Source organism: Sus scrofa, chromosome 1 (assembly GCF_000003025.6).
Source record: "Sus scrofa isolate TJ Tabasco breed Duroc chromosome 1, Sscrofa11.1, whole genome shotgun sequence".
Classification (NCBI taxonomy): domain Eukaryota; kingdom Metazoa; phylum Chordata; class Mammalia; order Artiodactyla; family Suidae; genus Sus; species Sus scrofa.
In genome coordinates this window covers 26324120-26468298 of record NC_010443.5, presented here as the reverse complement: position 1 = coordinate 26468298, position 144179 = coordinate 26324120, and the positions used below count along the sequence as shown (strand labels likewise).

The following is a 144179-nucleotide window of genomic DNA, read 5'->3' as shown; positions in this document are numbered from 1 at the left end:
TGGCCAGCGGGGAGGCAGGAGGGAGTGGGATGGATGGGGAGTTTGGGGTTGTTAGATCCGAACGGTTACATTTGGAATGAATAAGCAGTGGGGTCCTACTGTACAGCATAGGGAACTCTGTCCAGTGTCTTGGGTGAGAACTTGGTGGCAGAGGGTATGAAAACAAAGCATGTTCATATATGTGTGACTGGGTCACTTTGCTGTACAACAGAAATTGGAGACATGGTGTAAGTCACCTATACTTTAATAATCAAAAAGGCAGTGCTCTAAATGTGAATCAGCTAGTTGACCCGCCCAAAAGAAACTTGGAGTTAAAGATGAACACTTTGCAGATTCCCTTTATTTTCCCTACTCAGGACATCTATTTCTTTGCTTGTTCCAAAACATCTCACCTTCTGCCCCCCACACATGTATTCTTTGTGTGTGCTTTTAACATTTTAACAACCCAGTGCCTTTCGTATTGCAAGCATTGAGATATAAAGATGATGAAGACCCACTCGGGTTTTCAGGGCCTCCCATCCAGAGGAAGAAACAAACATGGACACCAGGAGTTCCCGTCGTGTCGCAGTGGTTAACGAATCCAACTAGGAACCATGAGGTTGCGGGTTCGGTCCCTGCCCTTGCTCGGTGGGTTAATGATCCGGCATTGCCGTGAGCTGTGGTGTAGGTTGCAGACATGGCTCGGATCCTGTGTTGTTGTGGCTCTGGCATAGGCCGGGGGCTACAGCTCTGATTCGACCCCTAGCCTGGGAACCTCCATATGCCACGGGAGCGGCCCAAAGAAATGGCAAAAAGACAAAAAAACAAACAAACAAACAAACATGGACACCAAAATTACAACGCCATGGGGACATGCTATCATCAGTCAAAATTAGGTCAGGGGGAAAACTTACCACTCTAGAAATTCTGAGCAGGAAGGGATTTAATACAGGAAGTGTGATGCTAACAACCCTGACAAGATTGCGGGGACGGGGGGGGGGGGTGGCGGGGGGAGAAGCTCAGGGAAAAAAAAACCTCTGTGGACTTTCAAATAGCATTTCATTTGTACTTTGCCTGTGTCTGCTACCTAGAGCTGCCACTTGGGGATTTCTCTTTTCTTTTCCTTTTAAATCTTTATTGAGTTGCTCTCAGAGGAACACTCTAAAAAAGTACCTTGCTAGCAAGGTAGGTTGGGAAATGTCAGTTCTGGCCCTTCAGCCCCGTACATAGAAAAGAGAGCTTGAAACGGCCAGCAAAGATGGTAGCAACTTACATTATGTGTCCACTATGCATTGGGATAACTTCTCTATTCTGAAATAGCCAGGCAGTCTTAGATCTGCAGAGATGCAATAGAGAACTTTCCCCTTGGTAGACCTATGCCTAGTAAGAGCCATGTTCTCCCATGGAGGCTGGCCCTCAATCAGGAGAAATGTAAGGGAAGTTTCTCAAAGGCCCTTTATAGTCACTGGTTTTTATTCTACTAACTGTACTGTAGCTGATACTCACACCTTTTGAGTAATTATTTGGAGGTTCAAGTGTTTCCCTGAGAGCCTTCGTACACTGATCTTTCACACTGGAAGGTTGGCTGCCTCCTGGGGTGAGTGGTAAGGTCATTCCAAAGTGGAGGTTAGTCATCACCAGCCCGGTCGAGTGGAAAGAACACTGAAATCAAAGACAAAAGGTCTGTGTTCAAGTCCTAAAGAGGCCATTTATTAACTAAGTAAACATAAAGAAGTCATTTGATGTCTTAGAGTCAATTTCCTTCTCAGAGAAACAGAAATTTAACAAGCGTCTTCTCCTGCCTTACAGAGTTTTTTTCAGGTTGAAAACTAGAATGGGAAAAACAGATGTGAAGATATTTTTATAAACTATAAATATGGTGAAGTTCAGAACCCAAAGAAGGCTTACCTGAAGAGTCTGCCAGGATCTTGGCAAAAGGGAGATGCAGGAGGAGAGGAAGCCAGAATTGATGGGGGACTCTCCTGAGTATAGAATTGGGTTTTAAGAGGGGTGGCCAGGCTCTCAAGTTCAGGTGTCCTGAGGAGTATGGCAAACTTGATGCAGTATGAAAAGCTAAGAGGCCCAGTCTGGGGCAGAACTGGACAGTCCAGGCAGTGGGGATTTTCAGAAGCAGGTGCTTGGCAGGATTGACTGGGTCTATCCGATTTTTAGAAAAATATCGCAGCAGTAGCTCAGAGTCCAGGCAGCAGCATCCCCCCCACCCCCACACCCATGGTAGTTTGGCACAGAGTAGGCAATTGATATTTTTTATTGACTCAACCAACTAACTAAAAAAATAAATGAATAAATATCTGGCAATAGGAAAGCATGTTGTCACGGCCCCAGAAAAGCTGAGTCTAGTTCATAACCTGGGTACAGATCCGAACGGAAAACATCTGTGTTAATCACATCGAGCTGCCCAGTGACATGGGCTGAGAAAGCTCAGTGCAGGCCAGAACAGAGAGAAGGGATACTGCTCAGTGGGCAGAAGATGTGGGAGCCCCGCCACACACAGAGGCTTGGCTCTATCAGAAATTCAATATCGAACTTTTGGGTAGAGTTGGGACAGCTGATATACTTCCAGGCTTGGTTAGACCAACTGGGTCAGGACTAGGATGGAGCTAAGAATTGATTGGTGCCTGAAACTTAATGGGAAGTGAAAATATACATTGATGTATTATTGCACTGAGTTTTTAAACATTTACTACTCATCTAATCAACAAAGGAAATTTTGCTTTGAGACCCACAGGAAGTTGAATATGGATTCATTTTAACCTTAATATACTGTTACTAAAAATTTGCTTTTTGAAGAACACCTAGGAAAATGCCGATGAATTAATGAAAGAAGTAGATAAATAGTATATGCTGTCCTGTTCATAACTCTGTGTGTGCACATGTTCAACAAAACAAAAGACCCCTCTGTTACCATCATACATCCTTCCTAAAATGTGCTGATGTTATAAATAGCAACAAAGTCACAGGAGGGTATCTATTTTTAAATGCAATATTAAATCATAGAACTTTCTTGTTCCTTTACCCAGTTCCAGGGAAGGCTGGGAAGAATGACATGCACAAAGATTCAGTCTAAGTTTTCTTCTTCAAGTAAATGTGAACATTGTCAAGAAAAGGATAAGGCCAATTTTCTTTTTTAACAGCTGTAACATACTTGTAACTGGAAAACAGAATGTATATTCAAGTAATTTACCCATAGCTTCAGTGACATGCACTTGATGGATAGGATCATAAGAACTTGTGATGTCAAACTCCAATGCAGAGATTTCCCAAAGGAAGTAGGAAGGAAATGAAGTGACCTCTTACTGCTGCTCTGGGTACCAAGACCCAAATTCTCCTCCTCTGAGGAGAGCAGTGTCCAAACACCTTTCAGCCTCAACCACATCTGGGGTCTCTTCATTCCTTTGTAAGTGAGCAGCTTCGGGCACCTTCCAGAGTGTGCTATCATGGGCTGGAGAATATTAATTGTGAATTTTCACAACAGCCAACACATGGAAACAACCTAAATGTCCATCAACAGATGAGTGGATCAAGAAGATGTGTTTTATATACACAGTAGAATACTACTCAGTCATTAAAAAGAACAAACTGCCATTTGCAGCAATATAGATGCAACTAGAGATTCTCATACTAAGTGAAGTAAGTCAGAAAGACAAATACTATATGATATCACTTATATGTGTAATGTAAAATATGGCACAAATGAACCTATCTATAAGCAAAGACAGATTTATAAGCAAAGACAGATTCACAGACATAGAGAACAGACTTGTGGTTGTCAAAGCAGAGGGGGAAGGGAGTGAGATGGATGGAGAGTTCGGGGTTAGTAGATGAAAATTATTACATTTAGAATGGGTAAGCAATGAGGTCCTGCTGCACAGCACAGAGAACTCTATTCAGTCTCTTGGGATAGACCACGATGGAAGATAATATGAGAAAAGGAATGTATATATGTGCATATGACTGAGTCACTTTGCTGTACAGCAGAAACTGGCACAACATTGTAAATAAACTATACTTTAATAAAAAAATCAAGATACCCACAAATAATAATAACAATAACAGTGAATTTCCAAGGATCCCATAGAATCATGCTCCAAGGATTCTCTCATTCTCTGCCGGGGGAGACAGCCATTCCATACAATGGTCCACATAGCTGAGCTGTCAATACAGTAATTCAGCCTCCCCAGGTTAGAGCATCCTGAGAGGTCTTAGCACGCAGAGGTGATTTTACTGGAAGAGTTCCTGGAAGAGTTCACACTGCCTGTCAGTGGGACGCTCACCCACTAGAATCCTGCCCACTAGAAATCTATCTTCAGTGGCTGCCATCCATTGTTGGTGGAAGGCTGAAGAACTGGAGCCAATAGGACATGTCAGAGGCCTCAGCCCCACTACTGGTGAACCAGATGTCCTCTGGGTGTATACTTTGCTTTAGGTAAGGCTTTCACAGTTTTGAAAACCCAGAAAGCAGAGCAGGGGGTGGAAATGGCGTTTATTTAGCAGACCCTTATCTTAGACATGCACAGGCCAGGAAAAGTCAGCCCAGTGCCCTGGAGTTCCCGCCCAGTCTGTGGATTATTGGGGGCACTTCCCGGAAGGCTCAGGTGCTACAGATGCCTTGCAAGGCCACAGGGGAAAAACTCTCAGGGCTCTTCTGATGCCCAAGGGGCCGCGCTGTCAGCTCCTCAGTCACACGAGGTTTCTCATTCCAGGCTGAGATAAGGCAGTTACATTGAAACTATTGCATCACCTTGCTGCAGTCATGCATGATTAAATAGATATGCTGGAAAGAGAGGGGAAGGGGGCTGATTACAGAGTTGAAGGAGTGTCATTTATGGTAAAAAGACCTTTTTCCTTCCGTTCATAGTAAAATCAATCACGGGTGGGGGTAATTGATACAACATGCTTTGAGTGTTGGTTTGATCTCGCCATTTCTAAGCAGTGTTTCCCATTCTTTTCTCCTCTTGCTTTTTTCTTAAGCAACCTTAAAGAAACCTAAATAAAGTTTGGGCCGAGGGCGGATGAAGGGGACATGGAGTATGATAGTCACTTTTGTTCCAGTGTTAATTTTCAAAAACTCCGGATGGCTAATACTGAAAGCCAGTGCAGAGCGCGCAGAGTTAAAGAACTCGCCGCCACCTCTCCTCCGGGCTGCAGCGCTGAATCACACACAGGGGAAGGAAAGTCTGTCTCACAGAATTATTAATTCACTACTGTGATTTCTTTCTCTGTTGCTAAAGGGGAGCTGGGGGAGGGGGTGTGGTAAGTCGAGTGGGCAGCCAGGAAATGTGACATTTGCCTTCGTTCCTTGTGATTGGAGGAAATTCTGTCTTCTTTGGGTTCAGAAATTTTTAGCACTGTAACTTTTTTGTTGTTGTTTAAATGTTTGACTTCTCTCAGTGGAAGCTACCCCAAGCCCATCTCTCTGGGGCTATATATATACAAACTTTATTAAATAATGTCATCCAGATGGAGGGCTGCACAGAACGTCCTAACTCCTCAGGTAAATACATGTGTAATTCTTGTGTAGAATTCTTCAGTCAAGTCTGCTCAGACCTGTTACCGTCAGTCTCCTCTTTGACCTTCACCTCACTTTTCCACTGTATCTTCTTTCAATGAGAAGTGGTCATAATTATGAATGATCTCCAACGTTTGCTGTCTGAAGACCCAGAGTCACTAAGAAGGAATCAAGCCTAAGATGCTGGACGAAGAGCAAGTGACATGTAAATAAATATCCCTTGCAATATAGGTGGTGAGAAAGTTGAGATGATGTGCAGCAACTATTTTGAGTTATTTATATGACATATTTCCTCATATTTAGGAGCCATATGCTAAATAATGCAGGACTAATTTAATATAACCTCAGGACACTTCATTTCAAAAGACTGACTGTAATTTCTGCTTATCTTTTAAAGACCTTTCCGCTATTGTAGTATGCTATTTAAATCATGAAAGAAAGAAAGAAAGAAAGAAAGAAAGAAAGAAAGAAAGAAAGAAAGAAAGAAAAGAAAGAAAGAAAGAAAAATAAATCAAACCACATATCTTACATCCTTATTATATGGCCCTCCATGGGCTGGGCTTTTAAAAATCTCGTTTAATCCTAACAATACATAATCGGTGAAGTATTATCCTCATTTGACAAACAAGGAAACCGGGGCTCAGAAAGGTCACACGACCAGGTTTAAAAATGCAGCTTATCTAGCTCAAAAGAGAAATACTACATCAAGAGGAATGACAGACTAATAAAGTTTTCTTTCCTTTTCAATGTTGGCATTCTTTCACAAAAATATAAATAAATATTTAATATAGAAAAGCATCTTTATAACATGTGTATAAGGTCTAAAGAAAAATAATGAAACAGATACTGGTGTGCCCACCCACCCATGTGCTTAAGGAATCAGACATCAGCAACACTTTGAAGTCCTGTGTAGCCTTCCCCAATCCTATTCCAGAGGTTAATGATTTCGTTCTTGGAACAGTGCCATTTCCTCAGCTAGAAAGTAGGTTTTTTGAGAAAAGTGCTGGTTTTTTAAAAATTATTATTACGGGTTTATGATTTTTTTTTTGCTTGTTTTTCTTCCTAGTTTTATCACACCAATATTTATCTCCAAAGAATGGATTGCTTTATTTTGCTTGGGTCTGAATTGTATAAAATTAGTCTTTTGTAGCTTGCTTTCTTCATTCAAAATGATCTACACTGATGAGAATGGTATATGGTTCTTCATTTTCACTGCTACGTAGTATTCAGTTGTCTGAATATACCTCATTTACTTTTCCAGTCTCTCATCATCTGCATCCGGGTTGTTTCTGGTATGCTGTTATAAAATTAAAACAAACAAACACTCTTATCCAAGTCGCCTGGTACACACGTGCCATGTGTGTCTACACCAGGGTAAAGCTGGCAGGTTGAAGCGTACGGGAATGTTCAAACTTACATGATAAAGCCAGATATTTTATAATATTTTGTAAAAAAACTTTGCTTTTATATTTATAGTATTTTAGGCGTTCCGTTGTTCCACGTTATCATCAATGCTTGATGTCATTAAAAGAACTTTTGATTTTTTGGCAGTCTGGTAGGTATGAAATGATATCTCATTCTGAACTCGATATAAATTTCCCTGATCACTAATGAGTTTGAAGTTCTTTTCATATTTTTATTTATCATTTGAGTTTGCTTTTCTGTGACAAGTCTGCTCACATGTTTTGCTCATTTCCCCAGTGTTTTTCTATTGTTATATTTGCTACTTTCTTATTAATTTGTAGGCTGCCTTTATATGTTCTTCTCACTATTTTGTCATTAAATGTATACACTGCAAATAACTTCAAATTTTTGGCTGGAATTTCACAAAGAGAAATTTTTAACATTATAAAATTTAATTTTTTTTCCCCTTTGTAAGCAAAAATCTTATTTCCAAAAGCTTTTCCTCTCCACAGGTCATAAAAATGTTTTATTTCCATCTAAACTTTTTAAAGTTTTTCCTCCATATTTAAATCATTAATATCTCTTAAATTGTTTGTGGGATATGGCACAGAAAAGTGAGAAATTTATTTTTTTTCCATAACTTCAGGAGAGCCACATGGTCTGAAATAAGACCACCTGGATTTAATAATTAAAATGTGCAACTTTCTCTAGTACATTCATGCTCCTGTTTTGGAAATGGTATTTCTATGTACCTTATGTTTTTTTATCGCTTTTGTGACTTCTTTTCTTTTAATTTGGTTACTTTTCTTAAATTGTTTGTTTCTGTGTAAAAATACAGTTGACTTTTATGTATAGATTTTCTGTTTTAATAAATTCTGTAGAGTCTGGGTTCTCTATGAAAACAATTCCATTATCAGAAGTAAAATTTCATATTTATATGAAACAGATAAACAACAAGGACCTACTGTATAGCATGGGGAATTGTAGCCAATATCTTGTAATAACCTAAAATGGAAAAGAATCTCAAAAAATATATATATATACACACATATATTTATACATACATATAGCTGAATCACTTTGTTGTACACCTGAAACTAACACAACATTGTAAATCAATTATACTTTGATTAAAAAAAAGTGTGATTTTCAAGTTGAATGTATATACGTGTGTATGCATGCCATGTATATAAGATATATTAAAGACTGAAAAGTATCAATTATTCTATTATTTTACTACTTAAAAATTAAATTTCCTTTGTATATTTACTGCATTATTTGCTCATATACGTAAATTTTATATACCATACATTTTGATATGCTTTCTCATTTTAAAGTAATTATCTATTATATATGAAAACTTAGAAAATAGGCATTACAAGAAAATCAAAATCACCCATAATTCTATCACACAATTTAGTAAAATTCAACAATATGTATTTTAATAGCCCAGCGTGTATCCAAGTGCAGCTATTTATTTCCTGTTTTCAAGGATTTTGCTTTCTAGTGAGTAACTGCTGTAAACATTTTGATGTCCTACTTATTTGGTCCTTTTTCTAATGAAAAATAACTTTTATCTGTTTTATGTATTTTTAACACAAATGAAGTACTAATGTACATGTACTTATGTAACCTGATATTTTTCATAAATAATATGTATAGTCATTTTTTCACATTACTCAAAATTCTTCTGCAACATTATTTTTGATGAATGTGTATTACATTCCACTATGTAGAGGATTACATATGTATGTGTCTTATAATTATTTTGTTGCATACATACCATGTTTAATGTCTTGCTACTATAAATAGTTATAATTTTTCACCATTCCATGGTTATTTCCTCAGGGAAAACTTCTCCAAATGGAATGCAGAATTCTAAGTTTTTTTAAAAATAACATTGCCAGATTGCCTCGCAGAGGTTTTGTTCTGATATAAACTTTCACCAATGGTGTGTCTGATCCATTCTATAATCCTCTCTCTCCATCTCTCTGTCTCTGTCTCTCTCTGTCTCTGTTTCTCTCTCTCTCTCTCACACACACACACACACACACACACACACATCTCAAGACTCTGAACTTGAATCATTAAATGGAACCAAAAAACTTCCTAAAATTTTCACTAAAACTACCTGGGAAAACTTTTTGCAAAATTACCCACCCTAGAAATTGTTGCTCTTGTTCCCACTGAGTTTTTTGGGGTTTGCTTTTTTCTTCAGTCTTTTCTCCAGGCACTTGTCACCAAGATGACTAGAGTATAAAGCTTTACTTTTCTTGCTAAGGTTGAGAAAAGCTTTTTATTTTAATTTTAATCATGTCTGATGGAATTCCTTCTTGTATTTATTGCTTTGTTTCTAAATATAAGTATGACAAGCTCAGTGCTGTCTGTGGTTACACAGGGGTTTTTGGAAACAATTTTAACTTCGGGCATACCCCTGAACGTGGGCAGCGCCCACACACTCTCATCTCAACCTCCTCTTACCCTTTTGGGAAGTCCTGATACCCTCATGAGGTGACTTTTTTTCTGCATTATTTTACCCCTCTCAACGCGAAGAGGGGTTTTCTTCTATCTCCAGCCCAACTTTAACTTACATGATTTTACTAGGTACTATATTGAGAACGCTTCCTCTACGATATTAGTTTTCCCCACGTGAACATCACTTAGGGAGCTTTTTAAAATGCCCGTCTCTGAGCCCTACCCTAAGATTCAGATCAAATTTGTCTGAGGTGTCAGCCCCAGGCACTGGTGTTCTAACGTGAATTCTGTCCTGTACCATTTTACTCATCAAAATGACCTCTCCAAAGAATGGGGTTAGAAAAGGGAAAGCCACGGTGCTGGAGAGAGGATGCTCATGAAGCAGAAGTGAAAGACTCTCTCTTTCTGTAGCCAAACAAGATTTTACAGTAGAAGGTGAAATCGGGTCGGTTGATGGAAATTAGATCGTGTAAGAATTCCATCATTTCATCATCATGACTAGAACATTCATTTCAGCTCAGTGTCTGCTTGACGAATCTTGAGTCTCAACAAATGGTATAATTTTATGCTTTCTTTTTTTTAATTTCTATGTTTGTATTTAATAAATAAATATAGCCACTCTGTATAATTTTAGAATCATACCAAAAAGTCTTTTACTTTTTGTGTCACCTTTAAAAAAATTTTATTAGGAGTTCCCGTCGTGGCACAGGGGTTAACGAATCCGACTAGGAACCATGAGGTTGCGGGTTCAGTCCCTGCCCTTGCTCAGTGGGTTTACCATCTGGTGTTGCTGTGAGCTGTGGTGTAGGTAGCAGACGCGGCTCGGATCCCGCATTGCTGTGGCTCTGGCGTAGGCTGGTGGCTATGGCTCCAATTTGACCCCTAGCCTGGGAATCTCCACATGCCACGGAAGCGGTCCAAGAAACAGCAAAAATATATATATATATTTTTTTATTAAAATACAGTTGATTTACAATGTTTTTCAATCTTCATTGTACAGCAAAGTGACACAATCACACACAGGTCCCCCTGTACTGTACAGTAGGACCCCACTGCCCCTCCATCCCAAATAGAACGGTTTGCATCCACAAGTCCATCCCACTCCCTCCACCCTCTCCCTGGCAACCACAAGCCTGCTCTCCATGTCCATGATCTGTCCCTGTTTTGTAGATAGGATTATCTATGCCTTATTTTAGATTCCATATATAAGTTATATCATGTGGTATTTGTCTTTCTCTTTCTGACTTCACTTAGTATGAGACACTCTAGTTCCATCCATATTGCTGCAAATGCCATTCTTTTGTCCTTTTTTATGGCTGAGTAGTATTCCTTCTCATTTCCCTTCAAAGAGGAGTGAAGAAGGAAAGTAGAGGGGAGGGGTGGGAAGGAAAGGGCAGGGGGAGAACACAAGAGAATGTGAAGGCTAAAAATAAAGGACATGAAAGAGTAAAACCAGACAACAGGGCAAGAGAATGCAAGCAGGGGAACTGCAGATCAACTCTGTGAGGGGCAGCCAGGATGGCCCATTAAACACCTGTTGCGTGAAAACATTGGTAGGAAAGAAGGAGGGCAAAGCAGAGGAAGATGGACGGGAAAGGGAGAGAAGGTTTATGCAACACCAATGCTTGGGGCTCACCTCAGAAAGAAGACGCAAAATAGAGGACACCAAGAATCGAGTGTCCCATTTCCTGTCCCCACATGTTCCTACTCTTGTAGTGCAAGTGGGTCTTGTAGGAAAAGGTAATTCAACCCCCCATCTCATAAACAAGACCACAACAATTCCAGATATCACAAGTGGAGATGTGATAACTTTCCTCAGGGATCTGCCTCTCTTACAATTCAATTTTCCTCAACTCTTCGCTTCTTTAATAATATCTGTGCATTTACAGATTAGAAATACACATTCGTTATTGTTCTCCTTTTATACAACATTAATATATATTTAGGTTTCTTTCATGTAACTTCCACCTATTGACTTTAATGCAGGTGGTAAAGAGAGAGTATGTGTTTAGGGGCAGGGTCGAGGTGAGAAAACTTTGTTCCTACTAGGAGGTTTCTTTCTTAATCTTTCTAGAGGAATGAAGAAAGCTTGCAAGGGCACACACAGAAAAACGTGTGATTTCACTTGTATTGTTTTTAAGAGATTTGGAGGAAGGCACTTCCAGGGTCTCTTACTGTTCAACAACACTGACATTCCCACGCCGTGTATCTTTCTGCTCGGCCAACCTCAAGATGTTGTCTTTGTCCTCGTGGTTTTGCTTCATGGTTGTCAGACTTTGTCCTCAATTGAGCATCTCAAGCAGGTGTCAGGGGAGAGGGAATGTTTCTGTCCTTTTAATCGGAAAGCAAAATGTCTTTCCCCAAAGTCCCGCTGTAAATCTACTCAATGCCTTCTTTACCAGAAATGGGTCCACTGGCCCTCAGTTCCAAGAGAGAACGAGAGCTGCTCTAGCTGTGAAATTCAGCTGCCGTAAAGGGAAGACGAATGGGGAGAAGGGGGCTGAGTGTGGCTTTGGGGAAGCCCGACAACAGGGACTTCCTTTCCTCATCCCTGCCTTGGCTGCCGTCCTTTTCTGTCCTCTCCTTCTTCATGCCTTCAAGCACAATTTCCAGAGTATTCCTGCTATAGAAACACATCCTATGGGAGTTCCCATGGTGGCTCATCGAGTTAAGAACCTGACTAATATCCATGAGGATGTGGGTTCCATCCCTGGCCTCGCTCAGTGGGTTAAGGACCCAGCATTGCCATGAGCTGTGGTGTAGGTCACAGAAGCAGGTTGGATCTGGCATTGCTATGGCTGTGGTGTAGGCCAGCAGCTGTAGCTCTGATTCGACCCCTAGCCTGGGAACTTCCATATGCCATAGGTGTGGCACTCAAAGAGATAAAAAGGAAAAGAAATACAGGCCTATGGAATTTCACCTGCTAAAGTCAAACCCAGCATATCCACGTGTATTTTTTAAATATTATTTTTATAATGCCCACACTATGTTTTCCTGAGGGCATCAGTTACCTAATAGGTTTTCTAGGTGTCTTGCCTCTTCCTTAGCGCCTACCACCTTTAAAACTCCTGGCTTCAAATATAACATAGTTATAGCTAATCTTGCAGCAGCTCAGAACAAATCATTTGAGGATTATTTATTGCTTTCATTAGTTAAGCCATGTATGCACAAATTCTTTATCCTCTTTAAAATATCCCTTCACCCTAATGATCTTATTATTTTAGCAACAGGCAATTTCCTATTTCTATTCTATTTTCCTGTAAATAAAAACTCAGCTGTTTTATTCTTTTTTTTTTCCCCTGTGACATAAGGAAGTTCCCAGGCTTAAGGGTTGAATTGGAGCTGCAGCTGCCAGCCTACACCACAGCCTCAGCAACGCGGGATCCCAGCTGTATCTGTGACCTATGCTGCAGCTTGCAGCAAAACTAGATCCTTAACCCACTGAGCACGGCCAGGGGTCGAACCTGTATCCTCACAGAGACAACATTGTGTTCCCAATCTTCTGAGCCACAACGGGAACTCCAGTTGTTTTTATTTTAAAGAATGTTCTCTAGGGGCATTCAATGCTTACTGCCCACTAAGAAGTTTTATCTGACCCTCCAAGGGTGGTTAGGCTTGGAAGGGTTGGAAACTGAGCTGTGTGCCCCTCACTGTGTTCTCATAGTTTCCACGGTTTCATTTTCAGTCCTGTGTATTATAGATGTCACCATGAACCCCACAGTGCAAGCACCTCACCATCCCCTGAGCCCAGCATAACCTCCAGATTAGAGGGGTCCCTTTGCATAGACACCGGGAAAATGCTGATTGAATTGAAATAAAGGGAAAGAATCTGAAATGCCCCATTTGGCCATATGACCTTCAGCTGGTTGCAGCTGATTCATTCAGAACAGGTACCGATTTGTGGATTAAGTCCCTCTGGAGCTTCAATCGGCCGCAATCTCTCACCAGACTGTTCATCAAAAAGATCCTTTCCTGGAGTTTCCACTGTGGCACAGTGGGTTAAGAATCCAACTGCAGCAGCTAGAGTCACTGAGGAGGTTCAGGTTCGATCAGCATAGGTCATCACAGCTGCGGCTCAGATTCGATTCCTGGCCTAGGAATTTCCATATGTGAAGGGTGCAGCCATTTAAAAAAAAGAAAGAAAAAAACTCCCTTCCTATCAAGTCAAACAGAAAAATAAGCAGATTTAGGCGATGAATGGAAGTGAGGATTGATGGCTAAAGCTGCACTCTTTTTTGGCATCTTCGCTGCTCATTTGTGCTGGGGAAACACCTTCACGCTACAAAACAGGTCCATTGGCAGGAGGACAGGCAGGGGATATGTTAGGGAAACCACAGAATTCTGGAGCCAGACTGCCTCCCTCCTGCCCCTTAAGCTCTTCTTCTTTGGTGGTCATGCTTTTCATTTAAATTCATTTCCTATTTAGCGATTCTTCTTGGACAGGCCCTGAGGGCATCCTCAAGAATTAGTCCGGCAAGCATAATGGCTTCCGTTTTTGTCAGCCTGCTCTATCTACCATCCTTTTTAACTCTCTTAATCAAGGTCTTTGAAATCAAATTGAACTATATTCAAAAACAGTCATGTCTGTCAGTGTAATTGAAAAGTGTGCCTCTTGATAAAAGACTTATTGGATCAGCCGCATCTAACTTTACGATTCCCTTCAATGTACCTCCTTAGCATTTATATTCCCAGTGTCTCCTTCAGTTTATTAAATGTAAGGGAACAATCTCTCCAGTTAGAAACTAGGCTTCTGGCACAAAGGACTGTGTTGTGTTCTATGATGTTTTAAAATCCTTGTGCTAGACAGTATCATTCCCCTGCTAATGTGCTCATTATTCTATGGATATATACAAGTGACACTCTTGCAGAGGATTTAACCTGACCTGATCACAGACCAACTCTGACCTACAGAAACAATTCAACAGTTACTTGTATTCTTAGTGACCTCATATAATGATCCACATATCATAAAAGCTGAGTACCCCCAACTGCCCGTTAACAGATGCTAAAAAAAAAAAAAAAAAAAAAGTATGCATATATCAGGTCAGAAGAGAGTGAAATGCCTTTATTGAGTATGTACTCCATTGGGTATTAGGGATGATTGCAGAGGAATGGAAAGGCAAATTTGAGATTTAATGTAATAATTGAGTCATTTTCCCCCTTAGTACACTTTTCCCTTTGTTCTTGATGTGTCTCCTGTCACCAGTGCAGTGATTAAAAACCTTTTGGGTGGGGGAGGGATGGGTTGGGAGTTTGGGACCAGTAGATACAAACTGTTATATATAGGGTGTATAAACAACAAAGTCCTATTGTATATAGCACAGGAAGCTACATTCAGTATCCTGTGATAAACCATAGTGGAAAAGAATGTGTGTGTGTGTGTATATGTATATATATTATAACTGAATCAATTTGATATACAGCAGAAATTAACACAACATTGTGAATTGACTAAACTTCAATAAATACATACATATATACATACATACATACATATATATATATATATATATATAAATCAGAAAACTTTTTGAAAAAGAATTTGTCGGACAAAGTAAATACTCCTTGAATACACCAAGACTTGAGAAAGACAATGAGCAGGGCATCTTTCTCCAAAGCATCAATGCCAATTTCATCAATTTGGCTTCTTTACTTGGTTCTTGTGGACAATCCCAGTGTTCCCCTAAATAAAATGCATATAGTCCTGAGACAATGTGTTTAACAATCCGAAGAGCAAAAATTAGAGGGGGAGGCTAAGCAGTCATTGTGCTGGCAGTTTTATACTGGGTTTTGTACAAGCAAGAGGTGAGGCAAGCGTTAAGATGGCTAAGATCTTTATAAGCGTTAAGATCACTGCAAGAGGTTCCTAAGGCAGACAACTTTGGGACGACACTTTCAACACCCTTTCCTAATCCCCTCTCCATCAACAGCCCTCCACTGTAGAGGCTGAAACACCTAAAGCCACGTCACGTAGCCCAAGCCAATGAGATGTAAAGGGAAGTCTGTGTGAAGGCCTCAGCCCCTTTCCTAATAAAAACAGTAGGTGTTGCAGGTGCCATCCTCTTCCCCTTCCTTCTGCCTAGAGAGTAGACATGCTGATAGACCTGGCCATCTTTCTATCATGATCCAACAAGCACGAGGTCAAAAGGGCAGCCAACCTAAAAATGATGGAACTCAAAGCTAGAGAGAGCCAGTGTTGCTGATGCTACCAGCCAGATTCCACAACTCCAGGCTCTTCTTATGTGACATAATTTACCATATGTTTCTTACTAAAAAATGCCTCACTGGCAACTTTTTCCAGGGTCAGCGTTGACCTTTGTGGCCTTTATGGTGTCCTTTTTGACTCATCTGATGGCAGATAATAGTAGCCTGTTTGCAAAAGTCAAACCTTGTATTTCTGTTACACCACTGTGTGTCTCAGTACCCTATTCTCCCTTAAGAAAGCTATTTAATGTCAAAATAAATTCTACCCCAGAATGGACAAGAATTTGGGAGTGGGAGGGAGACTTTCGAAACCTTTCCAAAAAGCATCTTCATTTCAATTTGAAAAAGAGCACACTGTTGTGGAAAGATCATGGTTATACTTTCATAGCTGGTTGAGGGCACCCATTACGTTTGCGTTTCTCAACCTTGGTGCACTACAGATGTTTAGACTAGATAATGCTTTATTGTGAAGGGCTGTCCTAAGTATTGTAGGATTTTAGCAGCATCAGTTCCCCCCCCAGCCCCCCCCACCTGCTCCCCACTCCCTCTGACCCCCATCCCTATTCTGTGACAACAGAAAATGTCTCCAGATAATGTCAGTTGCCCACTGGGGGAAACAAAATCACCCCCTGTTGAGAACTGCTGCACAGAGGGCTTTGGAAGAAAAATAAAAGGGATCCAAAGACGTTACTCTGTACCTCTGTCATGTGAGATGAGTTTCTAAACTCCAAATATAAGACCTATGCCACTCGAAATAAATTATCTCGGCTAGGGATTTTTCATTTCACGATTTTGGCTCTGAAACCACAACAGCTGGGGACCTATGCTGCTTCGGCATTATTTGAACACTGAGAAGCTGAGCAGCCCCTGCTTTTGGAAGTTCCTGTCCAAACTGACCCAAAGAAAATGAAAACAATAAGGCCAGAGCAGGGCACGAGGCCCACCTTTATTCCCCTCACCCTTTCCATAGAAGCACAGGAAACGGAGAATGGCAGATCCTTCTTCGGAAAAGCCATTTGCGGCCTGGTTTGGTTTTGGTTTGTTGAACTGTTTCTTTAGGAGATTTTAATACATCATGGCATTTTCCTGCTGAGAAAAAGAGTTTGCAGATTAGTAACATTTTTCATCGCTGATCTCAGTCTTAGCCACCAAACCTCAATCAAAGGGTCAGGAGGAAAGCTAAAGACCCTATTGTTTGTTATTGGTTAGGCTAAAAGGGGATTTTATGTGGGCACCTTAATTGGGTCGGATACCCTAAGACTGTCTTCTTGAAGTTGGAAGGCTGGGAGTTTCCAGGAGATATGCTAATCTTGATTGGCCTGTTTGAGTTTTTATTAGGTACCAGCCAAAAGAGTCTATTTATTTGTTTATTTATGTAAAGAGTGAGGGATTTCAGCACTAGGCCCCAGGCCAGGGGAATTCATGGTTCAATAAAGATGAACAGCCCAGACAGGGCTAGTGCTTTCCCCACTGGGTTTCTCCAAATTCCTTATCAAAGGAAAAGAGGCCTTCTAAGAAAGAACTTCAAATGAATCATTCTTTTCCATCAAAACTCCTTAGTATAACCCAAAGGTTCTCTAGCTAGCTGGGGAAGGGGAAGGGGAAGGGAGAGGGTGGGCAGAGGATAAATAGGACCACGTGTGAGATGGGAGCTCAGCTGGATCCATCCTCCGAGAAGAGCCTTGGTGACTGTGCTGCCCGGTTGGCTCACTTCTGATATTGCAGAGCTTCCATGGGGCTCAAGAAGTCAGTTAAGAGTGTTTGGGGGAGTTCCTTGGCGGTGCCAAGAATTAAGGACCCAACATATTCACTGCTGTGGCACAGCTGGCGACAGTGGCACAGGTTCAGTCCCTGGCCTGGAAACTTGCATACGCCACGGGCATGGCCAAAAAACAAAAAACAAAGAAACCAAAAGAGTGTTTAGGGTTATGGATTGTCTACTCAGCCAGCACTTGGCTGCAGATCCCAAGACAGAGAGCCACGCATGTGTCATTCTTCAATAAGTTTATTTTTTATGGGTTTGTGAAACCCTGAGCTCTCTAACACGCAGAGTCTAGATGATTCTTATGGTAAATACATAAATACCTAACATCAGTCATCCAAATGACCAAAAGACTCCTACTCAGAAGTTTCAGTAAAGGGGGCAAGCGATCAACTCTGGCCAAGTATCAGAATCAACCTGTGGAATTTTTTTAATACTATGGATACCCAACTTTGGCTCCAGCTTTTCCTAATGCTATCCCTAGGGGTAAAGTTCAGGTATCAACATTAGCTTGAGGTTGGAAGCCAAGTTTACACAGACTATGTGAAAACAGTAGGTACAGAAGGTCACCTGAGCACGTGTTCCACTGGACGGCTGACACACATCAGCAGCACAGGCCATGCCCTTGCCATCTCTGGTGAGAAGACCACGTGGAGAACAAAGGGTGTCTTTATTCCCCAGTTCACCTTGGATAGCCATGGCCCCAAACTTTCCAAGTCATATATCTTACTCCCCATAAAACTATTATCACAGCCCAGCCTCCTGTTTGTGCTTAATAAATTAACCAATTAAGGCCACAGGTGTCTGATTCCACCCTCCAGGTTCCTAGTTCTGTCTTATCAGTCAGAACCTAAATACATATTAAAAGAAGAAACAAAAGCTGTAGATTCCTGAGGGATCTGGGATAATCTCCCATGGGGGGTGGGGTGGAGGGGAAATAGTTCTCCTACCGAGAGAAGCTCTGCTAGAAGGTAATCTTTCTGGGGAGAAGTTGGTTGAATTCAGAATTCATACAAACAAACATTTTGTGTGCAGAAAGTTTTAAATTTACATTTAGATAGATTTATTTAAAATTGAATTAGAGAAATTGCATATTAAGGAAAATCCCTTTGGCCTGGTCTAGGGGAGATCTGAAGGGGCCATCTCTTGGGACTAATGATAGAACCAGCCAGCACAGTGACTCTTAGCCCTGCCCCTCCACAATGCATGGACAACTTCTTAATGCTGTCTTACTGAAGATATGATCTCCAGAGATGGGGCTATAAGATTCATGGCTGGGCAAACCTCTGATGGAGCCCCATGCAACAGGGCTCATGCACATGGGTTCAACCCTGAGAGTTCAACTAGAAAATTTAATTGTGACTGAAAAAACACCCCAAAGGTCAAACCATATCCAGACAGGTTAAGCTGATGGTTCTGCCACCAAATAACCCTGTGTGACTTTGGGGATCTTCACCAGTTCAGTCATTCTTTCATTTATTTATTTGTGGACTCACGGACTTAAAAAGTACTTGTTATGGGCCAGAAGGCACGTCCATAATTGGGGATAGAGCGATCATCAAAACAAAGAGCCCCATGCCCTTGCCTGGTGGGGAAAGAGGTCCAAAACAAAGCATCACAGAGGTACATACAGAGATAGAACGCGGGACAAGGACTGGAAAGGAATGGTGTAACAAGGGAGTTCTTCTGCTAGACTAAGGGGTCAGGGAGGAATTTTCAAAGTCATTAAACTGAAACCTAAAGAACAATTAGGACACAGACTAAAAGGTGTGAAAAGAGGTACCCTATTATTGACAACAACGAGTGAGTGTGAAGGTGGGTGTTCAAGGGAAAGGCCTTTGGAGAAATAGCCATGGGACTTACAAATCCTTGCCTCACAATGATGAAAAGCCCAAGGGTTCTCAGGGGAGGATGAAGGAAAATGAAAAACAGGTGCTGGAAGAAAAGCGAGTACTGGGGATCTGCTCAAGGCTGATGAGTGGAGAGGTGCTGGAACGAGGGAAGTCTAGCCTACCTGATGAAAAGGTACGATTTTCCCCTTTGATGAGTTCTCCTTTGAACTAGTAATCGAGGTGGTGTCCAGGGCAGGGCAATAGGGGTGCATGGCCAAGATGGAATGCAAGAGAAATGTACAGGAATATGAGGAAGTCCACATAAAGAGGCCTAGTCTAGCCTAGGTTAAGTCTAGTTCGGGTTCTAAAGTCTTCAGTGAGTGATGAGAAGTGACGTGGAGGCTTACAGATAATCACCTCGCTACCTGGGGGAGCCCTTGGGACATTTGTGGTCAGTAGAAACAACATTCACTGTTGTTTTCACTCTTTCAAAGTAGAGAAAACTCTCGACTTAAAAGTCAGAAGACCCAGGCTCAAGTTCCGTCCCTGTGACTCTCTCAACGTGCCCTTTATCTTGGCCATGTCACTCTGAGCCTTTGAGTCTGGGTTTCCTCATCTGTGAATTATATAAATGACCTTCAGAAGGTTGGTGGGAGGTGAGGAAGGGTGATCTGCCTCCTTAGGGAAGTATATCAGAATTTCCAGGGCAGCAGTTTTTAACACTCCTTGTACATGAGAATTGCTTGAATTTGGTCTAGGTTGGGCCAAGCTTTGGAAATTTTTAAAAGGTCCCCCAGTAATTCTAATGAGTAGAGTTTGGGAACCATTGCTCAAGGGGAACAGGTGTCGTTTGAGAAGCAAATTCAATATACACCACTATAATACAAACCTCATTTCCCTCTTTTGTTCACCAAAATTACCTTAGTGCCCAGAATTTCTGACATATCGTGGGTACTCAATAAATTGTGTTTGGCAGTATCTTGAGTATAAAGCAGAGCCAGAGCACTTCCCCAGGAGCACAACAAAGTCAAAATTGTTACTAAACCTCTTATGCAATTACTTAATTCTCTGGCCAATCCTGGCCAGAGTACTGTGTGTAACTCTTTGGCCCCAACCATAACGCTAAAATATTAAGTAGCATGTGTTCACAGATAATTAACCTCCTTTGGAAAGCCTCTCTCCTTGCACACTCACACAAAATGTAGCCTCAGTCTCATGAGGGGTTTGTATTCAGGGAATTTCTTTTCATCACACCTCCAGGGAGACAAGCATCTCTTCCCATCAGCTCCCATGGCATCTTGAACCTCATCCTCATCCCTCAGCCATCACAGAGGGTAGAGATTATTGGGAATTCTCTCTCCTCCCATTACAGGAAGTTCCCTGCACACAGAGAATCCATGTTTTCCCTGTAATTCTGGCACCTATTGATGACAATGACAGTGATGCCCCTGGCATGGAAACAATACTTTATCATATAATGAATAAATTCTGTACACTGTCTGGGACACTCTTGGGGATTTTTCTCTTCTGCATTTCCCTTCTGATAGAGAAAGAACCAGGATTAAACCACAGAGGCCAACCAGAACTTTACTGTGTGATCACTGGTGCGATAAAAGTTTATACTTTTTCTGGGATAAAGATAAAAGGGAAGGAGTGGGAGAAACCTTTGGTGGGCACCTGAGAACTGCCTGGTGGGCTCAGGTTACTGAACTTTCCCAGCCTGCTTCGGGGAGATCAGCCAACCTTGGCAACAAAAGCACCACAATGAAAGGCGAGCTCACTGGGGGTCAGAGGTGTCCCCTGCTGCAAATTCTTCCACTGTGTGGTCTCCCAGAAATAACCAGAGAATGAGAATTGGGAAATTTGGTCTCCTGTCTTCTCATTAACCAGCCAAATGACAGTGAGTAAGCCACTTACACATTCTCTGGGGGAGGCTTTTCATCTGTAAAAGGAACGGCTAAAAGTTATTGCCTTACAGTATGGTGGCGAAAACGAAAACTAGGCAATATCTATAAAACCTCTTTACAAAGAACCTCTTTAGCTGCTGTAGGAAGTGCTAGAGTTGGGGGTATCTTTGCTCACACCATATAGCAATAACTTGGTTTTCCATGTGAGCTCCATGGGAGACGCCCTTGCAAGTAGCCCCCAGGTCCAGCACAGGGCAGGGTATCAAGTGTTGGTGAATCAGGGAGCTGCCCATATTGCCTGTCACTTGAGCTGTGTATGGTGCCATGGTCTCTCCTGAGAACAGGTAAGAGCCCAAGGGAAATGCCAACTTTCCAGAATACTTTAAGCTATCCACCCCAGTTGTAAGGTAATAATTAAAGCCTCTTTGAAAATGTTAACTTCCCTCCCCAGGCCTAATAGACCTCCTGCCTGTGGATGCCCAGGACTGATCTTCCAGGGACCCTAAAGGACAAAGCATCACCCACAATAGCCTCCCCATCGTTTTTTGGCAGCTGTTCCTTCAAACCCACTTTCGTAACTCTTCTCTTTATCTCTCTTGATAAAATTGCCCATCTCTGTTAATCCACAAGTACAATTCCTCCTTCCTCAGAGAACCATATTTGACCCACCAGCTGTGATGCCAGCTGAACTTCTTCCTGTCCTCTCCCTGCTCAGGCCCCATGAGACAGTTCACTTTCCTTCTCCGCGTTAGGAGAGCCTTGTGCCCGGCATCCTGCACGAAGGCTTATCTTCATGGTGTTCTCACTGGTTTTCTTCCTCGGCTTTAACGGGTCTACATTCTGCCTTTATGGCAAGTGGGTGCCAGCATAAGGGAGACATGGCAGTTCTTCTTTTCTGACTTCTTCCCCTTGTCAGTAAAACGAAGGCACTTTTCCTTCTCTTCTTGCTGTTTTCATCATTTGGATGGGTCCAAGCCTTGTTGGGGAGAGAAAAAAAAAATCTTTTCCTTCTCCCTATCTTAGGTTCTCCAGCTGGGGGAGTGTCAATGGGACTGACAGCTTAAGGAGGGGAAAACGAATGAGTTTATCAACAGGGGCACGGCACCTACGCAAGGGAACACTCAGTTTTGAGGAGTTCAAAGAGGTGGTTAGGACGTGGGGTCTATGTAGCTTCACTTGGGAAAAGGGAGGAGGAGAGAGGGCGCTTATGGACAAGCAAATGAAATTTTTGGAAAGATAAGTGGCCCTTAAACGAAGAGATGGGAGATACGATCATTTGTGGGAAGTCTATCTGGGTGTGGTATGGACCTCTCTGCTCCCAGAAGAGATTAGCGTTGCTCCTGGAAAAGGAATTTATGACAGTTGAGTTCTTTTGAGAGGTTCGGCTTTTAGGCTGATAAGGGATTTCAGGAATCCAAATGCCTTCATGTCAAAGTGACCTATTCAGGGGAGTACCTCCGGTGGCTCAGGGGGTTACAAACCCAATTAGTATCCATGAGGATGTAGGTTCGATTCCTGACCTTGCTGAGCTGTGGTGCAGGTTGCGGATGTTGCTCGGAACTGGCGTTGCTGTGGCTGTGGCGTAAGCCGGCAGCTGCAGCTCCTATTTGACCCCTAGCCTGGGAATTTCCAAATGTCACAGGTGTGGCCCTGAAAAGCAAAAAAAAAAAAAAAAAAAGACTAAGTTTTAGAATTACACAAGTTAGCCTTGCTTTGGGCAAAGCTGGGGAAAAGTATGTAGACTGGTCGGAGGGGGTGGGGGTGGGGAAGAGGGGCCCATTGGTACATCCTGCTTCACTTCTACTTCCTAAACCAAATGCCTATACTTTGTGTCATAGGACTGACTTTTAGGGTTCGACAAGTCTTCAACCTTGCTCTGGGCAGGGCTGGGGCTAGGGTTTGTAGACTGGAAAAAAAAAAAAAATGAGGAGGCCAAATGAGGCCTTTACGACAGGAGACAGCCTCTCAGAGAGATTCTGAGGACGGCTCTGAAGAGGAAGAGGGGAGGCCAGTACCACTGGTGACCTTAGAGAAGCAGAGGAGAGGTATGTGAGCAATCAGGCATGCATTCTGGCAGAAGGCTGCCTCTAGTCTCAAGGAGCAGATATCTCCGTGAATGATTTTAGTGCTTTTCCAGATAGGAGAAGATAGAAGAATTTGAGTTCATAAAATCTTCTGAAAATGTCTATCTAGAGGTCTGTTCTGCCAGTTTTTCCCAGAGCACAGAGTGCCTCATTCCTGATCCCTGCCCTGAACTCCTTTCATGGTGAGCAGAAGGTCAGCAGCTGCAGCAGCTAGTGACATCATGCTTGGTGTGCCAGACGGCAGGTGAAAACTTTTAGTTTGGCAGGTGAGACAAGGGAACACTGGGTCTTGACGGCTAAATTTAGCGGTTTGTGGGGGTGGGGAGGACAAAACTCCATCATCAAGATAGGTAATATTTTAATGCAGTATTTTCAAAAATAAAAAGTAATGGAAAAACAATCCAAGATGAACAAAATATGAACATTTTAAATTAGGCTAGGATCACTATCACAGAATACTGGCTTAAGTGATCTAGTTCTGATACTGATTTGCATGGACGGCTTCCTGGTCTGGGCACCTACCTCCAGCGGGGATTTTCCTAAACCACAGTGTCCTCAGAAATCTCCCACATGCTCCTTCCCTTCCATCACCTGTGAGTCCATCGCATCCACACGTGCTTCGTGACAGCCGCCAACCATGCCAACCGATCCTCAGCCCCGTGCCAGGCACCATGCCAAGATCGCATTTGGGGTGTCATGTGCTCCTCACAATCTGCACAGGTTACTAGTAAAGCAGGTCTGGCTGTTATTCAAATTTTCTGTTTTCCAACAGAAAGATGTCATCACAGCCACAGGCGCACGGCCGGTACACAGCAGAGCAGAAACTAGACGCGGAGCCCAGCCTCATCCACCCTCTACACTGCTCCTCACAGGTGAAGTCCCCTGTCTTATCTTTTCTTTCTAGTTGCCAGTCACCCACTGCGATCAGGACTCCCTTTCCAAGACCCCCTGACTTGTCTCTTTAGAAGCTTTACATTGAATTAGTAGCCTTGCTGAAATTCATCTTATTCAAACCCTTACAGGGAAAGTGTTTAACTCAAAGCATTTAATTCCCAAAACTTGCAAAATAGGAAACCCAGTCGAGGAAGGACCAGGTGGTATGCCAAGTTGGCACGCTGGCAACCCCAGGAGAATCTGCGCTGAGGCTCTGTGTTCACTCTTCCCAACAAATGCTGGCTCCAGCTTGTACTGTCCTGTCCTGGGTCCTCCCACATATGTCTGCCCGCTGGGGGTTTTTCCACCAGTTTCCAGGTTGTGGGCTTTTTCATTTCCAAGACTGCTCTAGTTTTCACCTCTTCAATCCCACTTGTTCCCCACTCCCCAGAAATAGCCACTGATCACTTCTTCTGTGCAATATTTTGGGTGGCATTCAGAAAAAAAAAGAAAGAAATGTCTGCCTCAGAATAAAGTTGTTGGGCTTGAAAAACCAAAAAGGGACACGAAGGTAGGATGGGATTCCAGCTTCAGAGAGAAAACCATCTCAGCATCACCTAGTCCTCGTTTGCCTCCATGTTCTGTTCTGGGTGTCAATCACCATCTCTAGACCAGAGGTAGGTTCCTGTGAAAACGCCCTCCCACACTCCCAAGCGCTTCTTATCCTGACCTGCCTGCTCCCCTCCACTGGGTGAGCTGCAGTCACGGCCACTAGAGTCAACAGAAAAGGGAAGACTTACATGGTTTCACTAAAATATCCTACACTGGGGAGTTCCCATCATGGCACAGTGGAAACGAATCTGACTAGGAACCATGAGGTTGTGGGTTCAATCCCTGGCCTCACTCAGTGGGTTAAGGATCCAGCATTGCCGTGGGCTGTGGTGTAGGTTGTGGAAGCAGCTCAACTCTGGCATTGCTGGGGCTCTGGTGTAGGTCGGCAACTACAGCTCTGATTGGACCCCTAGCCTGGGAACCTCCATATGCCGCGGGTGCGGCCCTATAAAGACAAAAAAAAAAAAAAGAAGTACCTAAACTGGAGTTCTCATTGTGGCTCAGCAGGTTAAGGACCTGATGTTGGTTATTGTCTTCATGAGGATGTGGGTTTGATCCCTGGCCTCGCTCAGTGGGTTAAGCGTCTAGTGTTGTGGACCACGGTGGCACAGATCACAGATGAGGCTCAGATTGGTGTTGCTGTGGCTGTGATGTAGGCCGGCACCTGAAGCTGATTGGATCCCTAGCCTGGGAACTTCCATATGCTGCAGGTGTGGCTATAAAAAGAAAAAAAAAAAAAAATGTACCTAAATTCCCTTTCACTCCCAGAAGCTCATTAATGAACCAACTGGTCAACCTCTTGGAATGCACCTTGGAAGTGCTAGGGTAGATGAAAGGAAAGTTTCCATAATGTGAGAGGAATCTAGAGCCTTAGAGTCCTGCAATGGCCCTAGCCCCCATCAGAGGCTCATTTGTTGCCCCAGTACCAACGGTTCCCAAATTCCATCTGCAGGGGAGGTTTTACCCAGAAAGGCTGCATTCTGGGAACCTTCCTGCTTTTTCTGCAAATGATTAGTAGGTTGGGAAAAAAAGAACCAGAGGGCTTCTTATAAAACATTCCGCAGGAACCTGGGGGCAAAACTACACCAGAACAGAAGGAACTGGTCATTTCAAGTGGATGGTTCTCAGGTCAAGGAGATACTTTAAAATATTTGTTGGGGAGTTCCCGTCGTGGCGCAGTGGTTAACGACTCCGACTAGGAACCATGAGGTTGGGGTTTGGTCCCTGCCCTTGCTCAGTGGGTTAACAATCCGGCGTTGCCGTGAGCTGTGGTGTAGGTTGCAGACACGGCTCGGATCCTGCGTTGCTGTGGCTCTGGCGTAGGCCAGGGGCTACAGCTCCGATTCAACCCCTAGCCTGGGAACCTCCATATGCCGCAGGGGCGGCCCAAGAAATAGCAAAAAAGACAAAAACAAACAAACAAAAATATTTTTTGGAAAACTCTGACCACCAACCTGTGAACTTGGTGTCACTGCTTAAGGGAGAGGCCAGAAAGTGAATGGGACTTTTGGACCTTCCTTCCACTTTTTTTTCTCTCTCTCTTTTTTTTTTTTTTTTTTTTTTTTTTTTTTGGTCTTTTTAGGGTCGTACCAGAGGCACATGGAGGTCCCCAGGCTGAAATCAGAGCTGCAGCCACTGGCCTACACCACAGCCACAACTACGCCAGATCCGAGCTGAGTCAACCTATAACACAGCTCACTGCAATGCCAGATCCTTAACCCAGTGAACAAAGCCAGGGATCGAACCCTCGTCCTCATGGATTCTAGTCAGATTCATTTCTGTTGAGCTATGACAGGAACTCTCAATCTTCCTTCCACTTTTTAAATGAAAACAAAGAACCATCCTCCATGAATCTTTTAGGACATGTCGGAAAAGAGCTTCTCCCTCCCTCGTCCTGGTCTTGTCCCGTCGGCTCCACTCTGGGGCTACTGAGAGGTGCAGCACCACACTGTTTTCCTGAAAGTCATTTGCAGGAAAGATAGGAAATAAAATGGAAACTGGATCAGGATGATCATGGTGCCTCCCTAAATCAAAATTAAACCCACAGCCATACATCATCTGTCTAACTCAACCTCGCTGGGTAACCAGAACACACCAGGTAAGCCCTGCTAAATTCTACGTGAGCTGTCACCTGAGCCTCCAGGCAAAGCCCGTCTTTGAAAACCAATATTGCCCTATGGGGCTATTGCATTTTAAAGGGTTTTTTTTTTTTTTTTTTTACTTTTCAAAAATAGGTTTATTTTTTACTTTTTAAGCAAAACTGCTCATAATGGAGTTTCTTTTTTCCTGATTCTATTTTTGCATGATGTGCAATAGATATCTTATGTTCCATGGAGATTTATGAGGCTTTGCTGGCTCCCAGAACAGTGTAACCAGAGCACAGCTCCACCAGGGAGAGCCCCCTGAGAAACCACTGCCCAGATCTGGGACATTTCCTTGGTGAAAACCACAATATAGAAAATTTGAAAAGTACAGAGAAGCCTGAAGAAGAAAAAAAGTCCCTTATCGTTTCATCACTTTCAGCATTTTGATTAAAATATGTGTTTGGCAATGCAACAACTATTTCCTACATTTCAAGAAAACATCTTGATTCTAAAGGGAACGGGGTTCGGGGGGGGGGGGGTGTTGGGGTGGGAATGAGGCCATAACGATTTCGAAGACTTTGTGCCATGCTGCAGATGGACTTTAAAAGCCATGAGGGCGGTGCAGGCGGGGAGAGGGGAGAGAAAGCTTCTAAATATAACAAACTTCCCAAAAAGGCAATCTCAAATCTAGCCGAAGTCATACTATTTTTGAAAGTGGAAATCCCCTCCTTCACCACACCACTCAGTGGTCGAGCCGTCTAAGAATTCAACTTCAGTGCCGCCCATGGGATAGCGAGTCCTTCGGTGAATGCCACGGTCACTCCTCTTCCTTCCTGCCACCCACAGGGTCCCTAACCTGCGGTGTCAATTAAACGTGACACCTGGGGCAAGGCCGCCGAATCTCTCGGGTGCTGGCCCTCATCCCACTCAAACGGATGTTCCCTTGGAAGCGTTTCTTTTTAACCCTCATTTCGTTCTGTACTGGTTTCTGGACTTCTGCCAGCCCTTCGCCCTGAAACAGCTTGTTTTAGCTTTAAATTAAAAAAAAAAAAAAAAGCTGATATTTTGAAAAGTATACTTCATATACCTCTCTCACCTCTACCATGGACTGAAGCAGAAATATAAGCCGTTTCTTTCTGCAAATTTTAAACAGGAGAGGCAGCAGTCACTTTATAAGGGAAGGCTGGCTTGTCCACGTGCTGACACTCTCCCTTGAAGTTCATACTTTGAGCTGGGCTCTAGTCAATTAATCTGCCCCGGACGCTTCTACATTCTCGATGATCAAGGCTATCTATAATCCTCTCCAGAAATTGGTTTTCAGGCAGAAATTGGTTTTTTTCCTCACACCTTCCTCCCTGTGTGGCCTGTGAGGGACAATGGATGAGCACCTGACCCCATCAAAGCAATCTGCTTCTCTCACCTACTTCCAGGCAATTTCTTTCCAAGACTTTGTTTTTTCTAGAGCAGTGCTAGGTTTACAACAGAACTGAAAGGAATTTACAGCGATTTCCTGTACACCTTCCAGGCAATGTTGAGACAGCTTTTATTCATTTATTTTCACTGCTAAACCCTGACACAATAGAATAATATCTCAAAAGCCCCTAAGTGTTTAGAGAAAATAATTAAAGTCACACTTTACGTAACTGAAGATAGAGGCCTCTCACAGCTTAGTTCATCACTGTAATTCCTTATTTCTTAAAGTGCTGTTTATTTCTGTTGTTAGATTGAATTTCTGAGTTATTCAGTCATGGATCGAGAAATAATAGAAGTGAGGTAACCCCACAAGGGAGAGCAGAGGCAGCCTCTCTGGCCACACTGTGCAGTTTTAAAAATTAACTTTTTTTTTTTCTAATGACGTAGGTACTGTGGAACTTTTGGAAAACATTTGAAAATATCAAGAAGGGAATTAAATAACCAATATAGTTCATCTCCCCAGACTGTCTAATTGTTTTGGAAAATAGTCTTTTGGCATTTTTTTCTGTGCTCATAAGCACCCATCACCACCCCCACCCCTCTAGTTAAAACCATGGTAGATATACTATTTTGTAACACAATTTTTTTTCACTTCCTATGTTGTCATCATTTTCCTATCATTAATTTCATTCATCTGTTGTTTTGTTTGTCCTTATAAAACTCAGAGAAATAGCCATGGCAGTTATTAACCTCATTTTATAGATTAGGAAAATGAGGCACAGAAGAAACTATACCAAAATCATAGAGCAGCTCAGTTTAGGTCTCCCAACTGCCAAGCAATGCCCTCTCCCAGTGCAAATCAGGAGGACAGAAAAGCACAAATGGAGGAATCATTGACATTCCATTGCAAGAACTGACATCATTACATCAATGATAGGTAGTTCTCATGGCGACTTTCTGGAGAAGAAAAAGCTATGTAATTTTTTACCGTTATGATGATGATAGTTATAAAGATACTAATGTGCAAATGATATGAGATACAATATTTTCAGGAATTTGAAGATATTTGGGAAATGTTCATGAAGATGTGGAATTCTCATGATAAAATGTTTAAATGATAAAGCATTTCCACAGCATTTCCAGTCTTAGGTATATACCTAAGAGCAGAACCAGGTTCAACAAGCTGTGATCTGCAAGCCAAATCTGATCTTTGTAAATAAAATGTCATTGAAACACAGCCATATCAATTTTTTTATGTGTTGCATGGGGCTGCTTTTGCCCTCCAGCAGCCTGATTAAGTAATTGTGACAGAGACCAGATGACTTGCAAGACAAAATATTCTGGTCCTTTAAAGAAAAAGTGTGCTGCTTTTTCCCTACTAAAAGGAAAAATGTATATATTCACAGAAGGACACGTATAAGAATGTTTATAGTGGTTTTATACACAATTGCTAAAAATTTACCACCCCAAATGTCTACCAACAATTGAATGAGTTAATATTAGTATATTTGTACAGTAGGCTATAAAATAAGAACAAAAAAGGAAAAAAATTCTTGCTCTTACAATACAACATGGATGCATCTCACATTGTTGGGTGAAAGAAACCAGACCCAAGAGAATATCTACCACATGATTTCACTTACATAAAGTCCAAGAACAGCCAAAAATTAATCTACGGTGATCAAGGGCAGAACAGTGGCTACTTTGGGTGTAGACATACGGAAGGAGGTATATGAGAGGCTTATGGGTGCTGGAAATCTACTCTGTCTCTTTCAGAGTGAGAGTTAAATGAGTGCATCCATAATTTAAAACTCATTGAACTCTCCACTTAAAAGAACTCATACAACTCAATTAGTGAAAAACCCATCATTGAAAAATGGGCAGATCTGAACAGACATTTTTCCAAAGAAGACATAACAGATGGCCAACAGATACATGAAAAATGTGCTCAACATCACTAATTATCAAGGAAATGCAAATCAAAACCACAATGAGATATCATCTCACACCTGTTACAATGCCTACCAAAAAAGGGAAGAAATAATCAGTGTTAGAATGTGGAGAAAAGGGAACTCTTGTGCATTCTTGGTGGGAGTGTAAATTGGTGCAGTTACTATGGAAAATGGTATTGAGGTTCCTCAAAAAACTTTTAAAAAGCCTATTGACCACCTGTATGTCTTCTTTGGAAAAATGTCTATTCAATGTTCTGCCCATTTTTTAATCAGGTTGTTTGGGTTTTATGATGTTGAGTTGTATAAGCTGTTTTTTGTTTTGTTTTGTTTTGTTTTTTGCATGTGGTGGATATAAACCCTTTATTGGTCATATCATTAGCAAATATTTTCTTCCATTCAGTAGGTGGTCTTTTCATTTTGTGGATGATTTCTTCTTTTAAGTTCGGTCCCATTTGTTTATTTATTTATTTATTTATTTATTTATTTTATTTCCTTTGCTTTAGGAGATAATGATGAAAGAAATACATTGCTGGGATTTATGTCAGAGTGCTCTGCCTATGTTTTCCTCTAGGAAGCTTTCATATTTTTTAACTGAAATCTATTTGACAAACAACACTGTGCACATTTAAAGAGCCCGACATGTCGATCTGATCAACTACTTATTGCAGTATGATCGCCATTGTAACAGGAGCTAGCAACTCTATCACATTACATAATTATCCTTGCTTTTGGAGGGTGTGAGTAATTAAGGTCTAGTCTCTTAACAAACTTGTGTTTCTAATATAATATTTACCATCGCTCTCCTGGACATTAGATCTCCTGGACTCATTTATCTACTGTTTGCAAGCTTGTGCTCTTAAATAGCATCTCTCTTACCCCCCCCCCCACATCCTTGCCCTTGGTAACACCATTTTGCTCTCTGTTTTCATGAGTTCAGCCTTTTTATATCCAACTACTTCTTTGTTTACCTTTCTATTTATATGCACTTATGTTTACACCAGCTGTTTCCTATGCCTGGAATTTTCTTCCCCTCTACAACCAAATAGCCACACCCTAACTTCCTTCAAGTCTTTACTCAAATATAACTTTCTCAGTCCAGACCTACACAGACCTTCTATATAAACTGCAGCCTATGTGCTCATCTCAGTATTGTAGATTTTCCTTACTCTGCTGTTTTTTTCGTTCCATTGTACATGTTACTTATATCCTATGGAATTTAATTAAGTAGTATGCCTGTTGTCTTTCTCCTAATTGTGAACTCTAGGAGTGTGGAGATGTATTTCTATTGTGTTCACTCTGCATCCCTGGCATAGACAGGGTAGGCACACAAGAAATATTTGTCTCATGAATAAATGAATAAAGATGGACAATCATCCTTTCTGACACTAGTATTTAGAATTACTGTGGTCCACAGATTCTTTCTAAAAAGATTTCAGTAATTTGAATTTCCAACTAGTAATATATGAATATGCTTATTTCCCCATATTTTTATTAGTATTGCATGTTATCAGTCTTTTAATTTTAGACCATTTGTCAGATATGAGTATATTTGGTCACTTATTTTGAATTATCTTTTTTTAACATCATGGGCTCTTTTACATATAACCTCAATGCTTTATCTGTCAGATATACTCTAAATATTTTATTATATTCTCTTTTGTCTTGACTTGAAGAATTTAGATTTTTCTGTTCAAAGAAATGTAAGAATATTTCTTTTTATTCAAACAAGATGAAGCAAAAGATGTTTATTTTATAGCCAAATTTTATGATGCATTTTTGCAAAGAAAGGCTTATTTTCAGAGATCAAGTCTCTTAATCAAATTGCAGTTATGGTTTGTAGTAAGGACAGGAAACTGTCAGCAGATAACTTTGTACAAAGTCTTGTCTTTCAGGAAAAGGGAAAAAGAAAGATAATTGCTGGCCCAGCTTTAAATCACTTGACCTGTAGCAGATCGCATTATAAGTCAGTGAGAAGAGACAAAGTTTGTTATTGCTGATCTTTTCCTTTTTTGTTTTTTGTTTTTTTGTTTTTTTTTTCTTTTTTTTGGTGAAACCAAAAACTCCGTAAGTTCTCAGATAATCAAGCCATGATTCTGTGAGCAAAGAATAATGATTTTATAAAATAGTGCATTCCATTTGTACAATGGTTTCTAGTTTCGATGTACTTTCATAAATATTTGCTGTTTTGATCTTCAGAAACAAAAGCATTTTACAGAAAAGTGAACCAGAATTTCATGAAGGCTGATTCTGGCAACCAGTTATCAAATGTTGAATCTATGACAGTCAGACCCCATGGCTCCCCAGAATGATTTCGTGGTCAAGTGAATTATTTAAAATTTTAATAAATTAAAATGTGAAAGAAAATGGTATTGGAATATTAAGTTGAACTGGTTGGACCTAAAAATAGACTATTTCTCCTTTTTATTTTAACAAAAGTTCTTATCTATCTCCTCCTGCTTATAAAGCACACTGACAGGGCTTATTCTTGCCATGGGTCCGGTATGTAGGAAACAGAATACAAGTCAACAGCATCAAGAAAAAAAGGCTTCTGGCAAATCTTAACTCTATTACTTTACAATCTCCTAAATTTTGAGGATCTTCTTTCTCCATAATACATTCTTCTTGGATTCATAAGTTGAAGAGGTTTTTTTTAAGAGATGCAAAACAAGAGCAACAATTTTTAGATAATAATCAATGCCTTTTTATTTTAAAAATATAGAGCTCCTTGTGATGGTTGTACAACTATAAATACAATAAAATTTATTGAAAAAAATAAAGTGAAAAAACATATATATAGAGAGCTCCTTAGTGGTCTAATGGTTAGGAATTCGGCATTATCACTGCTGTGGCTTGGGTTCGATCCCCATCCACGGAATTCCCAGCATGCCATGAGCATGCCCCCCCCAAAAAAAAGTGTATAAGAACACAAAGTGACACCCATCAATGTATTCCAAAGCTCTTGACTCATATTCAAAGAGCAATCGTATGTTATGTACTTGTAGTTTCTTCTCAAGGAAGTCATGGTAAAGACCATAATGAAGTTACACATAAAGGAGAGGCCATGAAATTCACATTTACAAATATCCCTGGAGAGGAGTCTATGCAAACTAGTCAGCGTATTCTCTGAAACCCTGGACATCCTCAGTTTTATAAACTAAGCTGAAGTCCCTATGTGCCACCACGTTCTGCCTTCAGTGGGCCCCTGCCATCTTAATTAATCCCCTTTGTGCCAGATATTTTAAATCTTTTATGCCATCTGTTTCCAAACACCACAATTATTAAGGCCTGGCTGAGTGGCCCCTCCACTCAATCTCTATTTTTCCTTCTCAGTTTTCAATTATTGGGTGTCAGAATTCTTGTTTCAGAGTTTGGTGTCATTGCCTTGAGTCATGAATGCAGTGGAGTCACCAACTTTCCCCTTATTTCAAATCATTCTGACTTTGGGCATTTTATTAGCATTTAGCCTGAGACAGGGAAAGACCTTATTTGTCCAAAAAAAAAAAAAAAAAAAAAAAAAAAAAAAAAAAAAAAAAAAAAAAAGGCTGGCCAGGAAGACTATGCATTAACCTAGGTTTGGAAACCAACTCCTCAGCATCACTTCATGCCAATAAACTAAGGACTCTGGGATGTCTGAGAGGGAAATGTGCAGAGAATTACGGTGTTTTTCTTGTGCCATAAGTGAAGAAGATGGGCCTTTTGGCTTGAAACCACTTCGGGAATTACTCCGTGCTGATTTGTTCCGGAATATCCATTTTTCTACCAGTGACATCCTGCCAACAAAATCAAAAAGACATGTAGAGATTTTCTTAGGATGCCTATAATCACTTTCTATTAAAATAGCCTTCTTAGTGCATAACTTGTTTTTCTACTACCAGAGGAAATTTGTTAACCCATATGTTTCTGAATTGTAGCTGGACTCAGCACACTTCCAGGGCAGCAGAAATTTCTTTGGGGTGAGAGCAAAGCAAGAATGTTGAAAAGAAAAGCTGGTAGCATTGAAGCTTTCCTCAATCTTGGTCACCGTTAGGGGCCAAGGACTTTATTTTTCAAGACAGAAAGCATCGTTATCGATTTCGTTTTCTTTACCCAGATCTGCCCAGGATTTGGAAATATGATTGATGCATTATTTGAAGACTTAATCATAGGGTCTTGTGCTTTTTCAATGTGATGAACAGACTTCTGGTATCAGGCAAGACGAAGAATGGAATTTATACTTTTTTCTCTCCTTACAATATAACTCCCTTCCCATAGTCATTATTGATCTTTTCATTTTTATAAGCCCCGTGATTCTCTCCTTCCTCTCACTTTTCTTTCTCACCTTATGCAAAACCAAAAAAATATGTAATTCTAACATCTCCACTTCCAGAGGGGGAATTTTGCCAATAATCAGGCCCATTTTTCAGGCACAAGCTGAGAGGCCTCAGTGGTCTCCCTCCCTCTCAGGTGCCACCCACCCTACCTTGAGCATCATTATGTCAGGTTTCCTCCCACCCCATGCTCTGTATGGCAAACATGAAGTGAAGACCAAGAAGTCAAGAGACTTAGAGGCAACTCCTGATCCTACCTGAAACTAACTCTGCTTTAAACCCTGTAATAATTTTGCTAGAAGTTTCGTTGCATGTGCTAGCCTGTTAGACTACCCAGGGAACTTGGCTCAATGCCCTTTCACTTTTCCTCTTCATTGAAATGGATTCTAGAACTTGCAGTTGACCCCATGTGCTCATCAATAAGTCATCCGTTTTACAACCGAGACTTCTCAGTGGTTTAGGGGGACTCCTCCCACATCTTCTCTAAACCCTATTTTAGAAAAGGGGACTATAGGGGAATTCTGGTTCTAACACCCCTCTCCCCCATCTCTTCCGGAAGCTGCCAATACACTATCTCTAGAAACCTCAGGCAAGGCTGAGAAACCCCAGATCCAATACCCTGCCCAGCTTTTAAAGGGCTTTTATAGGTCAGATCTTGGCAGAAATTTCCAGTTGCTTTTTGGACTGTTTGGGCTTAAACAAAATCATTAATGATCATGCTCACCATGCCTTCACTTTCACAATTGCTCTTGTCCTACGCTCAGAAGAAATGAGCCAGAATTTCCAGACCCAGTTCAGATGCTCCTAAGGGAACATGGGAATTTGGTAGAATCCCCTTGGTAGATTTTTCCTGACAAGAGTACAGGAACCAAGGACTGAAGCACTGCCAGTGTTTAAAGATCTCTCCTTGTTGGTAGTAACAGGGCCACAAAGGGAACACTGAAATAGAGTAGATAATGTTACAGAGAGAATTTTCATATACATTTGTATTCAGAAAATTTGGGAATGAAGGGTTCTATTTAGTTATTAGACTATAGCTTATTAACTACAGTACTGGTTTGGCTGCAGTAACAATGAGATTCAAAATAACAGTAGCTTTTAAAACATAGACCATTTGGAGTTCCTGCTGTGGGGCAACCAGTTAAGAATCCAGAGGGCATAGGTCACAGCTGTAGCTCATATTTCATCCCTGGCCTGGGAAATTCCATAGCCGAGAGTGTGACCAAAAAACCCCAAAACAATTCAACGACAAAAAAGACAACAACAACAAAACCCCACGAAAACTGTTTATGTCTCTCAAATATAAAAGAGCAGGTTGGGAGTTCCCTTCGTGGCTCAGTGGTTAACGAATCCAACTAGGAACCAGGAGGTTACGGGTTCAATCCCTGGCCTCAATCAGGGGGTTGAGGATCCCGTGTTGCCATGAGCTGTGGTGTAGGTCGCAGATGCGACTCGGATCCCACAGTGCTGTGGCTGTGGTCGGATTTGACTCCTAGCCTGGGAACCTCCATGTGCTGCGGGTGCAGCCCTAGAAAAGACAAAAAACGAAAAGAAAAGGGCAGGTTGGCAAATCATGCCAGTGAGGTGGCCCCACAGTCTTGAGGCCCTTCTTTTTGTTCTTTCATCCTCAATGGCTGGTTTCCCTCTGAAGGTCTGAAATGGCTGATTCAGCTCCACTGGCACACCTGCTTCCCAGCCAGAGTCAGGAGTACAGAGCACAAGAGGGCACCTCTGCACACAGAGGCGCACAGCACCTCTGCTCATGGCACCTCCATTCATGGGCCACTGGCCAGGACCAAGTTCATGACCGTACCTATCTGCAAGGAAGGCTGTGAAATAAAAGCTTTAACTGAGTAACTTTTTCAAAGGAGAGAATGGATTCTGGAAGACAACTACTAATTTCTGCCACAACCTACTTACCAAGGATCAGAATGTAACATCTACAGTCAGTCAGTAGAGTGGTTCTGACATTAACTTCCAGTCCCTTTTCACTAAAAAAAAAAAAAAAAAAAAAAAAAAAAAAAAAAAAAAAAGGGTGAAAAACACAGTCCGGGATTATCCTATTTTCATTCCTATGACTCCAAATATATTTCCTAATCATCTTCTGCGACTCACACGTTTTTAAACCATAAACTTTTATACAAAATACAGATACTTTTGAGACTCTTGGTCCAAAATTTCTAAATATTCAATTTAGGGTAAGATTTTTCATTAGCTACTTTTCTGTAGTTTTCAATGATCCTGATTTGTATGTATAAGAGCCAAACTATGTACGAATTTTAAGGAGGCAATTTGAAGGGATGGAAATAGTTTGAAGTTAAGAGTCAGATTTCTCTGTGTCAAATCTCGGCTAGACTTTTTTTTTTTTTACTAATTATCTGCTCCTAAACATGTTACTATACCTTTCTGAGCTACATTTTTTTTTTTTCAGTTTTAAGTAAGGAGCTGAAAATATGCCTTTGCAAAGAAATTGTAGCAATTAAACAATCTGTTGCATAACATTGTCTAACACAGTATCTGCTCCATAGCAGGTGCCCAGTAAACAGTCATCCTTTCTGCTTTAATGCTTCACACATTTCATAAAACGTTGCCATCGCCCTTCATCTGGAAACAATCTCCACTTTCTCTGCTCTGTGTCATGAAGAACTGAAGACAGTCCTGACGCTGGGGGGGATTCAAGCCCCACTTTAAAGTGGCATATTGCCTGAAGAATTCTTTCTCAGACTGCAGAAAGCATTTGTTCTATGAAACTAAAACTTCCTATCTCTCAGCTCCTTCTCCTGTAGTTATAGGAGAACCAACTGTAATTGTTTCATACCAACTGTATATGAGCAAAATGTGCTCTGGCAAGATAATAGTTACTTGCCAATTTATACCATTTCTAAACCTAACAAAACTTTCAGCCAGCTTACAAAGATACATCTAGTACAGCAAGATTTTTAAAAATAGGAAACAAAATTAGAAAAAAAAAAAGATACAAATGGAAACAAAGAATGGGACATAAACGAAGCCAGGAGTGAAATCAGTGCTCAAATATTCACACCAAAGCCTCTGCTGGGGGACAAAACACTGTAATGATTTTTGTCATGCCTCTCTCCTTGGCTTAAAGCTGGCCATCTTCTTGCTCATACGGTGTCCTCCTTTCATGCGTGTGTACAAATTTTCCTTTCTTATAAGGACACCAGTCATATTGGATTAGGTGTCATCCAAGAACGGAGCCATCCCCTAAGGACCTCAGTTTAACTTGATTGCCTCTTTGAAGACCCTGTTTCCAAACCAGTTCACATTCCTTATTTACCAGAGGATTAGGACTTCTATATATATATATATTATTAGGGGGACACAATCAACCCATAACACATTTTGATAGAACAAGCTCAGACCTTGCTGTTTTGTTTTCTTTTGTGTGGTATGAGTTGTATTTTTTTTTTTAATTTTTCAATATCTTTCTTTGGGATTTCACAAGCTCTTAGGATGAGCACGTAAACATCAGTTATTGCCTACTAGAGGGCTAGAGGGAGCCCCAAGGAGCCCCAGTCACATGGGCTAAGGGGTGCCCGGGATTCTCTAAGGGGCAGCTTGCTGCCTGGTGGGTGAATTAAGCTGAGAGCACCTGGTGATGCAGCCTTTGTTAGATGGCTTCTTCTGCATCTTCCTTCTTCTTCTTCTTCTTCCTTTTTTTTTTTTTTTTTTTTTTCTGTCTCTTTAGGGCCGCACCTGCAGCATGTGGAAATTCCCAGTCTAGGGGTCAAATCCGACCACAGCCACAGCAATGCGGGATCAGAGTCGTGTCTGTAACCTACACCACAACTCATGGCACCACGAGATCCTTAATCTACTGAGTGAGGCCAGGGATCAAACCCACAACCTCATGGATACTAGTCGGGTTTGTTACCCCTGAACCATGACAGGAAGTCCTTCTGTATCTCTTGACTCCTCTTCTAAACTAACTAAAAAATACTCTCTCCCACAGTGTTCCATCACACTCTCTCTCTGGAAGCTCGTGACTAGTTTTGTGTTCCAGGAATTTCCTGGCAGTTTTGCTGAGTGCAATAATGTATCAAAATAGCTATAAATCTGGGGTAGCTGCCCTCACACAAACATCAGTCAAAAATCTGTCTGGACACCCAAAAGACAGGGAAAGATTTTTACCTTTTAAATTTTTCTGAGTGAAAATACTGAGACACGGAGTTCTCATTGTGGCACAGTGGTAACGAATTCGACTAGGAACCATGAGGTTGCAGGTTCGATCCCTGGCCTTGCTCAGTGGGTTAAGGATCTGGCATTGCCATGACCTGTGGTGTAGGTCAAAGACGCAGCTCAGATCCTGCATTGCTATGGCTCTGGTGTAGGCCCACGGCCACAGCTCTGATTAGACCCCTGTCCTGCGAACCTCCATATACCACAGGGGCGGCCCTAATGAAGGACAAAAGACCAAAAAGGAAAAAAAAAAAAAAGAAAGAAAGAAAAGAAAATACTGAGACAGCACAATCTCATCTCTGTGGCCTGAAGGCCTCAACATTTCCTAACAGAGCAAGAGGATTGGAAATCAGAGCTTAGGAGCTGGAAGGCCTTAAAGGTCACCTCCTCCTTCATTTTCAGCGGAGAGCACAGAGGCCCAGAAAGATGGTCCCCCGGCTCCCAATCCAGTCATCTTTTTCTTTGGCTTTTGTGTCACCATCAAACCCAAATGTGACTGCTTCAAACACTTCTTGTCGTCAAGACGTGAGAACACAGCACAGGTATCTTTTATCTGAAACCCTGGAGGCCGTACATGTTTCTGAATTTGAAAAGTGTTTGGACTTCAGAAAAGGCATTCAGTGCACACGCCAACTATCTCATAGTGTGTGCGGTGGGGTTAGGACGGCACCTTCTAACCAAACACTAATATTTCATAGCCAAGTGTGCGCATGTTCACCGTATGTGCGGTAAATAAGAATCAAACATAGCTTCATAGCACTTCAGGGTCAGACAGCGCCACCAACGAAGTTATGAGAAATGCTCTGTTTTGAGAGTTGTTAGTACTCTCTGGGGTTCAGGATTGGGAATCGGGGATCGTCTACTCTCCTTCTTCTAGAAAAGAGATCCTCCATCTCCCCTGTGCCTGAGGTGTCCCAGCCCAAAGGCACTGAATCAGATTCTTTGGGGTGTGGCCTGGGAATTGGAATTTTTGACAAACCACTCAGCTGACAGTGATGTAGGTGGCGGTGGGGGAACACACTTCAAGAAACACTGCCCAGAGCAGAGTTCAGGCATGGGAACAGTTGGAAACCTCCGCTGGGCTATTTTTATCACACATCTCTCCTGACACCTCCCTTTGACATCAGTTTGACCCTGCAGTCAAGCTTCACAGCATTTTTCCATGACATTTTGATGGGAAGTGGGTGTCCAAAGGTGTGTATGTACAAATATTCAGAGAAACAGGAGAGAAAAACAAAGCCAAATGAGGAGGAGAAAATCACTGTTCTAAGAATGTTCAGGCTACAACTGGTCACCAGATTATGTCACATGTATTCATTCATTCATTCATTCATTCATTATTTGAGTAACTACGATGGACTGGACACAAACTGTTCTGTACCAACCTTGTTATCGTTATTATTATTATTATTCGTCATTCTCCTTCTCTTTCCCCATAACTCCTCTTGTTACCAATTTTTTTGAGGGGTGGGCATCAGCCATTGAAGAATATTGAGCCCCTCCGGGCTGTAGCTCCATCTGCTGGAATACAGGGAAATTCACCAGGGTCCCAATGCTGTGTGATACAGGTGATCCTTTGCGTATATTAAATCATAGTGCACTGTTTGACTGTGTCAGTTTTGCTAATGCAAGTTGTTTGTTAGCTATGGGTCAGTGTATGAGAGAATTATCCTTGTCATCCCAACAGAGAGCATTAGACTCATCTACGTGGTGGAGGAGGCTTTAGTGTTAAATAGGTTCACCCCAGTGAAACTTTCCTAATGTAGCCTGGATGCTGGGGATGAAGACGTGACCTTCCTTGCAGAGTGCCTTCCTCTAAGCCCAGGCTGCTGAGAAAAACCCCCGTGTGGCTGTCACTGCCTCTCCGTCTTGGCAATAGGTAATGAATACCGCCAAAGGGAGTTCGTCTTGTAGCGCAGGGGAAATGAATTGGACTATCCATGAGGATGCAGCTTTGATCCCTGGCCTTGAGTCTAGGGGTCCGGTGTTGCCGTGAGCTGTGGGGTAGGCTGGCAGCTGTAGCTCCGATTCAACCCCTAGCCTGGGAACTTCCATATGCCACGGCTGTGGCCCTAAAAAGGAAAAGACAGACAGACAGACAAAAAGGAAAACAATAATGCTGAAAGCTCATTACCGGGCCTCCTGGGTTTGACATTTGGTCGGAGGAGCCTGCCGTTTTTTGGCCAACTTCTGGTTTCCCCTCTCCTCCATCTCCTCGCGCCCCATCCACTGTCTCCACACCACCCATTTCTCCCTACATCTCCTCTTCCATTTTACCCGTCAAAGCTCATGCTCTCACCCCTCTTCCAGATTTCTCTCTTGGCATCTGCTGCCACATGGAGATCTGCTTGTCTCTGCAGAGCTTTCTATGCCGATGTCTTGAATGAGAGTAGGTGTCTGTAGGAAGGGGTGTGTCTCTCCTGGAGGGAGTGGAGCTGGGCAGGTGATGTGTACCTTTAGATACAGCAGTGCTCACATGGGGGTGCTATCTTTAGACTGGCTTCTATGGAGAGGGAGGATCTGAACATGGGGAGGGGAGGAAGGAGGGGAAGGAGGAAGAATGCACATTTGAGGACGTGGGCATGGGTATGACCTGGGGCTGGGCCCACGAGGCTAGAGCGGGGAGACCCCTCCCCAATGTCAGCTCCACAAGAGTGGGAACTTCATCTGTTTGCTCTTCGGAGTCTCCTCAGGAGCTTGAAGAGGGCCTGACATGAAGCAAGAGCCCGATATTTATTAAATGAATGAATATCATTGTTCTGAAGGTGACTGTTTCCTAAAACCATGCCCTGCAACTACCTAGAACTTTGTAAGCTGAGTGTTTCTCAGTCAACAAATATTGAGGAACATCTGCAGTGCCAGTAATAATGTGGGGAAGTAGAAATGGGTGCATTAAAATTGGTCTGGAGTGTCAGACGAGAAGCTTTGGGTGGAAGAAGATGTGGCAGGAATTCCACCCTTCACAGATCCTGCATCAGTCTGCACAGCTCAGCTCCTTACTAACTGGCTGACTTGGGACACGATTCTCTTCTGGCATCTCCGCATTCTTCTCCTCTGCCTGACCTATAAATCATAAATGTTGGGGTGCTGAGACCTGAAAAGCTTTCTCTTCTCTATGTATATTTTCTCCTCCAAGGCAACTGCTCTAAACACCATGTATATGCATATAATCCTATACACACATACACACACACACACACATATATATACATATATGTGTGTGTATATATGTATATGTATGTGTGTATATATATTTTAGAGCCATACCTGGGGCACATGGAAGTTCCCAGGCTAGGGGTCACATCTGAGCTGCAGCTGCCGACCTATGCCACAGCCACAGAAACTCGGAATCGGAGCCAAGTCTGCAACCTGCACCACAGCTCACAGCAACACCAGATCTTTAACCCACTCTGTAAGGCCAGGGATTGAGCCCACGCACTCATGGATACTAGCTGGATTTGTTACTCTGGAGCCACAATGGGAATTCCCATCCTATAATTTTTTAATCACTAGCCAGACTCCCAAGTCACATTCGTGTATCCAGCTGTCTTGTTGACCTCTTCATTTGGATGTCTGCTTTTTTTACACACAAAGTGTAACTCTTTTTTTCTTTCACTTTTTAGGGCTGCTCCTGCGGCATATGGAAGTTTCCAGGCTGGGGGTCGTATCAGAGCTGCAGCCGCTGCACTACGCCTTAGCTACAGCAACACCAGATCTGAGCTGCATCTGCAGCCACAGCTTGTGGCAACACCAGATCCTTAACCCACTGAACGAAGCCAGGGATCGAACTTGCATCCTCACGGACACTACATCAGGTTCTTAACTCACTGAGCCATGACGGGAACTCCCAAAATGCAACTCTTGATTTCACCTCCCAATTCTGTCTCTCAAAACCTCTACTCCAGTCTTCCCAGGTCAGTTACTGGCCCCACGATTCACTAGTTGCTTAAGGTAGAAGCCTCTTTTTAAAGTCTCCCTTTTCCTCACTCTCTTCCACCTCCATCTGCTAGTCACAAAGCCTCTACTTCAAAAGTAGGTCCCTCGTCTCCTCACTGTGTCCATCTCTGCTTGCTCCTTGAGCCTGAGCCCCATCATCTCCCGGCCTGACTCTTGCCGTAGTTGTCCAGCTGGTCTCCCAAGCTTACATCTTGCACCCTAACCAGCCTTTTGCCACACCCAAGCCACTGTGATAGTTTACCTTTCCACCTAGCTCAGGCTTTGCACTGCCCTCACTCTAGCCAGTCCTCCTACTGCTTAGAATAAGCTGCAGATTCCTTGCCACGGCGCCCAGGGGTCTCCATGCCCGGGGCCTCTCCCACGCATGCCCCTCAACTCCTCTCCCCTCCTCTGCTCCAGCCATGCTTGTCCTTGAGTCTCTTCAACATGTCAGCTGCTACGTGTTTTGAGTCTGTGCTCTCCCCTCTGCCCTTTCATGGTTGAATTCGTTCTCGTCCCTTACATCTCGGCTTAAAGGTCAACTAATTACAGCTGCCTTTTTTAATTACTCAAAGTAGGCTAACCCACCTCTTACTCTCCCTCACAAAACCCTACTGTTTACTTCTATGGACCCTTGACCGTCTGTAGTTATCTTATTTCTTGACTTGGTTTCCCCACCTAGGATGTCAGTTACAGAAGGTCAAGCACCCTGTCTTATATGCTGGGGAATCTCAAGAGCTCAGAAAAATGACTGGAACAGACCAAGGATTCAGTGAACAATTGCTGAATGAATGGATGATGTTCTGTAGGCCTCATTTTCCTCTTCTGTGACCTAAAGATAAAACATGCAACCTTGCTTCATAGAGTTGTGATGAGGACCAAGGTAGAAAATACTAAGAGATCAATAAATGTTAGCCACTATTAATATTAGTATTCTTCATATTAGTATCAGTATTACTAATCCTATTCTTTTATATTACCACTACTACTAGTAGTAGTCATAGTTGTAGTACAACTATTTTTCGACAACCCTTATGAGGTAGTTAAAATTAACTATGATTTACAAATAAGGAAATGAAGACCAAAGAGCCTACTTAAGATCATTTAGCTAGTATGCATTTAGAGCTTGAATTTGAAGAGTGTAGAGTTGGAAAAAACTACAGAGCCCAACTGAATGACTGGAGGAAAGCTGTTTCCAGCGGCATAAATAAGTTTTGGACAGAGGTGGCTCTAAAGGGAAGATGTGTTATGCTGAGCGGGTAGCTGCATATCCAAGGTTTGATGCCTAATAAACCATTGGAGATATAGAACTCTTACTCCAGCGAGAGGCCAGGAGACTGAGATGTGTGCATCAAAAAAATAAATAAGTAAATAACCTCGCCACTGCGATCACAATACCGTACCTAGAAAGCTGTTCATTTAGAGTCTGTTAGCAGACACACGCGCACACACTCGCGCGCACCTTGAGTCCAAAAGACAGCACCTGCTCCTCAGAAGGGGCCCTCCCCCTCTCTAATCTATTCACCCTCTTATCTGCCCTGCCCCCTACTAGAACTCCCTTTGGTGTTTTCCATTCCTAGATCCTTCCTGGAAGCAACCGATATCCATTTTGGAGGCGCATTATGAGGCCCTCAAGAATTACCATGGGAGGCAAACTTTAATTGTAGGATGGATAAACAACAAGGTCCTACTGTATAGCTCAGGGAACTATAGTCAATGTCCTATGATAAACCATAATAGAAAAGGATAGGAAAAAGTATATATATATATAGCCGAGATCCCACGTTGCTGTGCTGTGATGTAGGCTGGTAGCTGCAACTCTGATTCAACCCCTAGCCTGGGAACTTCCATATGCCACAGGAGCAGTCCTAAAAGGCAACAAAGAAAATATATATATATATGCATAACTGAGTCACTTTGCTGTATAGCATAAATAAACACAACCGTGTAAATTAACTATACTTCAATAAAACTTTTTTTAAAAAAGAATTAATATCAAGACTCCAAAACAGGTCTTTACCACTTGATGTAGGGTCATGCTCAGATGATGTTAATTTTTTGGAATGAAACGAGACAAAGCATGACACCCAAAACTCTTTCCCTTTTTATGTGGATGTCTTTAAAATTAGCTAAAACTGATCTAGCATTTATCATATGCCAGGGACTAGCCTGAGAACTTTACGTGAATTAACTAATTTGTTCCTTATAAAAACCTTATAAGATAGGTGCTATCATTTTCTTTACTTTACAGTGGAGATTGAGACACAGAGTGGCTTAGTTACTTGACTAATATCACAAAGCTACTTGGGAAAGTAGGGTGCAGCATCATTTTTCTAAACCACTGACCTACACGGTCTCACAGTGTGGACTCCATCTCTCCACTGCATCTTTCCAAAGATGCGTTTTCCATCAGAGGTGAGGAGGAGAGAGAAAAGAATTAGAGGAACAGCAATCTTGCCACAGAAATATAAATGTATGCCTACATCCCTGAAAAAAGAAGGTGAAAATGGGAATTGAAAACCAGGAAGTGGACGACAGAGTCTAGAAAAGTTTATATTATGGAATAAGGGAAAAAAAGGTGATTCATAAACGGAGACAGAACAGGAGTTCCCATCTTGGCTCAGTGGTTAACGAATCTGACTAGGAACCATGAGGTTGCAGGTTCGATCCCTGGCCTCGCTCAGTGGGTTAAGGATCTGTCATTGCCATGAGCTGTGGTGTAGGTCACAGACGCAGCTTGGATCTGGCATTACTGAAGCTCTGGTAAAGGCCGGCAGCTACAGCTCCAATTAGACCCCTAGCCTGGGAACCTCCAAAGGCCGTGGGTGTGGCCCTAGAAAAGACAAAAAAAGAAGAGAGAGAGACAGAACAGAGAATCTAAGGCTGAAGATGGGTAAGGTAGTATTTTAGAAATCAAGCGCTTCAAAAGAGGAAAGAGTCGAGTCTCAAATCTCTTATATTGGGGGGAGAAAATTAGGTTCATGTTTAACTTCAGAAATGTGTTTTAATAGCAAATCTAGAAGCCAGATTACCAGTAAAATGAAGGAGGAAGCATAACTGAAAGTGCAAATAGTCACAGCAAACAGAAGTAGGCAAGTAGCATGGTTGCTAGAGAAGATAGCGAGGTAAAGGGGAATATTTGCTCAGCTCGGGAGACGTATAAATACTGAAAGGTTGAATGCAGGAAGCAAAAGAGGCAGGAGGAGGGTGAAGACATGGAAAGGGAGAGGATAATAATAGGTGCCAACATACTTCAAAGTTAAGCTGAAACAAAATAGAGCTCAAGAAGTGGATCTTGAGCTGGGATGCACCATGGAGTTACCTGGGAGCTTTAAAAATAATTGATGCCTGGATCCCACCTCCAGAGTTTCTGACTTAAATGGTCTGGGGGTGCCCAGCCATCAAAATATGTAGTATTTCCCTAATTGATTCTAACATACAGCCAAGTTTGGGGATCCCTGATCTAGGACTCATAGGTCATCTCTTCTTTGAATGTAAAAATAAGAACCAAGAAAATCATGTTAAAATAGACCACTTGAATTGAAGACAAGTATAATTGATGAAACTCACACATGCTGGCTTGGGTCCTCTTAGTTAAAACAAAATTTAAGGAGTTCTCATTGTGGCTCTGTGGGTTAAGAACTTGACATAGTGTCTGCGTGAAGATGCAGTTTTGATCCTTGGCCTCGCTCAGTGGGTTAAGAAACCAGTGTTGCCACAAGCTGAGGCATAGATGGCAGATGTGGCTGAGATCCCTCATTGCTGTGGCTGTGGTGTAGGCTGTCAGCTGCAGCTCCAATTTGACCCCTAGCCCAGTAACTGCCATATGCTGCAGGTGCAGCCCTCAAAAGATAAAAAAAAAAAAAAAAAAAAGAAAGAAAGAAAAAAAAAGTAAGCTGGTGGTTTGGTTATCTGTGGAGAGGGAAGAAGGAAGTTTTGAAGACAGAGGCTCCTCAAATAGCCACTGTAAGGCAAACACTGAAGGGGCTCCCACAGCAGAGAAGTGGTACATGAAATAAGGATGACATTGTTGTACCTGAGTTTTGGTTGAGCCAGGACTTCACATGGACTGGTGCTCTTAGAGCTGTGCCTCATAGACTGACGGAGATGTAGAGGAAGCTGATGGCAGGTGAGGCATGGGCTCAGGAAGGTCCAAGGAAGAGGCAGTCAGTTGACCATAGAGCCAGTGTTGGGATATGGTTGGTTAGAAAGTAAGTTGAGGAGTTCCCGTCGTGGCGCAGTGGTTAAAGTGGTTAACGAATCAGACTAGGAACCATGAGGTTGCGGGTTCGATCCCTAGCCTTACTCAGTGGGTTAAGGATCCGGCGTTGCCGTGAGCTGTGGTGTAGGTCTCAGACACGGCTCGGATCCCGTGTTGCTGTGGCTCTGGCGTAGGCTGGCAGCTACAGCTCCGATTGGACCTCTAGCCTGGGAATCTCCATGTGCTGCGGGAGCGGCCCAAGAAATGGCAAAAAGACAATAAATAAATAAATAAATAAATAAATAAATAAATAAATAAATAAAATCTATCCTATTAAAAAAAAAAAAAAGAAAGTAAGTTGAGTAGGTATAGCGAGTGAGACAGAAGACTAGTATGATTGTGGTCAAAGAAAGGAACGTTCACAACTGAGACCCTAGTTGGAAAATAACCCTTTCGGATCTATAACTCTTAGGGCACATTAAAAATGCAGTACCATGTTTCCTCTGAAGTTCAAGGAAATTGGGTGAAATGAAGAGTAGACCAAATTCTCAGATCATTAGACAGAAATTCTGCCAACAAGCAATCCCTCTGTCCATCTCGAGTGCTCATGGCTTCATGTATCTTAGGAAGGGGCTTGTCTAGAAAATTTTTGGAACTAATGCACCTGAATTATGGCATCTTGTTAGGTTGCTTAGCTACATGCATCATGCGCCTCTAAAAATATGCTTTCTTAGCATGAATTTTCTTTCGGTGACTTCTCCCTCCTCCACGCTCTCATCCCTCAAATGGCTAGAGCAATCTTGATATTAGAAATAGCCCTTGAGGGAGAAAACCTCAAGGTTCCCATTTGTTTTCTAGCATTGAATTAACAAAAGAATTTACTGGTAATCCGTTTAAAGAGGTGGAGCCTTATTAAAACCAAAAACAAGTGGCTCATGGGAAAGCTTTTGTGCACTTAAGCATAACTCCCCATTTGTGTCAGCCAAAAGTTGTAGTGACTTATATTGTCATGCATCCTAACCAAATTAAAGTATCACATTATCGTTACCAGTTTCACAATTTGTATCCTAGAGTTTTCTTCTCCTTTTTTTTTTTTTCTTACCGAAAAGTTGAGTTTAAGGTACAACTTTAAGCTGCAAAGTGAGCAAGGCCACCTAGCCTTCCATCAGCTGACCTGCTTGTTTCATTTGAAATGAAACTAACTTTTGCTCTTAATACTCCCTCCTTCTCCCCTCTCCCCTACTCTCCCCTACTTCCTGGAAATGTCATTCAGGTCAGAGTTCTCAAATGCAATGTGAGGTGGTTTTCATCTTCTGGACCAGGTGCTGCAACATTGGGGGCTGCACAGGACTGTGGCTGGAATGTTTAGGCACAGGGGTTTGAGTGAGAAGTCTAGTGCAGAATCTTCTATTTAATGCACGCTCTGTAGAAATTTTGAGTTGCTTAGTTAACAGTGAGCTTGGTTATAAAAGCAGAATATATATACACACACATTATATGTACATATTATATATACATTATACATGTAGACATATATATATACACACATACATAAAATCTCCATTTCATCAATTTGCAAATGATATCTACTGAAATCAGAGGCAACCTTGGCAACCTTATTATTATTTTTTTTCTTTTGGCCGCACCTGTGGCATAAAGAAGTTCCTGAACCCAAGCCACAGTGGTGACAATGCCGGATCCTTAACCCACTGAGCCACCAGGGAACTCTGGAAACCTTATTTAAAAGTTATGCTATTACTAACAATAACAACCATAACAATTTATGCTATTCAGTACACGTCCATATATGCTTATTAGGTGTTCCACCTAGTAACCCTCAGAACTGGGGAGGAGGTGGCTGAACATTCATTCACTCATTCACTCAGTCAACTGTCCTATCTTGTGTGTGTGGGGGGGGTGGGGGCAAAAGGCCAAATAGCCTTTTGTTCCAAACGGACGGACGGGTAGTTTGAGGAAAGGCTTGGTATTTATAGGGCCTGATTGCATCCTGGGACTCAGAGGTCAAGGAGTGATGCACGAGGGACTCAGAGTCTCTATCATAATTTATGCAAATGATTCATACTAGAGTGAACAGCATGAGATTGACAGAAGCCTAACAGCTGGCTGGGGAGGATACTATTTTAGAGCCAAGCCACCAGGTGGGCATCACTGAGGTTCATGATGGGCAGCTTGCTAGAGCAGCAGACTCTCACCTTGTCAAGGAGAAGGGTTCCTGTGCAACATCCAACTATCTTGGGGACTACCCCCCCCCCGTGCTAATCATTGTCCCTCTTCGCGTCTGTTAATTGAGAAATGCATATTGATAAAAACTGACTAGGAATCACTCACTAAAGAACCGAAATGAATTTATACTGCATGGATTCTGGCAGTACTGTGCCAGTTTTCAACATATGGCCTCTCAGTTCTAACTCTTTCCATAGCTGCTTCGCACACACGGACTGGACCCTTTAAGCATTTTTCTTTTATGGTGAGCATGGTGCTAAACTTTGTTAAGGGCTTGTGCAGGAACCACATTGCAGGAGGGGAGCTTTTCGTCCCGGTCCTGGTGTGTTCCACCCTGCTGCTTCTTGTTCCTGCTGCATAATTGGTAAGTAGTGCTATGTGTGCTCTTGCCGCAGGCCCAGAGGTACAGTCCCTCAGCCACCGTTCACAGCCCTCAGTCACAGGCTGGGCCATGACTTCCTTCACACAGCCTTCCAACGTGGGCACTGTGTCCTCTGGGCCTCTGTCTACACTGCCCTCCCACCCGATGCACCTGCCAATCAGCCCCAGCTTGCCTATGCCTGTGCTCCCCATGCTCGGCTCAACATAGGCACCAAGCACTGCAGGTCTTGCATTGTCTTAGTCAGCTCCGGCTGCTATAACAAAATTCATGGTCTGAGTGGCTTAAGCCACAAATATTTCTCCCAGCTCTGGAGGCTGGAAGTCTGAGACTGGGATGCCCACATGGCCAGATTCTTAATATTTAGTACTTCCCCCTAGTTTACAATCTGCTTGCAGTGCTGGGGGGAGGGGGGGAGGAGGGGAACCAGCTCTCTTCCTCTGTAAGGATGCTAATCCCATCACAGGGCTCCACCCTCATGACCGAATTACCTCCCAAAGGCCTCACTTCCAAATACCATCATATCTGAGCTTTAAAATATGGATTTGGGTAGGAGGAACGGGAACATGAACGTTCAATTCAATTTGCAGCATGCCCTTCCCCCACTCCCTCATGTGCCCATCCCCCAGCCTCTTTGCCCAGGCTATAGTTGAAGATTGCTTCCTGCCTGCCCAAGCAGCTATGGACCAGCTCTGATCCTGGCAAACATGGCTCTTCTCTGACATCCATTGGACTGCAAACACACCTTCTCCAGTAAGTAACACACCTGAACCCCAGTCTGAGGGAGGGAACCCCTCCTTTCAAGTTGTCCTACCCACGGGGACTCTTCCTCAGCCCTGGGAGCCCTTTAAAGTTCTTTTTATATCTGTATAGTTACATTTCTATCATAGTTTAATAACTCTTTTTTTTAAATTCCCTGTTTTACATTATTGTGTGGTTTCTGCCTCTCGATTGAACCAAGATGGATACAAGTTCATTTGGAAAAGACGTGGATGACACGTCCGTATATGAAATATTCAATCTGCAGGCAATAGTTGGAATCTAAAGGGATTCTTAAATTCCTTGCAACTGCTATCAGTAATCTTACATGTGTCCACAGTCACCAGGTTGAAAAACCCTGGACTAGAACTGGACAGGTTGGCAGCAATGAAAGCATTTCCTGGCATAAAATGGAGCTATGAGATGGATGGAAGGGGTGGGGAGCTCTGAGTGTTAGGAAGCAGTGTCGATAGTCGTGGTCAGCCCTGCCTCCTCCTCTTCTTCTTTTTTTTTCTTTTCTTTTTAGGGCTGAACCCATGGCTTATAGAGGTTCACAGGCGAGGGGTCAAATCGGAGCTGTAGCTGCCAGCCTACCCAAGAGCCACAGCAACTCCAGATCCTTCACCCACTGAGCGAGGCCAGGGATCGAATCTGCATCCTCATGGATGTTGGTCAGATTCATTTCCCCGAGCCATGATGGGAACTCCAGCCCTGCCTCCTCTTCTTATGAGCATCACAAAGATGACATCCGACTTGGATTGAAGAGGCGGGGAGAGGGAAATGGGCCTATTATCAGGATAGGTGTGGGCACTGGACTTGGACGGAGCACACAGCTGGGGGAGGGGAGGCAAAAGCGAACCCCATGGTGAAGATCTGAGAAAGGGTGGGGAAACAAAGGGCAGGCTGACACCACCATTTATCAAGCACCTGCTTGACAGGTGCGACTATAAAGCCAGGGGTTCCAGGTGAACTGCTGAGCACTCAGTTTACAGTGGAGCATGCATGATTGGAAGACAGGTTCTCTGACTCCTAAACAGGATTCTTCTTTATCACACCACTGATCCTATCAGGGCTTACGATTAGGGGCAGAACAGAAAATTTCCATCACTTTAGATGTTCTGGAACAGATTTAACAGCATAAAAACATTCACTTTTGAAAGATATTTTTGGAATTAGTCTTTTAACACATTTGGGTCTGGATTAAGGAGGATTTGATCTTAAAGAATATTTTAAATTCCTCTTTGGTTTTCTACTTAAGTGTTTTGTTTTTGGTTTGTAAGCCATTCCTTGAGTCAATTTTGGTAATTTGAAATTCCTGCAAAAGAGTATTGACTTCGTCTAAATACTTAATTTCTTTGCTTAATGCTGTAAATAGTATTTAATTTCTAAGTATCCTCTGTATCTGTGGTTAAAACCCACTTCCCACACTAAATGATGTTGTTATGTTTTCCCACTTTTCTTCATGGTCACAGATGCCAGGGATTTGTTTATTCAATATCCTTTCACAGAACCACCTCTGTATTTTCCATACCAGTTCTACTCCATTTCTTTCCTTCTTTCTTTCTTTTTTTTAATTTGTAGGGGGAGTGTTACAGGGAATCTTAGGTGCAGAAATATGAGTTAATCATATTTCCCTCTTTATGACTCACTTTTATAACTGTTCTGTGCAAGACTCTCTATTTCTTTTTTTTTTTTTTTCTTTACCGTAACCCCTACTCCCATTCCTTTCCCCTAAAAAGACTTCTTCCAGTTCTTGGATCAGTGTGTTTTCTAGAAAATATATAACATCTTTTTTATTTATTTGATTCACCTCTGTGGTTTTAAAATTGATCCATACTGTATGCTTCTATTAGTTTCTTACTGATGCCATAAAAAATTATCTCAATTTCAGTGGGTTAAAACAACTTTTTTCTTTTTTTTTGGTCTATTTGCCTTTTCTAGGGCCGCTCCTGCGGCATATGGAGGTTCCCAGGCTAGGGGTCTAATCAGAGCTGTAGCCTACGACAGAGCCACAGCAACGCCAGATCCGAGCCATGTCTGCGAACTACACCACAGCTCACAGCAACGCCAGATCCTTAACTCACTGAGCAAGGCCAGGGATCAAACCCACAACCTCATGGTTCCTAGTTGGATTTGTTAACCACTGAGCCATGACGGGAACTCCTAAAACAACAACTTATTATCTTATGGTTCCGGAGGCCAGAAGCCCAAAGTCAACATCAACTAAACCATCTAAAGTCACTGGGCTAAAGTCAAGGTCTTGCCAAGGATGGTTTTCTCAAAGACTGAGAGACAAGGCTTGTTCTCTTGACTTTTTCAGCTTTTAGAGGCCACCTGCATTCCTTGGCTCATGACCCCTTCCTTCCCTGCCTCTCTCCAGCCTCTTGCCTCCATCATCAGGTCTCCTACTCCTAACAGTGGTCCCACTGCCTCCTCTGATAAGGACTCTTGTTTTGCCCTGGGCTCATCTGGATAATCCAGGATACTCTTCCCCATCTCAAGACCTTAACTTTTTAAAAATTATATCTAATTTTTATTGGGGTAGAATTGATTCACAGTGTTGAGTCAATTTCTGCTGTACAGCATAGTGACCCAGTCATACACATATATACATTCTTTTTCTCATATTATCTTCCACTGTGGTCTATTCCAAGAGACTAGATAGAGTTCTCTGTGCCATACAGTAGGACCTCATTGTGTATCCATTGTAAATGTAACAGTTTGCATCTACCAACCTCAAACTCCCAATAAAATTAGAAATGAAAAATTTACAACTGACACCACAGAAATACAAAGAATCATAAGAGACTACCCGAAGCAACTATATGCCAATAAAATGGATAACCTAGAAGAAAAAGACCTTTAACTTAATCACATCTGCAGAGATTCAGGGGATTAGAACGTAGACATCTTTAGAGGGACACTATCAGCCTACAACAGTGTTCATTTAATTCCTCTTTTCTAAGAGCTGATGCCACAGCATACATGCACCCTCCTCCACTTATCCATACCCCTAGGGATGAACATTTCTCTAACACATCCCCTTAACTATCTGTGTGATGCTTTCTCAAGGTTATACAGGGGAATAAGGAAGGGTGAGGGAGCTGATACAAAGTACCAGTCCCCACCATCTGGAAGGGTAGAAGGGCTTAGAATGATAGCATTTACAAATCCCATGTGAAAATTTTTGCCTGGGAGTTCCCATTGTGGTTCAGCAGGTTACAAACCTGACCAGAATCCATGAGGATGTAGGTTCAATCTCTTGCCTTGCTCAGTGGGTTGGGGATCCAGCATTGCCAAGAGCTGTGGTATAGGTCCCAGAGGCGGCTCAGATTCCCATTTGCTGTGGCTGTGATGCAGGCCAGCAGCTGCAGCTCCGATTAGACCCCTAGCCTGGGACCGTCTATATGCCACAGGTGCAGCCCTAAAAAGAAAAAAAAAAGATTTTTTCCAAATCCATCCATCCTTGGTAGGGGACCTGAAAACAATTTTCCCCACAGGCCAAAATTCCATGTGATAGCCCTGGGTTATACCCAGAAGTGTGGCTAGTTGTAGGATGTAGAGAGGCCATTTCTCCAATTATGTCTGGGTGGCTCTCTACCTGCAGTGCAAGGAGGTTCTTATTTCTCACACATCCTTGGTAATACCTGGGTATGATCAGACCATTCAAGACAGCTGTTCTCTTGCTCTCTATAAATCCCACGCTAAACAAGGCCCTGCTTCACTCACATGACTATCCAATACTCTTAATTATGGGGCTTAATTGTCACTGCCTGCATGCTTGCCTGCTGCCCCAGCCACTAATTTCCCTGGTAACTGATGAACCCATCTGATGTTAGTTCCACCTATAATTGGTAGCTCCTTCTTCCCCAGGTAGCAAAGATGGCTGTCGCTTGTCTGCTGTCTACGGTTCTCTGTTGTCTGCTGTTAATGGGACTGTGGCACTCTAGGACCCTTTAGCTTCAGACAGGTAAGTTTTCATGTCCAATCAACTGTTGTTGTCTCTGTTTACTGGGCTCTTTCTTTAGTACTGAGGCTAGGCAACTACAAGGCTTACAGGCCTTCAGGGTGCAGCCCAGCACCCTGATATTTTAAATACTTACTTTTCTTGTGAGAGTTAACAGTTTCTCATTATTTTCATCAAGTTCCTCTGATTATTAGTGAGGTTGACCATCTGTTGATACGATACTTGTTTTCCATTCTGCTTACTACTTCTAGGAATCTTTGCTCATTTTCTTCCAGGGTTCTTCATTTGTTATGGTAATGGTAGTGGTGGTTGATAATGTTTTTATCCATTTGCAGGAATTCTTTGTGCTTTCTAGATTTATTACTTGCCAGTTATAAATATTACAAACACCTTATTTTAATGTACATTTATTAACCTTTCTATGGTGCCTTTTATTTAACAGAACACTTTAATTTGACTTAAACTCATTAACTTTTTTACCTTAGAGTATGTGTACTTTAAAATTCATTACTTTCTACACCAAATTTTTCCTTTTTTTATTGAAGTATAGCTGATTTACAGTGTTGTACCACTTTCTGCTGTAGAGCAAAGTGACCCAGTGATACATGTATTTCTTACATTGTCTTCCATCATGGTCGATCTCAAGAGACTGATACAGTTCTTTGAATTTCTATACTTACTTATTTTTTTACTTTGTCTCTTCTTTTTCTCTCAAATCTTGAGCAAAACATGTACTTAATTTATCTTCATCTTTCACTTTTGAAATTTAATCAATGGATGGAGTTAATATTGCTTTGGTGAGAGATGTTTTGAACTTGATAAAAATTTCCTGGAAAATTTATGTATTTTCCTTCAGTCTTTAACCAAAATATTTTTCTCCTTTTAGCTCTTCCCTATCCATTACTTTGCAATCATTAGGTGCATTTACAAAAGAGGTATACTTTATTATAACTGGACTAAAATAAACATATTACTGGAAATCAGAGTCTGCACCTCATAAAAAAGAAAAGGAGGATATCCATTCATTATCAAAGGAAATTTCAAGTACAAACCAAGCCCAGCCATTCCCACCTTAATTTCAATTTCTTTCAGCTGTTACTTTTTAAAAATTGGGATTGCGGAGTTCCCGTCGTGGCACAGTGGTTAATGAATCTGACTAGGAACCATGAGGTTGCGGGTTCGATCCCTGCCCTTGCTAAGTGGGTTAACGATCCGGCATTGCCGTGAGCCGTGGTGGAGGTTGCAAACGCGGCTCGGATCCCGTGTTGCTGTGGCTCTGGCGTAGGCTGGCAGCTACAGCTCCGATTGGACCCCTAGCCTGGGAACCTCCATATGCCGCGGGAGCGGCGCAAGAAATGGCAAAAAAAAAAAAAAAAAAAAAAAAATTGGGATTGTTTGAGGTACTGATTTCACATTCTTTGTTTGGATGATGATGTTGATGATTTGGGAATGTTTGAATAAAAAGGTAAAGATTAGAAAGGGAATTTGAAAGTCATTTCATCAATTCATTTTTGCTATACAATTTCCTAATTATTGCATTTAGGATAAACTCATCTATATGGAATCTATATTTCAGCCAATGCAGTAAAAACAAATTGCAACTTAAGAAAGCCAAAGAAATATACATGGAAGCTGAGCTATATTTTAATCATATATTCAACAAATATTAAAGGCCTACCACGTGACAATGTTCTGAACACTAGGAATACAGCAGTTAATAGAGTAAACAAGATCCATGCTCAGCTGGAGCTTTTGAGTGGGAGAGGCTGCAGTACAGAAATAAACAGACAAATGCTGTAATTTTAATACAGATATTTCCCAGGAAAAAGATGAAACCATGGTGGCTTGTGAGCCAATAACGTACCCGATAAGAAGCAGCCAGCCATCCATATGAAGGTCATTTGGAGGGGCACTTGGGAGGAACCGCAGCAAATACAAATGAACCCACAACTCCCTTCTCTTTTTTATCGGAAATGCAAAAGGAATTAGTGTGTGGATAGCTAGAAATGATAGAAACAATTTGTTCCACAGGCCTGTTCATCAAAAAATTCATTGCACAAATGGGATTGACCATAACAATGAGAAAGGCAATCTTTTTGAAGAAAGGCTAATTCTGGAAAAAAAAAATGTTTATGGATTTTTTTTTTTTTTTTTTTTTTGGAGGGAGTGAAACAGAAGTAGTTTCAGATATTCATAAGGATATGAAACAGGAGGGAAGGAAGCACAACCACTAAAAGAATAACACAGTCCTTGGGGATATGAACTGGTTAGAACCAAGAGATCCAAGATGGCAGATCATTTGACTTCCATCGGCTTGAGCCTCATTATGTGCTCATTGTAATACAGTAACATGCTGACATGTCCACAGGTGCCAAGACACTTCCAAGGCTGACCATAAAAGGCCAAAAAGTCAGTGGTGGCCCAGTTCCTGAAAATCCCCATCCCTTCCTCAAAATAGTTGGAATAATCCTCCCACTCATTAGCCTATGAAGTTACCCAGCCCATAAAAGCTAACCACCCCATATTTCAAGGGCTCTCACCTTCCAAGATGGCCCACATTCTGAGAAGTGTGTTTTTCCCAGACTGCTCTCTCGCCTTTTGAGACGGCCCACACTCTCAATAAATGTACTTTCTTACCTATCACTTTCCATCTCGCTGAATCCCTTCTGTGCTGAGACATAAAGAACCCAAACTTGAGTAAGTCCTGAGATCAAGTGTGTGATTTTAATTTTAAAAATAGTGGGTTCAGGTCCCAATCCAGGTTTGGGCTGGGTTAGAGTCCCAGTCTGTGGGTTCAAGTCCCAATCTGAGTTGTGCGGTTTCAGATCGATTTCTCAACGAGTAACAACCATGTCACAGGGGAGTCAGAAAAGGGTAACCACGGCCAAACTCTCAGCACACAAATTCAAACATCCCAACACAGCGTGTCTCTTCACCTCAAATTTTCACCCAACTAGGAGGTTTCCCTCTCAGTCCTTTCCCTGCCAACTTCCAGCCCGGCTAGCTCTAGGCATTCACATTCCAGGATCTTTCCCCAGACTTCTAAATCTCTTCTATTTCTTACCAGAATGGTTTATTTTCACCCAATCCAACATCCTCTTAACTCCTACGCTCACATCTAGACCTCAGCAAAAGAGTCAGCCCCTTCAGATCCTAAGGCCACCCATTAGAACGCAGTGACAAGTTATAAATGACACCAAAACCCTTTTACATGTCTATTTCCTCTTTGTGCTTTGTCATTGTGCAGTTTCCAATAACAACTCTTTTTGCATTCTGTAGGTTTTAGAAGTTACCTAACCAGTATGTATTATGGTAACTTTATGGTACTGATAGATGTCTGTACAAATTTTGCTAATTCAACTGGTTCTGAAGCTAACTTCATTGTGACTTTCCTTGCCTGATCTTAATAATTTTCCTAATTGAAATATATAGTTTGTCTCAATGGAGCTTCCTAATTTTTTAAGATAACTAGTCTGAAAATAAAATGGAATAGATGATATTTGCAGTGGCACCTAAAAAACGATAGAAATACCTAGGAAAAAAATCAGTAAAATAGTAACAATGTGAAGAAGCTAACAATAGACTTTGAAGGGGTTCAGAGTATGACATTCTGGCAGAAGGATTATTTTGAGCTAAAAGCAAAGGAAAAAAAAGCAGACACACCCAAAAACCCCTCTCTGACCTCCCTTCTTCTAGCAAGAAAGGCAGGACAATTCTCAACCATCAGAGACAATTTCAGACTCTTATCAGCCCAGCAAAATCTCCCTAACAAACCTTACTAATCTAGTCCTCACCTTCTATTAGTTTCACCCATATATTTACCTTCCTACAGTTCACCTCCCCCCAATAAAGGCCTAAACTCCTTAGTCTTTGTCTCGTCACCTCTTAAGAAATTTGTCATTCTTTTGCTAAGATGCCATTTAAGCCCCAAATCTAACTACCCCTTTGAGTTACTCAATCACTGAGGTTTCTCCCATGATGAGCACAGCATGTGTTCAAAGTGTTTTTTCTCTTGTTCATCTTTTGTCAGTCTAACTTGCAGGGCCCCAGCTAAGAACCTGGCAGATAGAAGGGAAAGTTTTCCTCTCCTGCGAACTTGAGAGAATATAAAGACATCTTAGATAAGAATAGGAAGACTCAAGAATAAAAAGGTGTCAGTTCTCGCAATGTTAACTTCTAAATATAGCATTATTGCCCCCCCAAAAAAAACCACCATAAAGTTCACGTGGAAAAATAAACAAATAGCTATTTTAAAAATTTTTTAAATGTGGGATATTCAGTTGATCAGATATTAAAACACACCAGAGGCCTAACAGCTACATGTCTAGTTAGTATATAAAAAGACCAGTGGAATCGAAGAAAAATTCCAACGATAGACACATTCAGAAGTATGGTGTATGATACAGATGACATCTGGAGTTCCCTGGTGGCCTAGCAGTTAAGGATCTGGCATTGTCACTGCTGTGGTACAGGTTTGATCCCTGGCCTGAGAACTTCCCCATGCCACAGGTGTGGCCAAAAAAACAAAGATGACATATGTCAAGTGAATAAAGATAAATCTTTAGATTAATGGGACAACTGATTGTTCATTAAAGTTGGATCTATACCTCACATGTACATCAGGTTAAGGTTTCAATTATAGCAAATATTTTAATGTATAAGTAAAAATTGCAGAAGACAGTATAAGTGAATTCCTTGCTAGCCTTGGAATAGTGAAGTCACTAATTTGACTAATAATTCAGAAGTCATAAAATTAAAGATGATTTGCATATGTATTTTAAAACACATTAACATGGCAGATACGCCACAAGCAAAATAAATGACAAAATGATACACCGGGAAAATATTGCAAATCACATCAATGACAAATACTGTTCTCCTGAGTAGTCAATGGACTGCTAAGGAGCTCCCAGGAATTAAGATTGGGAAAAACCCAATACAAAAACAGGCAAAGCACATGTAGACATTCCACAGAAAAAGAAATATTCCTGGCCAAACAGAATACAAATTAACATGAGAGATACAAATAACTACATTACATTACCATGAAGGGGGAAATGGTGCAGGCCCTATGGAAGGAAATCTGGCCTTACTGGCCAAAATTATGGGGTCAGTGGTTTTTGGACCTGGCAATCCCACATCTGGGCATCTTTCCTACAGTTACATCTGCACACATAGTAAATGAAAATGTACAAGCCTATTTATTGTGATGACATTTGGATAGGACTCAAATAAAACATGGCATATTTGCATAATTAATCCTATGCATCTGTAAAAAAAAATGAGGCCCTTTTCTGTACTATGTACAGAGAGGCTCAGGTATCTTGTTAAGAAAAAACAGTGTGCAAAACTCATTACAATGTGTGCTGCATTTTGGGCAATAAAATGAGGATGAATGAGAATATGTTCTGATATATCAGCACATGCAAAAAGAAATTTTGGAGTTTGAGTTCCTGTCGTGGCTCAAGTGGTAATGAACCCAACTAGTATCCATGAGGACATGGGTTCAGTCCCTGGCCTTGCTCAGTGGGTTAAGGATCTAGCATTGCTGTGAGCTGTGGTGTAGGGTGGTAGCTGCAGCTCTTATTTGACCGCTAGTCTGGGAACCTCCATGTGCCACAGGTCCGTTCCTAAAAAGACCAAAAAAAAAAAAAGAAGAGAAAGAAAGAAATATTGAAAAGAGAAGAGAACAAACCAAAGGAAATAGGAAATACAAAGAGTAGGAAATGACAGAGGACTGGATAGATGGGGAAGGGGCAGATGTGAAGGGGACTCCTCTATGGGTACCTTTTTTTATCATTTGGATTTTGAACCATCTAAAGGTATTATCAACTTGGAAAAAAATACAGTGTTCTTTGAAACAAGAGGTGGTTCTTGAAACGACACTCCTTCTGGGGTGGGTCTCGAGCCCAGCCAAAACTCGATTGGGATTCAAACCCACAGTCCTTGACTTAGGAGAAGACTTGAACTCGTGGTCTTTGAATTTAAACCACTCAGGTGTCTGGACTTACTGAAGCTCAGGCTCTTTTAGTCTCCTTGCAGAAAGAATTCGGTGTCAAGCAAACAGTGAGCTTACTAGCAAAGAACACCTGTGAGAGACACATGTGTGTTGTTGGCAAAGGAATACAGCAACCCCCAGAATAAAGAAGGCTACATTTTTATAACCTCCCTCAAAAAGTTCCCAGGCTAGGAGTCAAATCAGAGCTGCAGCTGCCAGCCTACACCACAGCCACAGCAAAGCCAGATCCAAGCCACGTCTTCGACCTACGCCACAGCTCACAGCAATGCAGGATCCTTAACCCACTGAGCAAGGCCAGGGATCAAACCCACATCCTCATGGATCCTAGTCAGAGTCATTGCTGCTCAGCCACAATGGGAATTCCCCTAGTGGGATTTCTAAACTGACTATTTAATCATCCTATTCTATCCCTATGATTTTCATTGCAAATGAGACAAACAACAAAGTCTTAAACTCAAATAAGACAGTTCTTTAGTTTCCATACTTTATGACATGACTTTTCAGCTGTTTTTTTCTTTATTACATGAGTCATGGTGGATATTTACATTTAATCTCAAAATATCTCCCTCTCTGCACACTCATACACTCACACCGCATCCCCACCAGTCACTTCCCCCACCACCATGTTTCACTGAGTCAGTGAGGGCTTTTGCCTATCAGCCTCCTCAGAGCTCTGACCTATGTTCTCTGCTTCTCAAGATTTGTGTTCAATTTGCAGTAAGCTAAAACCAAAGCATGAAAAGCCATCACTCTCATATATGCCCTGGTTTATAATTTTAAAAAAGAGAGAGAAAAAAAAAAAGCTTCCAAAATAACTGAAATACTTTGACAATGACTTAGAATAAAATTGTGAAATGAGGACTGTCATTGACCCAATTCTGTCCCCCGTTCTAAGGGCAACCTGCCACAATGTGATGTCTTCTTCCTAAGATACTCATCCTGGTACCCAACTCAACCTGGTACCCAATGCCTTCACATCATTAGTAAGAAGAGCTCTGATGTGTTGGGCCCCACATAAGGTAGCTCTTACTTATCATGTACTCATTTATTCTTTCCCTACCTTATTCCAGCTAGTGCTCTAGAAAGCTGGTAGGATTGCTGCCCACTTTTTATGTAAATGGAAACTGAGGCCCAGAGAACTAAGTACATTTCTAATATCCCAAGAACTGCAAGTGCAAAATCAGGATTGGGATCTGAGTATGTCTCATGTCTAAGCTCGCCTCTCCTGCCTGACACATGTATACACTTTCCATATTTTCCTCGTGGAGCAAGGAAGATCCTACCCCACCCCCTTCTCTCTTACCTGTCCAGTATTCTTGGGGAGCTATTGCTGTAGAAATCAATTTAATCCAAAAAAAATGTGCTCTAGTGATATTGGCTAATAAAGGTCTAATAGCCTGTCATAATAGCTAAGGCTTATTAAGTACTCACTGTGTGCTAGTTAGTCACTGAGCAAAATACTTTATTTATGCCATATTTTAATCTTTGCCCAGTTTGGGGAGAGTAGGCATTATTATTACCTTCACTTGACAGAGGAAGACATTTAGGCTTAGAGGGCGGCATGTCCCCAGGTTACAGTTAGGAAGTGGCAGAGCCTGGATGGGACCAGGTGGCACATTTTGAAGCTGAGTGCTTGGCATCCCTCACTCGTACCCAAAGACATTTGTACTGAAGAAAACAGTCTTGGAAAGCACAGTTTTAATCACAAGAAATGAATCTGAATTCATGATCTCCTATCTCCAGCTGGGAATATTTAATACATGAAGGGGTTTTCTTAAGCATTTTTCCAGGTCTTTCAAATACTCATACTTTCTCTGTGGGCTAGTCTTGACGTCCTGAAATCAAACTTAAATCAAGTGTTTACAGTGACTCAAAATAAGACCCTCTTTCTCCTTAGGTCTTAAGAGATTTTAAGGTATATGCCTCAAAAGAAATCATATCCAAAACTTATGATTACCAAAGGGGATGGGGGGAATGGACTGAGGGTTTGGGATTGGCATATGCACATGTGGTATGTGGAATGATTGGCCAATGGGGAGCTGCTGAATAGCACAGATCTATGGGGGGAAAGAATCTGAAAGAGAATGGATGTGTGGTGTGTCCGTATAACGGAATTTCTTTGTTGTACGGCAAAAATGATCACAACCTTTTCAATCAACTATACCTCAATAAAATTTTAAAAAATGAAAAAGAAAGAAAGAAAGAAATCACATCCAGAACAACACGTTGCATCCACACAACATCTGGTCAGTCAGCAGCTTCCGGGGCCAGTGAGTCATATTTTTCAAATCCTTTCTTCCCGCTCTTTCTTTCTTTTCTTTTATTCTTTCTTTCTTTTTTTTTTTTTTTTTTTTTTTTGTCTTTTTGCCATTTCTAGGGCTTCTCCCATGGCATATGGAGGTTCCCAGGCTAGGGGTCTAATCAGAGCTGTAGCCACCGGCCTACGCCAGAACCATAGCAACTCAGGATCTGAGCCGCCGCGTCTGCGACCTACAACACAGCTCACGGCAACACCGGCTCCTTAACCCACTGAGCAAGGCCAGGGATTGAACCCACAACCTCATGGTTCCTAGTCGGATTCGGAACCACTGAGCCATGACGGGAACTCCTCTTCCCACTCTAAGTGTACTTTTCCCTCTTGGTCAGAAAGGAAAGGTAGAAACGCATTCCCAGGCAAGCATCTTCTCGAGAATGTTCCAGGGAACTTTTCATCTATAAGATGCTTTGTCCCCTCCCCAAAGTGCAGCAAAATCTGTTAGGAAAGAGTCTTCAATGGACCTGCACCACAGGTACAATTTATCTTGCTGAAATTCCGCTAACCTCACACCAAAAAGTAGTGGTGGGGAAATCCTTTCTGTCCTCTATTTCTCTTGCTCCATTTCAAACTAGACTTGGTCTCTGCCATCAAAAGAGTAGAGAGATCATCCCTGAAATGCAAAGAGAAATAAAAACATTCTCTGCCATTATGCTTCCATGGGTCCAGCTGTATTGTTTGAGGGTGGTTTTCCCTCCTCACAAGCAACTATTGCTATTTGAAGGGTCATTTTGACAATAGACTATTCTTGACTTTTTAAAGTATCTTTAGAACAGGCCATTCTCCTGTTCCTACAAATACAGTTTTATGGTTTATATGTCACCCCTTTGTTGACTTATTGTTTATGGCTGCTTTTATGTTACAACAAGAGCTGAGGAATGGGGACAGACAGCCCACAAAGCCAGAAAACTTATGAGCTGGCCCTTCACCCCCAAACAGTGGCCAACCTCTGCTTTAGAACTTCACCTTCCACCCCAGACATAACCCCACTCTAATGGTCAAGGGTTTTTATGCTGGAGTCAAAGTAAGATTTCCAGTGAGAATTCAGTGCCGCAGCTTTGCTGGTTATGCTCAACACAGTTCCTTAACTTCCTCTATACCTCAGCTTCTTTATCTGTAGAACAATATCTATGAGAACAGCACTGGTTTGGAGGGTTGTGAGGATTCAGTGAACTACCTACCACATGTAAATCACACATTATAGTACTTGAAGCAAATTCTCAAAAGTTTTTAGCTATTATTATCATTTTTATTGTTGATATTATTATTGATATTTTTGTCATGATTTACAGCCCTGAGAGCATAAATAAGAACCTGAGAGGAATTTCAGGAATAGATAACCTTCCTTTGTCTACCATTTCTCAAGTTTCTATGACCAGAGAAACCCTGTCCATGCTCCCTGGAGACCTTCCAGAGACACGGCCCTGCCTTAAGGCCTCAGGACCAATCTTCCTCCAGGGCTTCATGTTTCAAGCTTCAATGTTTTCTTACCCCTTGTTTCTAGCAAATTCTACTTCTCCTGCCACTCACTTACTTGGGGATCTAACTCGCAGCTCGTTGAAAGCCACCCACGTGAAAGATGAGCTAGTCCTGGTAACATATAAATGTCTGAGGGTGTTACCTCTTCGCACTCTGTGGCCTTCTGGACACACGCCATGTGACCCAAAACAATCATTCTAACCAAACGGCAAGCATTGGGGCATCTCAGGAAGAGATGGTAGAGCAAGGGGCCATTTGGCACCCTTGCAATTCACAGTGCATATTTGTCTATGCATGAGATGAATCTAAGATAATTGCTAAAGGAATACCTGGGCATTTGTTCTGGTGTTAGGACAGGTAGGGAAGAGACCTGGAAACAAATATTCATCCCCACACAGATGCTAATGATGCCTCACCAAAACTCCCTGGACTGGATCACTAGCTTCATCATTATCTCACCTGTGTTTTTCTCCCCAGCAGGTATGCCCCATCCAAGGATGCACACCCCAGAAGGCACCACAATCCAGGATGTGAAGCCGGGATCGCTTCTCCCCGCCATCAGCTCAGGGCTCTCTGGCCATAAGAACACCTGATCCAAGCTGGGCTTTCTTCTGGGAATTTGAGCCTTTGGTGATAATCCCAGGTTAGGACATTCCACAGATGAGGAAACCAAAACTCAGAAAGATTGAGTGGCTGCCTGTGTTCCCACAGTTACTAAAACGGTAGGTCTTGAATTCAAATTCAAATTTCTTAGACTCCAAAGCCCTTTCTCTGTCTGCTGTACATATTACCTCTCGAAAAAGATGGTTGTAGCCACAACTGAGAAGTAATCAGATTTTTTCTCCACCTTAAAAGCTGAGTAGCATGGGCACTTCTTTACATGTCTGTGGTGGGGGGGTCCCAAAATATGGGTCATGCTCATCCAGTGAATTCAACACTTTATTATAATAATCTCACCCAATTCCTGTAGCACACATGGCTCTAAAATAGACACTCCTGCTCATCCTGCATCAGAATCTTTTCTAAGTTCATTTTCCCCTATCTGAGTCCTCCTTTGCCACTGGAGCTTCTAAGCTCCAAAAGTATAGCCTGAGCCATTTTTTTTTTCTTCCTCTCCTAACAGGTGAGGAAGTGAACTATTTCTATTCACTTCCTAAAATCTCCTCTTATGCTTCCTTGTTGCATGAGCTTGATCTGCAGTGCCTAGAATAACACAATCTGAAAAAGCATGATGATGAATGTCAGATGCTATGGTACTTGCTTTCCATTTGAATACATTTTTTAAAGTGACATTTTCAAAGTCTATTGTTTACAGTATGTGAGAAGTTACGTCCTTTACTTTAGCTTATGATGAAAAATTTTAGAAGATCAAAGTGAAAAATACATAGTCTTTCAAATAACTTTGAGGGGCCAAAGTAAAGATGTTGGAAGATGGAGTTCCTTTGTGGCTCAGCAGTAATGAACCTGTCTAGTATCCATGAGGATCGGGGTTTGATCTCTGGCCTCTCTCAATGGGGTAAGGATCCAGTGTTGCTGTGGCTGTGGTGTAGGTTGCAGATATGGCTCAGACCTGGCATGGCTGTGGCTGTGACATAGGCCAGCAGCTACAGCTCTGATTTGACCCCTGTCCTGGGAACTTCCATATGCTGCAGATGCAGCCCCACCTCCAAAGAAAAAAAAAGATGTTGGAAGATTAATGATGGAAGAGGATGGATACCAATGTTAACCCTCAGGACTGGGCCAGTTAATAGGAAGGAATAGTCAGAGGATGGGCTGGAAGAGGTGGTGACGGAGCAATCTAGAAGGGCTAGGAGTGAGGGTGGCCACCATTGTGGAGAGGGGAGGGACCTTCCTGAGAGGCACTAGTGTGTGCCTAGGCTCAGAAGCAAGAGAACCTGGAATAGGTGGTTCTGACAGTCATACGTATTAAACACAGGCCAGTGAGGGAAAATGAGCCTAGGAAGGATGGGGGGAATCACATGAGACAAAAACAACCTAGCCCAGCAATGCATTCTTAGAGATTTCCTTTGTCATGATTCTGGATGAGTGATGGATAAAATAGACTCGGGTCCAGGGAACTTGGGATTGCAGCCCAGCTCCAATCTGTCTGTGAGGAGCTGGACAAATGCTTCTCTGGGCCTTTGCTCCAGAATCTGAAAAAAAAAAAAAAAAAAAAAAAAAGGAAAATTAAAAGAACTTATTTCATGGAGCTGCTTTAGAAATCAAATAAGGAGTTCCCATCATGGTGCAGTGGAAACAAATCTGATGAGGAAACATAAGGTTGCGGGTTCGATCCCTGCTCGCTCAGTGGGTTGGGGATCTGGTGTTGCCGTGAGCTGTGGTATAGGTCGCAGACGCAGCTTGCATCTGGCGTTGCTGTGGTTCTGGCGTGGGTTGGCGGCTATAGCTCCCATAGGACCCCTAGCCTAGGAACCTCCATATGCCACAGGTGTGGCCCTAAAAAAACTAAAAAAAGACCCCCCAAAAGAAATCAAATAAGAGAACCCCTGTAAAGCATGTGGCATGGTGTCTGGTATATAATCAGCTGTAATAAATAGTGGGTATTTATATCATTGTTTCTAAAATTGTGCTTAAATATGATCTGATCATTTTCCTGCTTAAAATCCTTGGGTTGTTTCCTCTTGCCTTCAATATGAAAGTCCAAACTCACTAATGTTATCTGACACGTCCCCCTCCCTATGATTAGCAGCAACACCTTCCCAGGCCACTCCCCAGAATTGGAATGAGAGCAGTAATAAAGTATTATCACCATAAGCAAGTCAAACTGTCACAGATAATGCTGCACTAAAGGACCAGGGGCCACCTCTGAGTCCAGGAAAAAAGGGAAACTATCCCTGCATCCTGCTCTGTCCCCCTTATCACTCTGCTGTCCCAGCTCTGTTCCCACCGTCACTCTGCTGTCCTAGCTCTGTCCCCCTCAACTACTCTGCTATCCCAGCTCTGTCCCCACCGTCACTCTGCTGTCCCAGCTCTGTCCCCACCATCACTCTGCTGTCCTAGTTTCATGCTTCTGCCATATAGTCAGTGCCTGGGGTTGTCAAAGATTTGATGACCGTGTATTAAAATAATGCGGAGAAAAGGCACCATACTCCAATTCTGAAATGACAAGGCTTGTGGAGGGATACTCAGTACAGTGAAATAGAGAGAGGGAAGTTAACCAGTGATTTTGAAATATGTGGTTGGAATTACCCCAATCAAAATATCTTTTAGTTCCTTTTTATCACTTTTTTTTTCTCTTTTATTTTATGCCATTTGAAGGAAGAGTTTTTTCAGATGGGAGTGGGAGGTTTGGGAGGGAAACTGTCATCATGAGCTGTATCCTATTTTTCAGCGCTCCCTCCCCAATTTCTTCTCTCTGCTGGCAGGGCGGAGGCCACCAGCTTTGTCTAACCAACAGCTAGAAGGCCTGGAACCTCGCATTTGCAATGTCCTGACTCTAATCTTATCTCTCTATGCATACACTCTGACACAGGTGTGTGTGTGTGTGTGTCCCAACCTCTTATCTCATCCACAACACCCAGACTGTGACAACAGAAATGGAGAGGCAGAAAATACATTTCAGATACATCCTTTAGAAGACTGGTCTAAAGGAATAAATATCTGATTAAATGATAGGGGAAAAGAGATATTTAGGAAAATTCCCAAATCTCTAGCTATGGTGACTAAATAGATAACTATACCACTCACCAAAATAAGAGGTGAGTTTGGTGTTTCAATTTACATACTTGAGGTCCCCACGAGATGGTTCAATGAAGATGGTTAGTAGGCAGCTAGGTCTGAAGAACCAGAACAAGGTGCGGGCTGGAGGTGGCGGTAAGGTTGTCATTAAAGTTGCTGGTAAAATAAATGATGCTAAGAAAAGAAAAACAATGACAGACCCCTAGGAAACTGCATCATTTAAAGATAAGAAGCCACAAAACAATTGACAGAGGGTTAGAAGGAAAACCAGAGAGAACATGATCTGAGCAGCTAATAGAGGGACTGCTTTTTAAAAGGAGGACGAGGTTAAGGGAGTCACAGGTAAAAGAGGTCATGGACAGGACTCATTCATTCATTGAGTCATTCATTTGACAAATATTGGAGGTCTAAGCTGCCATAGCATGGTCTAGATGCTGGGGACAGAGGACACCAGGAAATCACCTTGCTCTCAGGGAACTGAGTGTGCTGAGGAAGACGGAAAGGAGCAGAGGCAATTACAGTGTCAAATATAATAAAAAGGCGAGGGTATTAGGAGATGACATGGGGTGGTTGGGCCTTGGGGACATCACTTTCAGCAGAGAGACAAGGATGGACACAAGCTTGTGCAGACGTGGCGATCAAGGAACTTGGTTCTCAGCAAATAAGAGACCTGGGCTGATAACCACAGATGGACAGGGGTGGGGAGAGGTGTGATTTTTGAAGATAGAAAGACAGAAACCAGTTGGATTTATTCAAGAAAGACAGAGATTAGAGATCTGAAACACAAAGGGAGTCACTGGTCCGCAAGTTGCCTAGGGAGAGGGAGGAGAAGGAGAGGAGAGCCTTGGGACCTGGGGGAGAATCCAGAGTGGGCAGACAGAGTAAATTTGTAGAAAAGGAGAGCCCATCTTTCACAGAAGATGGCTATCAAGGAGAGGGTGGGAGTTCCCATTGTGGCTCAATGGGTTAAGAAGCTGACTTAGTGTTCGTGAAGATGCGGGTTTGATCCCTGGCCTCACTCAGCGGGTTAAGGATCCGGCATTGCCATGAGCTGTGGTGTAGGTCACAGATGCAGCTCAGATCTGGCGTTGCTGTGGCTGTGGCGTAGGCTGGTAGCTACAGCTCTGATTCAACCCCTAACTTGGGAACTTCCATGTGCTACTGGAGTGGCCATTTAAAAAAAAAAAAAAAAAAAAAAAAAAAAAGGATGGGTAGAGGGATGGAGGGAGGGATAAAAGTGCAGATAAACTTTGGAACTGAAATGACAGACCTTTCTTTAAATGCTAAAAATGATCTATTAGCAGAGAGAATTGTTAATTTCATCTTTCCCTACACTCATATGAAAAAAAAAAAAAAAGAGTGAGTAAAAGGATTTACTTGAGTGAGCAACCTCAGAGGCCTTTCAAAGAATCTGGTAACGTTGCTGGAAATACTTTAATCAGCAGCCTGATACATGGGAACTGAGGTTGTGGGGCTCTGCTGGGAAGTGCTTGATGCTTGGGCCGCAGTCCTCAGAGGAGGGGGCGCTTTCTCTTCTCAGCAACCAAGAGGCACAAAGGTCACCAGGCCTGAGGAAGCAGTGCATCCCTTTCCTCCCCACACGCTTCCTCTGTAACCATGCACTCAGCCTCTGCCCTGACGGCTTCATCGAAACCTGTCCCTTGAAGGTCACCAATGACATCTTTATTGCTAATTCAAATGGCCTTTGCTGCCACCTCGTTCGCATCAACCCCCAGAGTCTAGTGTTTATCAAAGTCACTTCAGCGGCGGCTGACAGACACAGTTGACCTCTTTTTGAAACTCTCGCCGGCTTCCATGACACTGCACTACTGTGATTCCCCCCCTGCCCGCCCCACGGTGAGAGTAAAGGGTAAGTCCTAGGGGATGGAACAAGATAAAGGTTGACCGTGTCATTCACAAAAGGAGAGACCTGGGTGAGTAGCGCAGGCAAAATGCTCCCAGGGGCCATCAGGCCCAGCAGGATCTGACCTCCTCCCCTGTCAGTCTCCCGCACCTGCTCGCTCCAGCCAGCCACCCTGTTCCTGCCATTCTGGGCACACAGCCGCCAGGGGTCACCTTTGCCTTCCCTCTGCCCAGGGTGCTCTTCCCTCTGCTGGCCTCCCGGCTAACTCCTCCACCTCACCTGTGTTTGCATCTGAGAATGTTCGGTTCTGCTCCGAAAGATAAGAGAGGCAACGGGGGTGGGTAAAACCCCTGAAGTATGTTAAGTAGACTAAGCATCCTATGAGCCACAGTCAGGATAGACAGAATGAATGAGATAGATGATTTTTAAAGCATGGACTAATCAAGAGTATCATTTCTCTAAAGAACGGGATTAGACCCCTAGCCTGGGAACCTCCCTAGGCTGCGGGTGTGGCCCTAAAAAGCGAAAATAATAATCATAACAACTGGGGGTATATGGAAATATGGCAAATGCAACTTTAGCTCTTGTCTCCCATTTCTAGTGGACTCTAAGAAGAAAGAGTCCATTTTTAATTGGTTCCATCAGATTAAATTTTGAAAACACTCTTTTCTAAATTCAGGTGCAAATCCCACTGCTTAAGGGGCTAAGCAGACAAGTAAGTGAAGCAAGAGGAGGGTAACAGAATGGGCACGGTGTGGATTTGGGGGAACGGGAGAGTCCAGACCCCATTAAAGCCAGCACCCCCTCCTTGGCTTGATCCAAGTGTGGACACACAGGAATGTCGGCACATTCTTATCACATTCAAGAACGTTAGAAATCCAGTTTTTTCCCAAATTTCTCAACTTTCACAACTCTGAACGAAATCCATTATTTTAGCCCGCCAGTTTGTTACTTCCGGATTACATTCCGGGCCCTCTGTCACTCGTTGCCAGCCTGGATTACCATCTCTGTCTTCAGCGTGGATCTTCCACTTTGTTTAGCCGTCTGTTCCCTATGCTCTCAACACCCCTACCCAGTCTTCCTGGTCCTCAGAAGATGCCCTTTTATGGAAAGGCACCCACCCTTGCCAGTCTCTCTAATCCATCTCTCTAATCTTCCATTCTTTAACGACATGCCAGTCAAAACCCATCACACCCTAAAAATGTCTCCCATCCCTCTAGTCTACAGCAATGTGTTCTGTAATTTCTATGCCTTTCGGACAGTCTACCACCTAAGGACATTAGACGCCTTTCCTGTGTAAACGCCTTGTTCCTCTAACCAGATTGTAAACGCTTCAAGGATTAGTGCTTGAGACCAGCGCATACACGGTCCTTGGTGTTAGAAAGACTGGCCTTGGAGTTCCCTTCCTGGCCCAGTAATTAACGAATCCGACTAGGAACGATGAGGTTGCGGGTTCGATCCCTGCCCTTGCTCAGTGGGTTAACAATCCGGCGTTGCCGTGAGCTGTGGTGTAGGTCGCAGACGCGGCTCGGATCCTGTGTTGCTGTGGCTCTGGCGTAGGCTGGCAGCAATAGCTCCGATTCGACCCCTAGCCTGGGAACCTCCATATGCCGTGAGAGCGGCCCAAGAAATAGCAAAAAGACAAAAAAAAAGAAAGAAAGAAAGAAAGAAAGACTGACCTTTGTCATCTACTCGTAATGTGACATTGAGCCAGTGACTAACCTTTTCTCAACCTCCTTTTCTTTACCTGTAAAATGCAAATAACATTTCTTCATAGAGAGCTTGCAGAGTTCAAAGGAGATGAACAGAAAAGGGACATTTGTGATGGTTAGAAAAAAGTGTCTGGCACATAGGATTCAACTAGCACTAATTTTTTTCATTTCTGGAAAAATTCTTCCACTGGTTTGTGTGCCCTACAGTGCCTGGTGTAGGTCTTTGCTCAACAGCACATTTATAGTAAATATTTGTTGATTTGTTTCATATACGGAACCTTACCTGACTCTGATAAAGGTATTTATGTCTGATTTCATACTTGGAAAACCCTAACAGAGATTTGAAGAACACACACTTGTCTGATGATTCAGTATGCGTTTTGCCCATGAGTGGGCTAGCAAGGATTTCCTTCATTTTTGTAATTTGAGTTTATCTACAGCAGTGCTTCTCAAATGGGGAGGTGGAGACAAATTTGCTCCCCAGGGGATCCTTGGCAATGTCTGGAGCTGTGTTTGGATGTCATAACTTGAGAGGGTGTTACAGGTGTATCTACTGGTACACACCAAAGATGCTGCTCAGGATCCTGCCATGGGAAGGACAGCCCTTCCCCCTCCTCAATAAAGAGTTATCTGTCCCCAAATGTCATTAGTGTCAAGTTGGAAAAACCTCACTCTAAAGAGGAAGCAATCACCATTCTTAGGATCACTCCCTTTCCTGAACTCTCTGCTATGCTAGATTCATGAGACAGAGGGGAGAGCACAGAGCCAGAAGAGATCAACTGTTGGTCAAATACATGATGCGTGGTCAGTGGAGAATCGATGGGCCAGCAATGAAAGAATTCTTCTCAGCTCAGGTGCTTCTAGGAGCCCTGAGCTGGTAGCACCATTTTCATCCCCAACGCACCAAGGCATTATTGCCATGGGTGTCTGATTATTCTCTTCCTGAATAATGTCTCCTAGATCCCCCACACAATTTAACATGGAAACCAACGTGAAAGCCCTCTATGAAGGGTACTAGATACATTAAGTTCTTGAATCCAAGCTGATAATTGTAGTAATGTGAGACTGACTTAATGGGACCAGAACCCTTGTAAATGTTAATTCATTCTCAGAGTTTCCCAAAGAAACAACTGCTTTTATAAGAAGGTCAAATGTCTATCTTATACTGACACATCGAGGCTGTGAATAAATGTGGTTATAACACCGGTTTCCTCTCTCGGAAATTTCCTGCATTGGTGGCTTGGTTCTTTTTTTAAGTTAAATATAATCTAGCTGAATATTTGCAAAATGTTTTTGCTTTGTTCTCTTACTTTCTTTTTTCATTGCCACCTCTCCCTCCTCCATCCAACTTTCTTTTTTCCTTTGTTACTTCCTTCCATATTTTATTTCTTGCTTTCTTTCCAACTCTAGGAACAAGAAGAAAAATTCTTAGCTGTGTTTCCTTTCTAGTTCTCTATGTGAGCGCTAGACTGATACTTTTTTAAAAATAACTTTGTGCTGCCATCTTGTGGCAAATTCAGGTATTCCACCAGTCCAATAAATGGACTTAATGGGACTGAAATGGCAGAATTATTGAAGTACCTGAAAATGTCCTGCTGGGCACTTGCAGCCCTAGTTAACTAAGAATTGAGGAGATCTCTTGACTTTAAGAGCCAGGACCCAAAGCTAAGGCCCCCTCAATCCCTACAATTCACCCTCCTTCCAAAGCCTGTGATTTCTCCCAGGAAAGGAGGCAAATTTATTGTTACCAATCTGAGTCATGAAAACCCTTGAGCATAGAAAAACACCTTCAAATACACCTATGGCATATGTTAGCTCTTTATTTTTTTATTTTTTAGGGCCACACCTGTGGCATATGGAAGTTCCCAGGCTAGAGCTGAAACTGGAGCTGCAGCTGCCAGCCTACCCCACAGACACAGCCACTCTGGATCCAAGCTGCATCTGCGAACTATGCTGCAGCTTATGGCAACACGAGATCCTTAGCCCACTGAGCAAGACCAGGAATGGAACCCACATCCTGTGAGTAATAGTAAGGTTCTTAACCCACTGAGCCACAACGGGAACTCCCATGTTAGCTCTTTAGAAGGAACTTCTCAGTTTGTAAGTGTTCAGAATTATTTTTTATCAAGTCAACCATGCAGATTCAAGAACTCCTGGATTAACGTGGGGAATTGCCTTAAATCGTGATCCTGACGTTAACCTAGGTAAGTAACCAACAGTCAAATACTTTGGGACAGGAGTTCCCGTCGTGGCGCAGTGGTTAACGAATCCGACTAGGAACCATGAGGTTGTGGGTTCGGTCCCTGCCCTTGCTCAGTGGGTTAACGATCCGGCGTTGCCGTGAGCTGTGGTGTAGGTTGCAGATGCGGCTTGGATCCAGCATTGCTGTGGCTCTGGCGGAGGCCGGTGGCTACAGCTCCGATTGGACCCCTAGCCCGGGAACCTCCATGTGCCTCGGGAGCAGCCCAAGAAATAGCAAAAAGACAAAAAACAAAAACAAATACTTTGGGACAGACGGAACACAACACAAAAAAAGTTAGCGAGATATTTGCAAAGGTCAAAATTGTATTTGTTCAACAAAACAACACATGGGTGTGTCCACTGCCTTGTTAGAGCAGAGGAGTTACACAAAATATCAAGCTGATATTTAACAAAAGCTCTGAAGGATCTGGATCCCTTAAATGATGCTGGAACCTCAAACTCAGCAGATCCAAAATGAAAGTCATCCCTCTGTTGCCCCTGTCCCAGCCTTCCCACATCCATCACTCTCACACACTCACACACACACACATGCAATCTCCATGCTACAGCCATATTGCATCTCTTTAAAAGGCTTTTTTTTTTTTCTTTTCTTTTCAGGGCTGCAACCATGGCATATGGCAGTTTCCAGGTTAGGGGTTGAATCAGAGCCTATACCATAGCTCACAGCAACGCCAGATCCTTAACCCACTGAGCAAGGCCAGGGATCACACCTGCATCCTCATGGATACTAATCAGGTTCATTACTGCTGAGCCACAATAGGAACTCCCCCCAAAATTCTCATCTGATCCTGTAACTATCCTAATGTCCTTTGAGCCCCTCCCCCACCTCAGATTAAAGTCTGAAACCCCTAACCTGTCTGATTCCTGGCCCACTTCCCTCGCCCCCCCATGTCCCATCTGCATTTGCCTTCTTCCAACTTGAGCACTGGGCATCCTCTCACCAGGCGGGTGCCCCCGTGCAAGCGCCAGTATTTCTCTGTAACAATCCTCATGCCGATAATTCATTTTTTTCACCTCTCTTTCCTGTTACAAGAGGGTAGTGGCTCAGGGCATTTCTTTTGCTGCAAGGTAAATGCTCAGAAATATTTATTTAACCTGCCTTGGAACATGGTTTTCAGCAACAGGGCAATAAGATAGGTTTTAGGGTGATGGAGACAATGATAGGACCCTTGTCACAGTTTTCAGACAAGAAGCCAGCCCGGTGAGCCTGGTGATCCTCAAGCTTGTCTATGGCAGCCCTGGAATCAGAAGCCCATTATCCCCACAAACGATTCTGGGAGCTCCCTGGGAGGAGAGATGGAGAGGCAGACGGGACCTTCCTTTGGCACAAACATCGAACGTGATAAGGGTTTGGGGGGCAAGTGTGAGACCGGTTCCCGCAGCCTCCGTGAGTGAAAGCACCTGCCTTCTGCTGTGCCTGGGGAGTTTACCCTCAGTTCCGTGGTTCTCTTTGTTCAGAAGCTTTGCACGTTCGACTCTATGTGGTTTGGGGAAGACCGTTCAGCCTGATCCGGGTGTGCTCCGAAGAAAGGAAAGGGAAAGAAAACTCAGCTTTGCGTCTCCCGCTTTTCTGCCCAGCCTATAAAACATCTGTTACTCTCCCTGATTCGAAATGAGGAAATGTAGGTTCAGAGGCGTGAAACACCCGGGGGTTGTGGGGAAATGAACACTGATGACCGAGGTCCTTGGCCACGTCCGTCTTCCTCTCTAGGGAGGGGGCGCCGGCGCTCAGAGCTGCAGCCAGGGACTCTTAGGAGGCCCTGGGGGAGCAGGAGACCTTCCCGTGGTGAACAGTGAATTCAGCCTCGGGAATTAGCGAAAGGCAGCCGTGTCCAATCCCCAGCTGTGTCAGTGTGATTTGTAATAAGAAATACATGTTTTGGAGTTCCCGTCGTGGCGCAGTGGTTAACGAATCCGACTAGGAACCATGAGGTTGTGGGTTCGGTCCCTGCCCTTGCTCAGTGGGTTAATGATCCAGCGTTGCTGTGAGCTGTGGTGTAGGTTGCAGATGCGGCTCGGATCCCGCATTGCTGTGGCTTTGGCGGAGGCCGGTGGCTACAGCTCCGATTAGACCCCTAGCCGGGGAACCTCCATATGCCGCGGGAGCGGCCCAAAGAAATAGCAAAAAGACAAAAAAAAAAAAAAAAAAAAAAAAAAAAGAAATACATGTTTGGTCTTCATCCTGGTTCCTGACACGGAGCCCCGGAAACCCTTGTAACCTCCTACGTGATGAGAGGACCAGAAGCATCTTTTGTTCTAATGGGGTGACTCTGGGTGGGACCTGGTCAGCAGAAAAACCAAGCCATGATTAGAGGCTTGGAAGTTTTAGCTCCCCCACCACTACCTCCCTGGAGAGAGGAGAGGGGCTGGAAATGGAGTTCATGATCCATTGTGTCTATATGAGGAGGCCTCTATAAATGTCCCCCAGAAAGGGTTCAGAGATGCTCCAGGTTGGTGAACACATCCCTGTACCAGGCTGGTGATGCATCCCAACTCCACGGAGACAGAAGCACCTGCATCCAGGACCCTTCCAGAACTCACCCTGTGTACCTCTTTGTCTGGCTGTTCATTTGATCCTTTAATAGACTAGCCAACGTAAGTGAGTGTTTCCCTGAGTTCTATGAGCTGTTCTAGCCAGTAATTGAATCTGTGGGGAAGAAGACCATGTAGGAAGCCAGCTCCGACAGAAGCTGTAGGTAACCTGGGGGACCATCCACTTGCAGTTGGCATCGGAAGTGGGAGGGGAGAAGTCCCTGGGGACTGAGCCCTTAACCTGTGGGATCTGAAGCTTGCCCCAGGTAGGTCATATCAGAATCAAGTTCAATCGTAGGACACCCAACTGGTGTCACAGAAAGTGCTCAGTGGGGGAAACCCCACACATATTTGGTGAGCAGAAGGATCAGAGGTGTTGTGACTGTGGCAGTTGTGTAAAGGAGTGACACACAGGAGGGCAGAGTGGATGGTCAAAGTCACCAGCCCAAGCCAGAGCCCCAGCCATACATTGAACCGTATTGTAACCAACCTTGCTGGGAATCTAGAAACTCTGTATTGCACCAGTTTTAGCTATCTGTGATCTGTTTGCTATTTGTCTTATATATTCGTGATGGGCAATTCATCTTTTAAAAGCAAAAGGGCCCTAGGACTTATCTTTAGAGAGGACCAGGAGAGGAGAGGGGCCTGGCTCTCTGGGGACAGGAAGCCTTGGGAAAGCCGGCTGAGTCACTGGAGGCCACAAGAAAGGAAGAGTGAGGCCCCCAGAGGCGTGTGCTTGACAAGAGGCCATAAGCTGAGTAAGAAGCAGAGAACTGTACAAAGTCCTCTGACAGGTGCAGGGCTGGAGAGGGAGGAACTGGGCTTCACACCTGGGTGGGAACAACTGATCAACCTGTTGAAACCCATTTCCCATAAAGGGAGGGCTGGTGGCTGCCGGGTTGGCTCTGTGAGCCACGTGGGCTGATTGCAAAGGGTGAGGATCGGGCTCATTGAGAGCGTGTTCATTTCAAGGTCACACACAGGGTCTGTGACATCTGATAACGTTGCGGCAACCTGTCCCTGGTTCTCAGGCTCCAAAATCAAGGATTTGTGATTCCCAACTTGGGCAACCGGTTCAAAGGTGAGCCACAGTCAACAAAAGCGCTAGACTTTATTCCGCAGATTAATCTTGTACTCTGTGTGTGTTTATTGCACAAGACACTACATTTGAGGGGGAAAAAAACGTTGGAGGTGCTCCAAGTCCCAACCTGCAGGAATGAATGAGAACTTGGTCCCACAACACCCTGCCTCCCCTCTGTAGTTAACCCCCCTTCATCTACCTTCAATGTCCACGCCATCTTCACGCTTCCTTACACATACCTGGCAAGACCCCATCCTGATTAAACTCAGCCCTCTGTCATTCTGTGCCTGCAACCCTCCAGCTGCACAAGGCTGGAAAAACCACCCCACCACGGTGGCTGGTCTTATCTTAAATTTCTGGCAGCAAATGTCTACCATTCTTCTAGGTCCATCCTAGCCCAAGTGGTTCTGCTGCATTTCCCCAGTCACTCTCACTCCCGTGATTTCCTAGGTGACTGTCATGCACCTCCTCCTCTCTTCAGCCCTCCATCACATTCTCCCTCTTCCTGACTCTCAGCTGAACACTTGATTCCAAGGTCATAATGAAAGCTGAAGCCGCAAGAAGAGAAATTCTGCACCCTGCCACCTCCACATTCACCCATCCACCCCACCTGCCTCTGTGCCCAAACGATCTGCCATCCCTTCTGTAACTGTTGAGGAAGAGCCATGGTCTAATCAAGACCAGCTTGGACACTTCACCCACTCAAGGACAACCTTATCCCACGTCACCCACTCAAGGACAACCTTATCCCACGTCACCCACTCAAGGACAACCTTATCCCACGTCACCCACTCAAGGACAACCTTATCCCACGTCACCCACTCAAGGACAACCTTATCCCCTTGGCCTCAGGAACTATTACTTTCCCTCCATGAAAGGATGTGTCCCACCAACAAACAAACCTGCTGTAGTAGCCCATGTTACACTCACGCATCTTTTGAAACTCACACCCCCCTCTAGCTCTTATCCCATTTGTCCACCTTTTTTTCTGTAGCAAAATGCCTTAAAGAGTTTTTTTTAGCACTTTGCGATCTCTACTTCTTGTCTTCCCATCCTCTCTTGAACCCACTCCAACCAGGTTCCTGCCTGATCATTCTGCAGCAACAGTTCTGGTCAAGGTCAGCAAGCTGCACGTGGTTCAGCTCCACGGTCACTCCACAGGCTTTGCGTCTGATCTATCAGTAGTATCCACTGTTTCTCTCTGCCTTTCTGACACACTACCTTCACTTGGCTTGTAGGGCATGACTTCCTCTTGGTTTTCCTCTGAACTCATTGGCTTCTTCTTCTTCTTCTTCTTGTCCACTGAGCCTCATTCTCACCTGACCCCTGATGGCAGAGTGTCCCAGACTACAGTCTTCTCACCTTTTTCAGGCTCAGACTACATTCACTGCCTAAGTGAACGTAGCTTTCAATGTTACTACATGCTGGCAACTCCCATACTGACATCTCTAACCAGATCTCTATCCCGAGTTCCAGGATCCTAACTCTATCTGTTGGACATCTCTGATAATCTGTAGATCACAGTGGTTCTGTGTTTAGCCTCCAGAATCTACTTGTGATGGAAACTCAGCTCTTCCATTGAGCGGTGCAGAAAGGTGTTGACCTGTCAAGTGTGACTGCTGGTTCTTCGAAAGCCTTCCTTGCAAGGCTGGTCCTTGGTTGGCATCTGGAAAGCTGAGTTTCAAGAGCGTTTGCTCCATTTCCCAAACTGATCATAGTGCCTCCCTGTGCCTAAACTAGACAAAAACACAGTTTATGCTGAATACCTGCTCTCCTTCTGGGAGTCTGTAATTTTGATACACGCTGGGCAAAGGTGGCCTGTGTAACCAACCTCCAATAAAAACCTAAGCATTGCATTGCTAATGAGCTTCCCCAGGAGACACTTTTCAAAGGCATTGTCCCCACTCACTGCTGGGGAAATTAAATGCAGCCTGGGTCACTACGCTGTGAGAGGACTCTTGGAAGCTTATGCCTGGTTTCCCCTCCACTTAGTTTCAAGTTCCTTTTCCCTTTGCTCATTAAGCTTGCTTTCTTTTCACACTGATAAATCACCACCAGGAGTATGACCATATTGCAGAGTCCCTCAAGTTGTCCTAGCAAATCACTCAAATGGGGGGAGGCCTCAGGGATGCCGAAACACATATATCTCTGAACAAGTCACTTCATCTTTCTGTGCTTGGACTTCCTCATCTGTAACGTAGGAATAATAATGCATCCAACCCATAGGGATGTTGTGAGGATTAAATGAGTTAATACACATAACAGACTTAGAACAGCACCTGGCTCATGGTAAACACCCAATAAATACTATGTCCACATTATACTCTTGTCATGTCTCAAACATTTAAGTTACTCAGGACTCCATATTTAAATACATTCAGCCATCTGGAATCATTCAATTCTGTAAGCCATGCATTGGTTTACCTATAGAGGAAAAAAAATGAAAGTTTATCTGTCAAATTTTTTCTTCAATAGTCACATAAATATATATGACAAATTCAATCTATTACAATATAATTGCAAGATATTTATTGACTGATCCATTCAACACTTTTATGCTATAGGGCATTGTGCTATGGACAAGCTCAGAGATCCTTGTTTAAAAGGTTACACTTTTGCAATAGAGTTTTCAATTTCTCTTACTATGCATTTGTGAAGGATGCTCTATGCAAAGCTCTATAAAGGTACAATGTTGCTAAGAAGCTAGTATTTCAGACAGTGACCTTCACTGACCTTGCCACTTTGTAATAGAGCAACAGAGGTGCTTCCCATCAGACACAACACAGCTTTCTCTGGACTTCAGGAAATTCTAGACAGGACTTCTAGCTCATCCCTCTCCCCCCCCCCCAAACACACACACACACACACACACACACACACACCACACACAAACCGGAGCAGTGAGACCCATGAATCCTGATTAAGTGTGCCCTGGTGCTCCCCGCATTATCTTTCCTTCTTTAGGGCCCTCTCATCTTCTTGGCCAGGACCACACATGACACAGTCTACATGGTTCATCTCCCTTCTGTATGAGAAACATCTAAGAGAGTTTACTCTGTGATTCCACTCTCCTTGACACGCTTCTGGGATTGGGGGAGCAGACTCATACAGCGCAGCCAGAGTTCAAAAGGGAATCTCCAGGGAAGCCCTGTGAAAATGGTCATTTGTTCAGGCTTCTCCAATAGGGAATCCCAGTCTATGACGTTCACTTTACTCTCGCTTCGCTCTTTCTCTTCCCCATGTTAGACAGGTGGCTGGGTGCCAGGAACCTGGGCTCTCAAATCAGTCTGTGCCAGAACATCTCAGTTCTGATTATGATCAATAGGGGGCGCCGGGGAGGTAAGGAAAGGAAGGCACGTGGCAATCTGTGGACCACCTTGTTTGTAGAACATGAGAGTTATCTTTATTTTTTATATTTATTTATTTGCTTTTCAGGGCCACACCTGCAGCACATGAACGTTCCCAGGCTAGGGGTCCAATCAGAGCTGCAGCTGCTGGCCTAGGCCACAGCCACAGCAATGCAGGATCTGAGCCACGTTTTCAACCTACACCACGGCTCACAGCAACACGGGATCCTTAACCTGCTGAGCGAGGCCAGGGATAGAACCTGCAATCTCATGGTTTCTAGGTGGATTCATTTATGCTGCGCCATGACCGGAACTCCCTATCTTTACTTTTTTAAATTTTATTGGAGAATAGTTGACTTCCACTGTCATATTAATTTCAGGTGAACAGCAGATATGCATACATTCCATCTTTTTTCCCACATAGATTTTTACAGAATACTGAGTCGATTTCCCTGTGCTATAAGGTAGGTCCTTGTTAGTTATCTATTTTATGCATAGTAGTGTGTACAGTTAATTCCATTCCCCCTAATTTACCCCCCCCCACTACATTTTCCCTTTTGGTAACCATAAACTGGATTTTGAAATCTGTGGGTTTGTTTCTGTTTTATAAGTTATTTGTGTCATTTTTATTAGACTCCACACAAAAGTGATCTCATGATACTTGCCTTCGTCTGATCTACTTCACTTAGTATGATAATCTCCAGGTCCATCCACATTGCAGCAAATATATTATTTCATTCTTGTTATGCCTGAGTAATATTCCATTGTATATATGTGCCGCTTCTTTATCTGTTCCTCTGTGAATGGACATTTAGGTTGATTCCATGAGAATTATTTTGAGAAGGACAATTATTTTGAGACGTAAGATGCCACTGAGGTTTGAGTTTAGAATTTGGTATTTTGAGTAATGACTTGTCTTTGTCAACAAGTTCATATTGATCCTAGCGGTGCCTGATTCCTAGCCTCCCCTACCTCCAACTATGTGCAGTATAGCAGCCAATGCTGCTACATTTAAAAATGTAACTCCCACGTGTCACAACTATGCCCAGACACTTGCAATGGCTCCCATCTTGTTCTGAGTAAAAGCCAGAGGCTTTGGGTGGCCTACAGTCCCTGAACGACCTGCCTCTCCTTTCTTCTCCGATCTCATCTCCCTTTGCTCGCTCTGCCACAGCCCATGCTGTTCCTCAAACACACACCAGGCCCATTCCTGCCTCAGCTTTGGTTCTGGCTCCTCACTCCTCCTGAGTCTCCATCCTCAAAACAAACATGGCAGCTCCCTCACTTCTGTGCTCAGCCCCTGACACCTCTAATACACTTCCCTCTGCTTATTTTTCTGAACAGCCCTTATCACCACCAGACACCTGCTTGTGGTCATGCTTCCCCACTCTCGTGTCAGACCCAGAAGGGGTGGGACTTTACCTGCTTTATTTATGTAGTCCCTAGTACCTAGAACTGTGCAGGGTCCATGACAAATGCTCGGGAAGTTTTTACTCTGCGAATGAATAAACAAAGACACAATTTAATTCCTGTGCCCCAGTGTCTTCTTAGTTGCAAATTGTTTTCTAAGGTTTGGTATCCAAAGCAGGAGAAGAAACAAGTCAATGAAAAGACTTGAGGAAAATAGACATTCCTTGAGAATGGCTTTGCACACAGAAACTTAAGTAGCTTTTAAGACAGAGTTGGTAACTGAGAGTATTGAAGGATCCTGAAATTACCCTATGGGTGAGACGGCAAATCTGGCATGATCTTGCTCTCCATAGATGCTGGATGCTGATGCCAGAAATTCTGAGTGCTCACATTTTTCAGGTAAGGCAGTCCCTCCTAGAAAATCCTGCTTACATTTTAGTTCAAGTCAAGGGTTCATATAAGTAGCACAGACTTTGAATAGTTTCTCCCACTGTTCCCACATTTGTCAGATAAAGTTCCCCAAGTTTTCTTTCAAAAATAAGCTCGTCATGACTGTAACGTGAACATGATTTTGAGGGTAGGTTTTGTCAGCACTTAATACTGTGCATTCTATGGGTTTTGGCAAATGTATAATGATGTATATCCACCATTATGGAATCAAATAGAGTAAGTTTCCTGCCCTAAAATATCTTCTGTGTCCTGCCTTTCATTCCACCCTCCCCCTGCCTCCTGGCAACTACTGACTTTTTTTTTTTTTTTTTTTTTTTTTACTGTTTCCTTAGTTTTGTCATTTACAGGATGTCACACAGTCAGAATCACACAGCATAGAACACTTTCAGACTGGTTTCTTTCACTTAGGAATATACATCTAAAGTTCCTCCATGTCTTTTCACGGCTTGATAGCCCATTTCTTTTTTAGTACTGAAGTCTGCTGCCTTAATGTGTCACCAGGATTATTTATTCATTCACCTCTTGAAGAAGGTCTTGGTCCAAATTTTGACCATCATGAACAAAGCAGCTAAAAACATCCTTATGCAGGTTTTTTGGGGGTGATAAATTTACAACTCATTTGGAATTGCCATTGCTGAGTTTTATGGAATGTCCCTCTTTTTTAAAGAAAAAAAACAAGTTGCACTCCAACTTCCCAGAGCTGGGCATTTATGGTCAAATTTAGATATATCTTCAAACTAATATATACATAATTACAGTATGGATGAGTGAGAACTATCTTTCTCACTTTAAGTGTTTCTTCAGTTTAGCCTTATAATAGAAATTATAGTTAATATAATAATCATAAATATCCTTAACATTCTTCCTTTTTTATAATAGCTGATCTCAGCTGCTAAATTTTGAATTGTCACTACCAACTGAGCCTTCAGTATATCTTCTAGATTTATATTTTAATGTTTACAGTGGTTACCAAGGCAGTAACAATGCAGAAGTTTCTTCTAGACATCAAGAAAAGATTCCCACACACTTAATATCCTATCAATTCCACTACACTTAATGTACTATCAATTATATTTGCCATGTCCTGATTCTTGGAAAATTTGTATGCCATGTGTGTTTGACATTTTTATTAATCAGTGTATTTAATATTTAATCAGTATTTTTAATAATCAAAATATTGATTTTTGTATCACATTGGAAAATCATGTTTAATGCCTAGAAGGAATAATAAAGTTGAAGTTGATGACATTATTATGTCATATATAGTGGTGAGTTCCACTTTCTCTCAACAAAGGAGGCTCAGGAATTTCCAAGTTTTAAAGCAGAGTGCATCTGTAATGGTCACTCCAATTACAGACTCTCATTTGTTTTGTGTCCTCTGCCTGGCGCAAGACTGCCTCCAGGTGGCGCCAGAGTACAGGTGATGGCTACCAACGTTCGCAGCAAGTGGAATCAAAAATTTGAGTTTTGCTAACATAAAGGAGCCGCTGTGTGTAAGGCGCAGTACCCTGCATAGAGATGAAAATAATGGTTTGTTCATCTCTGCATTATTTTCATCATCTTTAAACTTTTCATTTTAGTTATGCAATATTTTATATACTCAAAACTTTCAGTAAGTTTTAAGAGTAACAATTATGACTTCTGATTTTTTTCCTGACAATACCTTCTGTCAGTATCAGCTCTTCACACACATGTGGCTTAGAGTCCTGGCTAAAATATAAATTCTTGTGGTCGGCTTCCATTCCTCTTTGTAGATTTCCCCAGCTTCTAGCTAAATATAGTAAGTGCCCAAGAAATCCCTGATTAACTTTAAATGATGCTGAGAAGTAACAGTGTTTTAAACTGAAAAGCCAGAGGTTTCGTGGTTATTGAGACTTTAGCACAGTGAAATACAGAGGAGAGGTTCCTTCATGAATTTGAAATGTGTAGAAGGGATTGTCTAACTGAAAATACCCTTGATGCCATGGTGGTCCTCGTGGTTCATTTTAGAATACTCTTGTAGAGCAACAATGCTCTCCAGCACCTCCAGGAGCCCACTTTCCAATGGACAGGAAAAACCCAGAGACATGTAGATGTACATTCCATATGTTATTCCCCGAAAGTACCTAGTGAGGAGCAGATCACGAATGAATGAGTGCTGACAGCTAGAGAGCGTCTTCAAGGAGAGTTTGAACAAGGAAGTTGTAAGCTCTTAAACTGTCAACGTCTTCCCTTATGAATTGTTAGCTATACTAATCTAGTTATGTGTAGTACCAAAATGTTTTCGTACATTACCTAAGGCGGCTCTTTCTATTGATTACATTTACCCCAAAGTTACATACTCCCCACTCTCAAGGGTGGAGTGGTTCATGTTTTATCAAAGGGCCAGATAGTTAATGAGACTTTGGAAGAATTCAGGATTTTAGCACAGTGAAATACAGAGGAGAGGTTCCTTCATGAATTTGAAATGGTTCATATTTTATCAAAGGGTCAGATAGTTAAGGAGACTTTGGAAGAATTCAGGACTGCTATTTAAGGAATAATTTTCACTGCATGTTGAAACATATCATAATATTTTCAGTTTCACAAAGGATGTAAACATACAGATTAGCCTGTATGTTGAAACTGTATTGAAACGTATAGTATCTCACTAAGTGCATTTAGAAGACATATTCCTCTATGACATATTCCTTTATGTTGAGCATGTTCTCTTAACTCATGAAGTCCCTAAAGGGTGATTTGCTCCTGGACGGCTAGGGCGGGGAAGGGTGTGGAGTTAATCATTTAAAAAACTGTGAATCAGACCTGTATTTGCTGAGCTTTTCTTTCTATAGCAACTCCAGATTTGTGTTGTGTTCAGCAAGTATGGATCCAGCTACCTTCAAATATTAAATGTCCTCTGGGATGGGACCCAAAGAAGCTCTAGTGACCATGGTCACACAGGTTCAAAAATGAATAAATCAGTCCTGAAACTTGAGGCGGGGTGGGAACAGGATAATGGAAAGCCTACACATGAAATTCCATTGACGAGGGCCCCTGGGACGTCATTGATTGCTCCTGGAGAGAAATGAATTGTAACGAGAGAAATGACAAGGTGACTGAGCCATTTTTGTCTTTAAATATAGCAACAATACTCTTGTTGGGGATAATTTCAGCAAATGACTGAATAGGGGAGTCCAATTCAGGTAGCATCATAGAAAAGGAGCCATAAAATACATTATCTACCCAACTTTTCTTCCTGCTTAATGTGATGTTTTAATATTATTTATACAGCCTTTTATTATTGCCAGGTAGAAATACATACATATAAATGTGTGACATCCGTCGTCTTCGTTTTGAAAAAAATATCCTGTTACTAAATCTCGCTTGAAGTGAAGACAGCCTCACAGGATTTTTCAAAAGACAGATCTCCCATGAATCATCTTGCTCCTCCCCAAGCCAGGCTACTGCAAACAGCACAGGAATGAATGGTCTTGAAAATGCTGGGGAGGGAGTTGTTGTGGCTCAGGGGTAATGAACCCGACTGGTATCCATGAGGACGAGAGTTCAATCACTGGCCCCGCTCAGTGGGTTAAGGATCTGGCATTGCCTGTGAGCCGTGGTGGAGGTCAAAGACCAGCTCAGATCTCCCATTGCTGTGGCTGTAGTGCAAACCGGTAGCTGCAGCTCCGATTCGACCCCTAGCCTGGGGACCTCCATATGCCACACCTGAAGCACTAAAAAGCGGAAGGGAGGAAAGGAGGGAGGGAGGGAGGGAAAGGAGGAAGGGAAGAAGGGAGGAAGGGGAAAGATCAAAGACCTCCACTTATTGGTGGAGGGGATTTAACTTCTTAATTCAGAGTGATGGGTGAGATCATCGCCTACATTATATTTCCTAGAATATGTGGGTTTCGGTTAGGGCTCAGGGTCACTGGAAGCAGATTAATCAAAACAAAAAAAAAATTTTTAAATACATTCTTAACCTGAGAGATTTTTTTGTAATCGAGCATTAGAATGCAAGTGTAAACACAGAAGTTTCCAGAGAGTGCGAGAAACTGCTGTTTTCTTCCTTCTGTAGCCTCTTGCATTGTTTTGTGACGGCAATCCCCCACCTTCCTCTGCAGCCTCGTTTTCAACCACTTTGCTCAGTGGGTTTGGATAGCGGGTCTCACACTTGAAGGCGTTCGGATATTTTGAGGGTACTTATTACAGAGGCAGGAGACTGACCCCACCTTAGATCTACAGGAGCTCTGGGGGTGGGGCGGGACTCTTCATTTTAAATAAGCCACAGGCTCACTTCTGACCCATAAGCACTAGCTAGAGCCCTGTTTTTTCTTGGACTCTCCATTCCTCTATCAACTCCCCTTGAGAGAGGAAGGAGCGCTTCTCAAACGCACGTTGACTCACCTGGAAATCTCATGCAAATACAGAGTTTGATTCCACTGGTCTGGGGTGGGACCTGAGCGTCGGCCTTCCTAGCAAGCCCCCAGATGATGCTGATGCTGCTGGGCCAAGGACCACATCTTGAGTAGCAAGGATTTAAACCAAGAAATCTGTGACCTTTTACAGAATGCCCCTCCCTGCCCCTACTGTCATTCCCACTGAAGGAAATTTCATCCTACCTGATGTAACCCTGAAAAATGTCCCTACTTGGGCTTCTTTAAATTGCAGGCTTGCTTCTTCAGCCATAAAGCCTGGAGGCTGACTCAGCATTTACAGTACGTTATTCTAAGCACATAAAATCCATGGCAAAATTAGCTATCATTTCACAATGCACCGTCAATAATGCATGGCCTGGTGATTAGACATAACTGCCAAGCAGGCTACACAATTGCCTTAACATTACTTTCACACAAATCCCACCTTTAGAATTTGCCTTCTCATTCAATCGGTTTCCTTCCAATACACAATCTTGTTCTCACTCACCCAGTGATGTGAATAAGCCTAAACTGGGGTATAGATGATTGTGCGATGCCATTTTGTGTTTGACAGGGAAAACAGAAAGGCATTTGCAAGGTAAATCATTAAAGAAAGCAAAGTCAGAGAAAGGTAAAATCAGAATTTCCCAGATTTAGGAGTTCCCATTGTGGCTTAGTGGTAACAAATCTGACTAGTATCCATGAGGATGCCGGTTCGATCCCTGGCCTTGCTTAGTGGGTTAAGGATCCTGCATTGCTGTGGCTGTGGTGTAGGCTGGCAGCTGTAACTCTGATTTGACCCCTAGCCTGGGAACTTGCCTATGCCACAGGTGAGGCCCTGAAAAGACAAAAAAAAAAAAAACAGAAAACTTTACAGATCTGTAATCTTGTCTAGGTTGACTTTTCACGAGTCCATTGAGTGACAATGCTACAGCCAAGACAAATGGCTCACCCGAGCATCTTCAGAAAGACGAGGGGTAAATGGATTTTGACACTGAATAGGGAAGGGGACAGATAGTAGGGAAGGGGCCAAGAGAGGATAAAAAGTGGTCTTGATGGTGAAACACCCATATGAAAAGAAACTTTGTCCAAATATGATTTATGACTTACATAGATGTTTAAGGTTGGGACGCAAGAAAGGAAAAAAGGGATCTCAGAAACAAAGCATCTCAGCTCTGCCTCCACCCACAGAGGATCCAGGGATGAAAAGTTTCAGGCACATCACTGCTGGGGAAGAAGATTTTTAAGCAAAATCCAAAAAGAAAAAGAGCAATAAAATAGTCATCTTTATTTTATTTGTAATATTTTCTTCGAGAAGTTTCATGTCAGCAACCTACTCTAGTGGGCAGATTAAAATAAGAAGAAAAGAATAATTTATGCAGTAGAGGGAAGCAGAATATGCCACTTGGGCATATTGATTGTTTTGAGCTAAAGACAATGGAGGAGAAGCGGATTCAAAGGATGCTCTCTGTCTTCCCTGCTTGCTTAAAAGCAGGACATAAATCTTTGTCCCCTCTGTCCCCAGCCCCTCTTTACCAGGAAGGACAGAAGTTAATCACCAGAGACAACTCTAGACCCTGTCAGCCCAGAAATGGTGCAGCAGGAACCTACGTAACAAACTTTAACCACACTTATCTTCCATTAGGTTCCCCCGTATTTTTACCTTCCCAGAATGTGCTGCTCTAGAAACTCAAAGTCCCTTTCCTTTGCCTTGACACTTCTCTACAAATGTATTGCTCATTCGCTGAGATGCTAGGTAAGCTCAGAGATCTAACCACCCCTCCGAGCTCCTCATCTGAGTGTCCCCTTATGAATGAACGCTACACAGGTTCATAAACTAGGGTTTGTTTTTCTCTCATTAATCTGTCTGGGGTTAGTCTGGTTTGCAGGGCCCCAGCTGGAGACCCTAACACCAGCAGAGTTTTCCTTCCCTCTACAGCTGACTGTAGAGAAAAGTAGGCTCATGAAATGTAACCAAGATATTCTCTTAGAGAAATGCAGTGAAGACTGTCACACTATAAAATGCTCTGCTAAAATACACCAAGAGATAATAGTACTAAGGCTTTCATTATGTTATAGAGAACAGACAGGTGGGAAAAAATAGAAACAAAAGCCCAGAAATAATCAATGCAGTCATAAAGTACTGATCTTTTGATGACAGGTGAACAGAACAAAAAGGGCATGTTTCCCAGCGGGGCCCATCTGGCCACGGGCTGACTTATTTGGTCGGTTCTCCGCCCTCTGGGGCGCTGATGAGAAGGGATGTATGTGATGATGTTTACAAGGCACTAGAAACCAGTCATTAGAGCTCAGACCTCATTTTAGAAACTTCCCTCACTTCTATAATTTAGTCAACATCTAGATCTCTTCCATTGATTGTCTTGAAAACATTTTTTGGAAGCCTCTGCTTAATTGTTTTTCCTGAACAGTATGTTTTCATTCTTAAGTTTATAATTTTCCATTCTCCATAATCACTAGAAAGTGTTCAGATAAGAACATATTAAGAGGAATTTCTTGGAGTTCCCGTCATGGCGCAGTGGTTAACGAATCCGACTAGGAACCATGAGGTTGCGGGTTCGGTCCCTGCCCTTGCTCAGTGGGTTAACGATCCGGCGTTACCGTGAGCTGTGGTGTAGGTTGCAGATGCGGCTTGGATCCCACGTTGCTGTGGCTCTGGCGTAGGCCAGTGGCTACAGCTCCGATTGGACCCCTAGCCTGGGAATCTCCATATGCCGCAGAAGCGGCCCAAGAAATAGCAAAAAAGACCAAAAAGAAAAAAAAAAAAAAGAGGAATTTCTTTCTAAGTTACTCAGGGTGGGGTTTGAGCAACAACGCTCTGAGGGAAATCAAGTTAGAGCCCAGGGAACAGTGTCCAGTGCAGCCCCTCTCCCCAGAGAGCCCCAAGGAGTGGATGCATCCCTGGGACTGTTCAGCCACCAGTCCCAGGAAGAAATCCTCCTGGGACCTCAGATGTGATTGGCTCTTGCCTTCCAGCATCCTCCTGCCTCCTTGGGCTGAGACCAGTGTTTGTCCACTAGTTCTGAGTTCCTCTAATGCCCCTGCACCACTTTTTGAAAGCAGCTCCCGGCTCTCTAAGGGTCCTCTCTGTGCCTGGGATCTGCAGGTGCCCGTGAATCCCAGTCTCTCCAGCCAGACTTGTACATCACAGAGCGCTGGTAGCTTGATTCACATTAATGCTGCGGAAGGTGACCAAAGGGGGCCTATAGGAAAGGAATGGATTGGGCCTTTTTTCTGTTTTTTTAGAGCTGCACTTGCAGCCTATGGAGGTTCCCGGGCTAGGGGTCCAATTGCAGCTGCAGCTGCCGGCCTCCACCACAGCCACAGCAACAGGGATCCGAGCCACATCTGCGACCTACACCACAGCTCATGGCTGGATCCTTAACCTACTGAGCGAGGCCAGGGATGGAACCCACAACCTCATGGTTCCTAGTAGGATTCGTTTCTGCCGCACCATGACCGGAAGTCCGGATTGGGCATTTTGTAGTATGTTTTTGGCCTTACCCTCAGCCTGTGGATGTTCGTGGGCCCAGGATTGAATCTGAGCCATAGCTGCAACCTCCATCACAGCTGCTGTAATGTTGAATCCTTCACCCACTGTTCTGGGCCAGGAATAGACCTGGCAATGCCACAGAGACAAGCTGGATTGTTAACCCCTGCCCCACAGCAGGAACTCCTGCAGTGTGTCTTTATGATACAGGAAAGTCAGTCTGCATTGCACTTCTAGAGGGATAGGATGGTGGCGGGCTTCGAAATACAGATTCAGGAGATGGGCCACCTGGGTTTCAATCCAGTTCAGCCATTTACTTACTGTTTCATATTAGGAAAGCTACCAACCTCTTCTTATGTCGAGGGTTCTATCTATAAATCAAGGTATATATGTCATCTATATTATATATACGTAATTTAAAAATTCATGGAGCTCCCTGGTGGCACAATGGGTTAAAGATCCGGCATTGTCACTCCTGTGGCTCGAGTTGCAGCCATGGCTCAGGTTTGATTCCTGGCCTGGGAATGTCCATGTGCCATGGGCGCAGCTGAAAAAAATATAGTGAGACTGGGATTGGGTGGGGCTCACTGTACTCAAATCAGTTTCAGCCAGGAGAGTCAGTTCTAGCAAATCACACCACAATTATGCCTCCAAAAGAGGACGTACCACCTCAGGAGGGGGTAATTAAGATTCCTAATTGCACAACATTATTCAGAGCTTCCCCACCTCCTTCAATGACTTCACATGCCTCTATAGATCCAGCCTAAAAGGTAGCCTGAAAGAGATTTGGCTAGATTTAAAAGAAATCAAGGACTGTTGAAAGAAAACAACTAGGAATGCAACTATGGCTCTCCTCTCTCTTCCATGCTTCACTGGGGTTCTGTGGAGGCAAGCCAAGAAGAGGAATGGATTGGGTTTAAGCCACAGGCTGGCCTGAGGCAACAGGAGGGCCCCCAGATACTACCTGGTAGGAGACAAAAGGCCACAAAAGAGCTGGCTTTTGACCAGTCACTCTTAAATTTGGCTGCCCAATGGAAACATCGGGAGAGGTTTTTAAACTACCAACCTTGTGGGCTGGTAGACCAGCTCTTAGGGAAGGATGAGGACGGCTGATGTGTGATTTGTAGAATTCACCCATTGCTATGGTAGAAATAACGTAGTGACCAGTTTTAAGTCACCAAGGTGATGTCCCTGAACCCAGAGCTGGGGAGAGAAGCACAGCTGGGACAGCCAGCCCCAGCACGCCAGTGAAGTAACAGGGTCTCCCTGGAGATTGTTTTAAACAGTCAGGGGTGAGGCCTGAGCAGGGCAGGGGCTTGCAAACCAATGACAGGTGATTGCTATGTGTGGCCATGTTTGTGAGCCACTGGCCCGGTCCAGGTAGCTTTCGTGCAGGCTCCTCCTGCTCTCACCTTTCCATCATCCGCCTTGCAACCATCAGGTCAGTGCATTCCTTTAAAAATGATGTTGCCATTTTTGGGTAATGTGCTGTGCTTTGGGGACGCTCCTCGTGCTTTCCTGCTCCAAGTCCCTCCCTGGAGGTGTGGTGGGGATTGTCTCTAAAAGTAGTTCATTTATTCAAAAACCTGTATTTAAAAATGTGTTTGGGGGTTCCCGTGTGGCTCAGTGGTAACCAAACCAACTAGTATCCATGAGGGCTTGGGTTCAATCCCTGGCCTTGCTCAGTGGGTTAAGGATCCAGCTTTGCTGTGAGCTGTGGTGTAGGTCACAGACTTGGCTCGGATTTGGCATTGTGAGGCTGTTGCGTAGGGTGGCAGCTTCAGCTCTGGTTCCACTTCTAGCCTGGGAACCTCCATATGCCGTGGATGCGGCCCTAAAAAGACAAAAAACTGTGTTTGAGGAATTCCCTGGTGGCACAGTGGGTGAAGGATCCAGCTTGTCACTGCTGTGGCTCGGATTCAATCCCTAGCCCAGGAATTTCCACATGCCATGGGCCCAGCCAAAAAAAAAAAAGAAAGAAAGAAAAAGAAAATGTGTTTGAGGTACATGCTGCGTCCTTAGGAAATATCACGTGCTTTTTTGGCCACGCCCACAGCATGTGGACTTCCCAGACTCAAGCCAAGTTAGTGACAATTCTAGATCCTTAACCAGCTGCATCACGGGAGAACTGCAGGAAATGCCATGCTTATTTACTTCAAGAGGCTTAGAGTCTGGAGAGGGAGGCAAAGGAGTCACCAGGGGAGGAGTGCAGAGAAGGGGCATCAGTGTGGACACTGACTGTGGGCTAACCCAGCACGCCTTCCCAAACCCCCTGTTTCATCCACTATAGTGACCAGAAAACTAAACACTTTTCCTGGCCTCCTTGAAGCGAGGAGTGGTAATGAGAGTTCTACCCAGTGAGAAAGATATGAGCCAAAATCAACTGGGAGCTTCCAAAACAGCTTTTGCTTTTTCTGTTAAAAATATATGTATCCAAGTCTGTCTTATTTCTATGTTGAGTCCAGGGCAGCTACCAGGAGCTGCTGCAATCATTTTGTAACCATAAGGTAAAAGCCAAGAGAATCACAGATACACCTGTTCTAGCCTCTGGTAATTAAATAACAGAAGCTCCCTTTATTTGTATGTGTTTATAAGTCAGGTTTTCTCTGACTGGCACCTGACTGCAAACCCCAGTGGCAAACTCACAGTTTCACACCCCTCACTGGAAGATGAAGTTGTTTCCTAGAACCAGTAACAATGGAGCTAAATCTTAGAGGATGGAATAAATTTTTAATGGGGGAAGAATGACTGATACCTACAGGCACAAATGCGCATGACACTTATCAACTCTCATTACCACTACCCATCAGGGATTATCTGCTCCTTATCTTTTTGGGTCAGCTTTGCCCTCTCATCACTCCCCCTAGTCCCCACTGTTCGTACGTTCACACCAAGATCCCCAGCAGAAACATTTCATTCCCCCCTCATTTGTTTTAACGTGTTAGATTTATCCAGTCGCCCACACTTAAAACTCTGAGCACAACTCCCACTCCTGCCTCTCCCCCAACCCTCCTTCTCATTAGCTTTCTCATCCTGGGCCTCTGAGGTCATGCTTCTCTCATTTACTCCTTCCTTTTCAACCCTTCCATCCCAGCTCTGCATTCAACCCTTGATTCCTCTTGCTCGTCCAAGTTTCCTAGCTGATCTCGTGGCCACCAATTCTTCCTCCCCCACCTCTGCTGGAACACCCTTAACCTGCAGAGCTAATCCTCTCCTTCCCTCCAGGTGGTTTTTCAAGGCTCTGCTGTGAGGCCCCAACCCGTCTCTCCAGGATCACATGCACACCAGGGATGAATCCACCTACACCTGCCTTAGGTGCCAGGCCACAGATTTCAACTGTGATGCTCATGAGATCCCAAGAGTAGCTTTCAAAAAACATGGATTCCCTGGCCCAGTTATTCAGGATACATTTTTAATTCTGTTAATTACCACGAAGGATGTTGCATGACCTGGCATTTGCTTGTCTCTCCAGCTTCACCTCCTACCCAAGTTCTCAGATGTACCCCATGCTGTCCTGTCATCCTTTGCTATTTATGGTTCACCAAAATGTTAGGTTTTCTCTGACTGGCACCTGACCGCAATCCCAATGGCAAACTCACAGTTTCCCACCCCCACTGGAAGATGAGATTGCTTCCTAGAAGCAGTAACCATGGAGCTAAATCTTAGAGGATGGAATAAATTATTAATGGGGGAAGAATGACTGATACCTACAGGCACAAAAAAGCATGGCACATTTCAGCAAACCGCAAATGCCAGATCATGCAGCATCCTTCGTGGCAACTAACAGAATTAAAAATTTACCCTAAAGACATAGGTTGCCTTTCGAAGAATTTTAGGCTGAGAAGGTACATGGTCAACTTTGTGTTTTTAAAAGATAGTACTGCCTTTAAACAAATTTTTATTACAGTTTATTTACAATGTTTTGTCAATTTCTGCTGTACAGAAAGTGACCCAGTTATACATATATGTATACATTCTTTTTCTCATATTATCTTCTATCATCTTCTATCACAAGTGATTAGATATAGTTCCCTGTGTAACCACATTTTTAGGGGATGTATTATTTACTAGTGACATAATAACTAAAGAAAAATGCACAATATATAACTATGTACGACAAAAATCTCAATTTTTCAGGGAAAAACACATGGAGAAAAAAGAACTTATAAAATAGCAATTCCAGTCCTTGTTAGGTAGTGAAAATACTGCGGATTTCTATTTTCCTCTTTTATAAAAGTTTTATTTTCCAAATTTTCTAAATAAGCATATTTATGGTCGGGGAGAAAATAATACCTAAAATGTAAAAATGGCAGCGGAGGGGAAACTAGAAACATCAGTTCATTAATATTTACCACCCATTCGGTTTCTGAGCCTTTGTGCATGGCAAGCCAGAGTTGGAAAACAGCATTCTTAGAAATTCTCTGGACCCTGCTCCCCTCCCAATAGCCTCCTATGGTCCCCGTCGAGATTTCCTGACTCTCTGGAATGCCGCGCTGTCATCTCCCCTCTCCACACTCCTAAGTGAATTTGCACTTTGCTGGCTGCTGGAGTCCCAGCTTCTGCCATGATATCAGGTAAGCCTCCATTCCTTTCTTCCTGGGGGTAAAAATTGTTATAGTTATTTTACTATCTGCAAGAAGAACAACGTGATCACATGTTTAGATTGACACATTAGTCAGAGTTTCTTCTGTGACCACTGCTTTTGCCAAAGGCAACCCCGGATAGCCGTGGTTCATGCCATGAGACCCTTCATTACTAATGAATGGTGATAGCTGGACTATAGTAGACTAGCATGGGCACCTGCTCAAGGGCAGTTCATCAGCAGGCTGGCATTTTGGACCTGAACCAGGCCCATTTGGCTCTTTCCTAAGGACTTGAATTGGGAAGTCCCAGAGGAAGCAGGCAGTTAGCAGCAGGAGCTAGTGTGGAAGGGACCAGAGATGAAGCCAGAGGGAAGGCTGTGGTCATGATAAGTCATGGCCAAGCAGTCATGAGAAAGCAGAAACTACGAGCAGGCAGACTCGATGATGTAGGGAAAAGGTATGCAGAGTGGAGTGGGAAGGTGACTTGTAGGGAGAGGCAAACAGAGCAAACCCCCAGAAAACAGCATGGAAGGGAGTCAGCGGGAGGGATCAGACGCTCAGCTGTGGAGACACTTAGACTTGCTGCCTTCATAGATGCTGGTCGATCTGCTGTTTCTTCTTTTTTCACTTTGGCTCATCTCACCAAGTCCCACATGTCTCCTTATAATATTCAATCCTCCTGCCCCATCTTCTTTGTACTCAGACGTATAGAGTCTCTGTTTCTTGAAGTCAGAAGGGCTCAGTGTGAATTATGATTGATCCATTTACTTATTTACTGAATTGTTTAACCACTCATTAATTCTGTCAATAGTCTACATAGTATATTAAAATCTTGCCAGTATTCTGTGTACTTGGGACAAGAAGATGTGGGATTCAATGCTTGTCCTTAATGATGACTCTGTATGGGGCCTTGCAGTGGTGACAGAACATAAATATGAGAGGAGTGTAGAAAGATAGAATGGATATGATCGAATACAGCTTATAGGGGAGAGACGGTATAAGGAAAAGGCAGGAGAAAAAATTTTTTCAATTTATTTTTTTTCTTTTTTAGGTTTTATTGAAATACAGTTTATTTTTTTTCTTTTTTAAATCTTTTGTTGAAGTATAGTTGATTTACAGTGTTCTATTAGTTTTTGATGCACAGCAAAATGAATCAGATTAATATATATATATACTTTTTCATATTCTTTTCCACTATGGTTTATTAGAGGATATTGAATATAGCTCCCTGTGCAATACAGTAGGACATTACTGTTTAGCTGTCTTATATATAGTAGTTTGTATTTGCTAATCCCAAACTCCTAATTTATCCCTCTGCATCCCCTTTCCCCTTTGCTAACCATGAATTTGTTTTCTATGTCTATGAGCCTATGAAGTATAGTTCATTTAGAAGGCTGTGATGATTTTCTGCTATACAGCAAAGTGACCCAGTCATACATATACATATGTCCACTCAGGATAAAATTTTTAAATTATGTTTCAGGCCTCTGCCTGGGTCATGCAGAAAATGACAGTGCTCTTCTCCAAAATAAGGAATTCTGATGATTCCCTAGGATGCAGCACGCTCAAAATAAGGAATTCTGGAATAAGAAATGTTGAGTTTAAGGACACCCAGGTCTGGGTATCCACTAAGCAGCTGTGGAAAGAGACCATAATTGAAGCATGGATTTAGGAACAATAAATAGTGCCAGTGATATTTGGATCTGTGGTTTTTACAATGAAAAGAAGGCTGGGCAATACTTCCAGGAAGTCGGAGAATGAGGTTTCAGGAAGGGGGCACCTAAGAGTGACCCATTAGTAGGAGAACCAAGAGATGAATATGACACGGATATTAAGGGTGGCGGATCATTTCAAGTTGGAACACAATCAGCAGTGCAAATGCCACAGAGATGCTGAGATGCTGAGAAAGATACGGTCTGGAAAATGCCTGTGGTGTTTGTAATAGAGAAGTTCCTGGTGACCTAGATCAGGCCTAGTGAGAGAATCACTAAGACAGCAAGGAGCTGAGGATCAAACAGGAAGTGTGAATTATTTGTTCAATAAGGTAGACTCTTAACAGGTAAGAAAGACAGAGGAATAGCCCAAAAAGAAGACATGAGGGGAGGTGGAGTCAGGGATTAACAGAGCCCGTTTATGGAGCCCATCCACCCGTCTTCATCCTTTTTAATATCAGGTGGGAAAGTTTAACTCTCTCGGATTCCAACTCTGAGTCCATACAGAACCATTCCTCTGTGTTCTGGGCTCCTCCCCACTTCTCCCAGGTCCACTGAGAGCCCCTGCATGATGCAGCCTCTCCTGCTCAGGCTCCTCTTTCTGCAGGACTAGAAGAGAACCACCCCCTCTTCCCACTTTACACTGTATCTCCTCACTTCCCCGCTGCTCCACATCTGGCTAGGGATGGCTGTGTCATTCTCCTCCAAAGGTCCAGAGAAATGGTGTAGGAGTTGTATAGGAAGAAACTGAAAGCTGAGCTCAAAAATGTGGTTCGGTAAGAAGGAAAGCAGGTGTGGCTGGGCTTAGGTGTGGCCTCCAAGTCAGATCCCCTCTGGGTTTCTCACATCTGTTGGCCCCTACTCACACATCTCCCAAAACAAACGTTGGTTTTCAAAAGGACGGGCTTACAAAGGGGAATAAATGTTGTGGGCTTATAAAGGGGAATAAAATATTTGTTAACTCCTTCGTAAGTTTCGAGAATCCTCTCTTCATGGATTCAATAAGACACGATGTTATCCCTGAGTTAACACCAGAGGAGTTTTAAGTTGAGATACTAAAAAAAAAAAAAAAAAAACCCAAACTTTGATGAGATTTTCCTTAGTTTTGCTATTAAGGAAGGGAAGGAAATGCCCAATGCCAAGCTTGGCTCCTCTGTCAGGAAGGACAGGAGTGAGTGGTTATTCACGCACTTGCACACACCTGGATGTATGTACACACACACACACACACACACACACACACACACACAGAGTTATGCTAAAAAATCTATTTTATATAGAATAACCTCAGGCACAGAGTTCTGTCCAAAGACACACAACCACTGAGGGGCAGAACTTGGATCTCTATAATTTTAGCTCAAATCTGGGTGTTTTTAAGCAAAAGATTTACAAAAATACAGAGTTCCAAATATTGGTGAAATAAAATGAGACAGTGCACACATATACAAAAGAATGGATGATTAATGGAGTCTAGTTCTTGAATGGAGGAAGGGTGGGTCTGGGGCATAGCTCGCCCTCTGGAGGAGAAGGATGAAAAGATGGGGGCAGGTGCAGGCACCTTTGTAGATGTGGGGCAGGATGAGACAGGGTTCTCATTGGCAGTTTTGTTTTCTTAGTAAATTATAAGTGAAATCTTCTGCTGGCACTAGGAGTCAAAAAAGTGAATACTAGCGCTGCTTCTAACAACGGATCCATATACTGGGTGCTGATGGAAGGCCAGCTCCTTTATATGCACTAACTTACTGAGCCCCCATCACAGCCTTCCAAAGTATGATTCATCCTTAAGTGTAACTTTTGTTAATAGAGAATTTGTTTGGTATCATAGCTCTTTCCAGGCATTGCTGAAAAAAAAAATGGGAAAGGTGATACTGCGATATTATACTGAATACCTATGAAAGTTACATGAAAAGATGTACAAATGAATGCGCTACTCTACATTTGAAGTAATCTATCAATAGGCGAAGTTTGCTACCCCAGTCATTTGCCAGCATTCCACAGAGACCTTGGCTTCTAGGACTGCAATTGTATTAATATCCAAGAAGGCATCGTTAAAAATGATTTTTTTTCAAGGCTGCACTCGAGGCATATGGAAGTTCTCAGGCTAGGGGGCAAATCAGAGCTACAGCTGCTGGCCCATTCCTCAGCCACAGCCAGACAGAATCGAAGCCACATCTGCGACCTACACCACAGCTCATGGCAACGTCGGATCCCCGACACACTGATCAAGGCCAGGGATTGAACCTAGGTCCTCATGGATACTAGTCAGATTCGTTCCCACTGTGCCACAGTGGGAACTCCAAAAATGATCTTTAAATGATATAATTGTAAGGATCTTTGTAGTTTGACCTTCCAGTTCCTGATGATGTCTGGAAAAAGGAGAAATATATAGTCATGACTTTTAGGGTCATGTCTTTACCACATCAGAAGACATGAAATTCTGTTCACCTGAATAGCAAACATGTGAACCTTACCCTGGGCTTCAGGGCCAGTACAAAGATGATTCAAACACACTCAATGCCCAAAAGGAGTTTACAATCAGTCAGAGGAAGAAAAACATACACATAGATAATGGTGGTTTTGTAGCTTTTACGGCAGATGCATCCTCAAGATGGGCCTGAAAGGATGAGTAGGATTTCACAAGGCAAAGATAAGAAGAAAGCACATCAGACTAAGTGACCAACAAGGCACAGAGGTCAAAGACTCAGGGTATTTGAAGGAAGACTTAGTCCAGTTTGGATAGAGCAATGGTTTTTGGAATGTGGTTCTTGGACCATCAACTTCAGCATCACTTGGGAACTTGTTAGGCATGCAGATCCTCAGGTCTCAACATAGAGTCTCCATATGCCCTAGCAATTCCATACCTGCATATATATTCCAAGACCACTGAGAACTCAAAAACTTATACGGGAATGTTCATGGCAGCAGTATTCAAAATAGGCCAACAGTGGAAACAACCTGAAGTTCTATCAATTGATGAATGGATAAAATAAAATGTGCTAAATCCATACAGTGAAATGCTATTTAGCCATGAAAAGAACTGAAATACTGGTCCATGTTACAACATGGATGAACTTTGAAAACATTGTATTCAGTGAAACAAACCGCTCACAAAGGACCACAGAGTGGTGTTTCCCATAGACAGGAAAGAAGGGGGACTAGGAAGTGGCTACTAATGGGTTTCTCTTAGGGTGATGAGAATATTCTAGAGTACATAGTCAAGGTCACGCAAGCTGTGAATATACTCAAAAGCATTGAATTGTATACTTTAAAAAATAGCTATTTTGGTATATGAATTATATCTCAAACAAAAAAGAAAAATTCTCAGGTCTCACTCTAGTCCTATCGAATCATAACTCCTAGAGGTGGGACCCAGCAACCTGTTGTAACCAGTCCTCTAGGTGATTCTGGTGCCCACTCATATTTGAGACCCACCTGGCTGGACCAGTGGAGATCAGTCTGTGCTGGACATCATCCTCATCTGGGGAAATTTAAAAGGTATCCATTTCCTAGGACCCAGTTCTAGAGATTCTGATTAACTGGGCCAGGGACTCCGTGTTTTTTGAAAGCTACTCTTGGGATCTCATGGGCATCACAGTTAAAAACTGTGGCCTGGCACCTAAGGCAGGTGTAGGTGGATTCATCCCTGGTGTGCATGTGATCCTGGAGAGAGGGGTTGGGGCCTCACAGCAGAGCCTTGAAAAACCACCTGGAGGGAAGGAGAGGATTAGCTCTGCAGGGTTAAGGGTGTTCCAGCAGAGGTGGGGGAGGAAGAATTGGTGGCCACGAGATCAGCTAGGAAACTTGGACGAGCAAGAGGAATCAAGGGTTGAATGCAGAGCTGGGATGGTAGGGATGAAAAGGAAGGAGTACATGAGAGAAGCATGACCTCAGAAGCACAGGATGAGAAAGCTAATGAGAAGGAGGGTTGGGGGAGAGGCAGGAGTGGGAGTTGTGCTCAGAGTTTTAAGTGTGGGCGACTGGATAAATCTAACACGTTAAAACAAATGAGGGGGGAATGAAATGTTTCTGCTGGGGATCTTGGTGTGAACGTACAAACAGTGGAGGACTAGGGGGAGTGATGAGAGGGCAAAGCTGACCCAAAAAGATAAGGAGCAGATAATCCTGATGCACCTACTACAAAAATAAAACAAGAGCTGCCACTATTCCAGGGGCAAATCTGATTCAGTGATGTCTTTCTAAAATTTACTTTTGCATGTATATTTAATCAATTATTGGAGATTTTATTAGTTTCCTATTGCTGCTATAACATTATCTCAGAGTCCCCATTGTGGCTCAGCAGGTTAAGAACTGAACATAGTCTCTGAGACGATGCGAGTTCAATCCCTGGCCTTGCTTAGCTGATTAAGGATTGGGTGTTGCTGAAAGCTGCATTGTAAGCTGCAGATGTGGCTCGGATTCAGTGTTGCTGAGGCTGTGGCATAAGCCTGCAGCTGCAGCTCTGATTCAACCCCTAGCTTAGGAACTTCCATATCTGCAGGTGCAGCTATATAAAGAAAAAAAAATCTCAAATTTAATGGCTTGAAAGCAGTGGAACTGTGTTATCTTAAGGTTCTGTAGGTCAGATGGCAGATATGGGTCTCACTGGGCTCATATAGGGTGTCGGCAGGGCTACACTCCTTTCTGAAAGGTCTGAGAGAGAATCCATTTCTTGGCCTTTTCCAGCTTCTAGAGGCCGCCTATATACCTTGCCTCATGGGCCTGCCCTCCATCCATTTTCAAGGCAACTATGAGTTCAGTCTTTTCATATTGTATCAGTCTGACTTCTTCTTCTACTGCCCTCTTCCACTTTTAAAGACCCTTGTGATTACAATGGACCCACTCAGATAATTCAGGATAATCTCCTCTATTCTAAGGTCAGCCAATCGGCAACTGTAATTCCAATACAACCATCATTCTCATTTGCCGTGTAACATAACATATTCACAGATTCTGGCCATTAAGACATGGACATCTTAGATATTTATTCCGTTTACCACAGAGCTAGTTCATACTTTCAGACTCATCAGGATACAGACTCAATTTCTGACTTCCAAGTGTGTTCCAATACTTGGCAATGTACATAAAATCTTGCTCCTTTTTACAGAGGCTTTACTCTATGGTATTAGAACTAACTACCACAAGCCAGATAACCCTGGGTCATCAATATCTTAGAGGAGCAATGTTAACTTGAGTGTGAATATGAGCAAATTGCAAAGGATTCCTTTCTCTTATCATAAAAGTCAAGCAGTTTCTTAATTACTTCCACCATTTTATCTCTACTTTATCCCATTTCTATAACTTGTGTTCATTTGCTAGAGCTGCAGTAACAAAGTAAGACAGAGCTAGTGGCTTAAAAAACAGAAATTTCTTGGAGTTCCTGTCGTGGTGCAGTGGTTAACGAATCCGACTAGGAACCATGAGGTTGCGGGTTCAATCCCTGCCCTTGCTCAGTGGGTTGATGATCCAGCGTTGCCGTGAGCTGTGGTGTAGGTTGCAGACGCGGCTCGGATCCCGTGTTGCTGTGGCTCTGGCGTAGGCTGGTGGCTGCAGCTCCAATTGGACCCCTAGCCTGGGAACCTCCATATGCCGCGGGAGCAGCCCAAGAAATAGCAAAAAGACAAAAAAAAAAAAAAATGAAAAACAGAAATTTCTTTTCTCACAGTCCTGGAGGCTAGAAGTCTGAAATCAAGGAGTCAACAATCGTCGATTTTTTCTGAGACTAACAGGAAGGCTGTGGCCCAGGCCCCTTCCTGGGCTGGTAGATGTCTGCTTACCTCTGTGTCTTTCCCTCATCTTCCCTTGGGACATGTCTGTGTCCACATTCCCTCTTACAAGAACACCAATCATTGGATTCAGTCCTCCCCAAAGACCTCATTTTAGCTTAATTACCTCACCAAAATTCTCTCTCCAAATATGGTCACATTCTGAGGGACTGGGGGTTAGGGCTTCAACATGTGAATTTTTCAGGGAGACAATTCAGCCCATAACATAATAGGATAATTACATTATCCCATAATAGGACAAACTTCTTACAAAATGAATTTCATGTGCCAATCCTGCTGGTTGGTGGCTACCTTAGCACATCGTTTGGGAAGGATCATGAAGGCATATCTGGGCTTGGTTGGAAAGAACACTGGGATCAACTTGCAGTGACTAGTTGGACACCGGCTGGTGGAGTGGCAAGAAGCATGTCATGGTTTTTCAAACCCTCTCATTGACTCAATTATCACTCCAGGGATGAGAGATTCTTTTGCTAAGTACAGAGTAGACTATGATCCAGGAAGAATAATGTTGGCTGCTGAGGTACTGAGCCATTGGTTACATTATAATCTAGAATTTATTGTCCCACCTCCACTAGAAATTTTGAATATCATTAATTGTACATGGCCCCAGACTGACTAGTGCCTAAGTGCTTAAGTAATAATTACAGAAACTGCCTGAGGAATCCAAGTCATTGACAAACTATTAATATGAATTATCCATTCATAAAGGATGCTTTTTATAGGAAAAATGAATCACTGTAGAAGGCAGACATTATATTATTTTGACTGCTGCATACACATGTGTTCATTTAAAAATAATACACTTGCACATCATCCACAAAAAAAGAAATAATTATTGGGAACCTGATATTGTTTTCATTGAAAGGGACAAAACATCATTATTCAAGTTTTTTATAAGGTTAACACTGTGAAAAAAATGGATTGGGCTATAGTCCCTAGAATAGTTTCAGTATGTTTCTGTGTTATCAAAACTCTACCACTGGAGTTCCCGTTGTGGCTGTTCCCACTGTTAACGAACCCGACTAGCATCCATGAGGATGGGGGTTTGATACCTGGCCTCACTCAGTGGGTTAAAGATCTGGCATTGCCGTGAGTTGTGGTATAGGTCAGAGACGTGGCTGTTGTGTTGCTGTGGCTCTGGCGTAGGCCAGCAGCTATGCTCTGATTGGACCCCTAGCCTGGGAACCTCCATGTGCCATGGGTGCGGCCCTAAAAAGACAAAAAGACCAAAAACAAAAAACAAAACAAAACAAAACAAAACTCTGCCATAAAAGCCACAGCTTTAGAGTTCCTGTTGTGGCGCAGTGGAAACGAACCCAACTAGGATCCATGAGGATACAGGTTTGATCCCTGGCCTTGCTCAGTAGGTTAAGGACCCAGCATTGACATGAGCTGTGATATAGGTCATAGATCCCAGCTCGGATCCCATATTGCTGTGTTGTAGGCTGGCAGCTGCACATCTGATTCAATCCCCAGCCTGGGAGCTTCCATATGCTGCAGGTGCAGCCCCAAAAAAGGCAAAAAAAAAGTCACAACTTTGAACAGGCCATTTACAAGGCAGACCTATTACTATCATTTCTAGGGAGCAGTCTGTAGTTGAATTCAAGAAAATTTGGATTAGAGCCTTTTCCCAATTTTCCCATCATGCTTCTCTTTTCTCACTCAACCAGTCAGGCTGCAAATGTAGTGGACAGACAGATAAAGCTGTTCCAAATGCAGTGGCCAAAGGAAAGGGGCTGAGACTTGGTATTATTCAGTAACAAGAGTCACTTCTGTTGGGAAGACTGATGTTTCAAGACTTGCATCAGCAGACACCCAGAGATTTTACAAAGGAAACCAGAATGTGTGCTGAATATACTCTACACCTTGTTTATTTTTGCCACAAAAGTCGGTCTTTGCTGAGAAGTATGGAGGGGGATTAATCTGGCTTCCTGCCATTCAGCTTAAGCTAATGGGGATGGTGTCAAGTGAGGCTGGCACTCAAGAGAACCACTGTGACATTGCCAGGCTGACCGACAGCAAGGCCTCTCTCTCCGGGTGACCTGACAACAGTAAATCCAGGGCGTACTAGGGTTACCGGAACGATATGCGTAGTCATTCCTCTCTACCCTCAAATGAATAAGGAGAAATCACCTGGTAGCTCTCATTATAATTTTGAGCTCACAAGTATTCTACGAATATGAGTCATTATAGAGAGACTGAATATATCATTTTTTAAATATCAGTACAAAATTGTAAAAAAAAAATATAAATATAAAAGGTTTTCTCTTTGATGGAAAAGTACATTGGTGCTGCCACTATGGAAAATAATATGGAGGTTCCTTAAAAAACTAAAAATAGAACTTCCCTATGATCTAGCAATCCCACTTCCGGGCATACGTCAGGACACAACTGTAATTTAAAAAGTACATGCACCCCAGTGTTCATTGCAGCACTATTGACAATAGCCAAGACATGGCAGCAACCTAAATGTCAATCAATAGAAGGATGGAATATGATTTAGCTATTAAAAAAGAGTGAAATAATGCCATTTTCAGCAACATGGATGGACCTAGAGATTATCATACTAAGTGAAGTAAATCGAAAGACAAATACCATATGATATCACTTATACATGGAATCTAAAATATGACACAAATGAACTCATTTACAAAACAGAGACTCACAGACATAGAAAACAAATTTCTGGTTACCAAAGAGGAAAAGGGGGAAGGGACAAATTAGAATTTTGGGATTAACAGATACCCACTACCATATATAAAATAGATAAACAACAAGGTCCAACTGTAAAGCACAGGAAACTATACCCAATATCCTACAATAAACCAAAATGGGAAAGAATATGAAAGAGAAAGTAAATTCATTTAGTAAACTCAACTAATTCTATTCTCCTTTACAGATTTTCCCATTGTTTTCAGTGGTATGAATATTCTTCTAAATCTATATTTCAGTGCAACTATAGCCAATCTATGTATATAGATATACATGAATAAGATATAGACACAGCTATATTTATATCTATATCTATCTATATATACCATTTAACCATTATTCAGCAACTTGCCTCTTTTTCACTTTTGACTTGGAAATTTGCCATAGATGTACCTCTTCTTTTAAGTTGCTCCATAGTGATGATAATATAATATTTTAGTTAATCATTTTGCTCTTGCTTGCCATATAGACTGTCCCCAATTCTCCGATACTGAAAGCGTTGCTGTGTATAAACTTCACTTTCTATGTCTTATTCCGGCAAGTGAAAGCTTTCTTTCTCTGGGGGTAAAATCAAGAAAAAGTAAATGCTGGAGAAAGTATATCCTATTTTTATTTTAATGAATACTGACAAAATGCCCCCCAATCCCTTTTCTATTATATTAGCACTAGCAGTACAGGAGAGACCCTCATGTCACACATTTTCCCAACATTTCACCAATCTGTTTGATATTTTTGATTTATGGCCCCAAATGGCATATCACTGTTATTTTATTTGTACTTGTCTCATCTAGTGTTTATACACCTACTAATATAAGATAGAAACATCTGTTGGGGGAGGGGCAGTGAGAGGGAGAAAAGTACAGAGCAGATGAGGTTTGGAGGCCAGATCTGGAAGTGGTACCTTATCTTGGTTCATCTACATTTCCTTGGCCAGTATTGAGAGTTGCAAAGCCCCATTAACTATAAGGGGAATGGGAAAGATAATCTTTCAGGGTGTTTAGAAACACAAATATTGGTGAGCAACAACTTTCCACGCCATAAGGTCACTGTCAAGACATCTAGAAAACTCCACTCAACTTTCCTCAGACTGCTTAGCAGTACAAAAGCCACAGGGGGGGAAAAAAAAGATGCTTAGATCTAGCTTCAGTTTAGGTGACCACTAGCACTCCATAATTTTAAATATCAAATAAAAAAGAAATACAGGGATATTGAGAATAAAAAGCTGGTTTGTGATAGAATTGCATTAGTGACCCAAGTCTCTTGATTTCTAGTTCAGTGTTCTTCACAAAAATTATAGTTTTGGCACATGGTATAGAGATTCAATTTAACATGATGTAACTCTAGAAGGCAAAATGGGAGCCAAGTGGCTAAAGAGAAACAAATGGTTTGTGCTCCATCTATAAAATATAAAGTTGGTCCAAGAGGGAACTGGCTGCTTAGTAAATAATGAATTTACCATTAATGGAGAATTAAGTGGAAGCTCCATGGCTGGTTCTTGGGATGCTGCTAAAGTAATGATTTATATCAGGTAAACTCAGCAGTTCCATTCAATTGTAAAAACTATAATAAAAACATTGTCTATTTTCATTCTTCTTTTGAGGTCTGAAATGTAAATATTTTATGGTTGTCTTTATAGGAAAATACTCAACCAAACTTATATTAAAAAATAGCACTTTCAAAAAGCAAAAACATCTTGAAATGTTTAAATACAATAGTAAAAGAATAAGTAAGGAGCAAGTGGCATCTCAACTTCTTAAAGCCTGTTTTGTCATTAAAATGGGGGAAGCAATATTGTCTCCTTCACAGGGTTGATATGAGAGAGGGAAAAATATTTATATACATGTTTCATAAAATAAAAACATTGTATAAATATTACTTATTATTGTAACTTCTGAATTATTATAGTTTTATGCAATTTTTTTTTTTTACTGAGAATGGCATGAGACAAAATAACTTTTTCCTTTAGTAGACAATATAATCTGTTTATTACCTTTGTATTTATTGGTATGGAAACAAATAGCCACAAAGCTAGGGCCAGGTATGATAGCTTGACCCTTGAAAGTGACTAGAAAAAAAATTTTTTTAATTAGAAAACACGATTGCACTTTATGCTTGGAAATAACTTATTAGAAAAAGATATTTTCCTTATTAAAACCTACCAAAAAAAATTTCAGGAATGCAATGCTTTCAAGGCTAATGGACAAAGCAGCATACCTGTGTACTAAACACCTACATTGTGTCAGTCACTGGACTAGGCATTAGGACATAACAATGAGAGGCAGTCCTTAAACATGAGAAAGACAATCTAATATGCTGGGCCAACTTGTCTGTGGGTATAACAATCCCATTCCTGCTCCATCCTACACTGTCCCTACATCCGAAGATCTAGAAGCCTCAAAACTACATCTGTAGTCCCTCTTATCAGCAAGGTTCTTTTTCCCTTCTGCCACTGAGAGGCACCACATGAGATCTGGAAGGCAGGAGAGAAAGGCCATTATTGCTCCATAGCAGTGGTCAAGCATTTCTTAGACAGAGGACAGATAACGAAGTTTTTTAGCCCCTCCAAAAATCTTCCTGCAAATCATAAACTTTGGTGCTGCAGGTATCTGAGGGGATTGCCCACAATGCCTGGAATTCCTGATTTCCTGAAATCTATTAGTGACTGGGCTCTTCCAACCTGTTACATTGTTTTCTTGGAATTGAAATTCCTGTATTGCACCCCTTTCTACTTGAAATACCTTGAATGGTTTTCATTTTCTTGGCTGATATATGTCGTAGATAAGATAGAGAAGTATATATGTGCTATGGGATCATAGCTTTGGTTGTCAAAAATGGCTTAAGGTAAGGATATACATGAATGCCTGGATACTGGAAAAATTTCTTGACTTGTAATGTGTCAGGAGCTCAGCTGAGCTGGGAGAGAGAGGAACTGAGCTGCCAGGTGTGGAAGGAACCATTTGGAGCAATAAGCTAACTGGAAGAATGAAGAGAGGCATGGAAGGGTTAAGCCTTTAATCATTTACTATGATAGCGTAGGAAAAGTCTAAAACTGGAACTGACTCTACCTGTCCCATTTTTTTTTTCCATGGAATGGTATTCTGGTTAAGGATGAAGAGATTAAGCATAGATGTGGGGGACCTCTCTCTGTTGAAGGAACTCAGAGCAAAAGGCTCCAGCAGTTTACTGGGTCCTGGGGTTAGAGGAAGGGCAAAGAGACATGGAGAAGGCCAGAAACTGAAAAGTAATAGGTACTGAGAGTTGGAAAAAAAGTATCTTCAAGGTTTTCGCTTTCTTCTCCCATAAGGAGGTTTCAGAAGAGGCATATGAGGAGGACTTCTGTCCAAGGTCTCAGATAGAGAGACTCAGAAATGTAGGCACCTAGGCCAGGAATGCAAATATATAGAGTATGACCAGCTGGAGGGGCCTGAGTCCTTGACTGCAACTTCTTTCAGAGACTGCATTGCATTGGCTGTGCTCCAATTCTGATATAGGGATGGCAACTTTGCTGAAAGGGGAAGACTTTGTGGCTACCTTTATAGTTGGTCAGAATTAAAAAATTACGCATCATTTTTAATCAAGAATTGGACTCCTCAGAAGGCACTCAAAAGACACAAGATTAGAAGTTTAACCAAAAAAAGTATATAGATGGACCGATGTGAATGGTAACAAACCACCAAAATCTTTGCATCTCATGTAATGTCCAACAGAGAGCAGTTGCTGCATAGTGGCACCTAACCACCAAGAGAAGATGACTTGTTCTGTGAATGTCAACCAGCCTCTTTCCTAGGCCATCTTTTGTAGTTGCAAAATGAACCCATGAATGGCAACTCCACATTCGTCCAACACTTGTGCTCTGTGAGGAAGCACAAAGATTGATCTAGCTGCTGCTACTGGTGAATTCTAGCCTTCTAGTAGCAGTAACTGATGCTGAAACCCTCCATATAGAACCATTCCTCAAGGAAGCCATAAAGCCATTTGGTGACAAGTTAATAATATCGATCTCTTTACCTTGGAGGAGAAAAGGAGTTGTCCTTGTTCAGAGAGATAATCTTCTATAGGCCCCAGAGCATCCCATTCTTATTGGGTTTGCTAAGAATACAAAATCTTCACAGCTCTTACCCAAGCTATTTGTCAGGGTTGTGTTTGCATCAATCAATCTTGAGTGATGAGGTAATATCTCCCCACAGGACAAAGAGAAGGCTTGTTTATTGCTTGCTATAAAACAACAGGTTCCCCAAGCTGGGTATTCCTCAATTATGATGCAAATCGACTACATCTATCTGGGCCTCCTATCACACTCTGGTGAGACTTGGAGACAGAAGGAATTGCTCTACATCATGCTAAGAGTAAAAGGTCTTTATCTCTGATCTAAAAGTCTTATGTCTTCTGTCATCCATAAAATAGGAGCAGATTAACTTATTAGCTTAAAAGTAGGGTAAAACAAACCCCACACCTCACAATCCCTAGCAGAACTGATACCAATTCCAGATAAGCAATTGCCTTCTCTGCTTTCAGTATGTCTGCAGTACCATAAACCAAGAGTTTATAGAAAACCTGTATTATCAGCTTGGTACCCTTGTCGGCATTGCCTTAAATCAAGGAACTTTTTTTAACAATAAGGGAAATACAGAAATATAGGCCCGTGAACACAGTGCCCACTGTTCTTACCATGTGCCGCATCACTGAGGTATTTGTATTAATAAAATGGCACTCTCTTAAAGATTCAGGAAAGAAGTCAGCTGAGGGGCAAAACCCCATGGTTTGGGGATACTTTCTTACAGAGTGTGAAAGCACATTCAACCAAAGATTGATATAGAACTCATACATCCCAATAGCTAGGATGTGTGAGTTCTGAAACCCAGTAAGTCAAAGAGAATTGGGCCTTCTCACCATCTCTCCCAGTATCCCACCTATAGAAACTATGCTTCCCTCTGTTGAAGCCTTTGATTTTGTTAGGTTATAAATCTTAGTTCTTCGGTAAAAAGTATCAGCCAGAGGACACAATAAGGTGCTGTTGCACTTGGAGTTCTAGCTACCACTAAATCATCTAGAAGTAAACCAGCAGCCATATAAAATAATTATATGGAAGTAACTGACCACGAATAACATGAGGTTTCTTCTATACGATGGGTCAGAGTAGAATATGTTTAGAATATAGGAGATGTGGTGGAGCATCTCTTGGTGACCCCATGACCAATGAGAATGACAAATGGGCAATTGGAGGTATTACAGCCCAAATCAAAGCAAGGTAACATCACTTGACAATAAAAATCTGAGTTAGGAGTTAGGAGTTCCGCTATGGTGCAGGAGGTTAAGGGTCTGGCATTATGCCTACAGCTGCTGGGGTCACTGTTGCAGCTCAGGTTCGATCCCTGGACTAGGAAATTGTATCCATATGCCACATGTGTAGACCAGAAAAAAAGGGGGTAAAAATCTGGGTCAACCACCAGGCAAATCATAAAGGTCAGTTCTATGATGGCTGGCTGACTAAAAGGGAATTCTAGAATGGATGGTGAAGCAAGAAGATAATGAAAATCAATTACACCATTGGATTAGCTAGAGCTTTAGGACCTATAATTTGCTTCACCAATCCTTTTGCTTTCAATCTTTTTCAGAGATGTAACTGGCTACTACCTTGAAACAGGTTCTATGACTAATTGAACTTACATTTTCTCTTTTGAGGAATAAGTGAGAAAATCTTGTTCTAACCAAAACGGAAGCTCCATATTTTAGCTATGGATGATGAACACATAAGGAGTGCAACTGAATTGGAATGGTGCAAGGCATGGACCGTATCAAACACTTCTTAGATGCCACATCAGCCTCCCCTTTCTCTGAGGTCTTTGGACATGCCCTACACAACTTCAAGCAGCCACTTGCCAGTGCCGCATACTCTTTGCTTCCCTTTCTGGCTTTCCTACAAAAGCTGAGGAATCAAGCACCAAGAGAGCTTCCAGAGGTTCATGCCATCACCAACGAGAAATTCAGAATTCATGTCCCATGGGACCAATGTGTAACCACTAGGAAAGGGAGCCAAGTGAATAAATTTTTCTCTAGCCATCTCCCATCACCCCCACCCCAACAACCTATGCTGACAGTGCCACTTGTGCAAAGAGAAATCCCGGATCACCTCCTCCCACCCCATCACCACCCAACACAGCCTCAGTGGTTTGTCTCTGCCTTTGAGCTCCAAATAATGATGGCCATTACATCACAACACAATGGTACTTAACAGACTCCAATATTCCCCACACACCAAAGCTCCCCAGGCAAAGCAGGCTCAAGCCAAAGAACTTAGTAGTGTTCAAGTCTTTCCAGCTGCAAGGTGTGCTTATAGACTGTCCCCAAAAAGGCAACCTAAAGTTTTTCTGAGTCTCCTACACTGTGGGTGTCTCCTACACTGTGGGTAGCAAGCATATTCAGATTCTTCCTGCTCTGGTTTTTTTTTTTTTTTTTTTTTTTTTTTTTGGTTCTTAATTCAGGTTTTCTCATGGTAGACTGGGTGTTGGCGGTTAGACAGCAATCCTCAGCTAGGCCCCAGGCTCCCTGAGCCACCAGACAGGTAAAGCCTGTAGCTTGGTGAGAGGTGCTTCCCAGAGCTGAGGCAAGTGACCCGATCCCATCCAGTGGGTCCCGCCCATGAAATGACACCACAGGTCCCACTCCCTAGGGGCCACTTCTTGTTTCATCTGGAATGAGTGCCAGGCACTTTGCCTCCTTGTGATTTATTTCATGTAGACTGTGTAAGTGCATGGCTGGACTCCACATTTCTCATCAGCTTTACTCCCTACATGAGCCCCCCACCCCCCGCAGAATAAAAACCACTAAATAATGCAATTAAGTGAAAATAATGCTTTGGAGGGAGTAGGGATGCAATCATAGCTTAATTATCATCTTTATTTTCAACAAAGCAATGGAAGTATCCGAAGGACCTGCCAAGGTCCTCAAGGACCAGCCCAGGGACCAATAGAAATGTGAACCTTAATGGACAAAATAATGCCATTTGCAGCAACATGGATAGAACTAGAGGTTCTCATACCAAGTGAAGTAAGTCAGAAAAAGACAAATACCGTATATCATTTATATCATGAATGAAATAAATGGCGCAAATGAACCTTTCTAAAAGAAACAAACTCATGGACATGGAGAACAGGTTGCTAAGCGGGAGGGGAAGGGAGTGGGATGGACTGGGAGTATGGGGTTAATAGATTCAAAGTACTACATTTGGAATGGATAAGTAGTGAGAACCTGCTATAAGCACAGAGAACTATATTCGGTCACTTGTGATGGATAATGATGGAGGATAATGTAAGAAAAAATATATATATACATATAACTGGGTAACTCCTGTACAGCAGAAATTGACAGAACACTGCAAATCAATTATAATAGAAAAAAATTTAATAAAAATTAAAGACTTAAAATGTCAATAATAATGACAAAAAGAAATGTGAACTTTAATACTTGTTCCCCAAAAGTCTAGTTGGCAACTGCCTTTATAACAGTGATTCCCAGGCTAGTGAAATTTCAAAACAAAACAAAATTTTAGAGAATGGTGGGGGGGGCACTTATTTTGTCATGCATAGGCATGACAAAGGAACAAAAGACCTGCCATTCTTATTATTGTTTCTTAAATGAAAGGACATTTTAACTTCTAAAGACATGATTTGAATAAAGGAGAGCCTTTGACTAAATTAACATCAAGAAAAAAGTTACTTCCTTGTTCTTTTCTTCATTTCACTCCAAATAATTGTCAAAGGAGTCCACGGGGGTCAAGCCGTGGGAACCATTCCTCTGTAGGGTAACTCTTCAGAGGATTTGTGCAGAGCTTCCAGGGCAGTGGTAGGAACTCCCATGGGAGGTGCCAGGATATTACCAGCTACTCCACAGCCTGTGCTAGAGGGCAATGACCAGTCCTCTGAGCAATGACCAATGAGAAGCAGTCTTTCCATTAAGATGGAGACTGCAGCCACATGGAATCTAAACATGGAATCTTTACAATACCATCAGCTTGGGACACTTGGGCATTTTCTGTTGCTAATCCAAGTAAAGTGGATTCATTTTTATTCTCCCTTGAGCAATTCATATTTTAGGTCTATTATATAAAATCTATAAGACAATGTTGCCAGAAGAAAAATATAAAGTATTACTTCATAGCCATGTGTTTTTAATAACAAACTATCAAATTACAAAGAAACCTCAATATCAAAGGAAACTATTAGAACTGGAAGAACCCCTAAAAGTCACCAGGTCCAACTCACCTCAGGTGAGGAACCCCTGCCCTACACTGCCACCCTTACTGCATGCCAGGTTGCTTACCTGGCCCCCAAGACGGCTCTTTGTTTGTGCCTTGCTCTCCCAAATTTTTATTTCTATCCACTGCACCTTGTCAGAAGCTGAAACTTCACATGAGAAAATGTTATTTTTGTTTCAACTCAGATAGGAAAAGAAACAGACCTCATCCTTATCCCCTCCAACAAAATCATATTCCCCAAATCTTTTCCCTCCAACTTGAGCTACAAAATGAAATCTCACAGGTACACCTGGATAACGATAGATATAAGATAAGGAGAGAGAGAGGAGAGAGACAAAGGCCCTTGCTCAGCCACCAAAATTCTCTGTTGCATATGGGATTTGATATATTTTCTTTCCATATAAAATCTTTGGGAGCTACTTGCACAGGATAATGAATTTTGAAAGTAGAAAAGAAAAGAAAAAAAAGCAACGAAGAGGGAAGTCAGGTCTTGGCTGGGCGTTTGGAAGGCTCAGGCCAGCCCAGATGAGATGATGTGTGATGGAGGCAGGGAGGAGCCAGGGAAGGAGGCAGAGCTAGGCTGCAAAAGGCTGTGGTCCCTGTGATAGGAAATATATCCCCTGAACTACTGACCAATTTTGCCCTCATGCAGAATCATCTGGAAACCTTGTACTTTTCAAATTTCTACAATCATTAGTAGTATTCTTATTCTAGAGGACATTTCTGAGACCATTTTTCTCTTCTTTTTATAATCTCATGAGATGGTGATTTTCTTAGTTCAACTGTTCATTTCCTTCTAAATATATTGGCTCCTTTTTGTACCAGGTTGTTCTGCAATCTATTCACTTACCAATACACAGTCCAGAAGTCTGAAAAAAATGGATTCTGAAATAGCCTTTCCTACCATATCATATCACTTATACGTGGAATCTAAAATGTGGCACAAATGCACATATTGACAGAACAGAAACAGACTCAGGGACATGACATGGAGAACAGACTTGTGGTTGTCAAGGGGGAGGGGGGAGGAGGCAGGATGAACTGGGAGTTTGGGGTTAGCAGATGCAAACTGTTACATTGAGAGTGGATGAACAATGAGGTCCTGCTGTAGAGCACAGGGAACTAACTATATCCAGTCTCTTGGGATAGACCATGATGAAGATAATATGAAAAAAAGAATGTGTCCATATGTATGACTGGGTCACTTTGCTGTACAGCGGAAATTGACACAACATGGCAAATCAACTATACTTTAATACAATTTTTAATAAAAAAGGAAAAAAAAGCCCTTTCTAAACATTTTTTATTGAAGGAAGAAAAACCAAGCTGGAAAGTGTCTTCTAGAACCCAACTCTGTACTTGCTCTGACATTTGTGAAACCATCAAAATGGGAGCCTTGCCGTGGCGTACCGGTTTTGAATTCCTGAGTGATGAAGACAAACTGGGAAGCAAGACGGGGCAGGTTCATACAGACCATTTACCCGCAAGAAGAGAAAGTTCCCAGAAGAAGGAAGAGACTCTTGAGAAAGACAGCTAGGAACAGTGCTATTTTGAGAAGGGGGGCAGGGGTGGGGGGAGTTCTCTGAACAACCATATAAAATTTCCCATTCCCTAAACTCCCTCGGCTTCAGGCTGTGTTCGTGCTGGAGAACAGAGAAGCTAAACCAGAACATTCTATGAGAAAGGGAGAAAAAAAAAAAAAAAATCTGCTTCTTTCTCCATCAAGGGTAGCAAGGGCTGGAGAAAGGACTTTGCAAATCTGTGACAGGACTTGAGGCCACAATCAGGTGACGTGAAGAAGAACAGTTTCTAGGATAGAAACTTTTCATGTATTTTGAGACACTGATTTGAGTCACTTGGAAGAAACCACATCCTCAAGATTTCTTCACAGGTCTGCTCCCTGAGCTGTCCCCCTCAGAGCGAACTAAAATGAAAGGTAGCTAAATAAAGTTTTCAAGAGGAAAGAAGTTTCAGTATGAAATTGGTCCTCTGAGGCATCTGTGGCTGTGACTCTGTCAGGGGACAGGGCTCCCTCCGCCAGGGAGCAGGCTGTGACCCGCTTCCCAGCAGGCCCTGCCTCCCAGGCGCACATCATTTCAAAACTTTCTACCGTCTCTCTTCCTCCCTGTACCGTTTTAGTGTGGCTGCTGCTTTTGTTTTGCTCATTCTTAGACCCATATATTTTTTTAAGAAACACGCTGTGATAATGTATCATGATGGACCCCGTTAAAGAGGCGGAACTCGTGAAACAACTCAAAGCATCGCAAACAGGGTCGAGAACGGTGGTGTCAAGGACAGCACTAGAGCAAAGGACAACTGAGTTGGAAAATCATTTTACAAGTTTGTGACAAGTGAGTCCCTTGCGTTTTGCAGGCCTGCATCTTTCAAAGGGCAGTTTACAAAGAAACAAGATTTGATTTCGTTTCTCATTTTTTATGGATAAAATGTACCCCCAAAGTTCCCACTCTGGTGCAGAATCCAGCTGCAGCAGCGAGGGTCACTGCTGAGGCACAGGTTTGATCCCCAGCCCGGTGTAGTGGGTTAAAGGATCCAGGGTTGCCATAGCTGCAGTGTAGGTCCCACAATTGCTGCTGGGATTCAATCTCTGGCCCAGGAACTTCCACATGCTTCGGGTGTGGCCATAAAAGAAAAAAAAAAATGTTCCCTCTCAATCAATATCATAACTTAATTATCAGATTTAATTCTGACTGCAAGAATTGAGTCATATGGCAGTCACCTGGGAAGAACAGACACCATGCTAGAAAGGCATCCCAGAGAAGCTCCAGAGGGGCTCCTTGCAGACGCGCTGGGGGACACGGGGCATCCCAGTCCTCCAGTTCCTCTCAGAGCCAGCACTCACCTGTGAGCCCTACCTGAGCCGCAGCTCCTGAGAGTGACCCCCTCTCTCAAATCCCTTTAGGAATTTCCAAACTGGCTAGTAGGTTCCCCTCTCCATTCCCCCTCCCCCCATCTCAGAACACACCCAGGTGAGTTGAATCCAGCTTAGGCAGGGTTATAACAAGGCAGGGTTATAACAAGGCAGGGTTATAACATGGAAGAGGAAGAACATAAAGGGAAAAAAATGTGCCGCTGACCATACCTGACTCTGCCCAAGTGCAGTGAGCTCAGCATCTATCTGAGAAAGAAACAGATGCTACTCTTGGTGTGGTCCACCCCCCCCCCCATAAGTAGGTCTGAGACTCATTCCCAAAGGGTCTGCCTCTCCCTCTTTCTACCCCCCACAAACCACCCTCAAGCCCTGAGTGAACCAGAATCAGAGAGCGCCTGGGGTTGCCTGTTTTGCAATGAGAGTATAGACGCCATGAGCAGTCAGCATAGAATATCCTGGGTGGGGAGAGGTGCTCAGATTCTGCAGACCAGAGGAGCTTCGTTGACAACGGAGGCTAGAGCTGAGTAGGCGCTGAGGCTGCCAAGCAGCCTTGTCCACTGGGGTACTGTCAGCAGTGGCTCTTGATCCGGGGTGATTTTACCTTCAGGGGACATGTGGAAAGGTCTGGAGACGTTTTGGGTGTCACAGCTGGAAGGATGCTCGTGGAAGCCAGGGATGCTATTCAACATCCTACAACGCGTGGGACAGACCCCCCTCCACAAAGAGTTATCTGGCACAAAATGTCAATAGTACCAAGATTGAGAGGCCCTGATCTGGGTATGGTACCAACCCTACATTGAGGAAAAGCAGGGAGAGAGGATCCCACAAAGTGGTCACTGGCTCCTAAAATGAAGCATTGTCCTAGGTTTGCTCCGAGGAGGTTTGTCAGGGTAACAGTGCCTCCCAACAGGACGGACACAGCCGTGGTGGATCAGCTCAGACCCAGCTGATGCCTTAGAATTGGCCTTGGTACTTGCTACTTCAATCCTTATAAATGATTATGTAGAAACACACAAACACACACATATATACATATATGAAACGAAATTCTTGCCGCTCCTCTAGGAAACAGTACTGAAAATCCCCACTTTTCATTTCAGATTCAACAGAAAAACATAACATTATAGGGCAGGGGGTTTTGTCTGTTTATTGACCGATACACCCTAATATCCTAGAGCAATATTTGGCACATGGGAGGCACTCAAAAGATATTGAATATGTAACCCCCTAAGATCAACCCAGGATCCTCCTTAGGCTCATTGGAGAAATAATAGCTGACATTTAATTAGTTTATTAAGGGCCAAGAATTGTTCTAAATGCTTATAATATCCTGAGCACATCTCCTTGGGTTGTCTACTCAGCCACCATATTCCCATGCTCTGCTCCTCTCCCAGCCCTTCTAACCTGCCCATCTAGAACTCCCTGGCGCTGTCACCTGCTTGCACTGCCACCCAGTATTCATTCCATCCTTTTTACCTACCAGGCTCCACCTGCCTGGACTCCCTACCATTTGCAGCTGTGTTTGCTGTGAGCCTCTGCCCTGCCCACAAGGATGGGTGTGCCCAGTCTCCAGATTCTCTCTTCTGGTCTGTCTGGGGCAACCACCTCCTGAGAGCTGACACTCAGCTATGACGCTGCTTAGAACGAAAGCTTGACCCATGCTGAGATCAGCAAAACACACCTCATTGACCGCCCCATGGAGAGCTGTGTCACCACTTCCGCAGATTTTCCTCAATTCCCCAGGACACATTGGCCATCTTCCTGTGTGAACCTGGCCTTCTTGAGCTAGGTCTCTATGAAGATACCTGACACTATAATAAGATTTATTTTTCATATATGTAACAGAGTAGAGACTATTCTCTTCCTTAGGAATGTTTCTCTTAGGACAGGAACCATTTTAGTTGGAAATATTTCCTTTTTTTTTTGTCTTTTGTCTTTTTAGGGCCGCACCCATGGCATATGAAGGTTCCCAGGCTAGGGATCCAATCGGAGCTACAGCTGCCGGCCTACACCACAGCCACAGCCACGCCAGATCCGAGCCATGTCTGCCACCTACACCACAGCTCATGGCAACGCCAGATCCTTAACCCACTGAGCAAGGCCAGGGATCGAACCCTCAACCTCATGGTTCCTTGTCAGATTTGCTTCTGCTGCGCCACAACAGGAACTCTCAGGGAATATTTTCTTAAGATCGCCTGTGTTTAGTGAGTTCCTATAAGAAATATCATCTAGTGCTAAGGCCTCAAAGAAGAGTCCAGATCACACGTGACCAAGAGAGAGATCTGTTTAGTCCTCAGAGCAAGTGGAGAGAATAAAGGGAGGAGAACTTACAGGCAGGGAGAGGAAGAGTGGAGCCATCAAGATACAAAAGGCCACACACTCTGCAATGACACCATTTCCCTGGGAAAAGCCAGCCAACCTTATAATAAAGAGATTGTGTTAGAAAACAGAGAAGTGAGTTGGGATTGGCATCCAGGTTTATATGAAAGGAAGCAGAAGCAGAGCTCCTGTTGTGGCTCAGTGGGTTAAGGAACATTGTCTCTCTGAGGACGCAGGTTCCATCCCTAGCGTTGCTCAGTGGGTTAAGGATCTGGCATTGCCACAAGCTACAGCTTAGATCGCAAATGGGGCTCAGATCCGGCATGGCTCTGTGGTGTAAGGCTGTAGCTGCAGCTCCAATTCTACCCCTAGTCTGGGAAATACTAGATGATATTTATTAGTTGTTTATTAAGTGCCAAGAACTGTTCTAAACGCTTATGATGGCCTAAGCACATCTCCCCTGGTTGTCTTACCATCCCCATGCTCTGCTCCCCAACCAGCCCTTCTAACCTGCCCATCTAGACCTCCCTGGCACGTCACCTGCTTGCACTGCCTCCTGGCATTCGTTCCACCATTTTCACCTACTGGGCTCCACCTGCCCGGCCTCCTCACTGTTTGCAGCTGTGTTTGCCCCGAGCGTCTGCCTTGCCCATGAAGATAGATAGATAGACAGACAGACAGATAGTTATCACTTGGGGAAGCTTAACCATGAAGTGGAGATCTAGGTACTGCGCCCCCCTAGATGTCAGAGATGTGTGGAGGAGAAGAGCCAGGGCAGCTGATGTCTGAGTAGCATCTGCCTCCCCTTAGGATGCACAGAACTCTGAGACAGCAAAGACCACATCTTATTTATCTCTCTTCAGCCCTTCTTTACTGCAGTGCCTGCCTGGCACAGAGTAGGCACTCAACAAATGTACAGTGAGTTGGCAAATGACTGCAGCTATTCTGACAACAACTCAACCCTTCTAGGGTTACGCAAGATGTCCTTGTATAAAAGCAGTCTCCCTGAGAAATTAGAAACTGAATAATCCTCTTCACGCCTTGTGAGAAATCATCTTGAGAGAGTTACCAAGCCAGTGAATTATGTGTTGCTGCCTTGCTTGTTTGGGCGGAGGGCACAGAGCCCTGGGCAGAGGGGCCCACCATCCTCCCAGCCTCTGAGGAGTGCTGAGGCCAGCCTTCCTGAGTCAGCTCAAGGGTGGGGCTCAGGTAGAGAGCCCCAGGTGGAGGTGGGAAGGTTGTCAAAGCTTGGGAGGGGAAGGGTGAGGCAGGGAGGGGAGGAGCCAGTTTGGCTTCTGTGTGTGCATGTTGATTTAGTTCTCACAAATTATTCCCCTGAACTAGAGGCTGGGCAGGAGAGCTATGGGGTTGCAGATGAGACGTTAAAGGGACGAGAGCTACAGGATGACCAACCAGACACAAAACCTGTTTCTTTTATTTTTTTTAAATCTTTTATTTTTCTACAATTTTAAAGGTTGCTTTTCTTTACAGTTATTATACAATATCATATATCGTCCCCCTGTTGTACAAAACATCCTTGAGCCTATCTTACACCCAATAGGTTGTACCTTCCACTCCCCCACCCCTAGAGTGTCCCTCCTCTCCTCCCCACTGGTAACCCCTAGTTTGTTCTCTATGTCTGTGTCTGCATCTTTAATGTTATATTCACTAGTTTGTTGTATTTTTTAGATTCCACATATAAGTCATATCATACAGTATTTGTCTTTCTCTGGTTTATTTCACTTTGCATAATGCCTTCCAAGTCCATCCATGTGGCAGCAAATGGCAACATTTTGTTCTTTTTATGGCTGAGTAAATATTCCTGTGTTTGTGTGTGTGTACCACATCTTCTTTATCCAATCATCAGTTGATGGACACTTAGGTTGTTTCCATGCCCTGGCAACTGTAAATAAGGCTGCCACAAACACTGGGCATCCCCTTTCTTTACCTGGCATTTGAGGGCCTCCTCCACTTGGTCTAACTTATGTAGTCAAATGATTCCCAACATCAAAGAAAGGCCTTCAGAAGTTGACTTCACCTGCTAATTGGAAAGCCTCACAGATTGGTCCCAAGTAACAAAACTCTCATTGAAATCAGGGCCTCTGAGAGACAAAACCTTGGTCTTCTAATTGAATCAGCTTCCCATTTGTTGCTGGGGTTATTAAACACTCTGTGTTCTAACCAAAGACGAGGTAGCCTTTATTTAAAAGCAGGTTGATCTGATTTCTCATAAGCTGATTTCTGTGTGCAGTTTCCACAAATGAATGTTTAGGTACTTTCGAGGCCGTGTCACCCTCACATAGGAAGCTCAAACAATACTTACACATGTTTTGTCCTAGAACACAATATTTTCCTGTAAACAATGATAATAAATACTACTTACTCCCTCTAATGACAACATGCCCACCTGTCTATCATGACAGGAGGTCTTAAGATGCCCTGAAGGAGGCTCTAGGACTCTGCAGCCGTGCTGCCTTTTCACAATCAACCAAGTTCAAGGAAACAACAAACTATCACCCACGTAGACTCTTCCTTTAGCCAGAGGCTGATATCATGACTATTTAGTCTGCCATGGGGAAATAATCAAAAAATAATCACTGAAATCATATGAGAATTTTTGTACTCTGTAGCTTTAAGAAAACACCTATGTTATAAAACAGCTAGGATTCTCACAGCTCTTGGTCTCTCAAGATTGAACACTGTCTCGTCCCCCTCTCCCCCCCACCAAATCACCACAAATATTAATAACTTTGACCTGTGAGTGCTTACTCTTAGCCTTGACTGCCGTCAAGCCCACCACGTGTTGACTTGTTTAATCCTCACAACCTTATGACCCGCACACACTTCATACCCGCCTTGACAAACAAGGAAACTGAGGCTCACCCAAATTAAGTCATTTGCCCAAGGGTGTCGTTAAAAAATTGTAGAACCTGGATTTGAACTCAAGAAGCCCACTCCAAGACTTATGTACCTACATGCTCCGTTATTCCAAAATCAAAGAACAAGAAACCTGAGAGGAAGGGAAGAATGATATATGAATAGAATATAAGCCAACATGAGTTAGACTGTCTGAATTGGGGGCGGGGGACAGAACAAAAAAGAAATCAAAAAGAATAAACTATCCTTTCATCTACTCTATAGTTCTCCCCATTTAAATCTCATGGTATGGAGTTCCTCTTGTAGCTCAGTGGGTTAAGAACCCAATGTAGTTTCCATGAAGATGTGAGTTCGATCCCTGGCCTGCTCAGTGTTAAGGATCTGGTGTTACCATGAGTTGTGCCACAGGTTGCAGATGCAGCTCAGATCTGGCATTGCTGTGGCAATGATTCAACCCCTAGCCCGGGAATATCCATATGCTGCAGGTGCAGTCCCATTAAAAAAAAAAAATCGCATGTTTGCCTCCCTTCTATGGAGAAATGGAGGCCACAGTTAAAACACAAAGGGAAACCTAAAAAGTTTGCTGTGGGGTTTCAGCGTTTGGATAATGTAAGGAATTAGTTTGATTTTTGGTCTTTCTCTTCTGCATATTGAGTTTAGACCCTAAGCCCCCAACCAAATGTGGCTCCATTCAGTTAAAGTGACTGATTTGGAGCAAATCTTATAACATTTCTTCCATCACTGAATCACCATCAAGAGGCCTCCTGAGAAGCACCATCCATGTGCTAAGTTGGCATTTGGAACTATTCTTTCTGCAGTAGTGGCGAGAACCCTCCAGCTGCACAAGTCACTGGGCTCAGTAGGCACTCTGCAAGCTCATAGAATAACAGCAACTAAATAGCAACAACCCAGACCTGCAGTCAGATGCTGGTCAAAACGCCATTAAGCATTTCTCCATCCTACATGCATCACACGTTAATAAGAACTGCTTTATACAGAGCCTATTAGTATTTTCCCTAAATGCTGCAGCAAACATCTGCCCACAAATACCCCCATGCTAATTGTCCCTCCCAAAGCCATTTCCACTGTGCAATGTCCCCAGTGTCATCTGGCAAAGGTATTTTGCCGGAAGCATGTTGGGCTTTCTTTCTGAGCATAATATTAGTCATTACCTTTGCAGCTGGTTTTAGAAGCTTCTCATAAAGAATAGAACTCAGACTATTTTTGCTCTGAGAATCTCAGGTGGTTAAAAAAAAAAAGGCCCCAGACGGGAAGCTGACACTGAGAGCAGTGTATTCGGGAAGTGAGGAGAAAGGGTCAGGCCCCCTTTGAGTTTAGACCAGTAGTTCATGACCACACTTCAGAATCACCTGAAGAACTAAAGAAATAAAAAATAATTCCTGAGCCCCACCCATTCAGTCCTGATTTTCTAGGTCAGGGAGATAAGGGATTTGGGAACTTATAAAAAATTTTTATAGGTAATTTTCAGGATTAGCACAGAGCAGAGCTCTGTTATAAAAATGGCACATTCCAGAAAGCACTCTGTACAACCGTGCCTTTCCATTATTTCTAGATCTACTCTCAAAATTTATTTTTTTCAAGGCTTACTATTTATAAAAGATGAACAACTATTAGTTAGCATCTATTAATGAGAATTTAAGATTGCAAAAGTAGGAGTTCCCGTTGTGGCTCAGTGGTTAACGAATATGACTAGGAACCATGAGGTCTTGGGTTCGATCCCTGGCCTCGCTCAGTGGGTTAAGGATCTGGCGTTGCTGTGAGCTGTTGTGTAGGTCGCAGACCTGGCTCGGAACCAAGTTGCTGGGGCTCTGGTGTAGGCTGGCAGCTACAGTTCCGATTGGACCCCTAGCCTGGGAAACTCCATGTCGCGGGAGTGGCCCTAGAAAAGGCAAAAAGACAAAAATAAATAAATAAATAAGATCGCGAAACTGACTATTTTGCTTCTATATGTTCTCTCCACCTAGGAGATACTCCACACGTTGATCAGACCCTTTGAGCCATCACCTTCCTGGTTATCCCTAACAGGTAAGGGACTGATAAATTTGACATGTGCCGTAAATAAGAAAGGAAGATGAATGTTCCTTAAAGGCTCTCAGAAGCATCATAATACACTGCCTCCCCCATTCACTCCTTTCCCTCAGAACCCAGTTTGTGGAGGATGGCAACGGAGAATACAACACAGACAAGAAATGCCAAGGGCAGAATTCCTTCTTTATTCTGCTATTTTCTTCAAGTGGCCTTGACCATAAAAATGCTGGTCTCACATCAGACTCGGGAGACATAAGGCAGTGCCCAGTATCTGAAAGACAAATACCATATGATATCACTTCTCTGTGGAATCTAAAATATTACACAAATGAACCTATCTACAGAACAGACTCACAGACATGGAGAACAGACTTACGGTTGCCAAGAGGAAGGGGGAAGTGTGGGATGGACTGGGAGTTTGGTGTTAGTAGTTGCTAACTATTACATTTAGAATGGATAAACAATGAGGGCCTGCTGTATAGCACAGTGAACTATATCCAATCTCTTGGAATAGACTATGATGGAAGATAATATGAGAAAGAGACTATATATGTGTGTGACTGGGTCACTTTGCTGTATAGCAGAAATTGGCACCACATGGTAAATCAGCTATACTTCAATTAAAAAATAAATTTAAAAATGTTTTAAATTTGGCTAAAATGTGATTTCCCTGACTCCATGGGGAGTTATTAAATAAACAAATGTAGTTCATCGGTTGATTCGGTGATTGAATTTTAGTGTTAGTGTGTTTCATTAATCCAGTTATGATGTCTATTAAGATATTTGGTTCAGATTCATTTAATTCTGAAAAAGGGGTTATTAGAACAGTGTTTTTGCATGATCCCTCCCACACTCATCATGAAGTTAACCTTTCTGTGGACATCTCTTAATCAGATCAAAAAACCAAGGACTGAATTCCTAAGAGACTGGATAATAAGACGGTGTCTGCCATATGGACTCAGACTGGGAGCTAGAATCCATGAATCTGTCTTTCCACCTCATTCCACAAGAACGGGAATATTTTCAAACCAGTGCTAGGTTTGTTTTATAAACCATGTTATCTGGACCAATAGATCCAGCTATGATTATTTCCCATATGGTATCCCCTAGCGCAGGTAAAGCCTTATTGGAATGTTTCAGCCTGTCTCAGCGAAGCTTCAGAGACTCAGGGAAGTCACTGACATATTAACTTGATGGGTTACCTCCTTTAGAGGCAAGGAGTTAACCCTTGAAGGGGAGAGCAAATCTCAGGGTAGAAAACAAAATTAGTATGGCCCGATTCTACCTTCCCATCAGGAAATTCTTCTTTCAAGAAACCAACCAGTGTAGAGATTTGATACTTTTGCCCCTATTAAGTAAAGTTGCATAGCCTAGAGAGATAATATCCCCATCTTACAGAAGAAATAACTGAGGCCAAGGTGAGTTGAGTTTCTTTCCCCCAAACAACACAGCTGCATGTGGTGGTACAAGCAGTGAGAATTGTACCACTGTGTTTCAAGTCACTGATTTCCAAACTTTGGGGGATTATAGCACACTTTTTAAAATCTTTGTAAAATTGTAATAAAATACATAATATGAAATTGCCATCTTAGTCATTTTTAAGTATGCAATTCAGTTGTGTTCATATATTCACATTGTGCAACAAATCTCCAGGACTTTTTTATCCTGCAAAACTAAAACTCCATACTCATCAAATAACTCCCCATTTTCCCATCCTCCCATCATCCCCTGGTAACCATCATTCTGTTTTATGTTTCTATGAATTTGATTACATTAGATACCTTGATTAAGTGGAATTATACAGTGTCTTTATTTGAATTGCTTATTCACTCAGCAGAATGTCTTTAATGTTCTTCCATGTTGTAGTATGTGACAGAATTTCTTTCCTTTTTAAGGCTGAATAGTCTGGTGTATGTACATATTATATTTTGTTTATCCAGTCATCTGCTGGACACCAGAAATGCTTCCATTTCTAGGCAATTGTGAGTAATGCTTCTATTAGTGTGAGAGTGCAAATCTCTTTTCAAGGTCCTGTTTTTAATTCTCTGGGGTACATACTCATAAGTGGAATCACTAAATCATATGGTAATTCAATTTTGAATTTTCAGAGGAACTGCTGTACTGCTTTCCCTAGTGGCTGCACTATGTTAAGTTCCCATCAACAGTGTACAAGTGTCCCAGTTTCTCCACGTCCTTGTTAACACTTGTGGTTTTCTGGTTTTTGTAATCATAGCCATCCTCATGGGTGTGAGGTGATATTTTGTTGTGGTTTGATTTGATGGACACATATCGCTTCCATATCTTGGCTATTGTAAATAATGCTGCAGTGATATTTCTTACAGTGAACACTGGTGTGCATATATCTTTGAATTAGTTTATATGTTTCCTTCAGGTAAATACCCATAAGTGAAATTTCTGGATCATATGGCACTTCTATTTTTAATTTTTTGAGGAACCTCCACACAGTTTTCCATAGTGGCTGTACCAATTTACCATTTCACCAACGGTCCATGAGGGTTCCCTTTTAGCCACATCCTCGCCAATACTTGTTATTTGTTTCTTTTTGATGAAAACCATTTTGGCAGATATGAGGTGTTATCTCGTTGTGGTTTTGATTTAAATTTCCTTGATGATTAGTTATGTTGAAAATCTTTTTATGTACCTCTTGACTACCTTTACATCTTTTTTTTTTTTTTGAAAATATCTATTCAGGTCTTTTACTTATTTTCTAATTGGATTTTTTAATGTTGAGCTGTGTGAGCTGCTTATATATTTGGGATTTTAACCTTTTAACAGACAAATCATTTGCAAATATTTTCTCCTATTCAGTAGGCCACCTTTCATTTTCCTGATTTTTTTTTTCACAGTGCAAAAATTTCTAGTTTGATGTAGTCCCATTTACTTACTTTTATTTTTGTTTCCCTTGCCTGAGGAGACAGATCAAAATATATACATATATTTCTAAGACTGATGTCAAAGAGTGTACCACCTATGTTTTCTTTAGGAATTTTATAGTTTTAGGTTTTATAGTTAAGCATTTAATCAATTTTGAGTTTATTTTGTATATGGTATGAGAAGGTAGTCCAGGCTCTTTGGCATGTAGCTTTCCAGTTTTCCCAATATAACTTATTGAAGAGGCTGTCTTCTCCATATTGTATATTCTTGCCTTTTTTTTTTTTTTTTTTTTTTTTTTTTAACCATCATTCCATGTTTCCTGGACCTGATAACTGTTTCCTTCCCCAGGCTAGGGAAGTTTTCAGCTATTATTTCTTCAAATAAGTTACCTGCTCTTTTTTCTCTCTCTTCTCCTTCTGGAACCCTTATAATGCAAATATTAGTATACTTGATGTTGTCATGAAGTCTCTCAAACTATCTTCATTTTTTAAGAAAAGATTTTTTTCTGTTCAGCTTGGGTGATTTATACCGCTCTGTCATTCAGATCGCTGATCCATTCCTTTGTGTTAGCTAATCTATTTATTCCTTCTAGTGAATTTTTAAATTTCAATTATTTTATTCTTCCTCTCTGGCTATTCTTTATATTTTCTAGCTGTTGAAATTCTCACCGTCTTCATCTATTCTCTCAAGTTCAGTGTACATTTTTATGATCATTATCTTAAGCTCTTTATCAGGTAGGTTGCTCATTTCCATTTAGTTAAGTTCTTTTTCTCAAGTTTTTGTTTTGTTTCTTCATTTGGAACATGTTCTCCTGTCTCTTCATGTGGCCCAACTCTCTGTGTTTATTTCTATATGTCAGGTCAATCAGTTATGTCAGTTATGTTTCCCAAAATATAGGAGATGGTGCTATGTAGGAGATGACCTTTAGGGCCTAACAGCATGCTCTCCTCTGGTCACCAGAGCTATATGCTCTAGGGGTGCCCCACATGTGGGCTGTGTGCACCCTTCTGTTGTGATAGGGCTGACTACCATGGGCATACTGATAGGTGGGGCTGGCCCTTAGTCAGTTTGGTATGAGGCTGTGCTTTATATGGTGGTTACGAGTCTGCTGGAGGGTGGGGCAGTTGGCTTTGTTGATCCAAGGGGTCAGGGTTGGTGCTGGCTATTTGGTGAGTGAGGATGAATCCCCACACAACTATCTGCATAGCCTGGGGAGTTCAGGGCTGCTGCTGGCTCTCTGGTGAGTGAGACCAGGTCATTGCACAACTATCTATATGCCCAAGGTTGAGAGTGGGGGCAGCACTCAGGGCTGGGTCCCCATACAGCTTCATGCACAGCCCCAGGTGGGCAGGTAAACCCAGGGCACTAACAGCCTAGAGGGAGGATTCCAAAATGGCACTTGCCAGCACCAGTGTCATTGTGATAGAATGAGCTCCCCCACATGGCTGCTGCCAGCTTCTCCATCCCCAGAGGGACTTTCAGTTACCTCTTGCCTCTCCAGGAGGCTCTCAAGATCAGCAAGTGGATCAGCAAGTGGACCCAGTCTCCTTTCAGACTATCGCCTCTACTCTGGGACTGGGAGTATGTGAGATTTTGCACACGCCCTTTGAGAATGCTGTTTCTGTATCCTGTATCCCTCTGACTCTTCTGAACATAAACTAGTTTTCAAAGCCAAGTGTTCTAGGGGTTTGTTTTTCTGGTGTAGAACCTCCAGGATGGAGGGCTCAGTGGGGCTCAGACCCCTCACTCCTTGGAAAGGTCCTCTACAACTGTGACCTCCCATCTGTGGGTCACTGACCCAGAGATATGGGTCCTGACTATACCATATCTCTGTGCCTCCTGCCCATCTCATGGTGGTTTCTTCTTTATGTCTCTAGTTGTAGAAAATCTTTTCTGCTGGTCTTCACGTCATTGTCATAGATAATTGCTCTGTAAGTGGCTATAGTTTTGGCGTGTCCATGGGAGGAGGTGGGTTCGAGGTCTTTCTCCTCCACCATCTTGGCCACCTCTAAGGCATTACCATTTTATAGTAAAGTACATAAATAGGACCAAACAATGACTGATGTTTGATTCATGAGTGAGTAGGAAGTATGTCGCTCAGACTATCTCAATAGATTTTAACTGAAGCCTGGGCCACTTTATAATGGGTCATTCTGTGCTACTGAGGAGAATAAATTAAATCATGAGTAACTTGGAATTAGGAAGCTTAGTGTCATGATAGATATTCTGGTCCAGGATGTGTTGCAGATAGAAATTTATCAGCAATATCTCCAAGATGTAGAGGTGGTGGACCTATCCTATTGTTCATTCTGCTACTGTCCTTGTGCCTGTCCAAAGACAGCCCAAGGGATAAAAACAACTCTCTACTTACACACTAATTGTTATCACATCTTCATAGCCTCAGTGCTTATTATCTCTGGTTTTGCACAAGTAAATGTTAGGTCCATAGAGATTAAATTCTTTGCCAGAGGATACAGAATAAACGATAAGGCAAAGACCCAAACTGAGATCCCTAGACTAGTAACTGACTTTCTTTACTCTGCTGTTTCCTTGATTTAAAAAAAAAATCTAAAAATTCTTTATTAGCATTTGTTACATGACCTTTAAATATATACAGTACAAACGTTACTTGGATATTATTTTTCAAATATTACTTCAGGCTTTTTTTCATCGGCTGCCTGCTTTTCTATGCTCACATCATTTTCCTTCTTCCTCACCAGTTGCTCCTTCCTCACCTTTACACTTCTAGATGTTGGCAGACTCCAAAGGCTTGTCCTCCACCTTCCTTCTCTCTTTTTCTATGGCATCTAATTTAGTCCCATGGCTTTAAATAAAATGTTTATGCTGATAAGACCTGACTTCTCTTCTGAACTTTAGGTAGATATATTCAACTGCATATTCAATTTCTTTACTTGGATGTCTGTGAGCTCTTCAAATGGAATATGTCCAAGGGAGAATGGTTGGTTTTCTCCCCCAAATCTGCTTCTTCCTTAAACTTCCCATCTCACCATCATCCAGTTGCTCCAGTCATCTTTTATCATCCAGTTTCCCTCATTACTCACTACCCTCACCAACCATAGTGATATCCAAGCAAGCATTGTCAACTCCACCCTTAACATACATCTGGATTCCAACAACTCTTGTCTATCTCCACCCTTGACTGCCTTAGTCCACATCTCCTTTGTCTCTGTCCTGGACTACTGAAACAGTCTGGTAACTGGTCCCTCTGCTTCCAATTTATCCCAAGCGCACCCCTCTAGGACAGTCCATTTTCCACTTAGCAGACAGATGTCACTCTAAAAGTATACATTAGGTCATATCATTCCCTAGCAGCTTCCAATGTCTCCCATGGCAAGTAGAATAAGATCAAAAATCTACATGATCTTGCTTTTAGCTCTCTTGCTAAACTCATATCCCACCACATCCTCCTTATTCACTATATCCCAGCTGCCCTGGCCTTCTATCTGTTCCTCAAATAGGCCAAGTTCATTCCTGTCTTGCTATTCCCCCTGCCACAAACACCCTCTCCTGAGATATTCTCCTGGCTTTCTTCTTCTCAACATTCTTTTCTCAGCCCAAAGGTCATCCTCTTAGGAAAACCTTCCCTGGACAACTAAAAGAAGTCACCACGGCTCTATCATCCTCTCCTGCATTACCTAGAGTATTTTTTTAATATCATTTGCCCCATCTAAAATCATCTTATTTATTTTATTTGTTTGCTGGTTGTCTTCACCCATCAGAATGTCAGTGTCATGAGGGTAGGAACTCTGTCTTGTTCATGTCTGCATCTCCAGTGCCTGGAGTAGTACCTGTTGTAAAGTGAGCATGCAATAAATATGTGCTGAGAGAATGAATGGCAAAATGAAGAAGTGTAGAAAACTTGCAAAACATGGAAGATTATTTAAAAACCACTCTTTATCCCTTTTTAGATTTGTTCTTATAATCTCTCTTCTCTCTCTCTCTCCCCCCCCATTGTGCATGTGTGTAATAAAATATATTTATTGTACATTTGATTTTACAGTCTGCTTTTATCATCTGGCAGAAACTCTTGAACATATAGCCTTACCAATGATAATTATTGTAAAGTTTATATAGGCCTCCTTTTAAAAAATAGAAGAGTAAAAAGTAAATAATGAAAGTCATACCCCACTCAATCCAGTTCCAAGAAATAACTACTGTTAAGACTGGTATGTATAATTCCATGGATAGGAGTTCCTTGGTGGCTCAGCATGTAGGATCCAATGTTGTTACTTCTGTGGCTGGGGTTGCTGCTGTGACTCGGGTTTGATCCCTGGCCTCAGAATTTCTGCATGTTATGGGTGCGGCCAAAAAAAAAAAAAAAAAAACACAACAGAAAAAACTCTGCAAAACTCCACGGTTTTTCCTTTGTCTATATAAATACACACACACTCATTGAAGACGTTATATAACATATCATATATATGTACATATGTATGTGTTACTACATATGTGGGTATACATATATATGGGAAAATAAGATCACAGAAATCAAACTTGCTGTTTTAAATTTCAGAATATATTGATAGAAATCTTCCATGTCAGAACATGTTGACATTTTAAGGGCTTTTTAATCTTTAAAATGCCTGCAGGGTAGGGAGAGAGGTTAGCCAACAAAAAACAAATTCCTGCATCGGAGAGGTTCAGGAATTAAAGACACACTGTATCTCTGACGGCAAGGACTAAGGGCGGAATTGAACACGGGAGGATAGATTCAAAACCTTTGCAAGAAACATATAGAAACCCAGTTTCACTTCTCCGCAACAGTTAAGCGACTTCTCAACTTGGCAGAAGTCTAGAAATGTACCCAGAGAGCACTGGGGACAAATCACGGCTGAGGACAAAATAAGGCACATGCTGAAAACAGGTGTGTTATGTTCAAGGCTACATATTCAACGATGACAGTCACAGCCCATTCCTGATTGGCTCCTAGAAGAATAGGAACCAGGCTCTGCCTTCTGAGCAAGAGATAGGAAGATTCTGCACCAGGAAAACTGATCAGCCCAAGAGAAGACATGTATATTGGCAATTTGGAGACCTCCGAGGAAATAACCAGATTCACCTCCTTAACCTATGGTGAGGCCCACTAGGAATCCAACGGATATAACTGGAGCATCCAAACTAATCTTTTTTTGTGTCTCCTGAAATATAAATGAATAATCAAGGATCATCAAACATCCAAAAAACCTCAAAATATACATTTAAAAATAGAGATCGAAACATATACATAAGTTACCAAAAAACTGAGTTCAAAGTAAAAAGAGACATGGAGGGGACCAGAAGTTAAACTTTAAAAATTTATTATTCAGAGTTCACATTGTGGCACAACAGAAATGAATCTGACTAGTATCCATGAGGATGTGGTTTCCATCCCTGGCCTCGCTCAGAGGGTCAGAGATCCAGCATTGCCGTGAGCTGTGGTGTAGGTCGCAGATGAGGCTTGGATCCCCAGTTGCTGTGGTTGTGGTGAAGGCTGGCAGCTGCAGCTCTGATTCAACCCCTAGCCTTGGAACTTCCATATGCCACAGGTGCAGCCCTGGGAAAAAAAAAAAAAAAAAAAAAAAAGACAAAAAGAGAAAAATGTTATCTCCTATCTTCCACAGTGAGAGGTGAATATAAAATTAAAAACTCAAGGTAAAAATGCATATTACTTTGAGAGAGGGAGGTAAATAAAAGAACAGCAGTTACAACAATTCCCCACGTTTGCTTCATAAGCCTGGACACAGAGTGAAGAGAAAATAGGTAGAGCCGTGATAAGCTTTTTGTGTTGTATGACTATTTAACTTTTGTGTTATATGACTATTTAACTTATATATATATAAAATCTTGATTTTTTTTAAGACATTAAAAACTTAAAAATATCTGCCATGTTTCTGGAAATGAGTTAATAGACATTAAGTTTAAAAAGTAACTGATACTGGAGTTTCCTGGTGGCCTAGCAGTTAAGGATTCAGCTTTGTTGCTGCTGTGGCTCAGGTTCGATCCCTGGCCCAGGAACTTCCATGTGCTGTGGGTGTGGCCAAAAAATTAAGATATAAAATAAATAAATGCTACCAATATGCTTGCATTTACAATGCTATCATGGAAAGACTTTCACAATTCTTTAAATAGTGAAACTGCAGAATGGTTGCAAACTGCTTAACAAAATCTCAGTTTTGCTTATGATAGAAACACATTTCTTATTTGGAAACATTGTAAGTATGTAGAGAAGTATAAATAATACAATACATATATTTCTCTGTCCATCAGCCACAATTTTGTTTTGTTTTTGTTTTTGGTCTTTTCTAGGGCCACACCCCTGGCATATGGAGGTTCCCAGGCTAGGGGTCTAATAGGAGCTACAGCTGCAGGCCTACACCAGAGCAACAGCAATGCCAGATCTGAGTCACATCTGCAATCTACAGCACAGCTCACAGCGAGGTGAGCGAGGCCAGGGATCGAACCCGAAACCTCATGGTTCCTAAATAGGATTCATTTCCACTGAGCCACGACAGGAACTCTGGAATTAGACATACTTTTAGATAAAGGATTGCGTTTTGTTAGCTAACTCCGAGAAACTCACCAAGTTCAGTATTGTCAACTTAAGATTTCTAATTTCGGAGTTCTGGTCATGACTCAGCATTAAAAACCCAACTAGTATCCATGAGGACACAGGTTTGATCCCTGGTCTCACTCAGTAGGTTAAGGATCTAGCATTGCCATGAGCTGTGATGGTTGCAGACACAGCTCAGATCTGGTGTTGCTGTGGCTATGGGGTAGGCTGGCAGCTGCAGCTCCAATTCAACCACTAGCCTGGGAAACTCCATATGCCACAGGTGCGGCCCTCAAAAGCAAAAAAAAATTCTGATTTTGCCAGTCTATTAGGTATGAAATAGCATATCCTTGTTTAATTATCAGTTATCTAAAAATTAATGAAGTTAACTTTCTTTTCTTATGCCATTCAGGTTCTCGATTTCTGAATTACCTGTACATTATTTTTGTGTTTTCTTTTTCTAATTCATCTATAGAAATTTTTAATCATTACATACAAATTATTTTATACATACATGTGTATATATATCTTGATGTTTTAATGATCAAGAGAAAATTTTAATAACATGCAAAATAGCTAGCACTGTACGGACCTTAGGAGCAATGTGGCAGTATTTTTCAAAACGTGTAAGACGAAGGGAAGCATTTATCTAGCACTTACTACATGGCAGGTACCAGAACATCTCATTTTATCATTTTAGCAAACTTATGAGATTGATATTTTTTCTGTTTTTGTGTGTAAGTAAACAGAAGTTCAATGAAGTTAAACCCATTGTCTGGGCCATGCTAACAACCAGGGGAAAAGGTAGGATTCTGCAGTTGATCCTTCAACAATGGAGATTTGAACTGCATGGGCCCACTTTTAGGGGATTTGTTTCCATAGTCAGTACTACGGTACTACACAACCTGTGGTTGGCTGAATCCGAGATGTAAACCTGCAGATGTATACAGAGGAACATGGCTATAAAGGGCTGAGAATGTTATACAGATTTTTGACAGCGGAGAGTAGGTGGCCCTAACCACCATCCAACCCTGCCATGTTCAGGAGTTACCTGTATTTGATGACAAAGTCTGTGGTTTCTTACAGCACCACAGTGGCTCTCATGAAAATATAATCTACCAGTTCCACTCCTAAGAATCTATTCCCAAAGAAAGAAATCTAGTGGATAAATGCAAATGCACAAAAGTGTTTATTTCAGCATTTACAATAGTGAAGGTATTATTTAAAAAAAAACCTAAGTACTTAACATAAGGGAATGATTTACTGAGGCACCCCTGACAATGCAGGCGACAGAAAAATTAACAACCAGCTTTCTCAAGGAGATTCCCCGCTATAGCTGTTGCTAAGTAACAAGAGTGTACTTTAGTGAATGAAGACAGTCCAGAATGATAGCAGGTGACTATCATTGATTAAAGTGACTCTTTGTGGACCATAGAGGTAAATACTCTCAGGGATTCATTCATTCAATCATTCACTCATTTGTTCAGGAGGCACAAATGAGCACCTATACGCACCAGACCTGCTCTGCACAGGCAATAAAAAACAAATAAGACGCAGGCAGTGCCCTTAGGGGGTTGGCACATTACCACGTGCAATAGACACATAATACTGAGGAGTCGATTTGCACAGTGAGTGAGTGAGCTAAGTACAGATCCCAAACAAACATGGCTCCATAACTGATCTCACCCTGACTTTGGTGATGGCAGGAGAGTGAGGGAAGGTAGAATTAGACTTAAATTGCCAAGGAAATGTCACTTGGCCTGTTCTGATTTGAGAGTCTCTCTTAGGGAGACCTAATCCCTTAGCGGCAAATACTTAGTTATCCAAAGCACACACTTCTTTGTTTCATCCTTTCCTCAAGGGTCTCCCATCCATCTCCCCCTTCCCTAGAAGACAGCAGGGTGCAGGGAGCTTTCCCTGTTTGTGGGGAGGAATGGTCCTCCTAATTGATGCATCCTACTCTCCCTTAAGTGAGTCCCATCTGCCTCTATCTCCCTTGACAGGCCCATCCCTGGAGTGATGAAGCGTCCGTTTTCTTGGTTCCAGCAAGACAAAGAGGCAGTTTCTCAGGGACCTCAGCCATCAGCTGCTGCTGACATGCTCTTCTTGGCTTTAACTGATGCTACAGGCACCTGTACCCTTAAATGGCAATGTGGCAGGGAGGCTGAAAGCACAGACCTGAGGTTGAGCCCCAGCCCTGCCACTTTCTAGGTCTAGAATCACATCAAGTAATTTGATTCTAGGCAAATTACTTAACTTCTGTATGCCTTGATTCCTTCATCTGCAAAATAGGGACAATAAAAAACATTATCTATCTTGGATGGTCTGGAAGATGAAAAAAAACAATGCATATAAAGGTATATAGAACAGTGTCTGCGACATAATACGTGATTAATAAGTGTGAACCACATTTCTAGATCCAGAAACCATCAGATAATCAGATAGCCCCTTTGTCTACCCTCAGCGCTTCCTGGCAAGCTAGAGGGATGGGGGTGGGGAGAATTTGGGTCCCTTGCATGCCACCTGGCAAGCTGAGAGAGATGGCTTCCTTCTGAAGTTTTCAGTGGAAAGCGGGGCCCGTGATACCATGCACACATACACACTGCAAGCTTCCCTCTCTACTTTGATTTCGAGCCCTCCCAACACCTCTTCTCAAACTGTCTCCAAAAGCTTGGCTGCCTCTGAACACTGATGCCGAATAGAAACATGGAAACAGGAAAAGCTTTAATTGCCAGGCAAAGTGGGAACACAGTAGGCTAGTGCCTCAAGGACTGTGCCCCCAGCCCCGGAGTGGAGAGTGAGGAGTCTTAGTGTTTAAAGAGCAGGGTGAGATCAGCTCATGGATATTTTCCTGACTGGTTGGTGGTGAGGTAGTTGGGAGTCAGAGTCATCAACCTTGTGGTTCCAACAGATCTGGGGTCTCCATGCTTGTGGGCAGCATACAGTTAACTTTTTTCTACCCACTGGGGGCTTCAGCACCTGCAAAACAGCTCCAAGGACATGGCTCAGAATACTATCTGTAGCCTTGAGAAAGAACCAAAGATTCTTAATTTTGTTGAATGGCTAAACTATTATTATTCTGTTCTGTTTGACTCTTTTCCTTTTTCTCTGAATTTTATCCCTTCCTGGAGTAAATTGATACTTTAAAGTTTTTCTGTAGATGTAAGGCAGGCTGAGGACATGAGTGGGGTCTACTCTGGGAAAGCCTCATAGGGTCCTGCTTGGTTACAAATCCAGATTTTGATCCCAGGAGAGGAAGCAGGGCTTTTAAACCTGACCACTTGCCACTGTCTGCCCTCAACTTCTGCCTGCAGTTCCTCTTTTCTAATAGAAGGATTCCTTGGCCTTTCTGTTTGGTGGGAACTTCATATGTCACCTCCTAAAATGCTCTCTGTCTAAGGCTTAGGGTAGGACTTCGTAATCAGACCTCCATGCTTTGCTCTTGATAGGTAAGGGGACCTTCTAGAATATAGAAATTCCTTTTCCCTGCCAATTAGGCTGATTTCATGACTCAGGAGACTTCCAGAAGCCAGCTTTGAGATTGAGCTGACCAATTCCCTCTCTATTGTAGTGTTTTATATCCTCTCTCTGCAGGCGTGAGTGCCATACACACTCTTCTGTGTGATTTCTTCCCCTCCTGGATTCCTCTTCTCAACCCAGGGAGAGTAAACCAAGGTGTATGAGAGAAAATAATGCTAGAAAATATTTCAAAAAATGATCCCCACTATCTACAAATAACAGGAGCTCTAATTTCTTGAACATTTTGTATATGTCAGGCATTGTGCTGAATGCTTTCCATATATTCTTTCAATTCATTGTCATAAAATTATAACTAGTCCCCTTTTACAGACAAATAAACTGAATCTTAAAGTTAGTAAATGTTTGTTGAGTGTCACACAGCCTATAATGTGCAGAAACATCTGACACCATTATTCACAATCACGACCCATAGATAAGCAATGAGATGGAGTAAGAATGATGCAGTAAACCTACATGGTCCTGAGCTGGTGAGCTAGTGTCAGGGCTTCAGGGAAAAGGGCAGACAACTCTGGATGACTGAAATAATTTGGATCTTTAGGGAGAATCCAGGAGAGAGAGGATGGGGAAGGATAAATGGATAAGACGAAAGCTCTTCCAGTGACCACATCCCCAGCTGTCTTTCAAATCTTCGGTGAAGGTCATGGACGTTGTTATGTTCTTTGTACGCTTCGAGATCTTGCAGAAACATCAAAAGCTGCTTAGTTCTGCACCCAGGTGGATATGGAAACAAAATAAGAGCCTGCTATGGAGCCAGAGGGAAAGTAAAAACAAGTCCAAGGGAGTTTGATGAAATCTGGGGAAGATTGCTTTGATTTTTCTCCAGCCTCGGAATGTGTCTTCTTCAAGAAAATTCTGCCTAGGATGCAAGAGAGAGCATATAGGTTTGGGTTCTCCAGAGAAAAAGAACCATTAGGAAATGACTATAATTTATTATAAGGAATTGGCCCATTTAGTTACAGAGGCTGGGAGTCCCAAGATTGTAGCTGGCAGGCTAGACACCCAGGAGAGCCAAAGGTACAAGTTCTAGTCTGAGTCCAAGTCCAAAGGCAGAAGCCCAATGTCCCAGCTGAAGTCAGTCAGGCAGAGATGGTAAACTTTCTCCTGCTCAGCCTTTTTGTTCTATTCATGCCTTCGATGCATTTGGATGAGGTCCACCCACTTTGGGGAGAGCAACCCGACTTCCTCAGTCCACTGATTCAAATGTTAATCTCATCCAGAAATAACCCCCCCACACACAGCCAGAATTGAATTTAACCCAAGTATTTGTCACCCCATGGCTCAGTCAAGTGTATGCATAATTTTACTAATTTTAACTATCACAGATAGGAACCCACCGAATGATATGGGGGTCAAATACAAGATGCAGAAAGAAGGCCCACAAAGTTGTAGGAGGTAGTTTCCGAGGAAGTATGCTACTTTATCTAAATAATGACAGAAGGAATTTTTTTAGCAGAGTAGGCCTCCAACACCTTTATTTTGTATTTTTAAATATATTTTTGTAGTGGTATTTATTTATAAATTTAACCATTTTAATCACTTTTAAGTGTATAATCCACTGGCATTAAGTACATTTACATTGTTGTACAGCCATCACCACTATCATGGAATATTTTTGATAAGCAAAAACAGTGTGTGTGAGGTCATTCTTAGCAGAAGAGAAGTAAGCTATCAGAGGGAAATGAAATACCAGAGAACTGCAAGAAGTTGGCTATAGACAGAATGTAGACTGCAGTGATGGTGATAGGTGTGTGTCTGTGTGTGTGTGTGTGTGTGTGTGTGTGTGTGTGTGTGTGTGTGTGTGTGTGTGTATGGGGTAAAACAGTGGCTTGGAGAGGATTGACTTTCAAGATGTGAGCCTAGACGAGTAGACAGAGCCAGAGCATGGTTTTCTAAGCCACGCTATTGAGTTTCAATTGAATCCTATAGGCTCTGAGGAGCAATGGAAGTAATCCAGGGAGGTGTTTCCCAGCCAGACTTCTGCTGTGTGATGATAAGTCTGTGTAGAAGATGCTGTGGACACCCACCTTGAAAGCCCCTTGGCCCACTTCTGAGTTTCCCTTACGGCTTTGGTGGATGGTTCCCAAATATACCCCAAGCAGTGGTGTCTCTCTGTCTCTTCGCCTGAGGGATTTGACCAGCTTGTTCATCCACGTTCAAGACTCCTCTAAGTGCTGAGGATTTCATGCCCCAAGAGAACTTTCAACCATTACGGGCCAGAGATCAGCTAATAAATACTCTAGCTTTTGCATCTCTCATGGGACCATTCTGCATGGTCACCAGAGGGTCCATAGCAGGATTGAGCCCCTGTTGCCTACAGTAGGAACAAGTAGTAATAACATGAGCATACAATCTGCTTTCTTCCTTTCCCTGTGTCACTCTCCTCACTTCCTCATGTGAGATTCCTAGGAACACCTCCTCACTTCCTCATGTGAGATTCCTAGGAACACCTCCCAAGTACTGCCAACACCTAAGTCTTTGTCTCAGGTTCTAAGACAAGTGGTTCCAGAGGTGGCCTCAGGATAGAGTCTATAATTGGCTCCCTCCAGTTGGATGGCAACGAGAATAGCATTGTTGCTGGTATATGCATCTGTGATAACTCCCAATAGCCTGAGCACTGAAACTACTGAAATGCTCACCTGTGGTGGCTTGGTATAGAAGAGGAAGCACTGGCTTATATGATCTTTGTGGCGCTTGAAAGAAAACCTATGGGGCAATGGTAATGATAGGATCATGGAATTGTTAGCTAAAGGAAGTGAATAAAAGACTCGAGTCAACCAACCATCAACTCAAGGTGCCACATTGGGAAAGCCAGGGGCCCTCCATGGAAGCATTGAAAGAGATCCTTATCTTCTGCATCTGTAGGACAACTGTGTTGAAAATCAGGTCAAAGTTTTGATGGAAGGATAACAGACCTACAAAGGAGGCTGTAAGCACAGTCCTGGGAGGTCTTCCATGTTAAAAATCAGGCTCTGAGAGGGAAAGAGTTGGACTCTGTGAAGACCTGGGATTCAGACATTGGGTGGAAACTCCAGACTGACAGAATGGTCCCTCCCCCTTAGCAGAGGCAAGCACCCCCCAACTCCCTGGAACCACGCAAAGAACTCACAAAATACAAGTGTCTCACATTGCTCCTCCCCTCGTTGTTTCTAGACCCCTGACTAGGTTGAGGTCTTAGAATATGCTGAAAAGGAAAGGGAAGCCACAGGAAGAAATGGCTTATCCACCAAAAGAGCTACAGGGCCTGGCTAATACATCCAGAGGGCACTGAGGGAACATAGAATGGACTTTGGGGATGTTGGATTGAAGGATGTGTTGGTGGGATGAACCTTCCTTCAAAAAAAAAAAAAAAAACAAGCCATCCACCTAGAGACAAGTGACAAGTTGATCCCATCAGAACCTTCCATCGTGAAGGGGGCAGTAATCCCTCCTACTAGTGTTGATGTTTATTTCTGGTTCCCTTCACTGCCAGCAGTGCCCCCTGCAAGCCCAATATCCAAGGAATCATGGAGTTGTTAAGGTATTGACATGAGATCCTGTGTAACATTTTCTTTAACCTAAGGTCGTCAAAGGTGTGACCTGACCATGAGATCCACTGGTCTTTCTGTTTAGTGAATTTCCCAGAAGCTGCCAGACTGATAAGAAATTAAAACAGTCTTTCATATTCTCAGCTAAAGTACCAGCTTGCAGATCTTTTGGGGCTGGGTCAGCCTTTTGTACCTTTACTTCCAGCATCTTAACTGGGGGAATGTGTGCCCTCTATATCGAAATTTTAGGTGCTGTGGAATTCAAGGCCTAGGTCTTCAAGGGGATATGCTTCAACCAGGGGATCTAATAAAGGTTCCACTGGACCTAAAGCTACTGCCAGGGTCATTTTGAGTTCCTCATGCAGGTGAGCCAACCGGCCAATAATCAGTTATTGTACTGGCCTTAATAAACCTTGATCACCACAAAGGGAAATATTCTTACAAAATATTGATCAAAGCCTCAACAGCAGCTACAGCTCTGGGGACTGCAATTCATTTCACTCACCTTCCCATTTTTAAATTCTGCTCAGGAGTTCCCGTTGTGGCTCAGGGATAGCAAACCCAACTGGCATCCATGAGGACACATGTTCAATCCCTGGCCTCGCTGAGTGGGTTAAGAATCTGGCACTGCCGTGCCCGTTGTGGCTCAGGGATAACAAACCCAACTGGCATCCGTGAGGACACATGTTCAATCCCTGGCCTCGCTGAGTGGGTTAAGAATCTGGCACTGCCGTGAGCTGTAGTGTAGGTCACAGATGTGGCTCGGATCCTGAGTTGCTGTGGTTGTTGTGTAGGCGGGCTGCTGCAGCTCTGATTTAAGCCCTAGCCTGGGAACTTCCATAGGCTGAGGGTGCAGTCCTAAAAAAAGATCAAAAAAAAAAAAAAAAAAAATCTGCTCAGCGACTGTGATGCATCCCTGTTGGAGACGCCCTCTCAGTTGGGGCAAGGACACTCTGAGCAGAGCAGAAGTGGGGCTGTAGCCAGCCATGTCGAAGGCCTACCATGTCTCCTTGACACACAACTGGCCCTGCAGTTTCAGCGACAGTTGCCTTGCTCCCTGACAGCTTCCCACCAGGTCTCTGTCTTGGTGGCCCTTGGCCTGAGGGCTTTTCCTGGTGCCATGAGAATTTGCTCAGCCCGCAGACAGGGCAGCTCAGGCACACTGGCGTTTAAACAGCAAATATCAATGACGACAAAGGACAGCAGCCATTGGATAAATAGTTCAGCCTCCCTGGCCTTCAGTAGAACTACCCTGAGTTGCATTCTTCTCAGCCCCTCATCAGTCCTGAGCCCCAAGGTGATTGTTGGTGATCTGACTATAAAAGCATGCAAGCTTGTCCTTTACCCTAAGCTCTTCTACTCTGCTCCTTCCTTCATTTGTGATTCCCGGGATCACCTCTCAAATAACCTACCTATCCCTAGGTCCTTGCCTCTGGAATCCAAATTAAGACAGCGTGCCATGAAAAAAAAAAGAAAGAAAAAAGAAAAATGTTCTGCGAGTTCCTTGGTGGCCTAGCAGTCAATGGATCCAGCGTTGTCACTGCTGTGGCACCAGTTCAGTCCCTGGCCTGGGGAATTTCTGCATGCCGTGGGTGCGGCCAAAAGAAAAGTGTTGTTATCAAAACCTCCTCTTGATGACCTGTAATTCATTTTAGCACCTTAATAGTTCAGAAATTTGTGTTGTAATAAAAAATAAAAAACAAAACTCTTTACACTATATTTTGCCACTGTATTTCTCCAGTGTATTTGTGCTTAGTTGAAAGAATGGCCTTTAGAATCAAAATGATCCAGTTTGAATGATGGCTCCATTATTTGCTTTGGAAGTCATTAGCTCCTCTTAAGCCTTAAGACTCCAAACTCTAAAACTGAAGTAACAGTAGTTCCTTTGTGGCTCAGCAGGTTAAGAACCCAACATAGTGTCCATGAGGATGCAGGTTCAACCCCTGGTCTTGCTCAGTGAGTTAAGAATCCAGCATTGCCGCAAGCTGCAGCATAGGTCACAGATGTGGCTTAGGTCTGGTGTTGCTATGGCTGTGGTGTAGGCCAGTAGCTGCAGCTCTGATTCACCCCCTAGCCTGGGAACTTCCACATGCTACAGGTGCCGCCCGCCCCCCGCAAAAAAAATTGAAGTAATAATGTATCTGACCAAAGGGATTTTTGTTAAGGTCAAATAAAAGCCTGGCACATAGTCAGAAAATGATAAAACATAGGGGTCATGGCAATTATCTGACTATAGAATCTTTTTTAGTTGCATCTATTAACATCTGGAATACAAATACTTGTGGGAAACTTTTTGTATGCATTTCTCTAGGGGAAATCTGACCTCTCATCTTGAGCTGAGAAAATCAGATCCTAACTCTATACAGTGATTTTTCTTTTACAAACGTTTTAAAGGCCTTTGCAGAGCTCGAAAGGAAAAAAAGCCTCCCTATCAGTTAATTCCTGCAAAAGAGAAGCCTAGGCTGAACATGTCTTGGGAGGCGTCTTGGAGAATTCTCATTTTGTCCACGTTTCCCAAGCTCTTTGTTCAGTGAGAGAGGTGTTTCAGGAGAAAGGTCCGTGTTGAGAATGCAGGAAGTTGTCTACACTGCGTCTGCCGGTCCTAACTCGTGGAGTGGTGACTCACCCATCCCAGGGTGAGAGGGGAAGATTGAGCTGCTCTGTCACCAAAACAAACACAGGGCCCTAAACAGTGCTTTGTTCGTGGGCGACCTGCTAAAAGGGAGGCGACAGAGAACAGGCGGCCAAGTGTTTAACAATCTCCCATTCTTCATTTATTTCCAAAAGCAGCCCTAAGATTACACAGCTATAAATTTCTGAAACATTTCTAACTTCTTAGAACAAAGAAACTATCGTATAAAAAATGTGGACAGCTAGGCAGGTGATACACAGAAGCCCCTTAGCGCTCAACACACTGAACTGAGACAACAGAGGTCGAAGAGCTGCAGGCAGGCCGTCAGCTTGAAATGGCTTTCCCTTAACAACTTGGCTTTGCCGATGCCAATCTTCCCAAGTGTGAAAGTCACAGCAACTCCGGTGATTCTCAGAGAGCCCCGCCAGGGCAGTTAGGCTACAAACTAGCCCGTTAGAGCTGGGAGCCTATTGTTAGCTTACTCAGTCAGAAAGTAGCATTCTGGAGTTCCCGTCATGGCGCAGTGGAAATGAATCCAACTAGGAACCATGAAGTTGCGGGTTCGATCCCTGGCCTCACTCAGTGGGTCAAGGATTTGGCATTACCATGAGCTGTGATGTAGGTCGCAGACGTGGCTCTGATCTGGTGTTGCTGTGGCTCTGGCATAGGCCGGTGGCTACAGCTCCACTTGGACCCCTAGCCTGGGAACCTCCATATGCCCCGAGAGTGGGCCCCTAAAAAGACAAGAGACAAAAAAAAAAAAGTAGCATTCCGAGCTGAGGAATTTCGATGCAGCTCTTGCTTCTTTCTTTTCCTCCCTCCCTCCTTTCCTTCCTTCTTTCCTCCCTCCCTTTCTCCCTCCCTCCATCCCTCCCACAGTTTCCCTTGAGGTCTGTATATATGCAGCATGTGTGAAGAGAAAAAGACAAACATCATTTGACTCAACTTTAATTCAACTTCAATTGCGGATGTTTCCGAAGGTTGAATTTACCCTTTAGTGTCTTCACCCTGGTACTAAGTGCCCTATGCCTCTGTGTTTCTGAATCTTACAGAAGAAAATCTGGGGAGGCGGCTGCGGGGATGGGTACAGGAGCATGGAAGAAGGCTTGACTAACTTCGTCAAACCATTCTGGTAGTAGTTGTCACCATGCCAGGACTCCTCTTTGGAGTCAGGACTGTCCCACGGGGTGTGGGGATGCCTGATGGGGCCGTGTCCTGCCCAAGGGCACCTGGGCCAGGGCACTCCTAGTGAGAGGTCGCATCTGTTCTTTTCCTAAGTTCTAACAGCCCCGCAGGGAAGATCCCCCCAGAATGAAGGCCAGGAGACATCCTGCGTGGCTGACTTAGCATTCTGAGACCAAAGTGGTTTGTGTCTGCGTGGGGTCAGCCAGGAATTCATTTTATCCTGTCCACGCCTCGAGCCCTGACACCCAATTTCTGACCCCCTAGACATCTTCTGAAGAGGAGATCATTCAATTCATTCAATTCCATCAACATGAAATGAATCATGGCAAATGCCAGCTTCCTGTACACACGCTTCAGCTCATCTGCCTGCCGCATTTACACTGAAACTAGTTTTTCTTGCTTTCCTGGAGTAAAAGGGTTAGGTATCGATGTGTTGGTTGGTTTAGAAGTGAGTGAAGTGTAATTTAAAAATATGAATTTTCACTGAAGCATTTCAATTTAAAACATCCACTGAGTA

The 144179-nt window shown here is 42.8% G+C and overlaps 1 long non-coding RNA gene across 1 annotated transcript; it reads left to right on the top strand.

The window, feature by feature from the left end:
* Positions 91494–141668, top strand: LOC110256938. The gene is made up of 4 exons (XR_002339020.1): positions 91494–91598; positions 94604–94731; positions 123273–123333; positions 141268–141668. It is a non-coding gene; the product is annotated as an uncharacterized LOC110256938 (long non-coding RNA).